The 121,896-nt window shown below is 39.7% G+C and overlaps 4 protein-coding genes across 4 annotated transcripts in view; 3 read left to right on the forward strand and 1 right to left on the reverse strand.

The window, feature by feature from the left end:
- The window catches only part of PRPF38B (pre-mRNA processing factor 38B), a gene marked incomplete at both ends in the record, with an annotated part of 7,448 nt that extends 763 nt beyond the window's left edge, over positions 1–6,685 (forward strand). Inside the window, 5 exons of the mRNA XM_084242667.1 lie at positions 2,366–2,434; positions 2,706–2,857; positions 2,938–2,998; positions 5,023–5,246; positions 5,827–6,685. Of these exons, the coding sequence (XP_084098793.1) occupies positions 2,366–2,434; positions 2,706–2,857; positions 2,938–2,998; positions 5,023–5,246; positions 5,827–6,685 (1,365 nt within the window). The remainder of the gene's footprint in view (positions 1–2,365; positions 2,435–2,705; positions 2,858–2,937; positions 2,999–5,022; positions 5,247–5,826) is intronic.
- Positions 6,686–13,986: 7,301 nt separating this feature from the next.
- FNDC7 (fibronectin type III domain containing 7) lies at positions 13,987–40,279 on the forward strand (the record flags this gene model as incomplete). Its single annotated transcript, XM_084242443.1, has 12 exons — positions 13,987–14,049; positions 14,587–14,605; positions 18,060–18,314; positions 19,072–19,332; positions 23,421–23,678; positions 26,874–27,128; positions 28,619–28,876; positions 29,439–29,693; positions 31,156–31,410; positions 32,293–32,553; positions 36,935–36,964; positions 40,248–40,279. 12 exons carry the CDS (start codon positions 13,987–13,989, stop codon positions 40,277–40,279), a joined length of 2,202 nt encoding a protein of 733 aa, XP_084098569.1.
- Positions 40,280–45,421: 5,142 nt separating this feature from the next.
- STXBP3 (syntaxin binding protein 3) lies at positions 45,422–84,294 on the forward strand (the record flags this gene model as incomplete). Its single annotated transcript, XM_084243363.1, has 19 exons — positions 45,422–45,470; positions 53,461–53,510; positions 54,411–54,492; positions 58,040–58,116; positions 60,067–60,145; positions 61,523–61,623; positions 64,158–64,312; positions 67,347–67,437; positions 69,390–69,514; positions 71,280–71,375; positions 71,512–71,569; positions 73,761–73,826; positions 75,153–75,233; positions 76,335–76,473; positions 76,737–76,843; positions 77,352–77,444; positions 78,582–78,667; positions 83,279–83,427; positions 84,200–84,294. The coding sequence occupies 19 exons, from the start codon at positions 45,422–45,424 to the stop codon at positions 84,292–84,294; spliced, it is 1,779 nt and encodes a 592-aa protein (XP_084099489.1).
- Positions 84,295–89,708: 5,414 nt separating this feature from the next.
- On the reverse strand, positions 89,709–119,760 carry AKNAD1 (AKNA domain containing 1; the record flags this gene model as incomplete). The annotated part of the gene is made up of 12 exons (XM_084242444.1): positions 89,709–89,849; positions 90,536–90,665; positions 91,749–91,827; positions 94,577–94,891; positions 97,561–97,658; positions 105,515–105,717; positions 107,131–107,281; positions 111,528–111,661; positions 116,265–116,327; positions 116,425–116,573; positions 116,961–117,015; positions 118,774–119,760. 12 exons carry the CDS (start codon positions 119,758–119,760, stop codon positions 89,709–89,711), a joined length of 2,505 nt encoding a protein of 834 aa, XP_084098570.1.
- Positions 119,761–121,896: the final 2,136 nt, after the last annotated feature.

Genomic DNA, 121,896 nt, shown 5'->3' on the forward strand with positions numbered 1-121,896 from the left:
GGAGGGTTGAGGGTGGAGAGGTGCCAGTGCAAGAGGTGAGAAGTGTAGGCCTGGATGTTTTCCCCCAGCAGGAAGTCAGGAGTAAGTGGTCTCAGCTACCTGTGCATTGGGCTTTATTTAGAATTATCTGGGCCCTGGGCTTCTGCGGCAGGGTCGGTGCTGGCTTGGCTGTGCTGGGGAGCTCACCTGGCGCCTCCTCACTGCACTCTTGTCTCAGTTCTTGTTTCGTTAGCAGGATTGACTCAGTCTTGCAGCGAGGCTCGGAGCAGCCCAGGGTCGCAGGTAGAGGTATGCACTATTAATCATGCTCAATCGCCATAAATGCATTTCCCTGGTTAAATGAATGGCTAATTCGAATTTTTTTTTTCTTTTTTTTTTTTTTCCTTTTTTTTGGCCGTCGGTTTTGGTCTTTTCACCAACAAGATAGGCCTTCTCCAGTTCCCTGCAAATGATACAGTTTAAAAAATACCTTCCCGGCCTCCTCAGCTTAAATTGTATTGTAACGACTGAATAGCCTTAAAGATCTTTAAATAGCTTAGCTTAGAGCTTCTAATATGCAATTCATTTTGCTTATTTGCTATTCTTAAAACATCTGACAGACCACGGAAAGTATTTTCTATGGACTGAAAGTACCTGTCAAGGTGTTAACAAAAGGGAATTCTCTTTTATTTAAAGCAATTAGGTTATTTGGTCCTCTCCCCCCCCTTTAAGTGATTAGGTTATTGAAGAAGTTTAAGATATTAGTTGCTTTTGATAGAAAATTGTATCTTGAGAATAACATTTCAACTTTGGGTGTATTGAGTACTCTGAAATTTCATTATTCTCTTGAAAGAGTATTGTAAAAAAAAAAATACAAGCTAGTTTTTTTTAGCTTTTAAAAGGTAAGGCCTTTTTCAAGTATGAATATAGTATGATGAATAATATTTAATACTTAGTTTTATGTAGAAAACTTTAAATAGCTGAAAATTTGAGTTCCTGCTTTTTCTGAGGCAGATTCTGTTTAATTCCTGGCAAATGTTAATGAGGTAGAGGAAAAGTTTGATTTCAAATACTGTGTCTATCAGAAATTTCTTAATAGTTTTTATATTGTATCTTATAACGGGCTTAATCGTCAGGACATCCAAATCAAATAATAATTGAAATATGCAGACTTCCAGTCAGTGGATTTTGTATTGCATCCATTCCTTTGGCCAGCTTTTAAGGAATTGCAACGTCTTTTATATTGCAAGCTGGGGGAAGGAACTGAAACAGTGCAGGGGTCGACTGAGCAAAATAGTTTAGTGCTTAAATTTAAATGCATGCTATTCTGTCAGAAGCCACTGGGAAAACAACTATGGGTGGGTAGAAATGTAGTTTTAGAAAGATACAGTGAAAAAAATCCCAGGATTATTGTTTAAGTTAAAGAAATATGGATCTCTCCAAAAGACATTCTTGAGTTATATCTGTTGTAGAACTAATTATTCTTTCTTTGGTATTTAAAGTATGTTGTTTTTATAGGGTGCCCACCTCAGCAAAGATGATGCTGATTATAGTTAGTAAATGACTAGTCACGCTGTCTCAGTTTTTGACAGACTTTATATTCTGGGGAAAAAATTGAATTGGTTCAAATAATTAGGGCTGAAAATTACAGAGTGACTAACAAGAATAATATCTGTGTAGGTGTTGCCTTTGTAATTTCATCTTTAATCAGGAATGAACATTATGTCTGATCATGGTAAAAAAAATTATAAAATCCCATAATTTTGCATGAGAAGTAACTTGTTACTCTTTTAGCATACGTTTTTGAAGTCATTTTTCTTTATAATGAAGAATTTTAAATCACCCTAAAGTTGAACTATCAAAGATATTTTTAATAAGATTTTTTGAGATAAATACCTTAGTAATATGTTCAGCAATAATTTGGAGCCTTAAATCTTTTTAAAATGAAAATTTTATTTTTTAAGCAGCTCACAATAAGATTTAAAGTTACGTATTAGCAAATGTTTTTACAAACATGAGACTAGAAATTTCCCGATCTTCATGTATTCTATAAAGCTACTTTAGTGGGGTTTCTTTGCTCTGTGAAGCTGTTGAGGTTTTATTAAACCCTAGTAGCTTTATGGGTGCTCTTTAAACACCCAAGCAGTTTTTCAAAGATGGTTTGCATACTTAATGTGACTAAAAAACTACATATGTGTATATATGTGTGTTATGTATGTGTATATGTGAGTGTATATTATGTATATATACACACAAAATGTTGAAAAGCCCAATTTCCAAATTTTGGAAGATCTGTTATGGACTTGAGTTTACTTTAAACTTAAAGGTTTTTCAAAAAAATTTTTGAAGTATGAATGTTTGTTGTGTTTCTCTTTTCTACTTTCAGGTGACGCATGTTGAACCATGGGAGAAAGGAAGCAGGAAAACAGCAGGCCAAACAGGGATGTGCGGAGGGGTAAGTAGAAGTACGTGAATTTTTCAGTTTTTCTGTGTCTGATCATTAAGCTTATATATAGAAAACTTAAAAGTATTACCTGTCAGTTACATTATCAAATGAGACTTCGTTGGCAGTCTTAAATTTTCTTTAAATTTAAGCCTAGAGAATGGGGTAAGAAAAGTTACTGTTTTATTCTCTACTCTCAGTGCAACATATCATGTAATTAAAACCTAACAGGAAGAATTGATGTTAAATATTTCATTAATTTATTAACTTTTTACCCCTAAAGGTTCGAGGTGTTGGAACAGGAGGAATTGTTTCTACAGCTTTTTGCCTGTTGTACAAATTATTTACTCTGAAGTTAACTCGAAAGCAAGTGATGGGTCTTATAACTCACACAGACTCTCCATATATTCGAGCCCTGGGATTTATGTATATAAGGTGAGCGGGCATTTATCTGTATTTCTAATAAATTTTCATTTTAATTCACAAATGCCCTAATAAGTGTTTTGTAATTCTAGGTATACACAACCCCCTACAGATCTATGGGACTGGTTTGAATCCTTCCTTGATGATGAAGAGGTATGTCAACAAGGGTAATAATTAGCTTTCTTCTGATTACACTCAGTTTTTAATGTTTCATTTATTGGAGTTTTAATATCTTCTAGGGTTTTCTAATTGAGATTTACTTCAAATACTTTTGAATTTAACGTCCTTTTACTAAGCTTGGTAGGTTTTATATATCTTAGGTTTTTTGTTTGTTTGTTTTGTTTTTAATTGTTTAAATGTGTTTTGGTAACTTAAATTTTTTCTATTCCTAATTATATTCTGGGCATTTCACTAACCTGGAAGAGTTGATTGTGACTTTTTAGTGGGTCATGCTCAAGGTTGAGGTGATAGAAGTCTTGTGCATAGAGCACTAATTATAGCTTTTTTCTTCTGAAATTTTTTACTTTACCATGTAACTTCCTCTAAATATTAGTATTCCTTGAATAGATGTGCGGGGTTGAAGAGCTGGGTGGAACCTAAATAGACTGAGGATTTAATGACTGAAGGTGACAAAACATTTCAGTTCTAACTTTCTGACTGTTAGTCCTCTATACATCCTGTAAAACTACAAGAAAACATCAGTTAAGTGGTTTGTTTTTTTTTTTTTTAATTATTTCATTTACCATTCAAGCTTTACAAAATTGAGCTTCTTACATGCATTTTGAAAAGAAGCTTACTTTGGGGGACATTATTATTAATGTCAGAGCAAAGTTATATTAAGTGTATTAATTTGCTTATATTGTGACTAAGATCTTAAAAGGTACTTCACAGCAAGCTATAATGCCCATACAGCCCCCATTACTACTTAATATTTTAGGTTTATAAAGTAAACCTTGAGTGCCTGCTTCAGTAGCCTATTTTAAAAGTTCATCTGAAAATTTTATGGAATTAAAGTCTAGTTATACTAGAGATTTTTCGGTTTTGATTTTGATACTATGTGCGTGTGTGCACACCTGAATCACAGACAAGAGAACTTGTTCTCTGTATATTTTTGTCTTGTTTACAGAGATGCTTAATATTTTAGCAGAAGCGAGAAGTGTATTAAGTGATAAATTGCAGTCTTTAAAGTGTTTTTCTTTTTAGATGAGATTTTTCAGGCCGGAGCACTTTTCCTTCTATATTTAAAATGCATGACCCTCTTCATAATTGGTATCGTACTAGGTTTGTTTCTGAATGCTTCTGTTTAATGTTTTTTACTGTGTACAAAACCAAGGATCTCTGTTTGAGCTAACTTATGTTTTCTTCCTTAGATATCTGCAGCGATTATATTTGGAAATACTGTATATCTGAACACTTAAATGTGTGTGAGTGCAAGCAGTTTTACCTTTAGCTCTTGTTTTCCTGTTTAGATAACAAATCTCACTTTCCTTGTGTGCTTGCACTGTAGGTTTGGGACTGACAATAGCTGACTAACATGTCCTGAGCTGTGAGAGGGCATAGCGAGAAGGCCTTCATGCGGTAATGACCCTTTTCAGAGACAATGGTCACCATGGATTATGCGTTGCCAATTATTTGTTCATTTATTTATTTTCTACATAACTCTAAATTAGAAACCTCACTGCTTCATGGCAGTTGGTTTGCTATTGCTTCCAGTTTTATTAGGGCTTCATTTTATATTAGAGCTGTTAAGAAACTAGCCTTTAGACAGGACTTGTCTGAAGTAGTTCATATGTAGCCAGGTTACAGTGCCAGGATGTAACCATGTGTGCACCCATGTCCACAGAAATAAATACTTAGTAGGTATGTGGAATATAAGTTTGTCAGTTGCCCCACATAGTTTAGTAGCATAGTTTAGTTTCATATTCTGGTTAAGTGAGTTGAGGTCAGTTACCTTTATGCCCATGATTCTGCAGGATTTCTTCTTACCTTTATGCACACACTAAGCCCGCCTATTTCTCTTTATCATTCATTACCAGATTAGAAGGATACACAAATTGAAATCTTCTGTTAGCATTTTTTTGTATTTGAGATTCCAAAGATGGTAATATTTTAATAGTATTCACATACATATTGAAACAATTTTTTTGACGGCTAGGGTATCTTTTGTGTTTCTGTAGGACCTAGATGTGAAGGCTGGTGGAGGCTGTGTAATGACCATTGGAGAAATGCTGCGGTCTTTTCTGACAAAACTGGAGTGGTTTTCTACCTTGTTTCCAAGAATTCCAGTTCCAGTTCAGAAGAATATCGATCAACAGATCAAAACCCGGCCTAGGAAAATCAAGAAAGATGGGAAAGAAGGTGCTGAGGAGATAGAAAGACATGTCGAACGCAGACGTTCAAGGTAATGCAATGCTTGAATTACTTTTGAGAAGCTTTATACAGGGGTCTTGAAAACCGGTAACAGGTTCTTTGGGATCTGTTTATACTAATTTTATTGGTCCTTTTTCTCCCAAGAGGTCGTTTTCTGCCTTGCAGGGCATTTTCAACAGAACTAGGCATCTGGAAATGAGACTAAGCAAATTTTTTGCCTTTTTTTTTTTCTTTTTTTTTTTTTAAATATAATAGCGGGGGAGGGGTGGGGGCGGGTGACAGGATTCACCAGAGACAGAGTAGGGAACAGAACAGGCAGACAGACCGAAAGCACTGCTGAGGGGAGCAGCGGGTACAACAGGAGAGGTCTGCCGCGCCATGTGGGAATCTTCCTGGCCAGCAGGGAATTGAAGCCATGCTGCAGAGACTGCGGACAGCTTCATGGTGCTGTGCTCAACCCTCTGCGCCACTGGGGAGGCCCTGCCTTATTATTATTATTGACAAGTTTATGTAAGCTTGGGATCTAGATTAATAACACTGATGAAAGTTAGATTTTTACAATATATATTCATTGAAAGTTTTTTCTTCCTTTCCCTGTTCTTAAATATTAGGTCTCCAAGGAGATCACTGAGTCCACGGAGATCCCCAAGAAGGTCAAGAAGTAGAAGCCATCATCGTGAGGGTCATGGGTCTTCTAGTTTTGACAGAGAATTAGAAAGAGAGAAAGAACGCCAGCGACTAGAGCGTGAAGCCAAAGAAAGGGAGAAAGAAAGGCGAAGATCCCGAAGTATTGATAGGGGGTTAGAACGCAGGCGTAGCAGAAGTAGAGAAAGGCATAGAAGTCGTAGTCGAAGTCGTGATAGGAAAGGGGATAGAAGGGACAGGGATCGGGAAAGAGAAAAAGAAAATGAGAGAGGCAGAAGACGAGATCGTGACTATGATAAAGACAGAGGGATTGACCGAGAAAAAGAGAGAGATCGATCGAGAGAAAGGTCAAAGGAACGGAGAAGTAGGGGTGAGGTAGAAGAGAAGAAACATAAAGAAGACAAAGATGATAGGCGGCATAGAGACGACAAAAAAGATTCCAAGAAAGAGAAAAAACACAGTAGAAGTCGAAGTAGAGAAAGGAAACATAGGAGTAGGAGTAGAAGTAGAAATGCAGGAAAACGAAGTAGAAGCAGGAGCAAAGAGAAATCAGGTAAACATAAAAATGAAAGTAAAGAAAAATCAAATAAACGAAGTAGAAGTGGCAGTCAAGGAAGAACTGACAGTGCTGAAAAATCAAGAAAACGGGAACATAGTCCCAGCAAAGAAAAACCTAGGAAGCGTAGCAGAAGCAAAGAACGTTCCTACAAAAGAGATCATGGCGATAGTAAGGACCAGTCTGACAAACATGATCGTCAAAGGAGCCAAAGTGTAGAACCAGAGAACCAAGAAAAACAACATAAAAACAAAGATGAGACTGTGTGAAAATTTTTTTGTAAAAGTGGATCACATTGAATCCTATAAATGTTTGATGAAATCTGCTTTCCCCCCCTCCCAAGTTGAGATTGTGCTGTAGTTACGCACTCTTCAAGCTCCCTGTAGGCTGCATTTTCATTTCCTCTTTTGTGTAGGGAAGTGCCTTTGTAATCCCATATATTGCATTGATGTTTTCACCCAGTTGTTGAGTTTGATACATGATGCACAGATTGTTCTTGGATTTTTATTGTTTAATTGTTTTTGAGATGTACAGTCTGTACATATGTCCTGAAAATGTTTTAATTCCTTTGGCATAGTTGCCATGTTGGTTAAATTTGTATAAGGCAATAAACTGCCACTAATTCTATTTTTGTTTTGTAGGTGTGGGATTATGGTTTGTGTACTGAAGTTAGCATGGCTGTGCTTTTCGTAATAGAATGCTAAAGACTTTGAGAATGAATCTTGGATGTCTATTATAGGAGAATTATGTGCATTCAATGTACACGAAGGCAGCAGTTGTAAGATTAACATTCTTGTCCATTGTATATTATCTTGGAAGGCTCTTGTTAATATGTTACACTTAATATTCTCCACAGTTACCATTAGAGAGAATTTATGAGAAGTTAGTTTCTGATACAGAGGTTTAAATTAGGCTGTGATTTGATCAAAAGTCCTTTTAGCATTCTACCTCAAAGGGACTCTGTTAGTATGCCTAAAATTTATTCACATAATTTTCCTTTTTTATTTGGAAAAAAAAAAAAAACATGACATGTAATCTTTTTTTTTTTTTTGAATTATTTCTTGGATTTTAAAGTACTATATTAAATGAAAAATTAATGTCTAAAGTCTAGCATTCTTGCAGCAACCCTATACTAACGTGAAATTGGGAGAGGGTGGGGCAGATGAATAGAGAAATAGAGTCAAGCCTCAAGCTTCCAAAGCATTTTTATAAATGGAAAATACGTAAATTATGAAACAGCTTGATAATAGTGTCCTTTTTTTAAAATTCAAAACTTTTTTTATTGATGATGAAGATTGCTGTTTGAGTTTTTAAACTTAATCTAGAACAGAGAAGTATTATGAGTAATGCTATGCTGCATTATCTAAGATTATCAGCAAATTATTTGATAGATTGTTCTTATGACTTGTATTCTGATTACAAAGAACCATCATGAGTGTGGAATAAATACTGGATTAAATCCTTTATCCTGGGTGTTGACTTTTCCCCCATTTGTAACTTTTTTTTAAGTATATTTATTGTGGAAATTGTGTAGAGTGATACCTCAGTGCCCAGATGACAAGTGAACTTTAACAACAACAACAAAAGGTAGTCTATAATTGTGGTAGTCAAGAATCCTTCCTGGAGTTCTAAATGATGGCATTTGTCAATGGGTGTTGCTTGTCACTAGGGTGTTTGGTTACTTTCACACCAAAGGTGCTTTCTGAGGTACTTTGCGCTTGGATTATATTTTGTAAGATAATTTCTTCAGTTCATTTGAAAACAGAAAGGCCCAAAGTGATTTGTTGAGTAACGGCCGGGACTATACTGATAGTGTATGCCATATTAATACTTGTTTCATTTTAGTTTATATCAGCCAACCTACAAAAGTGTTGAATGGAGCCAACAGCTACACTTGAAAGAGTCCTTCTACATGGACTTAACATTTGTATCTACCTAACTCTAGAAAATCTCATTAAATGAAAAAAATTTCTCATAATGGTATGGTTTTTTTTTTTTGTTTTTTTAAGAAAAGATGGAATTGTCACATTGAGCATCAAGTGAATGAACACTAGGTATATAGGAATTAGGAAACCATGAAAGCTAGTAGATTAATCTTAACCTTGAAAATATCTTTATCGTAGCTAAATTAATGGTGCTACTCCTTTGGATATAGTTCCACCTGTAATGTTAATTAAATGGTATATTTTAGCTAAAATATGGAAGAATTTATTTCAAATAGAAGTAAAAGTATTGTCATAAGCTGTATTTAATTTTCTGTGGTTTTTAATGTTTGCTTTTGAGGGATATTTTGTTACATTAGGAGTGCATGTAAATATTAGAAAATGCCAAGTATATGCATGATTTAACCTGGGCAGCAACTTCCAAAAGATTAGGAAAACAAGTGACTATGAAAGACACCCAGGGTTGATTTAATTAGCAGCCTCAATCCAATTATTTTTTCCTGAAGTTGCTGAAATGATTTTACCTCTCTATGTATTAATGTGTTTTCTAGTTAAATTCTATACATGAGCTAGTATGTCAGCATTGAGATTTTAATATAAAGTGTCCATTTTAATTTGGCGTAATAGTTGAGTTTAGTTCCTCCAAGGTGGTGGTTCTTAACCTTTGGGTTATGGGCTCCTATTTAGGAATACTGAAAAACCTAAAAAGATACAAGTTTGCATGTAAAAGTATCTTAGGGCTTGGGCTGTTTACTTCCTGATTCTTTGAAAGCTGTTATTGGTGTACAGTATTTGGCTATGAAAAGCAAATTCACATAGCAAAGAGTATCCCAAGGGCAGTCACTTTTTTTTAAAGTTGAAATAGGGAGAAATGCTAATGGTGTTCACTTAATTGCCTTTCCCAAGAGTTAACCTTCATGAATGTAAGTTTATTTGAATGGCTACAGATTAAGTTTAGACAGTTTTTTCAACTGATTGCAACGTCCAGCTTTCATTGACACTGGCCACTTGACCAATTCCCACTGGTCATATTGACCAATAAGCTTTTTTTTTTTTTTAAAGATTTATTTTTACAAGCACTGGGTACAGTCAGAAGTGCGGGAGGGTGAGAGAATTCACCAGAGCCAGAGCGGGGAGCAGAGCAGGCAGAAGGACAGTACACTGCTGAGGGGAGCAGCGGGCGGCAGGTGAGGTCTGAGCGCCATGTGGGACCCTCCTCTGGTGGCCGGGGAGCAGCCGGGTTCGAACCGGCGCTACAGAGGCTGCGGGCAGCTTCACAACCCAGCGCTCAACTGCTGCACCACCGGGGAGGCCCTTGACCAATAAGCTTTTAAACTGGTTTTGCTAATCTGACCTCTTGTAAATGCTGCATTCAGACTTGAATGACTAACCTAATTATAGGACCTCTTTTTTTTATTTTTTGAGCTAATTTTTGAGCTGATAGTCATTCTGAAATTCCTCCATTATTCCATATATAAGATCTCATAGCACCTCGCAAATACCTCTGAAGAGACTCTTCATTTAGGATTACCAACTATCAACATTTATTCTGTAGGAAACATGGCAACATGAATATAATCAAAAGCGTTAGTATCACAGCTGAATTGCAATCTTTTATCCTATTCCTCTGAGCATTGCTAGTGAGAATTTCTGTTACATAATCATGATAATGTATTAGGTAAAACGTATTCAGGTATGGGGGCAGTATTTTTCCAATCTATTGCACAAATGAGTTATGCTCATTCAAATTAAATAGTTGACTTCAAAGCATTTTGTATAGCATACAAGCCAGGAGGTTTAAATCCAAGAATCAGAAAAAAAAAAAAAAGACTGGCAACAACATCACAAACTCCCCTGATCTGCAAATATCTATAAAGTCCACTAATTTAAAGCTAGTTTTCCTTGGTCAGTACTTGTTCTAACAGCTCTAAAACTGAAATTTTTTCTTTATTGGGTCAGTGGATTTAGTCATCCCCCTCAAATTCCATTAGCTCTGATTCCCCAACATCCCTAATGAACATATAATCTAAGTGAATACAAAAAGGGTTGCTGAGCAAATGCAAGAGAAGCCTCCCCTCCTTAGGAAGTCACCAGTGTCCTTGATGTTCTACACCAATACAAGCAATTTCTTACATGTTTACATTGACTAAATGCTTGGGTCATCCAGTTCAGGTGATGGTTCAGTGACCAATTCTTCCTGAACAAAGTGTTCTGACTCATTTGGGAAACAGTTGTGCTGGGGCAACTGCAGGGACAACCTGATTTGTGGATATGCCAGTTAATCGGCTCCCAAATCTGTCCTTCATTGCCCTGCTTTGTGATCCTGGACCTGGGCCTTTTGAACGTTTCTCATTTGCTGGCATGTTCATTAAGGATGCAGGAGGTGATGCTGCGGAAGAAAGGAGCTTCTCTTCCTGCTTCTCAGATGTATTTCTTGCTTCTGCATTATGTGGGCCCAGTGGCATAGAAGACACCCAGTGGCGCATCATGGAAAATGTTCCCCGCAAATCCTCTAGTCCACCTGCCAGCTTTCTCAGCAAGTCTTGCTGGTGCTACAGGAGCAATTTCCTAGTAAGTCTTGTGGCACCGACTCAGACCGCTTCCTAACTGGCCTTTTGACACTCCCTCCTCTCCAGCCTGAGACTCAGTACCTGGGCAGCAGTACCTGGCTCACAGCCACACCCTCAGTCTTGTGAGGGGACCTCTTCCAAATGTGTTCTTTCCTTGGGTCCTGTGCCTCATCCCTTGAGGTGGTGGTGCTTCTATAGCCATTATTTCTGTGTGTTTTAGGGTTCTCTCTACCTTTAGTAATCAATTCCATTAGTGGTTAACAATTCTTCTAATGAGACATCTCTTTAAATTACATGTTTTCTGTCTCCTGGTGGGCCCAGACTGACAATAGATTAAGACAACAATCATAAGGGTGCCGCTGCTGTGGGTTAACTGATAGCCCCTCATGTAGTCTAATATAAGAGTCTTAGCACAAGTGTTTGAGGATTTGTGGAGAATCTGTTTCTTGAGAATTATGTAAGTAAATCAGATTGGCTCCTCCTAGAATTTTGACTAAGAGTTGTCAAGTCCTTAGAAAAATGGGCAAGACTTGTATAATCCTAAGAGGACGCCCAGATGAAGGAGCTGCCACAGTAACTAGCTTCCCTGAAGCTACCCCACATCCTGCTGCCTTTCCAGTTGGCATGTTTTGTTTGTTGGTTTGTTTTTGTAGCCTGGTCAGTGGACATCCTAACAATCTCTGTTTTCCTTAAGATAGTCTGAGTTTGGGCCTCCCTGGTGGCACAAGGGGTTAAGACGCAAACTATGAAGCTATCAGCAGCCTCTGCAGCACGAGTTCCATCCCGGCCAGCCAGGGAGCAACCTACATGGCACAGCAGACCTCTCCTGACTCACCCACTGCTCTCCTCAGCAGTGTATTTCAGTCAACCTGCCTGCTCTGTTCCCCACTCTGTCTCTGGTGATTCCTCTCACCACCCCCACACACACACCTCTGGCCTGTACCCCAGTTCTTGTGTGGGTCTGAGTTTCCCTTCCTTGGAACCCAAGGTTTATTTTATTGTAACCATCAGAGATCCCTGACCAGGGATCTTGCTAACATTTTCCTGACATTTTTTTTTAAAGATTTATTTATTTATACAAGCACTGGGTATTTATTTATTTATACAAGCACGGGAGGGTGAGAGAATTCACCAGAGCCAGAGGGGGGAGCAGAGCAGGCAGAAGGACTATTGAAAAAGAAAAGTAGTCATCTACTTGATTTAATTTAGCAACAAAGTAAATGAAGTTCTGGTACAATTGCTTTTCCTTGGTAGAAATGATTGGCCCACGGGCAGAAGGAGGTATATGGGAAGCTGGAAGGATAGTGTGTGGATTAGGGCCACTATAAATTTTGTAGTGTTACATCATACTCCATTATTTCTTTGTTATCCCCAAACAGCTCTTTTTATATCCCTGCCATGTCTAGTTCAAAATCTTTATTCATTTCTATTTTTTCCTTTAAGATTTATTCTTATTTATGCATAGAAGAACTGGGGTATGGGCCAGAGGTGAGGGGAGAGTGGTGAGAGGATTCACCAGAGACTGAGTGGGGAGCAGAACAGGCGGCTCCACTGAAATACATTGCTGAGGGGTGCAGCAGACCAGACAGGAGAGATCTGCCCCACATGGGTCAGCTCCCTGCCCAGGGATCAAACTCAGGCCGCAGCTGAGATAGTGTGATAGCGCTGAGACTTAACCCCTATGCCTTTACTAGTTTCTTAAGCGTTCCACTTCACCTCCATACTCATTCTCACTTGGCAGGCAGGATGGGGCACAACTTAGCTCCTCTTCCTCTCTCCTCTCCTCCTCGCTCTCTTCCTCAGAAATGTCATAGCTTCTGGTAACAGCCTTCACAGGGCAACTTGGGATGGGCCACAGGAGCGGCTATCTTCCAGGAGATCATGGTGCCAGACCACAGCTTCCACCACATTACACGTCTGTGGCCCCCTCATGGGCAGCGTATGCACAAAGTCAGCACTTTCTTCATCACTCTTTTCCTCTGCCTTGAATGTGAAAGAGCAGGAGTGGCTGGAGGGCTCACACTCAAAGAAAAAACTGTTCATCATGACCAGAATCCCCAGGTCCCAATCACTCTTGCCAGCACTTGCTCTCCTGATTAAAGAACTTGAAGCTAAACACACAGTCTGGTAGCTGCTTCCCCTCCCAGTTGTCTTAGCTCCATTCACCTCAGGACCTAACCTCAGTTGGCAGCATCTCGTTCCTGATGAACTTCAGACAGCTGATAAATTTAGTAATTCAAAGTTTTAAAGTGAATTTATATTACAAAAGCAACAGATTCATTTGCACTGATTCCCAATGAAACTGTTGACCAATACCCTCATAACCTATTCTGAACCAAGGTGTTGACATTAGCCAGAAAACAGTTGCTAACATAAAATCACTGTATTGGGTTGTTGGAAAAATCATGACATATTTTTTCTTTTGTGTGTTGACAACAGGAAAGATTTAGTCTTTTAGCAACTTGGAAGTTTATAATAAAATACTGCTAACTATAATCACTATGTTTGTACCTTTCAACATCTCCGCAATTCCTCCCTCGACCCACCTCTCATCTTAGACATAGATGCTTTGCAGCAAATTGCTCCTGATAAACAGTGATCATTTTTGTACTGAAGCAAAAATAAGAACAACATATAAAGATGAAATATAATAAATTAACTTGATTAGAATCCCCAAGTTTATAATGAGCATTCCACTGGATCAAAATTTTCTATATAATGTTGTAAAAGTTTTATTAAGAAAAGAATTCCAAACTTTTTCTTCAAAAAGAAAAAAGCAGAGTATTCTATCTATTACCTGGAAACCCAGGTTACAGGAAATTTTTGGCTCACTGGGCATGGCTTTCTTCAACTCTTTTCTTTTTTTCCAGTCTTTGCAATACCTGTTGCTGCCAGTCTCCAAGTGCCCCTTGTCACAGGTCAGCCAAGGGGAGGAGCTACTTCTCCAGGTCTGTCCCCAGCATCACAACCTCACGTCCCATGGAACAAAGGTGGCTTGGGGACCAAAGGGGAATTGAGCCCTGTGTTCTGTGCCATGTGAGTGCTTGGTCTAACAGGATGGCTGGTGCAGCAGAAAAATGTTTGTCTTTGATTGGATTCAGCCTTTTCTATCTTAAAATGGTGAGTTCACCAGTCTGACCTACTGCAACTATTTAGCAGGGATAAAAAAAAAATCTCATTCTTCCTCTTTCTCTCTCTCTCTCTCTCTCTCTCTCTCTCTCTCTCTCTAATGTTCTAGTGGGTAGAGAGATAGACATCCAAAGGCTTTTGGGACATACCAAGATTGTATATGTTTTTTTTGTGCTTGAAATTTAATGTGATTTAGTGGAGAAAGAAAACAAGATTATCATTATGTTTTAAGAACAAAGATTTCTGAAAAATCTGTCAGCAGCTGCTGACTTAGTTCAATGGGCAGATTCAGGAGGAAAAATGAAATAGTAATAGGATCTGCCTCCAGTCTCTAACTTCTATTTAGGATTGTTTTATGGTTGATTTGAGTATTAGAAGATGGTTTGTGCAAACACTTCATATGGATGGAAAGATTGCTAATGCTGTGTTGTGATTAATTTATTACTGTTCGGATTCATGTTTTACATTTCCCCAAATGGTGTTTTTCTTTAGGTGGTTCTCATTTTTTAAACTTTTTTTGTTTTTCAGGTTACTTCAGCAAAACCAGGTAAGGTTATCTGAAATAAAACTTTCCCCCCCTCATTATATATTTTTAATTCCCCCCTTTTGGGGGCCACCCTAAAATTCTTCAACATTTTCTGAGTGCAACTAGTCAGACAAATACATGAATCAAACTTAAAGATAAGTCCTTGTAAGAAGTTCTTGAGTACTGACGTGTAGAGTTACATAGCCATGGATTTTCTCAAACACAGCTAGCCTTGAGTTAAATATCACAATGATCCTAATTTGAAGCAAAGAAACAGATTTTAATCATAAAGACAAAGTGTCTAGTTTATATAACTTCTCTTATTTGTCTTTTGGGGAATTAGGAAAATGAGAAATGATTTTTTTTAATTTCAAGATTCTCTAATAAAATGATTTTATGATTCTAATATTGCATCCTTAAAATGAGAACAATGATAACTATACCACAGAAAAGGGAGACTAAATAAGGCAGTTTTAAAATTGGATTTAATAGTCCCTCCTTATCCACAGATTTGCTTTCTGCAGCTTCAGTTACTCAAGGTCAAATGTGGCCAGGAATTTTTACATACAATAAAATATTTAACTCTTATTGCATAATATTGTTCTTTGGTTATTATTGTTCATCTCTTACTGTGCCTAATTCAAAAGGTTCTATACTACCTGTGTTTCAGGGTATCCCCTGGGGGTCTGTGGATAAGGGGGAGCAACAGCAGGTGTATGATTGAGCCATAAAATCTACGCGTATACAATAGGGTTTTGGGGTGGTTCTTTTCTGCTTTATTCTTGTTCGCTTATTCATAGGAAACCTTCAACACTGGCCAGGAAGCAATGAGGAAAACTGACTTTTTTTTAAAAGTGGCCTTTAGTTAGGCAAAATCCAGCTCTGCTGTCCTTTGGAAGATTCTGGCACATGCAGGACATGCTGAGCCCTCAGAACAGGCCCTTTTCGATCCCATGGCATCCACGCTATTTGATAGAAAATGAAAGAGGGGAAGCAGACTTAGATGCTGGTATTAATGTTAATTGATTTGTCCTGACTTTTTAATGGATGGGGTGTGTTTAACTGATATTGTATAGGAGGTTTCATATTGTGGGTATGTGTTTTGATTCCCTTTGGACACAACTTAGCTGTCAGGCCTCTGGCGCTGCGTGGGCTGCTTTAGATCTCTCTGAGTTGGTAGAATGCACAGATGCTGAGCATCAAAGGGCTCCACTTTTGGCTGATTGGAGCAGTTGATTGCACATCTAGGGAGTAAAACTTTCTCTTTCATCAGTACAGTAAGTGGGCCAAGCACAAAACTGAGGAAGGGTGAAGAACTGCTGTAAATTCACGATGCCTTATACATCCCACTCAAGCCTCTCATCTCTTAAGTGAAACATAGCACAGAGATATAGCTCCCCTTTCATTGCTGCTACTAGTCAGATTCTTCCCTAGAACCAGATGTGAAACAGGTAGTCTGTCTCTACAGCCTGTGCTTACCCCAGTACCCCCTGAATGTCACCTTCTCTGGCACCTCTCCTAGGGCAGTGCCTTGCAATCTGCCTTTTCCAAAGACAAACTTGCCTGTCCTGGTACACACACACACACACACACACACACACACACACACACACCCTGCACAACTTTCAAAGTGTCCTAACATACACATATATTTGCAACAATCCAAAGATGTAAGAACTTTACATTTCAAAGTAAATCCTAGAATGTTGATAATTATTAATATTCCACATTCCCAAGGGAGAAAACTGGAGACTAGAAGAATATAAAGGACTTGTACACATTCATACACAAAATCCACTGCTAGAGCCAGGGTTTGAACCCAGAGTTCCTAAATCCAAATCTTTGCCTATTTTACCACTGGCAGCCCTGTTTCATCCTGCTGATATTTGCCCCATGTATTATTACTCCGTTGAGCAAATGTGCCTTTCCCACTTGATTCAATGGGGCAAGTTTTGTGGAGTCCTCAGGCCCCTCAGTGGCCTAAGCCTTTGGGGAGTACACCTGTGCCATGCTAGCTGTGTAGATGCCTTTTAAACCACGCCATACACACATTAGCAGGCCTCTTAAGTCCATGACTTGCTGGTTGCCATTTTTCCAGGAAATGAGTCCATTCCAATGAGCAGGCCTGGCTAACATAGGAGATAAACAATGGGGGAAAAGAAATAGGAGTTGAGAGATGCCATAAAGACACAGGAAAGAAGATCTAGAAAAAAAGGACACATAATTAGGGGAGCAGAAAAGTGATGTGTTATGGGCAGGATGAAAATGGGAGCAACAGGGAGCAGAGCCTTTGGCCCTTCCTGCAGAATCAGCTTCTACTGGCAAGATGAACAGGCTTGCAACTTCCCCCAGCGTATAAAACCATCATAATTTTCTTTTGATGGCAAGAGAGACAGTCCTGGGTGATGTTCAAGGAATGTCTGGCCAGTGCACAGTGGAGACTTTGTTCATCCTTGCAGCAACGTTCTATCTGAGATGCTGCTGAAGCCAGCTCTCTGAGCTCTTGGTGCAGAGAGAGAAGGCTGCCTATATCATGCACACAGAGACCTGTCGGATGGGGATACTGGGGATGGAGTCGATCCTGGAAAGCCACACATTTAGTCTGTGTTTCTCTTTCTCCTCTTTGCCTGATGGTTTTGCTTTGCCCTTTTTGAATTTGGCAGATAGTGAGTTTACCAAGCAAATTCAGTACATTAAACATGAAGGCCAGCTGCCAGTTTCAAACCTGAAATCCAGCTATTTTTGTTTGACCTTTTCTTCCATTTGGCTCTCCTACACCCAAAGCATTTTTGTGTCTGGATTTTTTTGCAAAGCAGTGAATCTGATTACCATGCTGTATCTCCTACTTCATATCCAGAGGATAGGAATGCCTTGTGTAAACTCATGGTATAAGCATTCATCTTCCTCTGGCAGACCATGACCAGGCCCACGAGAGGAAGGACTAGAGCACCTCATTTTTACTCTGGGGCTGATGTTTTGATAGAGAAAGGGAGGATAAACCTTTTTTATTTTATCTAGGAGAATCTGAAAAAGGTTTTGCCCTGATAATATGAAAGGAAGTATAATGATTTAATTATAAAATAAAAAACTCAATTCTCAATTCTTCCTCTTCCTCTATTAGATTACATGCCACTTGGAAAAAGTGCAAAGCGCAGGCATGGAGGCCTCAGCCACATGGAGGTGGACTGAGGTGGAGGTGGTGGGGCAGTCGTGGGCGGGGAGGGGAGATTAGGGATAAAGCAGGGTGGGGAAATTACAAAAGTCAAATTAGAATCCCCTGGAATGCAGCCCCTCAATTCTCTTCCTCTTCTCAGAGTTTGTTTTGTTTTTTGTTTTTGTTTTCCATGATCTGGACAATAAGGCAAGGATTATGTCTGAAGGACAGCGTGAGGTGACTTAGTGTGAAAAGTAAAATGATGAAAGAAGTCATCCTTGTAGGAATCCCAGTTAATACACAACTTCAAAATCTTTTCAGCTCCTGAAATACCCACTATTGATCAGGCATATTCAAAAATCAGCAACAGCATCACAGTGGAATGGGCTACAGTGCCAGGAGCCACCAGTTACCTCCTCACAGCCGAAGACGGGGACACTGTCATTGAAACCATTGTGGCCAGTTCTCCAGGGACTCTGATGGGACTGAAGGCTGCAACCTTGTACCAAATCACTGTCAGTTCCATAAGTGCCTCTGGGAGAAGCCAGGCATCAGCTCCAAAGCAGGCAAAGACAGGTAGCTGGGTTCTCATGCTCTCTTGAGTAATTGCTTGTGGATCAGCCATGCTGCGAATGCATGACCTAATTTGGTGTTACATGAGGGTTTGTGATTCAGGGCCCAGAAACGAAAGCCACCAAGTGATGTTTTCTGGGAATTCAGACATCTGTGGGGAAAGGTGATATTTAAATTCCAGATGCTTTGTTTGAGACAATAAACAAAGCATCTTTGTTTATTTCTGGGCATCTTTCAAAGCATCTGTACTTTAAAGTCTGTGAAAAAAGAGTTTTCCATTTTTGTCTTCAGTTATCCATAAAGAACATGCTAAATGAAGAACACATAGAAGGGATTTTGCTGTAGTTGGACTGGAATTTGTCATCGGTATTACTTAAATGAATTGATTAAGTTGTACTTAGGGCATATTTCTGAACGGTTGTATGTATATTAAAATAGTAAAAACCATCATTTCCCCCATTGATTTATGTCTATATATATATTATGACTACAGGGATGTTTTATCTAATCTCTTACCAACCTCCATTTGAAAGTAATATCTAAAATTAGAATTTCCCTGTTCCCCATTGCTCTATTGAGTCATTTATGATTAATACACATTTAGAAAGCAATTGTGTGATGGAACTCTACTGTGTCTCTTTTGCAAAGCAAATAATTATTTCCTAATATAGATAATCAACCTCAAATTACTTATTCCTAAGTTTGAATTATCCTCAATTGGACTTTCATAAGGCAGATGCACATGTTTTTGTCTTTACAGTGTTGGCTGCACCGATTCTAGAAGTTAGTTCTCCAAGCCCAGACTCTATTTTTGTGCAGTGGGAAGCTGTATATATGGCAATTGGATTCTCCGTGTCCATTATGCAAGCCAATGGTTTGGGTAAAATATGGAAAGAGAATACCACCAACACCTCCTTGACATTCACCAGTTTAGATGCTGGGACTCTCTATACCATAAAGGCCTATGCGTGGAATGCCAATGGAACTCCTGGGGATGACTCCACCTGCAATCAGAGAACAAGTAAGGACTTCTCAGCTCAGCCCCAAACAATCCCCTTTTTGCTTAATGAGAGGGGCTGTGTGTTGGAGCTGTCAAGAGCGGTGTTAAGTGATTAGTGCAGAGCAGCTGACAGCAGCTATTTACACTTATTACGAGTTTATTTATAGTGCCTGACTATTCCTCCTCAGTGGTTTAAATGCTTACTGCATGGGTAAAGAAAATTCTGCTGAGAATACACAGGCATGGTACCTCCCCTTTTAAAGCCAACTTAATTTCACCATATTCATTGAATATCACACAGCAGGAGAGGTTCTTGTTAGGCCTACTGCTCACCCCTATTCCTTTCAGGCCAATAGTTTAGACAAAAAGAATTGGGCCAAACAGGAATTCATTTATTCGGTAGACATTTAATGAGTGCATGCCATCTCTGGACTGTTGTTTTCTAGAGATAAAGCAGAAAACAAAACAAAGTCCCTGTTCTTATGGAACTTTATGCTGGATGCAAATTGGTCCTTCAGATATAAGGACTTCACTTAGGCCTGAGGCTGTCGTTGGGCTTCTCATCACCTCTCCTCCAGAATTAGGCTGAAAAACTGGAGCATGATATGTTTCCTCTCACCATGCCATCTCAATCCTACTGCATCTTAGCCAGAAGCCCCAACTGAGTTGCTGGAATGAGCCAAAAGAATGAGAGGGGGAGAGAGATGTTTTGCTTCTATTGAAGCAGCCAGCCAGCCACGATCAATATCAGATGGCAGGCTCTCATCAGCCAGATTAGCTGTTTATCCCTGGGGGAAGACCAAGGAAAGCATGGAAAGAAACCATAAATGTCCTCTCCAGCACCTTCTAAGTTTGGAAGGGAGTTAAAGCCCCATTGCCTATGGATCCAGGCAGAAATGTAGAAGAGAGAGGTGTCCCTTTTATAATACTTCTCTAGGGAATAATCATATCAAGGTGATTCATGAAGTGCCTGGTGAGGCAGGATGTCCTTTATAAACCAATCCCCCTGGACCTCTTCATTCATTCATTCATTCATTCATTCTTCTTTGGGCAAATATTTATGGAGAGCCCACATGGTTTACATATTTTAGCTAATAGGGTTGCAAAATCAAAGCATGATGCTTCCACTCAAAGAATGGGCTGTATCTTAGAAGAGATGGGTGTGTAAGTCAATGGCTGCAGTGCTTTGTGACAAATATTTTGATAGGAGGATGCCCAGCAGGAGATGCCCAGTTCTACAACAGTCTAGGGAACTGGGAGAGTCACCTCTTGGAAGTCACCGCCTAGAGGTGACTAGTTTCTGAAAGCCTCCCTCCTCATTTGTTTCCCTGTGTTTTGAAAAGTTTTAGAGAATTTAGATTTAGCTGCTCTGTTAATATGCCAGAACTGCTGTAACGAAGTACAACAAACTGCATGGCTTAAACAACAGGAATTAATTGTCTCACAGTTCTGGAGGACGGAAGTCTGAGATCAAGGTATGGACATAGACCTCTGATGCCCATGAGAAAGGATCTATATGTTCCAGGACTTTCTCCTTGGCTTCATCTTCCCATAGCCTCTCGCTGTATGTGTATGTCTATGTCCAAATATTCTCCTTTTATAAGGATAATAACCATATTGAATTAGAGTTCACTCTCTAATGACCTCACATTAATTAACTACGTCTGTTATGAACTTATTTCCAAATAAGACCACATCCTGAGGTATTTGGGGTTACAGATTCTGAATTCAACACACAAAGTTTGAAGGGACTCAATTCAATCCATAACTGCCTCCCATTATTCTACTCATTTTTCTGGTGTTCCTTGTGGGAAAAGCAGGCTGTCCTAAAGCACAGCAGGTCACCCCTATCAGCCCCGGGCCCAGTGCTACCCAGAGGAGACCTGTCTCTACAGACAATCCAACCATGCAGGGACAGGGGCCTGTGGAAATGACCCAGGGGATGAACTGTTTCCAGAACCCAGCCACCTCAGCGGTGGGCGCCAGTCATTCTTTCAACCTGCTGCTCCACCACAAGTCAGTTGTGGCAGTTACTACTCAGAGCTCAGCAATTGCCTTGTAATGGAGCAATCAGGTGCGAGCTATGAGCTGATTGGTGCTAAATGGTCCAATCAGACTTGTGGGTGGGGCACCCTGAAAGAGGATATAAGCCACTTTCAGAGGGCTCTGGGGAGAGACAATGCCAGCCCCCTAAGATGAGAAGACAGTTCCAGCCTCCAAGGGAAGAAGAAATAAGGGAAAGACTCCATCCTGGCCTCCAAAGAAAGAGGAAAAGCAGCATTCAGTAGCTGACTTCTGAGGAAGGAAGAGAGGCCAGAGGAGGCTGTCAGACGGGACCTGTCTCTGCCGTGGCCTGAAAGGAGCACCCAAGGCCCTGGGCCTGGTGTCTCAAAGAGCTGTTTGTTGTTGGTATAACCCAACAACTCACAAAGAGCTATTAGCACTGGGTGTCTCTGACACTGCCTCTGAGGGACCAGTAGTGACCAACACCACTGGCCAGTGCTGTCCAGCACTCCTGGTGACCAGTGGCTACCATCACTGATGCTATCTGGGTGAGGTAGCAGCCACTTGTGGAGACAGTAAGCTCGTTGTTTCCCCTGTTTGTAAAATAAACCCCATGGTGGTTGTTCTTGGAGTCTGAGATGTGTGCAATTGTGCGGTTCCTTGCAATTGTGCACGCAGGTGGGAACCCACAGACAGTGACCGGGCCTCTTATCAGGCACTGTCCTTTGTTAGGTGATAGCCCATAGGCCCCTATTGTGTGGATGTTGTATTGCTATAGCCCCTGGTTCTGGTTTTTGGCCTTTTGGGACTTTTTTGGTGGCTCTCTGCTCTCAGAGCCCAGGCAGATAGGTGGCTGTTCCATCCTTCCAGCCAAGCTTCTGCCTTGTTGTCCTTTTGTAGCCTTGTCCACCCCTGTTTCAGAACATGTCAGGTACCTGCCCTGCAGAGAATGAGTTGGACCTTTCCTGTTTACTACCACTGGCGTCCACAGGGTGCTGGACTCTGCTCAGAGGCTGACCAAGCAGGTCTCTAGGGTCTGCCAGGTGGGCCTTATGATGTCACAGACACTTGGGGCAATTTCTCTACCACTCAGGAGAACACCCATTCCAGCCTTTTCAAGAAGATAGCCCTGAAGGAAGGCAGGTCTCTTTCTTTTTTTTTTTTTTAATAAATTTTATTTTATTGATTTATTTATACAATAGCTGGGGTACAGGCCAGAGTCGTGAGACAATGAGAGGATTCACCAGAGACAGAACGGGGAGCAGAACGGGCAGATGACCGAAATACACTGCTGAGGGGAGCAGCGGGGGTGACAAGAGAGGTCTGCTGCACCATGTGGGAATCTCCCCAACTAGCCAGGAATCAAACCTGCACTGCGGAGGCTGTGGACAGCTTCGCAGCGCTGTGCTCAACCTGCTGCACCACCAGGGAGGCCAAAGGCAGGCCTATTTCTAAGAATATAGGGGGAAGTGTTTTAGAGACACTTAACATGGAATCATCACATTCAATATGTCTCTTCCTTCCCTTTGATTTAGAATGGAAAGAAAGTGTGCTTTTCTGGAAACAATTAGAACCTGAAAGCTTTTACAGAAGGTCTTAGCAAGTGTCAAAAGTAATAAAGGGCTATTGTGAAAGCTAAACTCTTTAACTTCACCTATCAATAATAGAAATATTTGACCTACCACACAATAATAACATACCCACACATCCCTTTTAGTTCTTCATAGTTACAGTTTTATTTAATTATTTCAACCACTTGTCAAATTGTGTATGCATTCATTGATTCATTCAAAATACGCTGAATGATTACTCTGTGCTAGAGACTGATTGTGGACTTATTAGATCCATTGTACAGATGAGAAAAAAATTAAACGACAGAAAGATTAAATAACATGACCAAAGTCTTATAGCTAATTGTGAATTTGCATAGTTCATGGCAGATGTGTTACCAGTTCCCAGGTTCCCTAAATCCCAGTTTTCTGATCTGAACACTTGGAATTATCCTATCACTGATGTGACTCAGCCTCCAAACTGCAATTTTGTCAGCTCAATCTTAGCTTGGGGCTGAGACTACCATAAAACTGAATTGTTTCTCAAAAATATAGGTCCTATTGCTCCTGCCAACATTCAAGTCTCTTTTGATAGTGGGGCTCTGAAGGCATCTGTTTCCTGGGCACCGACAGAAGGAGCTTTCAACTATACCGTGGTGGCCGAGAGTGACTCCTCAGAATTGAGCTGCACTACAACTTCCAATTCCTGTACCATCTCCTCTCTGCAGTGTGGAACCGAGTACTGGATTTCAGTTTTAGCAAGTAATGACGCTGGATCTAGCAAGTCAACATCAGCAGCGACTCTGAAAACTGGTACGTAAACAAGAGGGACTCTCCTGTGGGGCTGATGAGGCAAAATGACTGCCTCTGAGAAACAAATGGTCACCCGACTGTGTTCCAGATACTTCTGAGAAGGAAAAACAGAAGCCTGCTCTAAATGGAGGCATTGAGTCGGGCATGCTGATGAGTCTGAATAATGTTGACACTGAAACCAAATATTGTGCACTGGCAAAAGCACTTCTTTGAAAACAAGGAGGCTGGTTTCTGTTCCAGATCTTTTACTAATTAGTCTTTTTTTTTTTCTTTTTCCTTTGTACAGTTGGAAAAATTCTAAGAAGCAATTGAAGTCAGACACAGTTTTAACTGTGCAGTATAGATAGCCCCCAGTACTTTACATCATGTTTTATAGCTCCAGTCTTGGTGGGAGCTATTTTTTAAGATAAAAAGGGGGATGTCTATAATTCTGAGCATATGTTTAGATATTCTCCCGTTTTCATTATCAGAGAGATAAAAATCTACATATGTAGAGGGTTTGCTCCTTCATCTAAAAACATCTATGTGTTTTGAGGATGGGAACTAACATTTAGTGAAGACTTAATGATGTCCCAGATGCTTAAATATATGATTTTACTTAATCCTCAAGGCAACTCAGCAAGGTAGGCTCAATGCTTTCCTTTTCTCAGATGAGAACATTGACGCCCAGGGAAGTAAAATCATTTTTCTGAGGGCATACCGATTTAGGCGGTAGAGCTGGAATTCCAGCCCAAGTTTTGCCTGATTCACTCCCTAAACCAAAGAAAGTGTAGATAAATACAATAATGTCTACTTTATCCAACAGTCAGAATTTGGTATTCTAAGCTTAAAAGACTTCTAAACACACAGGAAAAGAGTCATCACAAGCTGATATGCTGCTATTCCATTTCAAAGGGAAAAGTATAGCCAGCCCTTCAGATCCACAATTTCTTTTTTATTTTTATATTTTTAAAAGATTTATTTATTTATACAAGAACTGGGGTACAGTCAGAGGTGCAGGAGGGTGAGAGAATTCACCAGAGACAGAGTGGGGAGTAGAACAGGCAGACAGACCAAAAGCACTGCTGAGGGGAGCAGTAGGCGCAATAGGAGAGGTCTGCCACGCCATGTGGGTATCTCCCTGGCCGGCCAGGAATCAAACCCACACTGCAGAGTCTGCAGACAGCTTCACAGGGCTGCGCTCAACCCTCTGCACCACCAAGGAGGCCCCAATTTCTTTGTTTTTAAATTTTTTTTACTAGGGCCTCCCCTGGTGGCACAGGTGGTTGAGCGCAGCACTGTGAAGCTGTCCTCAGCCTCTGCAGTGCCAGTTCGATCCCCACCAGCCTTGGAGCAACCCACATGGCGAGCAGATGTCTCCTGTCTCACCTGCTGCTCCCCTCAGCAGTGTATTTCATCAGTCTGCCTTTTCTGTTCCCTGCTCTGTCTCTGGTGAATCCTCTCACCCTCTAGCACATCTGGCCTATACCCCAGTTCTCGTGTAAATAAATAAATAAATCTTTTAAAATAAATAAATAAATAAATTTTTTTGCTAGATAATGTTGGTTTGCATCATTGCTTGGATTTGGGAGGTCTAGGCTTAAACAACAAAAGCCCCTTCAGGTGTTAACATAGCACACCCACCATCCAAACACCCACAGTGTACCCCCATATCCATTGTGCTCCCTCCCCCACTTTGTTCTCACCTCTCTCCTCCTCTGGGTGCCTCAGGTCCACAGTCAGTTTTGAAGGGCTAGTTTTGAGTTTGACTTTATCTGACTCGTGGTTCAGTTTCTTTATATTCTGCATTTAAATGGCACCTTCCAGTATCTGTCTTACAGTTATGTTACGTTAAATAATGAACTTGGTGATTTGGCTTCCTTTTTGGCAACTGTAATGTGGACAGTACACTAGAAATAGGAGGGTGGGATAGCTCAGAGTGAGGAAGAGCTAAGAAACTTCGAGGGGAAGGAGTTTAGGGGAGTGAGTGACATGGATAAAATGGTGGTAGAAGGAACCTATACTACCTCATGCCTCTGGGCTGTACCCTATTTCGTGTATGCATAAATAAACAAATCTTTAAAAAAAAAAAAGAACCTAGACTATTGGTGGTGATGTTGAACTATAATGAAATAAATGTTAAAACATAATGCTGTACTCTGAAAACCTACATAAGGTTATAAAAGCAATGTTATTTCAGTAAAAATTTATCTAAAAAAGAAGAAAGAAGAGAAATATACTTTCAAAAGCACAGCAGTCATTTAATGCAGGCAAGTACTAGCCAGTGCTTTTTGATCTTAGATGCACGTTAAGAGCTTTTATAAAATCCTGATGTCCAGGCCCCACCTAAGTTCAATTATATTGGAGTCTCTGGTAATGGAGTCTGAATTAAATCGTTTGTAGACGTTCCTCAGTTGACTCAGTCTTACACACTTTTCAGTCCATGGGAGCGCAACTGTAGTTTGTGTATAACACGGTGGTGATCATGTTAATGACCTTGACTTATTAACAAAAGAACTGTCTTTAGAAAGCACTAAAAGTCCCACCCTCTCTGGCCCCCCAATATACAAAAATAGAAAGTCTGAGAATGTGTTCTGTTGTGCAGCACAGTGGGGGCTGCAGTTAGAACTTTCCATCTATGTAGGTTTGTATATAAGCCTTCAGAAAGATCCAGCCCCATCCCTTGCTAGCTGTGCGAACTTGGGAAATCATCTATCCTCTATGAACTTCAGTTTCTTCAATCGTAAAATGATGATAATTGTTAGAAGAATTTGAGAAAATGTAAATAGAAAGCACAAAGAATGGTGACTTTTTTAATCTCTAGTACAGATAACTTCTGGGATCTTCATTATTCCACTCAGGCTAGTCTGATTTCATCTCTGGTCAAGGCCAAGTCAACAAATGCTCTAACAGTGGAAATTCCCATATCTTAAAAAGACAACCAAACTCTGATGGCCCACTACTTTAAGTAATACTTCATATAACAGGAGAACTTGGATAGGCTATCAGTTTGCTGTCATGGTCTGAACTTTTCGATTCCATAAGGAAAATCTTCTAATGCTTCTAGTGTGTAGTTTTGTGTGTTAGGCACCAAATTCAATCCCTTACAAAGCTCAGAGGCTGTTTGGGTTGTCTTGAGATCCTTGACAACTGCAAAGTTGCAAAGGAAACCTCTGGAAAGACTCTCACAATTGTTTATTGTTTATCATTTTCTAGTTGCTTGTGCACCTGGAAGAGTGACAATTCAAGAAGATCCCCCCGGTCACCTGTCTGTGGCATGGTCCACTGTAGATCTGGGTGATTACTACGTGGCCTTTGTGAAGAGTGATGACGGCTTGGAAGTACATTGCAATACATCCCTTACCCAGTGCAATTTCTTATCTGAGTGCGGCTTCACGTACTTTATTAGTGTCTTTGCCTATAACAAGGCCGGCCAGAGTCCTTTGGGTGATGTGTTCAATTACACCACAGGCAAGCCAACCTTGACTTTTGTAAAGAGTTCCAAATTCACTAATATCAGCAACAGAATGAACTCCAGATGGCATTCAGGGACTTCCAAGGCCACTTGGGAGTCATTTTCATGTCAGACATGAAAAGTCACTTTTCTCTCTCACCTTTCTAGACTAGGAAATTTTGGCTTCATGGACCCAACCATTATAAGTATGCAAGGTTTTGGAGTGAAAAGAAGTTAAAGTTCTTCAACCCTGCTCTGAAAAATCAAACCCTCTACCAGGATCTACTCAGCGTTTGGCCCTGTGCTAAATGCCAAAGGGAACACAGTTCTATTTCTCAGCATTCATTCTCTCCCCTAGACCAGGAGACAAAGATGCAAAGGCAAAGATGCTATGTGGTATGGATGACCTTGGAGTAGGACTTCTGGGCTTAAGTACAAACTTGACCACGAATTTATTTGTAAAATAGAGATAATGATGTCTAACTTGGAGCTTCCTCAGTAGCCTCCAATGCAAAATGGGACAAATAATAATAAGAACATGAGTATGACAAGCTCTTTGTGTGCACTAAAGCCAAATGCAAAATATTTGTATTATCATGATTGTGACTATTGTTCTCCTCCACTAACCTGGATTTTCTAGGGCAGGGATGATGTTTTCTTTATCTCTTCATCCTCATGCCTATCATAGAGTAATGAACATATAGGAGAAGCTCAAGTTTTGGAGAATGAACTAAGTGAGTCATTTGAAATTAATTATATTTGTAAGAATACTATCACATAGCATGTGATTAACAGTACTACTCAGATTACAATAAATTTGGCCGGATTAAGGAAATGATAATTTGTGCCTTTGGAATTTGGAGTAAGAAACTATCAATAAAGTCTCCAGAGCACGGGGAACTTTCCAGAGGGAATGGCTTTGAACATTGTCTTCAAGGATGGGTGCAAGAGCATCCCAGAGAAACAAGAAGCTGAGTTAGACATCTGTCAGAATTTGTCCATGAGGGTCTTTTATGTAGACCCTCTTTTAGGGTCTTCTATGTAGAGTCTTTTCTAAGAATTTCTACTACAGTGATTTTGCCCCATTTTTTATCTACTGGTAGGCTCTGGAAGTTAGACTAAGTATGCTTTTGTCAGATAGAAGAAGGGAAAGGCATTCCAGTAGGGAGTCAGACAGAAGAAGGGAAAGTCATTCCAGTAGGGAGTCAGCTGTCTTCAAGGTGTAAAGAAGTGAGAACATTTGTAGGGTGGGGAATCGTGGAGTCTGGTGTGATGGGGATGGGTGTAGCTGAACATGTAAACTGGATATACTTTGCAATGACCTTGAATATCATGCATAAAGGCTCTATCCTCACGTAGTGTTAGGCTAAGATCAGAGCTGAGCAGACCTATAGGAGTTTCTTGTAATAATTTAGGGGGCCAATGACAGGCTCTGGACACTGGGAGGTCAGGCAGGACTTGGTACCCATTCTGGCTGACCTCTATTTTCTCTCTGCTCTGCTTTCAGCTCCCTGTTGTCCCAGCGACATTAACCCCATCTTGGTATCCAGTGACAGAGTAGAGATGGTCTGGTCTCCTGTGCGTGGTGCTGAACTGTACCAAACGAGGGCTGTAGATGGGTTCAGCATGTTTGAGTGCAAGGACACAGCTCCTGCCTGCACCCTTTCTGCTCTGGAGTGTGACACCAAGTACAACATCACGGTGTATTCCTTCAGCGAGATCCGGGGCAGCAACACGTCCTGTGCTTCCCAGGCCATAACCACAGGTACATGGCAACCATGATTTCTCTGAGTGATGCCTGATGGTTCACCCCAGTTCTGTCCCTCATGATGGACATTCAACAAGACCTACAAAAAGGTTAATTTCCCTTAGCCACTCTTTGCAGGGAATCATTAGAGCCCCTGCATTAGTAAGGAGAGGCAGAAGAGGAGGTGAAAAGAAAAGGAGAAAAAAATAAATGAGGAGATGATTGGAGAAGAGTAGAAGGTTTTCCCACTGGTTATCTCAGCCATTCATTCCTTCCTACCTTCTGGGGCCTACCATGAAGGCCGTGAAGATTAAGGTCACAATTGTGTGTCTTAAGTATTTTTGCTTTTGGAATTCAATACACTCCTTAACATTTTCCAATAGTCTGATGCTTCAGGAACAAGATATCACTGGTCACTGGCAACAGGTTTTCACAAAACTTCTCTGAACTTGGCCTCCATGCCTGGATCAGTTGAAATAGTCTCGCTCGGAGTGAGGTTGGGGGAGGGGGTCAGTTTCAGCACAAAAGGCACTTGTGATATTTGTGGCTGTTTCAAATAATCATGCAAAAACTCTGTTAGCTCCTTGCAGTCCTGAAATAAAAAATGTTTCCAAGGATGCCTTCTCCATAATTAACGTGCACTGGCGATCCACTAATGAGGAGGCCACTTATACCGTGACTGCTGAGGGGGAGAAGGGGCTCTTCCAATGCAGCAGCTCGGGGGAGTCCTGCACCATGGGGGACTTGCCCTGTGGCTCCATGTTCTCTGTCACCGCGGTGGCTGAAACTCCAGCAGGTCGGAGTCCGCCCAGCTACAGTGTCCCCCTCGAAACAGGTATGTAGCAGCCACCAGCCTCAATACTGACCTCAGTGGGATCCTTAGGAATTGTTTTCAGACTTGAATTTTCTGATTCAATCTACCCTGAGTGTGATATAAAATACTTTCAACTCAGAGACTTGTCGAAGAGCCCTAGTCTTAAAAATGTTCAACATTTGGACACATATTCTGTAAAAACATCAGAGGCCCCCAAAGCCTCATAAACTGGTCTCAGAGGAGGAATACACTGATGCAGCAAAAACATTTATGTGAATTCATGTTCCCCCCATGAGACACACTCTATGAAAACAACTAACAAGTGGCCAAATGGGCTTCTTATTGTTTATTCCTTTGGCTCAACTCTGAAATTTTTCTCTAAAACATGTTTCCTGAATTTTAGTTTCCTAATTGGTAAAAGGGGAATAATGTTCTCATCGGGTGGTTTGAATATTAAGTTAAGTAATGCTGCAAGGCACTTAACATAGTGCCTGATGCACAGTAAGAGGTTTATAAAAGAAAGCTGTTGTTGCTTTGTAAGCACATGTGAAGGAAATTATTGAAAGTCTTTGGGCATTATTTTTTCTTCTATACACAATGATCGTGGCCTAGACTATAAAAGTTGAAACAAAAAGCAGTAATATAGAGATAATACTAAACGTACTAGAAGATTCTAAATATATTCTGTATAATGAACCCCTGAAAAATTGAGACTTTGTTGTGATATTCTTAGGTGGATAAAAATATTTCAAGTTTTTATATTAAATATGTACTATGAGATGTGTGAAAAAGGCAAAATATATTTAGTTGCAATTACTATGAAACATTATGTTGGTAGAAGCAGTGAATGCAAATATTGCTTTGAAATTTGCAATTTTTTGCAAATTTTGGAATTTTTTAAGTTGGAGGGCAACAAAGGAGTTATTTATTTTTTTTGGCCTTGAAGAACTGGGGGGTAGGCCAGAGGTGAGGGGGCCGGGTAAGAGGATTCACCAGAGACAAGAGAGGGGAACAGAACAGACAGATTGACTAAAATTCACTGCTAAAGGATAGCAGCGGGCAAGACAGGAGAGGTCTGCTACACCATATGTGGGTTAGCTCCCAGACTGGGGATCGAACTCAGGTAGTAGTGGTGTGATAGTGATGAGACTTAACCCCTAGGCCACCAGGGAGGCGCCAAAGGATTTCTTTCTTATTCTGGAAAAAAAAAAAAAATAATAATAATGGTGAGCAGAGACTCACATTACCGACAGATAGTTAATGCCCCAAATTCTTGGGGAAAGCACCACTATACACAGATGATGTTAAAATGATGTGTCAGAGGGAATGAGATCTTGCTTAACAAGAGGAAATTTTGATTAACACTTGATGATTTAAGAAACTCAGGGTCTTGAATGATACAGCAACATACCATTGTTGATCTTTTTTCACAAATAACCCTCAGTGAAATAAATCACTAATTCTTTCTCTCTCCCCATTGAAGTGCCGTGCTGTCCAGCTGGTCTGACAGTAACACAGGTCACCCAATCAGTAATCAACGTGAGCTGGACCGTTGGTACAGGGTCTCAAACCTATGTGACAGACCTGGAGTCACCCACTGGACAGTCCAAGTGTCACACCCGTCAAAACCACTGCCTCCTGGGATGCATCACGTGTGGCATCAATTACACAGTGGCATTAAAAGCAATTAGTGCCACTGGCTTGACTGTGGGCTGCGCCTACCAGAGTTACTCCTCCAGTAGGTGAATTCTAAACTCATGCTCTAAAGTATCATAACTTTGACTCTTACAAATCCAGACATGAGTCCTTTCTTCTCACTTAAAAAAGATGCTGCATTTCCACCTGACTGGTGTTATATATATATTCAGATTGCTTTCTAAAATGTTTACTGTTTCCTCTTAAAACCTCAAAGCTTCAGAGGTCTCTGTTGGTGGTTGGTGAATTAACTCCCCTAGTAGCAAGGTCCGGGTATACTTTTTCTGAAAAGGGGAAAGGTTTTTATAAGATCCTGCTGCCGGCAACACAGAGTAACATAGTCTTGCAGAGTTTTCAGAAAGCACTGAGATTGCCCTAGATTTCTATCTGGATTGCATTATTATCTTTTTGTTGTTTTTATGCTACTCCCTCGGTCTTCTGAACCACTCCAGCTCTTTTTATGGATTTTTCTTTCAACAGGCTAAAAGAGCACTATCTTCTGACCATATTGTGTGTCTCTTTCACAAAGAACAAACCATTAGGGAATAGCAGGGGAAGATAAAAATGACAAGGCTTAGCAAATAAGGTTACTCTTGTAGCACTATTTTAAGAGGAGAAAAAAAAACAACAACAACAAAATTCCTGAGGATGACCTCCTAGGCTTCATGGGAAAGAATCCAATGGCCTGCTAGCTAACGTCAGCTTTGGGTCATGGGGTGGGAGTGTTCAGATAGAATTTTTGAATTTTTGCCATCCCAGGGATAGTAGAGAGTCTTGGCTTCCTACGTGAAACAAACTTGAGTATTCCTTTGAATCTTGCTCCAAGCCTGTATTAGGTTCCTTACATTGTCTCCCCACGTAATAAAGGCCATGGCTGGTGGTCAGGTGTATTGAAGTGATTTTGTTTGTGTTTTTCACCTGTTAGGTGCCTGCTGTCCTTTGGGGGTAAAACTATATCGGTTGGGCCCTAATGGCATCAGGATCTACTGGCAAGCTTCCAGGGGCTCTGCCAATTACAGCACTGACCTCTATGGCTCCAAGGGCATTTTCACGTGCTCCCCAAGTGCTGGCCTCAGTTTCTGTGATGTCACTGGGATACCCTGTGGAGATGTATATACCGTGATGGTCTCACCAGTTGCTGAGTCTGGACTGAAGCTTACTTTCTGCCCCAAAAAAATATATTCAGGTAAAAGAAAACATGATTCCTTGTTATTGTTTTTTTAATGAGCTTTTATTTAACACTAGCCCAAACAGTGAATTAAGACTCAGGGCAATCATATTTATTTGCTATGTAGGTGGGTCAAAGACGGTGTGACATTTCCATGTTCTGGAGGCAAGTTTCTTTGGGATTGTGGTTTTTCTTATTAATTGATTTGGAGAAACTCCTCTCTTCCTGCTTCCTTTGATCCTTCTTCAGAAAAAGGATCACATGTTGGCTGTATAAATAGTAAATTTTAAATGATTTTTTGCTTTGAGATTTTTAATATAGTCTTAGAGACAATGATAGACACCATGGAATGTTAGCCATTAAGAGACTTGAACCTTTATTTGCACTGATTCAGGCTTATGACTGAAGAAGAGCTGGAGGATAAGAAAAAAAGTGAATTTATAAATCATAAGCTATGTTTGGAAATAAGGGTGGATAGACAATCTGGGATCACAAAACATGGCTGTCAATAACTGCCATCTCACCAGAACTGACAGAAAAACATTAGGAATTCTCCTGCTCTGTATTCCAGTGCCTTCTGTTACCTTGCCCAAGGCATCGTCATATATTTTTCATACATTTCTAAAATTTTTTAAAAAGAGAGAGCCCTGAACTTTGCAAATGAACACAGGAAGAGGAATAAATATTGACTCAGAAACTTTTTCTGATGACCCGAATCCAAAATTTCCAAATAGGTGATGAGAAGTTTGAAGAAGGCTCCTGGTGTGAACCAGGCCAGGTCTTCGTGAGCAGGTGCTCTCTCTGTCCTTGATGGTCATGCTCTCATTCCTTGCTTTTTCATTATCTTGTCCACAGGACAAGCTGGCCAAAGCATGGCCTATCAGAAGGGACAGGACTGGGGTGGGGGTGGGGATGAGCTCTTAGGAAGACAGTTTGATAACAATACTTCATGATAGTTGTATAATGTTTACAATGTGTTAAGTGTTTTCACATTCAATATCTCATTGAATGCTCAAATAACGATTGATGTAGTTTCAGTGGATTTTATTACCTCAGTTAAAAAATGAAAAACCCAAGGCTCAGAAGCTTCCAAATCTCTACAACAGTCTCTTCTTCTAACCTTTAAATCCATATTCAAATGATACTTCTACCTGCAAGTGCCCCAGGCATTGCAACTCAAGGCCAAAAGAAACTCCTAATGTTCTTCTAATTACTGATCTTCCTCCATCTTTGTTTTCTGTTCAAGAGCTGAAAATCCTAGAGTCAGCTTCCTTCTACCTCCCTGTCCATATCTTAATAGTTCCCAAATCCTCTCCTGTTCACTACATGACAGTTTCTAAATCCAACTCCACATCTTCATCCCTGCAACTGCTCCTCTACCCAGGCTCTCTTCACCTCGCTTGTAAGTTACTGCACATCCTGCCTTCTGCCATCACCAGAGCCTCCTTACCAATTACCAGACTTGTCATTCCAGGAAACTGACCTGATGGTGTTACTTTTATGCTTCATGAGCCTCAGTTTTCCATGCCCCACAGGATAAAATTCAATCCTCTTGAGCACTGCATTCAAGGTCCTGTTGGGGGATAAGGATGTCCTGAACAAACTCCACAAATAGGTTTTATGGATCCCACCCCCACCCCAGACCTAAGAGATCCTAGACACCAAGGACTACAAATCCCATAATGTCATCACCACTAAATAGAGCATTTCTGGGAACTGAGGGTGGAGTTAAGTAGCCAGGCTTAGTATATAACCAGACATGTGGGCCTTGGGGAGGTGTGGGGCTGTTTTTCTGCCAATTTTCAGTATGCTATTAGGGTCCCAGCTCAGCAGAACTGGTAGGACACATTCACCAATTTATCTCTCTCTCCCTAAGTTACTCATTTCTTCATTTCCCCATTTTTTTGGTTAATAAACCCTTTATTACCCTTTTTGTGTGTGCCTGCAGTTGAGTCTCTTATAAGTCCTTTTTAAGCATGTGGGTGAGGGCTCTTGGTCAAGCCAACCCATTTCACACTGGGGTTGCCATGTAACAGTCCCTCACAAGGTCTGTCTTTCCACACCTGCACTGTCTAATAGAAATTTAACGCAAACCATGTGTGAAAAGTTTTAATTTTCCTTTGAAAATTAAATGATTGTGGGCCTCCCCTGGTGGCGCAGCAGTTGAGCGCTGGGCTGCAAAGCTGCCAGCAGCCTCTGCAGCACCAGTTCAATCCCCGGCCACCGGCAAGGGGCCCACATGGCACGCAGACCTCTCCTGCCACCCGCTGCTCCCCTCAGCAGTGTATTTCTTCAGTCTGCCGTTCTGTTCCCACTCCAGCTCTGGTGAATTCTCTCACCCTCCTGCACTTCTGACTGTACCCAGTGCTTGTACGAATAAATAAATAAATCTTTAAAAAAAAAAACTAAAAAAAAAGAAAAAGAAAATTAAATGATTGAAATAATTATTTATCAAAAAATTAAGAATCTGTTGAATATTTATTCCAATGGGTATCATATTGATAAAGGATTTTTGTATTCTTCAGCAAGTCAATGTACAGATATTTTTCACTTGCTTAGATCTTGTTATTCTGAAAATCTTTCCATAACTATTACAAAATAATTATATTTAGTTTTACTATCTCTTCATAGATTGCTTATTTAATTACTATTATCCTGAACTTAAGTCAATGTGTTTTCATTTTTTACAGAAACAAAGTCTTACATTTATAAAATTTAAAGATGAGAATTTTACCATTCCCTTGTTATGGCAACCTGAAAAAAATTTTAATCTCCTGGTAGCCACTTTTTAAAAAGCAAAAGCAAGGGCCTCCCTGGTGGCGCAGCGGTTGAGCGCTGGGTTGTGAAGCTGCCCGCGGCCTCTGCGGCGCCGGTTCGATCCCCGGCTGCTCCCCGGCCACGGAGGAGGGTCCCACATGGCGCGCAGACCTCTCCTGCCGCCCGCTGCTCCCCTCAGCAGTGTCCTTTGGTCCTTCTGCCTGTTCTGCTCCCCTCTCTGGCTCTGGTGAATTCTCTTGCCCTCCCGCGCTTCTGACTGTACCCAGTGCATGTATAAATAAATAAATAAATCTTTAAAAAAAAAAAAAAATCAAAAGCAAAAGATGAAATTAAACAATATATTTAGTTAAGTCTATAGCTTCAAAATATTATTTCAACATGGATCAATATAAAATTCTTGCATTTTTTTTCACACTAAGTCTTTGAAATCTGGTGTGTATTTTATACTTTACAGCACATCTCAGTTCAGGCTTGCCACATTTGGGTGGTTACTGTATTGGACAGTGCAATTCTAGGTGCACCCCACAACACCCCTCCTGCAAGGATTCTATTATCTAGTGTAGTCACATGACATCATTCACCACACACACACCTTCCTTACTGGACCTGGCAGTGTGGACAGGCACCAGGAGAACACAGCTGGACCCTGCAGTTTGGAAGGGCCCCACTACACACACCAAGCCACATCACACTTCTGAGCTACTGTGGTTCTCTTCTCTTTGCCAGGAATTCACTCCACCTCCAAGGGAAACCCAAAGTTCCAAACCCATAGTTCCCCTCTGTGAAGTCTTCTCTAACCCCCATAGGCTGAGTGAGTCCCTCCTTCCCTTCTGACCCGGCATCACCCTTGTCTTTCCCACACCATATTATAAGAAGTCGGGTGTGTGTCTTTTCTTCTAGTGAATGGTAATGTTTCAAGTTCTCAGTACTTAGACATGACTATTGACTAACATAGTTTAAATTTTAAAAAGAATAAATACACGAGTTTATGTGTTTGCCTATGATCACACAGTCAGTAAGTGAGATGTTATTTCTCCTGCCCTATACCCACAATTCAACCCTTGGAGAGGGATTCATCTGGTGGACTGTTACCACCAGAGTCCTTGTCAGTGACCGCTCTAGCTCCCTTGGGTGGGGTACTATCTCATGTCTGCAGCAGTTCATCTTAGTAAGGATTGGACATGTAGGCTCAAATCAAGAAACCCACCTTTGCTCAGTGTCCTCAGTAAAAACCATGCCCTTGGGGGAATTTTTTTGATGCTTTTTTTCCCCCCAATATCAGTGATACCTAACTGGGTTAAGATGACACATTGTTAATGATAATAATAACTAATAGTTTTTTTGTGTGCCAGATATCTATTCTAAGGGTTTTACATGTGTTAACTCAACTGATCCTTCTAACAATCCTATGAGGTTGGCATTCTTATTCTTACAACTTTACAGATGAACTGAGGTGAAAAAAAGTGAAGTGACTTGCCCAAGGTCATACTGGTAGTAGATCTCTCTTTGGATATCACCTAAGCTGGTTATTATGCGTATTGGGTTTACTTTCCTGTTTTTCTTTCTTCAGTTATATCTTTACCTTAAGTATGTCATTAAACATATATTAATTTTTTTACAGTAACCTGCTCTGGAAGTACACTTGGAATGGGTAAGTAATTTTTCTCATGGGTAACATAGAAGGGAATTTTTGTTGCATTTTATTTTATTATTATATTTTTGTGCAGAAGAACCGGGGTATAGGCAAGAGGTTCAGGATTCACCAGGGACAGAGGGGGGAAGCAGAACATGCAGATTTACTGAAACACACTGCTGAGGGGAGCACTAGAGGAGACAGGAGAGGTCTGCTGTGCCATGTGGGTCAGCTCCCTGGCTGGGTTTGAACTCAGGCTGAGACTTAAGCCCTAGGCCACCAGGGAAGCCCTGTTGTTGAATTTTGGGCAACTTAACAAAGTCATGCCAAAGCTGACTCTTCAATTAGTAAGAAAGGCAAATTCTTCTTTTTGTGATACAGGGGTTCTTGCTCTTTCCTGTAACTTCTCTCCTGTTAGGATGCCTCCGTTGTTGGAATGAACTCCCTTGGACTCTAGAGTCTTTCCACCTTCTAGGGTCCCACAGGAAAAATATGAAGATTCAGAGAGGCAGCTGCTTCATCCTCACTTCCGAGACTGGTTCCCAGTCCTGTTGGACATCAGGTCATCTTGAAAGCTTAAAAGTAACTGATGCCTGGACTCTTTATTCCCAGGAAGTCTGATTTAATTGGTTTCAGGAAAAATCTGGGCATCAGGCTTTTTGACCATTTTTTAGATGATTCTATAGCATAGCCAAGACCGAGAACAGCTGCTTTCCAGTAGTCAGTCCTTCTCAAGCTTTAAGTGCTCACAACTCACCTTGGACCCTCTTAGCACCAGATTCAATTTGGTGAATTTGGGGCGAGCCTGAGACTTTGCACTTCTGACAGGGTCCAGGTGATTGGTGACATCACTCTGCCATCTGACCACACCTTTAGTGGACGGGCATTAGAGGGAAACTGCTAGCTGCCTTCAGGGAGCTAGGATGTCCTTTTCAGTTTGCATGGGTAGATGTGAAGCAGTAAAGGGACACTGAAAGGGGAAATTGGAGCAAAGATAACCCTCACTGCCTCCTCAGGCTTATCTTGCCTGAGGCTGATCTTGCCTAGGCTGTTCTGGGCGCCCTGTGGGGGGGCTACTGTTGGGGTGGGCTGAAGAGATGACCACACAGCTGTGTGATCAAGAAGCAGCACATGCTGCTATGGGAGGTATGCTCACCATACTTTTAAAAAAAGATATTTTTTATCCAGGTAGCATTGGTTATATGCTTTAGAGGAACAGGTTCACACCTCTTCAGAGGGATGTTATCACATACCCACCACCAGCATAGCACCCAAAATCCTCCACCCTCAGCCATTGGTCCCATCCTGCTTTGTTCCCTACCCTCCTCCTCTTCTTGTTACCTCAATTCTACAGTCATGATTCTGGGCTTGTTTTGTCTGTTCCTTTGTTTTGTTTCTTTATATTCCATGTATGAGTGAAATCATCCAGTATTTATCTTTCTCCTGCTGACCTATTTCACTTAGCACCATCTCCTCCAGATCTGCCTATATTGTCACAAATTTGCCACACTCTTTTAAGGTTCTGCTTGATTTAGAGCCTTGAGAAAAACCCCAAGGGATATTATCAACCCCAAATTAAACTAGATGGACACACTACACACACACACACACACAGAGTCAGACATGGCTGACCTGTAAACCCCCAGGTCAAGCTGGTCCATCTAACACTTCCTTCTGCTGGCATGGACTGGGTCCAGAGTCTCTCTTGACTGCCTATTTTGTTCCTCTCCCAGCACATTGCTTCTCTGAGCACAGCAGGACACAGCCTTTCCAATTCTGCCCCACATGCAGGGCTGAAGTAAGCACAGTCCCTATGAATTTTTAATGGTTTTTGTTCCTATTAACTAAGGGAAAATAGGGCTGGCTTATTAACACTGTGAAGAAACTTCTCACTTATATTAAAAAAAATTACTTAAAAACTCCCAAGTACTAGAGACCATAAGCTCTGGTCTCCAGTGAAATGTGAATGGACCTAAGTCTGCATTCTTAGAACCTATTTCCAGTATCATGATGACTTTTAATCCATGCTCCCCTGAGCCATGGAGGGGTGGTAGGAGAATCTTGGGAGGCCCCAGGAGGAAAGGAGTGGTATATTAATGTTCATTTTCTTTAAGAAAGAGTTTCAATGCGTAAGAAAAAAGTTTGCAAACCATTACTCTTAGACCTGGTTACTGTTAAAAGACAAACTAAGGCATATACAAAATTTAGTTTACTTGAGCAAAAATCTGCTCAAATCAGGCTACATCCCATCTAGCAGGGAGAATGCACTCCAAGAAGCTGTACAAAATAAACACTTTTACAGGCAAGAGGGAGCAGGGATAAGTTAGCTATACTAGGCAAGAAGTGGGTTGTTATTGCAAGGTTACTTTCCTTTAAGGGATGGTAGGGATCTCTCAGGTAAATTACCTAACTGGTGCTGACCAGGCGATTCCTGATTGATGAGTTTAAGATTCCATTTCTGGGACAGCTGAAACTAATTAAGTGACATGATTCCATTTGGATCTGTTGTCTGGGGTTTTTGTTTGTTTGTTTGTTTGTTTGTTTGTTTGTTTAAGATTTATTTATTTATTTATTTATTTATTTATTTATTTATACAAGCACTGGGTACAGTCAGAAGTGCAGGAGGGTGAGAGAATTCACCAGAGCCAGAGCGGGGAACAGAACAGGCAGACGGATTAAGTACACTGCTGAGGGGAGCAGCGGGTGGCAGGAGAGGTCTGCGCGCCATGTGGGACCCTCAACCTGAGGCCGGGGATCCAACCGGCACTACAGAGGCTGACGGGCAGCTTCGCAACCCAGTGCTCAACCGCTGCGCCACCGGGGAGGCCCCTGTTGTCTGGTTTTTAAACTCTACTCCTCAGTGTCACCAGGAAGCTTGTACAAAGTGCCCACTCTCAGGCCCCACCCTTATTTACTAAATCCCCAGGTGGTTAGTGTGTGTGTGTGTGTGTGTGTGTGTGTATTCAAGTTTGGGAAACACTGATTAAATAATAATTCTCAAACTTTGGTGTGTATCACAATCTAGGGAGCGCTAGGGTAGATCATATAGGTGCAGGCATATTGCAGTGCGTCAGGGCCAGGCCTCTCTGGTTCTGCCGGATTCCCAGGACCTGTTGGTCAGTTTCTTCTCACCCATTGAACAGTTCAGATTCCCTTGATTTCCTGCTTCCTTGCTGTGACATGTTGCAAAAATAGCATTTCACATCAAAATGCTAGTGGATAGCTCAAAGACATTTGAGGGCTTTAAAAAGCAAGTCTGCATCTTTAATGTATCCTGTGGTCACTTCCTTGCCCTTTCCAGTGATTTACAGAGGGAAGAGAAATGCTGAATGACACAGTGAGCCATGGATAAAACCAGAGACTGAACTAGTGAGTAATTGAAACAAAGCAGTATGATTCAAAGGCAAAGTCTTTTGTTTTTATTTTAAAAAATATTCTTCCCATATCTCTTGCAGAGTTGTCTCAATTGTTAGTATGATTAGAGGTGGAAAAGATCTAATAGAATACAAAATGCCTGCAGGATAGGACAAGCCAAGCCCTTTCAGCTTTTCAGTGAACAACTCTTGATGACAATGTCAGGTGTGCCCTCACCAGCAAGGACTTCAAGATCTTTGGTGGCAGGGACTCCATGGAGCAAGGGGTCCAGAAAGTCCTTTGGAAGGCAGAACACAGAGTCCTAGAAACATCAAAGATCTGCTTAGCAGACCTGAGATTCACATCCAGACACACCAGACTTTAACAAATCCACTTCCTGTGTGTTTCATCAACACCAGCACTTCCTGTGCAACCCTCTAACCATACATGGGCTGGAAACACTCCCTCACAGAGAAGTCTAAATCAAGTCATCCAAAGTATCACCCCAGGGCAGACCTCCACCAGGACTTTGGCAGAGGCTGGACGGTGTCAGCTGCCAGAGCAAATGTGGTGACAAACACCCTCATCTCAAGTCAGGAGGAACTTGAGCTGCTTGCAGGGTTCTCAGAGTCAATGCATCAAGTGATGTGACCTCCGAATGAGCATCTTGGAAAAGCAAGCTGCTGGCCTGTTGCTAGAAGGACGGCAGTCATGATTTTGACTTAGCAAGATCATTGGATGCAGGACAGTGGGGCACAGCCTCAAACTGGCAGATTGACATACAGGTATTAATGGGGGATACCCATTCACACTGTAGCTTCTTTTGTCATCTTTGGAAAGGAAAGGCAATGATTTGTAATACAAAACTGTGTACCTGGAAAAGCGTTTGTCTTTTTGAATGTCAGTAATCTTATTGAAAAACAGTAAGTAGGATTTTTTGTAACACACACACACACACACACACAGAGTGTCTACTCTCCAAAATACAGCTATGGAGCCAAGACTGTCTACAGATAAGAAAAACCATAAAACTCTGCCCAGAGGGAATAGGATATCAGCTTGAGGCAAACTGGGAGGGAGGGCAAACTTCCTCTTCTGTATAAGACAGATCAGAGATACAGAGGTGTCCTTGATGAGAGATACTCCCCAGAGCATCTACACTTGAAAAGGCGACAGGACAAAGACAGATTTATAAGCATGTAATTGGCTGTATCAGCATCACAGACAGAGGAGGCCTGAGTTTATTTCATTTTTGTTCCTAACCCCCAGTAAGTGAACTTTGGGCTACATGGACTTGGGGCACTCATTATCTATACAGATCCCCAGGCACCATCCCTAGAGATTCCAATTTAGTAAATTTGGGAGCAGGCCTGGGAATCTATATTTTCAACCAACTCACCCAGTGATTCTGACAAATGGCCAAATTTACCCACTCTAAATGGGTTCTGCCACCCACCTTATCAAGACAAAACATACTCTAGTGTATAAAACTTTCAATGGAAAGGAACTTTAATACAGTTAGTATACAATAAAGAGAAGACAAGAGAAAGAATAGATAAGATAGTTTCCACATGAAACACCCATAAGTTCCCCATCCCCTCATGGGTAAATGCCCAGCCAAACAGGGCTGGCCCAAAGCAGGACTGCTGAGGACATAAAGCTTGCCACATATCTAAGACACTTTCTGATGGGGACCCACAGGAAAGGGGTAGAAGGAGCCAGGTGAGTCTGGAAGGAAAAGACCAAGATCAAAATCAAGATAAAGGCTGCCATTGTCATTCTCTCATTCATTCTCTCATTCATGTCTGTTTCAAGTGTCTCCTTTCATGTCCCATGAGCCCCTGGTACAAGTCCAAGGCCAAGAAGAAAGTGCAACTTCTTCACATGTCTCTCTGCTCCATGTACCTCCTCCAGTCTCCTTCCTGATCTCCTCCCTTCTTCCTCCACTCTAGCTTCTCCTCCCTGCTCAGTTCCACCCTTCCTTGGGTGGGGCGGGGAGCCTGGAAAATCTCCTTTGCCCTTTTACAGAGAGACTGGTGAGGAAGTTTGGAAGGTTCAGAGCAGGGATGAACCGAGAACTAATGCTATGCTCTGGGCTGTGGTCCAGAGACCATGTGAGACGGTGTGATGAGCCCGATTGCTGGCAGAGCTGTGTCCATGGTAGACTGGATGGCCAAAGAGTTGAGGTAAAGGCCAAAGAGAAGATTAGGATCCCTGGCCCTACAACACCAGGGAGTTGGGAAGAGTATACCCATGCCCTTCAAATAACGGGGTACAGAAAATGAACCGACTGTCTACTTAGCTAGGCCTGGACTAGCATGCTTTAGTCAGTTCCACAAAGGACAATGGATGAATATAAAACCAAAATATGCAGATAACACATTAGACACTTCTAGGTGCTTTCCACATACTCTCACCCTACAAGCTAGATATTATATTTTTCCTTTTATACAAATAAAACCAAACCCAGAAAAGTAAAGTAACTCACCTATGATCATGCAGCTAAACAGGTCAAACATAAATTCTCAGAAGGCCAAGTAAATAACACCGATTTGACCTTCTAATCCATGATATCTTTATGGAAGTTTAAGTTATCAACTATTAGTGAGGAAGACCTGGGCATGAGATGGTGAGTAGGTGTGATCAGTCCTAACTCTTGAGCTTTTACATTAGCCCTAGTTAATTTAGGTGGTTTATCTGCACAGCAAATTATGCAACGCAGATTTTCACCTAACCTGTCTTGGTGGATTTCACCTTCCATTCTGCCATTCAAATTCATCTTTCAATTTGCTTAGGCAAACAGATTGGAGACCAGAGTGCTCAGGGAGGTCATACAACACTAAGGAAACGAAGGTAGATAACGTGGTATGAAGGAAAAAGTGGTGTTGGAGCAACCCTGAGGACTTACATAGTTTGTTTAACTTTCTGGAACCTTAGCTTATGCTCACATTCAACACATAAAATGCAACAAAACTGAAGTGTTTGAGGTATCTGTGTCATTCCCTGGTACCTGGTCATCTCCTGAAGGTTAGGAGATGGAGGTGTACTTCGCTTGTCTCACTCTTGCCTGGTTAAGAACATCCACTTAGAAGGGTGAATTTGCACTGTCTTCATTTCTATGGCTTGGGGCTCCACCCAACAGGCTCCACCTGTTGAACAATAAGCCCTCACTTAGTGTCAGTAGGTTCTCAGAAAATGCAACTGTATGCCAAATGACCTATAAGGAAAGCAGATCCTCCAATAACATTTCATTCAGTGTGTTGTTTTTTTTTCCCTCATCAACTTTTTTTAAAGATTATTTATGCATACAAGAACCGGAGTACAGGCCAGATGTGTGGGAAGGTGAGAGGATTCACCAGAGATAGAGTAGGGAACAGAACAGGCAGATCTACTGAAATACACTGCTGAGGGGAGCAGCAGGCAAGACAGGAGAGGTCTGCCGTGCCATGTAGGTATCTCCCCAGCCGGCATCGAACCTGCACAGCAGAGGCTGCGGACAGCCTCAAAACACTGTGCTCAGCCACCTGCACCACCAGGGAGGCTCTTCCCCTCATCAACTTTATAAGGAAATGACATTATTTGAGGACATGCTGTACTAAGCAGAACCTGATTTAAAATTAAGGGACAGGGAAATCATGTGTCCGTGTGTATAAGATTCTGAGCAGCTGAGTCTAAGGTAGGTTAAACAAGGTCAGTACTTCAGCTTCCATTCTCTTATGAGCCTTGAATGGAAAAACCACTAATGCCATAGGTTGGGCTTGAAATCCAATTCATGGCTGTTTTTGTCTTCAGCCTCCTTTTCTCTTCTAAGGAGCAAAAATTGCAGGCTATTCCACAGACTGCTCCATTGCTTTCTGTATAACTCAAGCCTGATCCTTGCTCCCCCCCACCACTAGCTGCACATCCTTGGCAAGTTACTTAACTTCACAAAGGATTAGTTTCCACGTCTGTAAGTCTTCTTTAGAGGATCAATGAGATGATCCATTTTGCATGGTGCCTGGCATATAGTACGCAACCAGTAAATATTACCTATTATTATTGCTAGTAGTAACTGTTTCCACTTTCCTAATGTAACCAACAAGAATTAAACCATGGGTTCCTTGCAAATCCTTGTGAAAGTCTTGAGTTATACAAAAAGCAATAGAGCAGTCTGTGGAATAGCCTGCAATTATTCCTCCTTAGGAGAGTAAAGGAGAATGAAGACAAAAAACTGTGACTGGTTATGTCACAGTTGGTACTTTCTGCAACTAAAGTGATATAATTCATTACTACTTTGATTTCAATCCCCAAAAGAACCATTTCAGGAAAGAGATCTCTACATAAACTTTTAAAGTCTGGGCTAAGTCTGTGAATTAGCTTTCAACAATAATCCCCTTCTGTTGGATCCTAAAGTATTGATAAACCCTTCCCATGAAATTTTGCACATGACTTTATTGAATAAAATTTGTTTTATTGGTTCATTTATGTATATAGTCCTACTTAATGTATTCAATTTTTAAACAAACTTTTGATTACTTTCAACGTGCCAGGAATTATGCGCTCAATTTAGATTATAAATTCTTCTCAAGTGCATCTCTGAATTCTTGAGTTTCAGGAAAGTCTTGCACGATTCTGGGTACATTGCTGGGAACCTCATAGTCTATACAACTATGTCCTTTAAAAATGAATAAAATAACGTTTGTGGGGAGTAAAGTTTCCATTCCATAGTTAAACTGGTTATGACTTGCTTCCTAAAGTGCAGAATTCTTCTGTAAAGCGAAGGATTCCTCCCTCCTTCGCGTGTGTAGGCGTGAACGCGGAACCCCTTCAGTGGGGTTAGCTCATAACCCAACACTATGCCGCTTTCTGACGTCACAGGACTACGAACGCCTAGTAACACCGTCTCCCGCTAGGGGGCGCGCGACCGCCCGCTGAAATTCCACACCGCACTGCGCAGCCTCCTTCCGGGGGTGGGCAGCAATCCGCGCGCCGACGCGCGGGACGACGTCATCGGAGGGCGCGGCCCGGGTCTGGGGGCGGGGCCTTCCCAGAGCGGGGGGCGGGGCTCCTGGCGTGCCCGTCTCCGGGCCGAAGTAGGTTGCCTGTGGGAGGCGGTGGCTGCAGCTCCGCGGTGTTGGGAAGATGGCGCCGCCGGTGATGGAACGGGGGCTGAAGAGCGTCGTGTGGCAGAGTGAGTGCGGTGGGGCGGGGGCCGGCCCAGGGAAGGCCGGGAGGTCCCGCGCCGGGCCTTGCTCTCCTGTCCCAGCCCTGCAGTCTCTTGGGGACGCCCTGCGGCCACTTGTTGCTGGGGACCCGCGTCCCTGTTGGGACGTCTTCCTGCTTCCCTCCAGCTCTGCCCTGGCCAGCGCCAGGATGGGCGGGGTGCGGGAGGACCGGTTCTTGCTTTGGGCTCCCGGCCGCCTGCCCGGGGTGAGCCGCCCCGGCCCGGCTCCTCCCGCGGCCCCTCTGCTGAGCTCCCTGAGCTCCTCGGCTGCAGCGCGGGCCTCGCCAGCCAGGGATGTCTCCCCACCCGAGACAGTCTGGGCACTGTGTTCCTCTGTCCTCTGTGTTTCTCTGTCCTGTCCCCACCCCACCCCCGCCTCTCTCCCCACGCTGGAGTTTCTGGAGAGTGTTTATTGTCTCTTATGTTAGGGTTTATGTTAGGACCAGGGAGGGTTTACAGCCATACTTTGCAATAGCTGCCCTAAGAACAAAACACTGTTAAATAGATCCTTCTTCTCCTATTCCTAGAAGATCCCACTTTCTAAAGAGTTCTTGAGAAGAGACCAGTGGAATGATTAAATCTCTGTGACAGCTATCTGCATAGTTGGGCAAAACTGCACCTCCCTTTACACTCCCAGGGACACTTCTTGCTGTTTGGACGGTAATGCCTATTTGGTGACTGATGTTCTGCTGTTTCATGGACGACTTTCACAAAAACGGCCCCAAGTCGAAGTCTAAAGTTAAGAGAAGGAATGAAATGACCAAACAGGAAGAACTCCATCGTTGTTTGGCATTGCTGAGTTCAAAGTAATTATGGTTTATAGTGGAAAGGGAATAACATCTGAGTAGTACTTAAGACTCTAACGTGCTGAGCAAAGAACAGAAATGACTGAGTTAACAAAATTCTGGGAGTTAGAGAGTACCTTTGTAAAATTAAAACTTCAAGTCATTAACTGGTATAGTGCTTAACATACCACACGCTAAAGACAAGTATGTAATTTGGGAGGAAAAAAGTTATGGAAACATCCTCTTAAAAACTGAAGTATTAGTAGATGGGCATTTTGTTTTTCAAGATTTACAAGGGCAACTTGAGATTTGCTAATGTTTTAAAATGACAGTGACATTTAAATATATTCATATAAAAATGGGCAACAAATTGTGTTTGTATACACAATTTCCAAGATATATTTGGTTTTTAATCTCAGCATTTATCATAAAAAATTAATGATAGTTATGTCAGTCTTGAAATCATGGAGACTAGGCAAGAGAGAGTTTAAAGATAAAATTTCTAACTTATGCTGTTAACTTGAGGTGGCATTGGGATGTGTAGGTGAGTATAAGATAAAGGTGAGAGACTGAAAGGCATATAGTGAAGAGATAATAAGGGTTAAAAATTGTTCTTCAAACCTTTGTATAAACAGAAACAACAAAAGAAAAGATTCATTGAACATCAAGGAGGTAAGAGAGAAGTGTGGGAGCTTCTGAGTTTTGATGATAGATTCTGAAACAAATGGTGGAATATCATAAAGGGTAGGAGAGTTGTCCTTTTGACTTGGAAAAGGTTTTGCTACATGGAAAGTAACTCAGGTAAATTCTGTGCCAGGCCCTATTTTTTATCTACTTAAAACAATATGAGCAGTAATATCTCTATTCACCGATGTTAAAATTCGTACAGCTACTCTCAGAGCTGTGCTGTTCACAATAGCAAAAAAGTCTAAACTACCCCAATGTGCATGGACTGATGAATGGATAAATGGATAAATGGATAAATGACAGTTGGTATGTCCGTAGAATGAGATATTGGGCAATAAAAAGAAAGGAAGTTCATGCTATAACATGGATGAACCTTGAAACCATTATGCCAAATAAAAGAAGCCACTCACAAAGAAGTACATATTGTATGACTTCATTTAAATTAAATGTCCAGCACAGGCAAGCTATAGCGTCAGAAAGTACATCAGTGGTTGCCTCCATCTGGGGGTGGATATGGAGATTATGGGGTGAGGTAAGTCAAGGAAGATCTGTGCTGTTATGCTTGTGCTATTCTCCTGCTGATGACATGCAGAGACTGCCAATTGCCTAAAGATCATTTCACACACTTAGTCTGCTTTTGAAAATTTATAACCTGCACCCCAGCTTACTTTATTATCTACTTTTTCCTTGTATAATCTTGATATTCAGCTTGTTTATACTATTTACTGCTCTTAGTCTCCTGCCTGCACATCTTAATGTCAGTTCCTCTGTCTAGAGTGCTCTCTTTATTCCTGTTCCTCATCTGTCTGTATTTTAGCCCGAATGAGCCTACTGCCACCACAGTGGCTTCTTAGTTCAACCCAGCCTCATATAGTTCTGTAGCATTTAGTTTACCTTTCTTGAATGGCACTTCTTACTATTGCCTGATGTGAGTCTCTTGATCAGCTTCTTGAAGATAGGTCTGTTGTCTCTTACAAAGTTTTAAATTACAAACAGTGCAATAGATAACAATGCCAAATGTTAAAAGTAAATAGTAGGTCAGTTTTATAATTTTTCCCAATTTTTGCTTTACAAAGTCCCCCATTTTTCTAGTAAATATTACTGAATTCCTATGGAAATGTAGCATAGAAAACAGACGAGTTCCTAGCATTCTCAAAGTTTGTATTCAAGTGGGAATAATAAAAAAGATAAAAACAAAGACTAAACATGCTAATTTCAGTTTGTGTTATCTATGTGGAGAAAGAGGCTGCTTTAGGTAAGTGGATCAGGAGAGGTTTCTCTGAGTAGGTGACATTAGAGCTGAGATCTAAAACATGAGCAGTCAGCCTTTAGGGACTACCTTAACCCTTTGAAAAAGACATCAGTATTTGAGTGCTAAAGGCTACATTCATTTGTACTTCTACAACTAATTCCCATACTTAAAAAAGTTTCTAGTACTTGGTGTTTGTTACTTTTTGCTTACAAGGAAGGAGTAGCAAAAGTATCACTGACAAAAGGTTCTAAATAAGGCTAGCAGAGTGGCACAGTGGAAAAGTGCTGGGCCCATAAAAGGTTTTCGATAAAAATTTTATGTTTATTTAAAAAATAAATATACCGCAAAATAGCAATAATTAAATCAATAACAAAGTTCAAACCATGTGTGTCTTCCCCCCTCCCCTTCTTTGGCTACTGAGTATAGCCTATTTCTTTCTTGTCTAAACAGTAGTCTCATCTAATAGCTGTAATTCACGTAGAATATTTTAGAGGAAACATTAGAGAAAATGAACCTAGGGAAGTTACAAATGCTTTAAATAAAAATAATAAGTATGTATTTCTTTGAGCCAGCTTACATATTGTTATAAACTTTTTCCCTTTTCACATTTTCCATCTATTCTTTATATAGATACAGATATTTTTCCTACCATTTGTTTTATCTGGGACTTCCTTTATTAAACACGCAATATTCACTTAGCATTTTCCATATTCTTTCATAGTTTTTGTAATTACTTTTTAATAATTTTTAAATACTTTGATGTGGCAAACAATTTTGATAGAAGAAAAGGTTAAAAATGAGATTAATCTGCTTCCCTCACCAGAGACAGCTACAGTTAGGTACTTATAAATTCTTCTAGAAGTTTTCTGCGGAAGTATATAAGCATGTATAAATATATTTTTGTTCTTGTTTTTACTGGTTATTTTTATTTTATACCTTTTTCAGTTTGGTCACTTCTTTAAGTTTGTTTTGTTGAGCAAAATATTCTTTTAGTTTTTGGATATTTGCATAGGCATATATTCATTTAAATTAATACTTATTATCTGCCTTGTGCTACAAACTATTCTAGGTTTGTATCCTCAACCACCTAGAATGCACAGTTCAATGAGAGAAGACAGGTACACAGTACTAAGTGCTGAGCTAGCAGTATGAAAAAGTTTCATGGCAGAAGAGAAGAAAAAAGAATTATTTAATCCCTGGAAGAGGATCAAGAAAACTCCAAAGAGGAGGTGACATTGAAAAGTAGTAGGATTTTGCAGAGGGAAATCTGAACCAAGGCCCAAAGGTAACAAAGTATGTGGTAGTTTATGGAAGAGAATTGCTAAGACAAAGACTAAATGGTGGGTTTTGGCTAAACAGTTAATACATTTTCTAGGCAGTGGGAGCCATTACAGAGAAAAGATTTTCCCCACTCCTTCTCAAATAACAGTCAACAGCATTTTGGAGACACAGTTTAAAATAATGCCAAGAGGAAGTGATTTTCTTATTCCTATTTGGAAGGAAATAGGCTCTAAGATTTCATTAAGTATAATGGCAGTGTAAAGTGTAAAATGCTAAGTGTTTAGCTGGATGGGTATTTTATCCATCTAAGTACCACCCAGATAAGATAGAGAATGTTTCCAAACACCTCATAACCCTTTCCAGTCCAAGGCCCACCTTCTCCCCCATTGTAACTACTGTTGTGATTTAATGTCACCATCAAATAATTTTAATGATGGTCTTTTAACTTTCACATCCTATATTTGAAAAACCCTCCGGATGCTGTTGTAAAGTATTTTCCTTAAGAATAAATACAGAATTTACTAAACTTCTATCTATGAATAACTCTTTAATGTTTACCTTTGTATATGTTTAGTTGATATTAACAGTAGTCCTCAGTTTTCATGTTATACTTTCATACTATTTTTGAACAGTGTGTCCTGACAGCCCTAGTGCACTTTACCATGTTCAGTTCAAGTTTTGTTTCTATTTAACTGCCTTAATAATGAGTGTGGCTTTTGCTGCTGCCCGAAGCCCATGCATTTGCCTTTCTGAAGATTCTTATTTGTTCACCAAGTAATTTAGGCCAAAGGTAGGCAGATTCTGTTGCATTCATTTCTGACATTTTACTCTTATGCCATAGTTTTCTTTTATGTTGTTTCGCTTATGTCGGAAGTATTTAATATATTAAGTTTTCATTGCTTAGTGAGACTGATGTAGTACTTTCTCAGGACTTTTTGCTCTCACATCTGCTTATCATAAGTCTTTATTCCTCTTTTATTTTCTTAGGCATGATCCTAGTCCATCTTTAGCAAATTAAAAATTGATTCAATGTGTATTAAAGATCCAAAATGTGAAAAGTGAAATGATGTGGAGAAAATAGGGGATAATGTGAGTTAGACTTCAAGAAAAAATTGGTAACCACATACCATAAAAGATTTTATTATATAAAAATTGTCAGTTACTGTGTGGTGGAAGACACCAGGAACAAAATCAAGAGTTAACTGCAGACTTGAGGGGCCTCCCTGGCGGTGCAGGGGTTAAAGTCTCAGTGCTGTTAAACAATTGCTAGCCACTGAGGAATGAATTCAATCCCCCCAGCCAGGGACCTGACCCATGTGGCACAACAGACCTCTCCTGTCCTGCCCTGCTGCTCTGTTGGCCTCCCCTGTATTTCAGTGGATCTGCCTCTTCTGCTCCCCACTCTATCTTTGGTGAATCCTTACCTCCCACCGCCTCACGTCTGGCCTAGACCTCAGTTCTTATGTGCATAAATAAATAAATCTTTAAAAAAAAAAACAAAACTGCAGACTTGAAAATAATGATTACAGTCGTAGAGAAGACTTAATAGCTAGAGAATACCTATAAATTGATAAGAAAAAATATAAAACTCAATAGAAAAATGAGCAAAAGATATAAATAGGCAGTTGGTATTAAGACTCAGAGGGTTGAATTAGGGCATCTGGATTTAAGGTAGAGCATTTAGGTAGTCATAGAAGCCATGATTTATTTTTTTTTTTCCCCCAAGATGTTACTGGATTTTTATTTTTTTGCTTTGGTCTTTGCTGAGGCCCACAATGCATTCAGACACACCAAATGCCTTCTCTAAGCCATGGACTTAGATGAGACAGAGCAAATAGATGAGAAAGACAGTATGTTTTCTAGGTCCATATTGATATTATCTTTTACTACTGGTACTCTCTCCCCCCCCCCCCCGTTATTATTTCCATATTGCTAGGCCTTTTCTAATGTTGTTTCCTCAAGAACTCTGTTACTTATACATTATTTTCTGTTTTCCAGGCAAATACATTTCTATTGCTTTGTTATTATCAGGTTTATTAATATTTTTTCTGTGATTTGAGATGATTGTGCAAGTATACCTTCAGCATTGCTGATGGTGCGGTCTACTTTGTTCTATTCTAATTTTCCCTTCCAAGTTTTCACTTCCTCTGTGGCATTACAGTTTTAAATACATTTCCTTTAGCGCTTAGAAACAGAATGAACAAAGATAGGTAGTTGTTTTTAATAGGTCATTATTTAGGTAACATTTTGACTGGTGGAAGATCACTTTAGAGATTAGGTAGAGGCGGTTGGTAGAGCATGTTGAATAGTAGAGTCTAGATTTTTTTTCTATAGGAAAGACTTCTGACCATTTGGGGAATTTTTAGGTGGGTCTTGATGTAAACAAGGAATGTGCTTCAGGAAATTAACAGTGGAGTTAAAAATGGATTGAAAAGGCAAAGGAGTTGGAGATGGAAAGCAGGAAATTCAGATGGTAGGCTGTTACAGAAGTTTAGTGAGAGATGTTGAGAGTCAAGGCGGAGTTGGGGAACAGTGGCAATCAACAAAAAGAACAATCAGTACTGCCTAGTGATTGGATATGGGGAAAGGAGAAAATTACCAAAGATTATTACTATAAAATGATAATAAAACTCACAGAAATGGAGAAATCTAGAGCAGTTTTAAGAATCTATAATATCACTTTAAGACATGTACGTGCATAAACCTATAAATGTATAATTGAGTGAAGTCCAAAGAGATGGGATATAAGATTTGTAAAAAATTGAAGGACTACTGGAGGTTTGGGGAAATGGTTGGTCAAGGAGTGTAGATTTCCAGTTAGACAGCGAATAAATTCTAGGGCACTAATGCATAGCATTGTGATTATAAGATGATAATACTGTACTGTTTACACTTTAAAGTTGCTAAGAGAGTAAATCTTAATTGTCAAAAAAGGAAATAATTATGTGATAAGATGTTAGCTAGCTGGCAGGATTAATAGTGAAGTATCTAAGTGAATCATATCAACATGTTGTATAGCAATGTTAATGTGTTGGTTATAGCTTAGTAAAGTTGGGAAAATTGAAGGACTGATCTGATAGATGAAGCTTTGATGATGAATATGGTCTCTGAGGAAAGTATAGAGTAAGCACAGCAAACGAAAGGAAATTGAATCTCCAGATATATCCATGGTTTAGGGTGGCAGAAGAATGGATATAAGGGCAAATAATGTTCATTAGTATTTAGAGAAAATTCTTTTTTTTAGTCCTGTAATATTAGTTGTTGTAATTTCCTTTGATTCATTTCCAAACAACTTACCTGTGACCTTATTTCATATATGCTGATAATCTCCGTCTATTTTTTTTAAGATGCTAATATGACTGTCTTGGTATCTTCAGATTATAAGATGCACTTTCCAGTAGAAATATAATACACAGGGTCTCCCTGGTGGCGTGGTGGTTGGAGTGCTGGGTTGCGAAGCTGCCCGCAGCCTTTGCAGCACTGGTTCGGTCTCCGGCCGGTTGAGGGTCCCACATGGCGCACAGACCTCTCCTGCCGCCCGCTGCTCCACTCGGCAGTGTACTTCGGTCCTTCTGCCTGTTCTGCTCCCCGCTCTGGCTCTGGTGAATTCTCTCACCCTCCCGTGCTTCTGACTGTACCCAGTGCTTGTATAAATAAAATAAATAAATAAATAAATAAATAAATAAATAAATAAATAAATAAATAAAATAATTAAAAAGGAAAAAAATATAATACATAAATAATTTAAAATTCCTAGTAACTACATTAAAGAAAGAGAATTAGAGGCAGAGATTAGATTTTTATTTGAAGCTTAACAAATATATATGCTCTTTACATATCTTAATACATTTTCAACTTATGTAGTTCTCCAGCCATCTTGTATCTTTTAATTATTCCACATCATTTTCTATTAAGATTTCTAAATAATTTTCTTTTCCTTTTTTTTTTGCAGAGATAAAAACAACAGTGTTTGATGACTGCAAGAAAGAAGGTGAATGGAAGGTAAGATTTGCATATTTTGCCCTCATAATGAGGGCTTTAACATACCACCTTTATTGTATCTCTGGAACTGTACTGTTAACATTCATACCCTAGTTTCACCAAAAAATAGCTGGGTTTCTTGGACAAATTGCTTGACCCCTCTGTGCCTTTGTGGGATCATCTCTAAAATGGGAATGGTGCTGCTTGATAGAATACGTGTGTTAAATGAATTAATCTATGTGAAGTGCTTAGGAGAAGTTTCTGAAATAATTATTATTCTACAAATTTAAAATTTTATGAAAAATTGATGTTAAATGTAAGAAACATTTAAAATGAACAACTTGGGCCTCCCCGGTGGCGCAGCGGTTGAGCGCTGGGTTGCGAGGCTGCCCGCGGCCTCTGCGGCGCCAGTTCGATCCCTGGCTGCTCCCCGGCCACCGGAGGAGGGTCCCACATGGCGCGCAGACCTCTCCTGCCGCCCGCTGCTCCCCTCAGCAGTGTACTTCGGTCCTTCTGCCTGCTCTGCTCCCCGCTCTGGCTCTGGCGAATTCTCTCACCCTCCCTCCCGTACTTCTGACTGTACCCAGTGCATGTATAAACAAAAAACAAACAAAACCAGCAAACAAATAAATAAAGCATGCCTCTATTAAAAAAATTAAAAAATAAATAATAAAATAAAATGAACAACTTGTCTGCTTTAAAATAGAAATATTTCCATTTGCTTACTTATGTATAAAACTATATGTACATTAAGAAAATAGTTCTGTAAGTCATGCAAGTTACAAGATGAATTTGTGAGTTAAGATAATTTTGCCTACTACAAAGGGCTAATAATAGTTTGAGTAGGTTTAATGAATAGAATTGTGTCTTTTGTGATCCTTGGCAATCTTACTCTATTTCTTAATTTTTGTTCATTTTAAGATAATGATTTTAGATGAATTTACCACAAAGCTTTTGGCATCATGTTGCAAAATGACAGATCTTCTAACTGAAGGCATAACTGGTAAGTGTTACTAGTACTTACCTTGAAAACTTTTTTTTAAATTGTGATTGGGAAGGTTTGAAGTATTAAGAAATTTTATTTAGTAATTTTGTTTCTAGGAGGGTTATGTTATATATATATTTTTATAACTCTAGTCATAATAATAATAATAATGAACTTTCTGTTCAGGTTTGATTTTTTTTCTCTCAGCTCAGATGTATAATTAAGTGCCCCTTAACCTAGACTAACCAAGACTAAGTCAATTAATTGCCTTGTTGAGTGTGTTCTTTAAATGTTTTATTCTTACGTGATTGTTCTGGTTTTATATATTGATGCACAAGGTTTATGTCTGTTTTGATTAATATCTGTGATTTTCACATATGCTTTTAAACAGATAATAAGATTTGTTATAAAATCAACTTTTGTGTATATTTATAAATATTTAATACTGACTTTGTAAGTTTCTATTTATTTATTACCTAGAAATGAAGCAATTATTCTAATTACTTAGTATGAATCTACTTTAGTATGGATTATTTAAAAAACTCCTGGGCAGGAGTGTATTAATGAGATTTTTTTTTTCTGTTCCCTTTGGGAGCAATACCAATTTTTCCCTTTGGGGAAAATACCGATGTCTTAAATGTCATAACCAGACATTTCAGATGAACATGGTACATCCTTAGCTCATCATCCTTTCATTCATTATTTAAATTTGATCTTCAACATCGAACATGTTATATCTATTTAAAAGAAATAGATATATATCTATTTAAAAGAAAAACCACAACCCTATATAAAGAGAGATATTAAATACCCCTGTTTATAGTGAGTCAAATATAACTCCTTTATAATTTAGATCCTAATATAGTGTATTTGCCCTCTCTCCTTCTTAACTTGTGAGGTTCTAAAGTACACCAGGTACTTTCCAAAAAGCCTCAGCAATATAAACACTGGGAGGATTACTTGTGAGGCTACAGAACCATTATGTACTGAAAGGAAGTTTTACTGTGTTTTTATAGACCACAGTTTTATACTGTATATTCAATATTGATAGATTTTTTCAAGGAAAGGATTCTGTGGCCAAGTAAGTTTGGGAAATAGCATTAAACAAAGTTTAGGACTTTTCAGAGCCTTTTATGTGTCATATATATTGGATTTCCTGGGTACATGTACAATATTGTTTTCTAAACTTACTTGACTATTAGAAAGCTTTCATTGAAAAGCATTTTAGGAGACTGTAACCATAGAGCACATTTTTTAATATATCATGAGGATATTTTATAGACTATATAATGGAGCACATTGTTCTCAATATCCTGTAGAGTTACTTCTGTTTGCTCTGGTTTAATCATAGTCTTATCTAGGGACTTGAACTTGTCACACTCCTTCTGAGTTAGGAGTTCTTCTGAAGAAAACTTTATTACATTTAGTATTGGTCAGATTTTCTGTCACTCGGGTTGTTTGTGAAAATACTCAATAATGTCTAAGAACTTTTTTAAAATATGTGAGGGGAGGGGCCTACCCTGGTGGCGCAGGCAGTTGAGCACAGTGCTGTGTGGCTGTCTGCAGCCTCTGCAGTGCGGGCTTGAACCTGGCTGGCCAGGGAGCTACTCACATGGCGCGGCAGACCTCTCCAGCCTTACCTGCTGCTACCAGCAGCAGTGTTTTTGGTCATTCTGCCTGTTCTGTTCCCCACTGTCTTTGGTGAATCCTCTTACCTTCCCGCGCATCTGGCCTGCACCCCAGTTCTTGTATGCATGAATAAATAAATCTTAAAAAAAAATGTGAGGGGAAAAATGCACCTATGATGCAACTTCAGTGGAGAACAAATACAAAATAAAAACCTTTAAAAAATAGACTAAGAATTATATTATTCTTTTGTCACTATTACAGAAATAATCATAACTCCTTTTTAAAAAAATCATCTAATTTATATACCCACTTTGAATTGAAGGCACTTTTTTTTGCTCTTGATAACCAGATATTTCACGTGTATTCTAAATCATATCACAATTTTACACAATTTTTAGCTTGTATATTATTTACTAAACATAATAGTATGCGTAACACAAGATGGCTGTAAGATATTTCATTTTGAATATTAAGCAATAAAAGTAAACAGACTCGGGCCTCCCCTGGTGGCGCAGCGGTTGAGTGCTGGGCTGCAAGGCTGCCCGCAGCCTCTGCAGCACCTGTTCGTTCCCCGGCCACCTGCGAGGGTCCCACAAAAAAATAAATAAATAAAAAATAAATAAAAGTAAACAGACTTAATAAGTCTTTGAAAGGTGAAATTACAATTGTTGGGAATGGAGATAAAAATAAAATTCATTTCCTTGGAAATCTTATTTGATACCCTATCTAATAGCAGCTATGATAAAATTGTATATTACTAATATAATTTTAGCAATGAGAAATGAGTAAATATTAAAAAAGAAGTTCAACAGTAACTTCCCTTGCATATCAGATCAATAGTAATTCTTTCTGGGCCCTTTGCCACCCGAGTCTTAAAAGATGGTCTCTTGATTTGTAGAATGACACTTTAAATTAATTTTTTTTAAATGTAGCTTTAATAGTTAATTTGATAATTTAGGGTATACTAGTTTTAAATTCACTTTGTTTTATATTAGGTAATTTTGTAAACTTTTTAATTTTAATAATAAAAATATAATTGTGTAAATTATGGTGACATTTCACAGTTAAGGAAATATTATAAATGTTTTTTTTTTTTTAAAGATTATTTATCCATACAAGGGCTGAGGTACAGGCCAGAGGTGGAGGCAGGTGAGAGGATTCATCAGAGACAGAGTGAGGAACATAACAGGCAGACCGACTGAAACCCACTGCTGAGGGGAGCAGCAGGAGAGAGGAGAGGTCTGCTTTGCCATGTGGGTTGCTCCCTGACCGGCCGGGGATCGGGGATCAAACTCGTGCTGCAGAGGTTGCTTTGCAGATTGCTTCATAATGCAGTACTTAACCCCTTGTGCCACCAGGGAGGCCCCTATAAATGGTTTTAAAAGAATAAGAATTAACTGGTGATCTATTTAAATAATGTTATAGTAGTAAAATACTTGGACTTTGGGGTCCCACAGATCTAGGTTGGAATCCTGCCTTTCCTACTAATCTAGCTGTGTAATTTGGACAAATTACTTAATTGTTGAAACCTCCGTTTCTTCAATTGTAAAATAACATAGAGGGTTATGATTAACTTTAACAGATAATTTATACAGTCATATTTGCTATCATTATAGTGGTATGTTTTTAAAAAGATTTTAGTTTTTAATGCATTTTCTTCATTTCTCAATGAAATATTATAGTATTTATAGTGGTAGACCTAACTATGAAATAACTGCTTTATCTTTTTTTCTCAAGATGAAAAGTCATCTTAACCTAATGTTTAAACTTAGGGAAGATCTATTTTCAAGATTTCAAAATTATCAAATGAAGAGAAAGAAAATGTTAAACCTATGCTATGTAATTTTTTCCCTATTACTATAAGAACAGTAAAGTTTATTTAAATTTTTTTAAATGTATAAATATTTGATTATATAAAATGACTTCTTTGTTGTAGTTGTGGAGAATATTTATAAGAATCGAGAGCCTGTCAGACAAATGAAAGCTCTTTATTTTATCTCTCCAACATCAAAGGTGAGTATTTTGAGTCTTTAAAAAGTGCGTTCTGGCCAAGTGGTTAGTGGTGGATGATGACTGGATTTGGTGATGGATGTGATGAGATAAATGCAGTTTCTGGGGAGAGAAAATGTACTCCTGGAACCTACCTATACAATGTTGCAAACCAGTATTACTTCAATGAAAATAAAAATACATTCTACAGTATTTTTACCATTGACATGACTTTCTCATAGAAAAGTCAAAGTAATAAAATATCTTTTATTGGAAAGTAGTGATATAAACTAGTTTGCTTAGTAAAAATTTTCTGTTAGAAAATTGTTTCACTTGCACTCTTCTCAGTGAGACTATGTAAGTGAATTCCTTTCTCCCACATATATGAAAGCAGAATTTCATTGTGTATGGTAGTTTCTTTCAGTAACTTGTTACTTATTAAATTATAATTGGGAGAAGATGGAAATTTATGTAAAAGAAGGAGCCTTGGGTTAATCCTTTATCTTAATGATTGCCTTATAGCACACATATATGTGTGTGTGCGCACATATATGCATGTATGTGTGTATACATGTGTAGTAAAATACAGTTTATAATCTGTGATTAATTCATACATAAAGCCAACCTTTTAGAACCAGTAAGATGTATCAGCTTCCTTTATTCTGTAAAATACCTGAAAATGCATTTTCCAACACCTCCTTTGGCATATTTTCACCTAGAATGTTATTTTGACAATACTAGTTACATTTCACTTTTAACTACAGTAGACAATAGGAAAAAAGACAAGTATTCATTATTTAGACTATTGTCCACTGGTGGGTTTTAGTGACATTTTGTATCGTACCTATAATATAATTATATAGCATAAAATTTATGATTAAAAAAATACAAGTTAAATGTATTACTTTTCATTAAGTAAATGACAGGTATTTTTTTAAGTGTGTAGTTTGTGTGTGTGTGTGTATTTCAGCTCACAGAAACCACTATAAACTGCTGGTGGAAATAAAGATGATACAAAAATAATTTGACATTCTTTATCATAAACCTAAAAAATGTCCTATATCTTGAAATTTATTGTAAAGAAATAATCAAATGGTCAAATTCAATTCCTAACAATAGTACTTACCTTTAACAAATAATGGTATGAAAGAGCATGTGGCCATTGAAAATGAGGTTTGTAGGAAATTTTAATGATCTAATTATTAATTTTTCATATTAAGTGAGAAAAACAGTATATAAAATTTCTATTCAATAAAGGAGCAAAAGATTCAGAGAAGTTATTACCTAAATGTGACTCCTTAATCTACCACAACCAACTCCAGTTTTTCTTCCTGCCCTGAATAAACTGCCTGCTGAGTTCTCTAGGCCTCTGTATGCAATTGAAGCCTTATTTTCTGTGGGGAGCACTGGTAGAGTGACCTTGTGTGAGATTTCCTTCCTCAGAGTCTGTGCAGACACCTGGAGATCAACCTTAGAGAGTTCCCAGGCAGGGATCATAAAGTGACAGGTTTCAGTGGGGCCTGGTGGCAGAGGGGTTAGTCTCAGCACTATCACCTCAACACTAGGCCTGAGTTCGAGCCTGGGCTAGGGAGCTAACCCACACATGGCGCAGCAGACCTCTTCTATCTTGTCCGCTGCTCCCCTTAGCAGTGTATTTCAGTAAGTCTGCCTGTTCTGCTCCCCACTTTGTCTCTAGTGAGTCCTCTCACACATACACACACATACCCCTGCACTTCTGGCCTACACCCCAGTTCTTCTGTGCATAAATATGTTATTAAATCTTTTTTTTTAAGTGGCAGGTTTCAGCAAGAGTATTTGGCCATAAGAGATCTGTGAACCCTAGGAGAAAAGTCAATTAGGTATCTCAGAAAAAGCCTGGTGGTTTGTTTGTGTTTACACCTATAGCCCTTGGGGGGAGAAACCTTGTTGTTCTCCCACTTTTGATAAATTAATATCTCTCCCTTTTTGTTTAAGTCTGTAGACTGTTTTTTACGTGATTTTGCAAGTAAATCAGAGAACAAATACAAAGCAGCATATCTATACTTCACTGACTGTAAGTACCTTTTTAAAAATTTCATTTTTAAAATTCTATTAATTATGAAATATCTTTTTAATGATATCTTTCCAATACTGTGACTTTCTATTTGTTTGTTTTAATTGGGTCAGACAGAATCTAGATATATAAGATTATATCTCCTGAGTCATGTTAAGGTAATAGAAAATTAAATTATTTCTAACTAAATAGTTTCCAAAGACAATTTCTTTTCACTATTAGTATACAACTGTTGGGAGTAGGTGGGAAGAGCTAACCCTCAAATTCTGTGCTGATGGCAGGAAGAATTCTTTTTTAAATTAAAGTTTGATTTGGGGATTTGATTATATAATAAAAAATAATGCCATTTGGGAGGGCACTGAAGAAACTGCCATCTGTTTGGCAAATATTACAGGAGAAAAATCTATCAAATTTATCTACTAATTTATATAGTTAGGTAGAAAACAGTTAAACTAAAGAATCACAGGGGAATCCAGAGACATAAATTCTGTTTGATGTTGTAATATATGTTATACTTTGAAATAAAAATGATATTTATCTAAGTCTAGGTCTCTTCTATTAGTATTTCTCAGTTTAAATGATATGTAGTTTTTTTCTGTAACTTATAATTTACCTCACACCTAGTAGTAGTTTGTAGTTTAATATGTCATACCGTAAGTCAAATACCACAACTTGTCGATTAAATAAACTTATCCCACACTCATGTTTACAGAATTGATAAAGCTTATTGAATGTGAAGCCTTTTTAAAGTAATCAAAAAACTAAATAAAGAACATCAAATTCAAAAACTCTAGGAGCCAGTGATATTCCAACCTCATTAATAGAACTATAAGCAGTTAATGGAACTATAAGCACTTACAGTTAATAGAACTATAAGGAAAAAATGGACTCTACGGTCTATAGCTTATTAGCATAGTGTTTTAGAATAGTCTGACTTTAGAGAAGTTTTTGTAATTCAAGGAAAAATCAATTTGTGTGATATGGTTGTAATATCGATCACTTAATGGTAGATTTGGAAAACTTCCTAAAAAGTTTTAAAAGTCCTATAAAAGTTTATTAAGTCATGAGTTTAGACATGATTATTCCTTCCTAACAATTTTGGTTTGCTTTATTAGCAACTCTTTAATGATATCTACCTTAGGTTATGTGACTGTGAATGAGGAAAATGGTATTCTGTTATAGTCCTCTCGACTAGAATGCTTTTGTTCTGTAAAGTGAACATTATTTACATTTTACCTCTGTCCTCTTAGTGGAGTACTTTTTGAAAGTCAGCAGTTATAGATAAAAAATAACTATTCTTGGATGTTAGAATGATTTATTTGGAACAGTAAAAATTTATACGAAGTTACATGCTTTGATTTTTTTTTTCCCTCTCAGTTTGCCCTGATAGTCTCTTTAACAAAATTAAGGCTTCTTGCTCCAAGTCAATAAGAAGATGTAAAGAAATAAATATCTCCTTCATTCCACATGAATCTCAGGTACTCTATGTATTTTTAATTTTAATTCATAATGTATTTTAAAATTTTATTTTTATGAGCTTATTTGGTAATAAAGTATATTCTGAAGATATATTTGGTGAATTTTGAACAGTCAACAAATGAACATTTCTGATGATGAAGGAAGAATATGAGCACTAAATTGGAATATAACATTAATAATGAAAAGTGGAGCTTAAATTTCCTATTTTCTACCAAGTCCCAGTATGTCAAATTTTTTAGCACTATTATGAAATCGAAAGGTTTTGAGTACTATCTTTCTCAGACAATGCAAAAGAAATAAATCTCATTTTTTTCTGTTGTGATATTAAAGCAGGTGTTTCTTTAATAAACATTGTATATAACATGTTATTTCAATTTTAAAAATGAAGGCTTTTTGGTGATTTGTTTTTACCTTAAGAGTGAGCCTTCAGTTAATAATAATGATAATAGCAAACACGTAATACACTCTGTGTGTCAGACACTCCTAAATGTTTTACATGAATTCATTCATTTAATTTTCATAAAGTCTTGTAAGCAATGGTAATTCTTTATTTTAAAGATGGGAAAATCTGAAAGGTTGCCCCAAATCATACAGCTAGTACAGTGTTCAGCTTTGTTGTCCTCTGTTCTCTGTGTTTGGATTATAGCATTTCATAGAATTTAAATAGTTTATTGCTGCTTGGAACTGTAAGGACAATATTTTAAGAGATAGAAAAATCCTAGATAGGGGCTTTCTATTCAAACTGCAGCTGTTTTTGACAAAGATTATAATCCAGATTGCAAAGTGTTAAGATATTTGCTGAATATTAAACTGTTTTCCACGTTACTTTTATAACTATTCCTTTTAATATGGTTTGTAAGTTTAGTGTAGTGTTAAAATGTGCTCCCTAAAATGATATGGAATATATGCAGTAGTGTAATAAACACTACAGACGTTTCCAGAGCCTCTTTTCCATAGAGGTGATACAGTTTTAATTTAAAAAATTCATTAAAATTCTTACTTGCTGTATTTGAAGGGGAGGTCCGCATAAATATCTGACCAATTTGATGGCTGATTAGAGTTTAAGGAAATCTCATAATGAGCTTTTTTTTGCCATCTTGCATTATGTTTAATTATTTAAGTTCATATCTGTCTGTTATGTTTTTCCCCTAAGAAGTTTTTTCTTCCAATTTACTTCCTTATAAATATCTTAAGGAGGTTTACTTAAAAAAATTAATTGTTATGGAAAAATTACACTGGAAATATTTTGAATTTTTGTTTACAAGTGAAAATATAAATGAAATATTGCTCAGTGCTTTGAGCTATCATCAGAGACCTGTATGAAAACTTAATCAAGGTCACACTCAGTGGGCTTTGTCTGCTAGATGCAAAGCAGCCTGCTATGAAAAGATGTAGTCAGATAGATAGATAGACAGACAGACAGACAGATAGATCTATATGCCTTTCCCTCCTCTGAATAGTGTAAAAGAGATATGAAGTATTACACATCTTCAAAACAGTATTAAGTAAGATTATGTTCAACTGCACATAACAGAAAAATCCAAGCTTTCAGTGGTTTAAACAGGATGAAAATTTATTTCTTGGTAATATAAAAGTAGTCAGGAAATGGACCGTAAAGCAGGTTTTACAAAATTTTCAGGCACCTAATCACTTAGACATAGGCCTCATGATCGATGCAGGATGGAGAAAAAGAAAATTTCATTTATAACCATTTAGCTAGAACAGCTGGGCATTAGACTGCTTCCCCTAAAGAACAGGTATGGTTACTAAAAGTAAGGGCAGAATGGTTGTTGGGGAGGCAGTTTTCAGGCTGCCACAAGAGAAAGTTTAATTCTGACTAGTTGATTAGGAAAACATTTAAAAGAATGGATAGAATTTCATAAGGTAGTAATGAAGAGTGAAAGAATATTCTAGGAGATGAGATGCAGAGATACAGAAGCAGAAAAGTGCAGGGGGACAGCAAGAATATGGATTATAAAGACTGGTTGTGTGATAGGTAAGGTTTTCTTTATAGGTGTGCTAGTGCTACATTGTTGGAGATTCCAGATCTCCCCAAAATGATGTTGGGCTGGTGCCGAAAACTGTGGGTCCAGTTCTAAAGTCTTTAAGGAAGTAGAAGTCAGGGATCACTGGGGAGATTGGTTAAAGTTGGGTTATTTACAAGGTATTAAATTTTTATTTTAGTTTGACTACCTTGGATTCCTTCATCTGTTGCACAGGTAATGAAGACAATACAATATGTATATGAAACTCTATGTATATGAAACAAGGATTGAAGGAGAGAGGTAGACTAAGCAGGAAAGGAGAGTAAGAAAAGAAATAGAAGATGAGATCAAGATAAAAGAGAAATGATTTGATTAAGGTAAAGACACAGTTGTTTCAGGAAACAGCATGGTTAGTGCAAGGTTTTGTTACATTTTTTAATGTCCCAAATAAATAGCTGCATTTTTCTTGAAGTTTTGTTTTTTTTTTTTTTTTTTTTATCAAATCTCCTAATTGATAATGTGACTTTTTTTTTTTTGGCCTAACTTAGGTGTATACTCTTGATGTACCAGATGCATTCTATTACTGTTATAGTCCAGACGCTAGTAACGCAAATGGAAAAGATGCCATTATGGAAGCAATGGCTGAACAGATAGTTACAGTATGTGCTACGCTGGACGAAAACCCTGGAGTTAGATACAAGAGGTAAGACACTCAGTAGTTTTGTGTGTGTATATAGTTCTACTTGCTCTCCAGTGTAAAGGTAAGTAACATCTCTGTGCTTCTGCACTTTAGCTTGCAGAATTTATTTTTCTTGTCAAATTATGTCTACACATAGGGTATTTAAGACTTAAATTTCAAATTAACAATTTCCATTATGGAGTTACAGAGTGTACAATTGGGGTGATTTACAGACATTTTTTTCATGACTTTAAGGAATGCCTAGAGAAAATGTCTTTTTTTGTCATATAGGGAATATAGCCTTAAGTTTTAGTATTACTGAATTTCCACCAAATTTAAGTGGTTATACTCTGAATACCTGGCTACAGTGTCCAAGAGTCCCAATAGATTTTTTTAAGGTGAGTTTGACTTTAATATTGCATGCCTTTGTCTATTTGCCTCTTTTTAAAAAGTTTACCATAAAATACATAAATTTATATGTATGTCTTGATAAGTCATTTCAAAGTGAACATACCCATCTAATCCCACCAAGGTCAAGAAATAGGACTTTAATAGCATCTCAGAGGCCCCCTTCATGATCCCTTCCAGTCATTACCCTCTCTCTCCTCCCCAAAGGTAACTAACAGTCAACTTCTAACACATATTTTAGATTTGCCTGATATTTTTAAATTTGGTAAAAATGAAGTATTGATATTTTCTGTTTCCGGCTTCAGTGTGGATGAATGCTGAAATTCATCCAGGTTGCTGTGTGTGCCAGGTAGCTTGGATTCTAATCTCTGCTACTTACTAGTTGCATAAGCCTTCTGCCTTCAGTCTCCTTGTCTAGGAAACAACAATAATAATAGTACCTGCCTCAAAAGATTATTAGAGTTAAATAGCTAATTGCTATAAAGCACTCAGAACAGTGCATGAGATTAATAAAATGATAATACCAAATATACCACCACTACTACTAAGATTATTACTCCTTTCCCTTTTAAAAGGTTTTTTAACTTGAACATCGGCATTTTTTAAGCTAGTTAACTAAATTGGTTAATATAAAATTCAAATAGCACTTCATATTTAAGTTGTATTACTCTCAGCCACTTAAATATCTATCAATTAGAAAAAATATGGTAAGTTTCCTAGTATGTTACCAAATAAGCTTATACCTCGGGTATTAGAAACATTGTTTTACTTATAAGAGATCTGCTAATTACATTCTGGACTCACTGGAGCTGAGCTACGTGCTATATATTCTTCTAGAGTTCAGTATCTATTATCCATTCAAGCCTTTGCTCTGAGTGATTGAATGTATTCCAGGAAATGAGTAAACATAACCAATTTATAATTTAATAGCTTACCTTTGGACTTGTTTTCAATTACTGTAATGATTAAATAATAATTGAGGCTTTCAAAAGTCTACCTGCTCTGCCACAGTATTCCTTTATATAAGCCTTATGGATTTTTAAGGTGTAATTCTAACATGAATTTTTTTAAACTATTTAAAAGTATAAGAAGTTTTTTTTTTTTTTTTTTAAGATTTATTTATTTATTTATTTATACAAGCACTGGGTACAGTCAGAAGCGCGGGGAGTGTGAGAGAATTCGCCAGAGCAGGGAGCAGAGCAGGCAGAAGGACCAAAGTACACTGCTGAGGGGAGCAGCGGGCGGCAGGAGAGGTCTGCTCACGATGTGGGACCCTTGCCAGTGGCCAGGGAGCAGATGGGGATCAAACCGACGCTGCTGAGGCTGCGGGCAGCTTCGCAACCCAGCGCTCAACCGCTGCGCCACCGGGGAGGCCCATAAGAAGTTATTCTTTATAGTTGCTACTTTATTTCTAAAATATGAAATCTAAAGATTCTTTAATACTTTGAAGCCCTCAGAATGAGACCTTCCATTTTTTAAAGCATGCTAGTTGAAGAGCCTTTTTCAATATTTTTCTTGCAGACTCAAGTTACACTAATGCCATTGGTCGTTAAGTTACAATTTAGGTAGATTCTAGCATTTTAGAAGACAATGTAAGATTTTATGCAAAAGTTTTTATTGGAAAGTTAACCAAATATTAGAGAACATGGGGAAATCACACACTGCTAGTAGGAGGGATAATTAACAACAGAATATTATCTCAAAAATTTGGAAATGTACCTAATCCATGACCCAGAAATCATACTTTTATTTTAATTTTTTTTTTTTTTATTTTTATACAAGAACCAGAGTACAGGCCAGATGTGCAGGAGGGTGAGAGGATTCACTGGAAACAGAGCAGGGAACAGAACAGACAGACTGACGAAATACACTCTGAGGGGAACAGCGGGCAAGACAGGAGAGGTCTGCTTCGCCATGTGGGATTCTCGCCGGCCAGCCGGGATCAAACCCGCGCTGCAGAGGCTGCGGACAGCTACACAGTGCTGCACTCAACCACCTGCTCTACCAGGGAGGCCCCAGAAATCATACTTTTAGATGTAATAGACCTAGAGAAACATACACAAAAATAAATGTACAGAGATACATGTTTTCAGCATAGTTTGTAAGAACATGAAATTTAGAATGACTTAAATGTCTATATTTAGAGGGATGAATACGTAGAATCCAATAAAATTACATGGTGAAATAGTGTATAGGAACTAAAATAAATTTAGATCTCAAGTATGTGTATAAATAAATGTGCGTGTGTGTGTGAGTGAGAGAGAGAGAGAGAGAGAATAACAGACATATTAGAAGAATGCACATCAAATTCAAATTCGTGTTAGGGTTGTCTTGGTGGTGGGGGAGGTGTTGGGAGGGGAATAAAGAGAACTGCCATCTTTTTTGTGATATTTTCTTTTTGTTGTTGTTCTTGAATAGCATGTTTCAAGTGTATAGTTCCTTAATATTAAAAGAAACTGAAACACATTTTTTATATTTGTAAAATCCATATATATTGTTACAACATTATTTTTGATAAATTTTATCTGAACTTTTCCATTTTATAAAATCTTTAAAATTAATAAATTGCGTGGCTTAGCTTTAGAATTCTACTTTATGATATTGTGATGTATCTTGAAGGAGCCAATTTTTCAAACATTTTTCTTTCTAGTAAACCTCTAGATAACGCCAGTAAACTTGCCCAGCTAGTTGATAAAAAGCTTGAAAACTTCTACAAGATTGATGAAAGGAACCTAATAAAGGTAATGTATAAATGGCAAAAAGTGATTATGCATAAAGCTTGCTTATATTTTTATAGACCAAAGAAACTGTTGTTTATTCATTTTCCAGTATTGATTTGGGAATCATTAGCATAGGACCCCAATATTGATTAAGAATTGTTAATATAGATGGTAGTGGAAACAGTAATAGATTGTTTTAGTGGAGAAGATATGGATTTTGAAGTATGCACTGTGTTCAAATCCTGATTCTGCCATTAATTCATAGTTATGTCAGTTTGGGCAAATCATGTAATTTTTCTACGTGTAAGTCTTCTTATCTATAAAATGGGGATAATAAGAGATTACCTATTTCATAAAGTAAGTGAGAGGATAAATTAAGATATGTAAAGTTCTTAGAATAATGTTTGCTATTAAATGAACATTTAATAAATATAATTATTCCTGTTATTCCTAGCACTGTGACCTTGGGCAGATCTATAAAATAGATGAGATCATAAATACCTAGCTTGGTTGGTATGAAGAGTAAGCCAGTCAGTTAACATATGTTTGGCACACACAAGAGTTTAATAAATGGCCCCTCTTGTTATCTTAAGGTAGTATAAGTAGTCATAAGCTAAGTTTGGAACCTGGGGGATACCAGCATTTAGGCTTGGGTTGGAGAATGTAGAGCCTGAGGAGACTGACAAGAAATAAAGTGAGATAAAGTGTCACCTCCTTTTTGAAGCTTTTCTTGTGTCTTCAGGCCAAGTGATACTTCCTCCCACACACTGTCATAATCCCAAGATCTGATAAAATAACTTTTGAAGATTTAAACTTATTGAGGGCTTATATAAGTGCCAAGCACTATACTAAGTATCTATGGTATTATTATATTTAATTTGTCATAATCTTTAAGGCAGAAATTCTGATTATCTTTTGTTTTACAAATGAGAATACTGAGATATTAACAAGTTAAGATATAGCAAAAAAAGTCATATGCAAGAAAGTAGTCAAAGCTAAACTCAAACCCAGGTCTATTTGATTCTAGAGGTTTTCCTCTTAACCACTATACCATGCTTTTTCACAATTTATTTAAATGACTAAGTGGTTACTTTAAAATATTTTTTAAATCTAGCCTATGTAATTTACTTCTGTTCTGTATAAATAAATGGAAAATGTTTGTCTCGTGAGTTGTAGTTGTCTCTTACTACTTTGAATAATAATTTAAAATAATTTTCCAAAGAATTTGTACTTTAAATAAAGTATGAAAGATACTGATATTAACTAATTTTTTTCAGCTCTGTTATCCACCATTTATTCATTAGTACTATTTGTGCATTAATGATAATAAGACTTTCATTGTGATTTATCATCTTAGCTGGCATTAATGTAATTTTTAAAATAGCATAATGGTTGAGAGTATAGGCCAGGATTAAAGCAACTTGGGTTTGAATCTCCATTCTCTCACTATGTGATTTAGACAAGTTACTTATTTTCAAACCATAATGCTCTCATTGTCAAAAGGAGATAAAAATACCTGTCTCAAGGTTGCTGTATTTATGTATAGTTCTTGCTTAGCACAATGTATAGCGCAAAGATCTCAAGTAGTAGCTGCTGTTCTGATTTATATCAGTTTTAGTGTGGATGGAAGTGAATTCCTAAGATAATAGTGCAAGCTAAATGTTATTTTTTTTAAAGGAATTTTCAGAATATTTTAGGATTGAGTATAGTCTATTAATGTAGTTATGACAGCTTGGAGTTTTGTAGTCATCTTGCTCCACTCACCTCAGATTTTTAACATAGGATTTATCTTCGTATTCTTAAGTTCATTAAACATTTGAGAGACAGAGAGTATGTGTGCACGTGTGTGTATGTTTTGGTTGGAAAAAGGATATAGCTTAGGAAAAGTCTGCTTTTGTTTCTCTAAATATTAAAAACATGTTCACACAAAAGACACTGGAGTTTCTTAAAATAATTTTATCTTGTTTTTATAGGGTAAAACTCATTCTCAGCTCATAATAATTGATCGTGGTTTTGATCCTGTGTCCACTGTCCTGCATGAACTGACCTTTCAGGCAATGGCATATGATCTACTGCCGATTGAGAATGATACCTACAAGCAAGTATAATTTAAAGGGCATATACAAATAATATAGGATATGAGCATTTATTGATTTATGTAGACAACAGAAATCTGAAGACAATGTAGGCCTTTTTTATTAGGATTTCTTCCTTCTCTTACTCCTGTAATCATGATCTATCTCAACCATGTATTTCAGTGGGTAATTGATTGCTCTAAAGTTTTTCTGGTGTATTTGCTTCCTTAACTATGTCTACAACAAAGCTACATGTGAACAAGTGGAATTTGGACTTTTCACTTCTGTTAAGCATATTTTATTGAAGGTCCACTACTATATTTATTGAAGTGGAAACCAGGTTCACATTGGTACTGAATCACAGATACACAAGTATGCGAGTGTCTTGACAATATAGTGTATTTTAAAAGATTAGAAGACTGGAAAACTAATTAGGATGGCTATTAAGAATAGACAGTGTTTCCATTTTGGCACCTGTTCATTACTTTACCTTAATACAAGCATATTTACTTTAATAGCAATCATATATCTTAAAGTTGCACAGTAATGTATGTCAGGTATATCTCAGTAAGACTGGGATGTGGGGAAGTAATGTCAAATAGAAAAATAAATGAAAAATGAAATAGTTTTTCTATAATATTATGGAACAATTATACTGTATCTTTGTGTATGTACGTGTGCATAGATATATATTACATCTATATTACATGTTATTTGATATCTCTAAATCCAAATACGTACTTTCAACTAAGACATACTGCTGAGATATAGTAGTAAAAATGAAGTCAATTTTCTGAAATTTTATGTTTTAGTTAATTTACTTAAAAGGTTTCTTCCTTAGTGCAGTCATGTGATAAAGCACAGTCATAGTACCTTTGAGCATCTGTAATTAAGACCACACAGCTACATGGTTTTATACATGGAACCTGTAGTGTCTTAGGAACTGTGGAAATAATTGTGTTCATACAATAGGAATCATTGATTGTCTGCAGTGCAGAGCTGGGAAGTCTCATTGTTGTACTGTTAATTTTGGTTTAGGAAATTGGCAGTCCCAGAGATGATTGAATCTCTCTACCCCCACAAATGGAAGGAGGCTATCTGCATAGAAAGAGTAGGGAGAAATTACTTGGAGAAGCAGTCAGTTAGCCGATTTGGAGTAGTTTCAAGAACCTCTTTGATTGCTGTTCATTTGAGTAGAACTCATTAAAGCCATCATAATATTTTGGGGGACTATTTACCTTTTTTCTGATTTCCTTTCCCACTTTTTAAAGATGTGTGCATAGGTTTGGGGAAGAATATAGAAACAGATAATATATGCTAGTTTCATACCAACTCTGAAATACCTTCAATATTTTAATAGCCTTTTTTGGGGGGTTGACATATTTGTTCTTAATGGATGTTTGATAGCTGTGCTGATTGTTATAAGCCTGTCAAACTGTTTTAAGCAATTAGAACAAATTGTCAGTACATTCAATTTTATTCTAAATGTTGACCCTTTTTTTCATAAAATATCATTTTGTTGCACTTATACTCTGTTATAATGACAACTAAGCCTAATGTTTAAAAGTCAAAATGTTTTGGTAAGTGTATCAGTAGGGTTTTTAGTATAAGGATATTAATATTTCTTAGATTTGAGTAAGTATTCATTATCCCCCGAAAATAATGTAATGACTGCATGTACTCTTCAGTTTCTTGAACTGCATCCTAAAATTATTGTTTGTAATTATTATTTCTTTGACTTTTTTGATGAAAAAAATCCAAAACTTTTATACTCGTGTCTACTTATAGATATAAAGCAGATGGAAAAGAAAAGGAAGCAGTCCTTGAAGAAGATGATGACCTCTGGGTCAGAATTCGACATATGCATATTGCAGTTGTGTTAGAGTATGTGAGCCCATTTTAATTTTTACTCCTTATTTTTAAGGCACTAAATACGTTACAGTATATTTTGTAATCTCAAAAATATTTCTGTTATAAAATTACCCTTTAAAATTTAAAGAGTACTCTCCCCATTTCACAGGGAAATTCCCAAGCTTATGAAGGAAATTTCATCAACAAAGAAAGCAACAGAAGGAAAGGTAAGAGTCTTACTTAACTTTCAAAATGATGAATTTTTTTTTAAGCTTTTTTTTTTTTTTTTTTTTATAGAGGCATGCTTTTATTTATTTGTTTGCTGGTTTGTTTGTTTGTTTTGTTTATACATGCACTGGGTACAGTCAGAAGCGCGGGAGGGTGAGAGAATTCACCAGAGCCAGAGCGGGGAGCAGAGCAGGCAGAAGGACCGAAGTACACTGCTGAGGGGAGCAGCGGGCGGCAGGAGAGGTCTGCACGCCATGTGGGACCCTCCTCTGGTGGCCGGGGAGCAGCCGGGGATCGAACCGGCGCCGCAGAGGCCGCGCGCAGTTTCGCAACCCAGCGCTCAACCGCTGCGCCACCGGGGAGGCCCCAAAATGATGAATTTTGTTTAAAGTTTGTTTAAAATTTTTATTTTGTTTGACTTTAGATGTTGGAAAATCTCTGACATACACAAAAGTAGAGAAAATGAATACCATGTACCCATTACCTAGCTAAGCAACATTTGTCTGCTTCATTGATTGTTATTTTTAAAAGGGCCATTTAGGGCCTCCCCGGTGGCACAGCGGTTGATCGCTGGGTTGTGAAGCTGCCCGCAGCCTCTGCAGCGCTGGTTCGATCCCCAGCTGCTCCCGGGCTACCAGAGGAGGCTCCCACCTGGTGAACAGACCTCTCCTGCCACCCGCTGCTCCCCTCAGCAGTGTACTTTGGTCCTTCTGCCTGCTCTGCTCCCTGCTGTGGCTCTGGTGAATTCTCTCACCCTCCCGCGCTTCTGACTGTACCCAGTGCTTGTATAAATAAATAAATCTTTAAAAATATAAAAATTAAAAAATAAAAGGGCCATTTAGCTGCCTCAATACTCTTTTCCATAGGGACTGGACCAGTCTACATTCCCACCAATAGTGTAGGGGGGATCCTTTTTTCTACACACCTTGCCAGCACTTCTTGTTTCTGGTTTTTTTAAATATGGCCATTCTCCTGGGTATGAGGTGGTACCTCGTAGTGGTTTTGATTTGCATTTCCTTGATGATTGGTGCCTGTTGGCCATTTGGAGAAGTGTCTTCTTTGGAGAAGTGTGTCAGCTCTTCAGTCCATTTTTTAATTGGATTGTTTGCTTTTTGTTGAACTGTTATGTATAAGTTCTTTGTAGATCTTGGATATTAACCTCATGTCAGATGATTGATGTGCAGATATTTTATTTGGTAGGATGCCTTTTCATTTTAATGATGATTTCTTTTACCATGTAGAAGCTTTTTAATTTGACTTCATCAGTGCTTTGTTGTTAGGCTTTTTTACATTGAGGTATAATTTACCCAAGTAAAGTGTACACATGATATATATGCTGGGTAACTTTTTGCTTACGTATATACCTGTGGAATTACCACCTCAATCAATGTATAGAATATTTTCATCATTCTGGAAGATAATATCTGTAAATAAAGAAAACTCAGTCTGATCCTTTCCAGTCTTTATGCATTTTAAATTACTTTTCTTGAGGTGGGGGTATGAGCAAAGAATGGTAGTGGTCCAGTGGACTGTGGTAGAGGATTATTTGTACTTTGGTGATGAGAGTGGTAAGATAACGTACACTTTAAGAGTTGTGAACCTGAATTCCTATAAATCATATACCGTAGCACAAAAGTTGTGTCAGTGGTAAAAATAAAATAAAAATAAATATACTATTCTTCGTAGTTACTTACCTCCTAGCTCTCTTGCTAATGCTTACTCTAGTATATCGTAGAATAGTGATAGAGGATATCCTTGTCTCATTCCCAACCTTTGCTTCCTTTAAAAAATTCACCAAATATTTAGTAAATTAACAAATATGCAGGATTTTCATTGTTATATAGAATAACTGAATCATAAATTTGCTTTAAAAATGCTTGCTTGGGCCTCCCCTGGTGGCGCAGCAGTTGAGCGCTGGGCTGCGAAGCTGCCCACAGCCTCTGCAGTGCCAGTTTGATCCCCGGCCACCGGCGAGGGTCCCACATGGCACACAGACCTCTCCTGCCACGCCCACTGCACCCCTCAGCAGTGTATTTCCTCAGTCTGTTTGTTCTGTTCCCTGCTCTGGCTCTGGTGAATTCTCTCACCCTCCTGCACTTCTGACTGTACCCAGTGCTTGTATAAATAATAAATAAATAAATCTTTAAAAAATAAAAAATAAAATAAATAAAAATGCTTGCTTTTTCCTAGACATCACTTAGTGCTCTTACCCAACTGATGAAAAAGATGCCCCATTTCCGTAAACAGATAACTAAGGTAAGCAGTATTGTATATGAGATGCCTTGTTATTTAAATTTATAGTCCCTCCAGTTCTGTAGTCAGATTTAGCAATTGTTGGTGTTAATTATCCTCTAAAACATTACTGTAGCTCTGAATTATATGCCAGGTATTTAAGTTTCCCAATAATTTTCTCTGTATATAATCTAGGTTTATCCAAATCCAGCATACACTTTTTATATCTTTGTCTTGAATAGCTAGAAAGAGAAATTTTAGTATTTATCAACCTAGTAAGAATCAGCATTGCACTGATTGTTATTCTCTTCTTGGTTCTTTAAATAGAGTAAAATACTAGATTTAAGTACAGTTAAAACATGTGGGCAAGTAGGGGCCTCCCTGGTGGCGCAGGGGTTAAAGAAAGCACTATCAAACTGTCAGCAGCCACTGCAGCATGAGTTCTATCTCCACCCAGGGAGCAGACCCACATGGCACAGCAGACCTCTCCTGTCTTGCCCTCTGCTCCCTTCAGCAGTGTATTTCAGTGGATCTGCTTGTTCTGCTCCCCACTCTGGTAAATCTTCTAACCCTCTGCACCTATAGCTTACACCCCAGTTCTTGTATGCATACATAAATAAATCTTTAAAAAAAACAAACATGTAGGCAGGTAAACTATTGTCTTGCTGTTCCAGTTGTTCTTGTGAGTCATTATCAAAATAATCTTCACAGTTTTTTGTTATATTGCACCCTAGTCAAAAGCCAGTAATGTAAATGTAAACTTTTTCTGCTGGTCTTTAAGGATTTAACTATTTTTTCCCTCACTTTATTTTTTATTACCTGCAAACTCATCAAAGTGAGCCCTTCCATTCTAATTTTGCTGTTTGTTGATTTCCCCTGGAGCCATGATAATTCTCATGTTTTTCCTTTTTTTAAATTTTTTTTTTTTGAGCTGTTTCCCTTTTTTCACATGTTACCTCCTTTAGACTTAAGCCCATTCTTTCCTTCCATCCCATAGTTTGCGGCCCAAAGTTTGATGTTATCAGTTGCACAGAAATTAAAATGCTTTGGGCCTCCCCTGGTGGCGCAGGTGGTTGAGCGCCACACTGTGAAGCTGTCTGCAGCCTCTGCAGTGCCGGTTCCATCCCAGCCAGCCGGCAAGGGTCCCACATGGCACGGCAGACCTCTCCTGTCGTGCCCGCTGCTCCCCTCAGCAGTGTATTTCTGTCATCTGCTTGTTCTGCTCCCTGGTCTGTCTCTGGTGAATCCTCTAACCCTCCCGCAGTACCCCGGTTCTTGTATGAATAAATAAATCTTAAAAAAAAAAAAAAGAAATTGAAATGCTTTAAGAGACTGACTTCTCTTTTTCAGCAAGTTGTCCATCTTAACTTAGCAGAAGACTGCATGAGTAAGTTCAAGTCTAACATAGAAAAGCTCTGCAAAACTGAACAGGTATGTGCAGAATCAGAAATACTTTTGTTCGTGATCTAATAAAACTTTTCAAGGCAGCACCTAACTTTATGCTCAATGCAGTGCTCTGAATCACTGAATCCCTCATAGAGAGGCCTCACTGAGGCAGCATTTAACACGTCACTCCCCACCATCATCAATAAGTAGCTATACAGTGTAATAGTAAACATCTCTCCTAATCTGTGATTATGACTTTTTGGTTGAGCGGGATGATTAAGTGTTCGGAGCATTACTTTCAGGGTCACATCACTGGTAGGACTTTCTCAGTGTTTGCAGCTTTTAATGTAGTATCCTGGAGAGTACTGCACAGGCACATTTAACGTACAAGATTTCTTATATAATGTCAAAACTGTTTAGATCAGTGCTGTTTAATAGAAATAAAATAAATTATTATATAATTTATTCTAGTAGTCATGTTAAAAAGAGCAAAAATAAACAAGTGTAGTTAATTTTAATAATATATTTGACTTAAACCAATACATCAAAAACTTCATTTCCACATAAAATCAATATAAACAATTGCTAGTGAAATATTTTACTTTTTTTTTTCACATCAAGTATTCATAATCCGGTATTTTAACTATAGCACATTTTCATTCAGGCAAGTCACATTTCAAGCACTCAGTAACTACCATATTAGATAGTACAGGTTAAGATCAGTGATTCTCAGGGCCTCCCTGGTCGTGCAGGCAATATTGTCAGCCACCGCAGAATGAATTCGATCCCAGGCCAGGGAGCTGACCCACATGGGCTCAACAGACATCTGCTGCCTCACCCTCTGCTCCATCCACCTGGTCTGCTCCCTACTCTGTCTCTGGTGAATACACACACACCCTGCACCTCTGACCCACACCCCAGCTCTTGTATGCATAAATAATTTTAAAAAATTTTTTAAAAGATCAGTGATTCTCTTCTTTGAATTATTTTTTACATTTTATACAATCAGTAGTTTTCAAGTGATCACATTTTCTTATGAAATGTCATCAGTGTTCCATTAGAATTTGGGAAGATTTAATAATAGATTTTTTTAAACTGAAAAATGAATTTGGATTATAGACCACTGACTATTTTATTTTCACTAAGGACCTGGCACTTGGAACTGATGCAGAAGGACAGAAGGTGAAAGATTCTATGCGAGTACTCCTTCCAGTTCTGCTCAGCAAAAATCATGATAATTATGATAAAATAAGAGCAATCCTACTTTATATCTTCAATATTAATGGTAATGGAGATTTTGTTTTATTTTCAAGCATATATTAAAATATCCAGTTCTAAAATCACTTTATAATTATTGGCTTACTATTAATATAATTGTAGAAAAATAAAATGTAGCTGAGTTGATTATGGCATATAAAAGGAGAAATGTGAAATTAAATGTTTGCTTTTTACTTACTTGAAAACCTTTATTCATGGGTACTATCTAAACCTAGAAATGATTATGGTAGCAATAATGTGACTGTGCACTCCTACCTTTACTTCTTAAAGGAACTACTGAAGAAAATTTGGAAAAGTTAATCCAGAATATAAAGATAGAAAATGAGAGTGACATGATACGGAACTGGAGTTACCTTGGTGTCCCCATAGTCCCCCCAGTAAGCAATACTACATTCTGTATGAAGTTACCTATATGCATATGTGGTATGTTTTCTAACATGGGAATTCATTTAGAAATAGTCTTCTTAATTTTATTCTATAGATATAAAAAGTGAGTATGTAATTTGATCAAATACATTCTTCTAGTAAATTAATATCTCATAGCTTCTCTTGTAATTTGACATTTATCCTCTTCACATTCATTCCTTTACAAAGCAGACTTTGGAAGAACTCTATTTAGACTCTCACTCTTTCCCATAAAATTATAGCACTTTTGAGTTAATATATTCTATGATACTATTATACATTTTATCATTAAAGCACAAAATAGTATTCAGCAAAATTATGTGACCACACCCATTCAGATTTTATGAATGGACATTTTCACTCTTAGTTTTAAGTCAAATACAACATAGTATTTGCTGTAAGTTGTCTTTGTTTGAAAACTTAAGATAATATCTTAAGTAAAATTATTGGTTTTAAATTTTTTTCCCACAATTTTATTAGTCTCAACAAAGCAAACCATTAAGAAAAGATCGGTCTGCAGAAGAAACTTTTCAACTCTCTCGATGGACACCTTTTATCAAAGATATTTTGGAGGTAAAATTCATAAATTCTGTTTACCCCCCTAAATCCCTTTCTGTAGAGTACTCATTATTTACTCTTTATATATTTATCTATCAGTCTGAGTGACTACTGATCTGTTAGTCAGGAATTTTCTATAGTACTGGGAAGGTGCAAGAAAAAAAGGCCGTATCTGGCAAGAGTCAAAGAAGGGGAGGAAGCTTGAAAATTCTTTCCTTAAAGATCTCAAGCAAACTTACACCACCGACACTGCCTCAAAATAAATAAATACAAATAAGCATATTTTATTCCCATATTCTTTGGGAAAAAACTGCTATTACTTTAAATAACCACGTAGCAGAAACACAAGAAATTTACTTGAATAAAGTTAAACGAAATTGCATTTGTATAAGGTCACTATTCGAAAGTGTTGTACTCCAATATTCTTGAATTGTATCTGTGATTAAAACAGAAACTTTATTAAAGTTTGCTATTAGAGCCAACTATTAGATGCCTTTAGTACTGTTTGCTCTTAGAAAATAATTTTCCATTATAGGAAATTAGAAAATGAGGTAATAAAAATTGTGTTAGGAGCTCAATAAAATAACTGATTCCTCATGAATATGAATCTGCAATATGTTTACTTATAAACTGTAGTATGTACTAATAAAGTATCATCTCTGTATACAGTCTATCTATACGTATGTCTGTCATCAAATGTACCACTAAAGAGAAGGAAAATTTTTTTAATGAAATGAAAAGGAAAACTTCCCTCATCCCAGTAGATTGTCTTGAGTATGCCTAAGTCAGGAGTGCACATTCTATTTTTTTGGAGCCATGCTATAAAGGGCAAGTGCATGTGCTGTCGTAACCTAACAGGTATGTCAGAACTAGGACAGTATTTAGAAGCTCCTTAATACTCCAGAGATAAAGGTCCTGATAAGGTGCCTGAAATTCTCAAATCCATATGGCAATCCTCCAAAGGAAGAAATGTAGGCATATAATAAATATTGTTTTATAAGAAAATGACTAAATTAATTTTGAAGCAAATAAGTTTTGTGAGTTTCCAAGAAAGGCCTTATTTTATTAAATGTATATCTTAATTATAAATTAAACTTTGAGTTCTATGAAAAACAACCCCCCCAAAATTATATTAACTCTTTTCTTTCCCAGGATGCTATTGAGAATAGATTAGATTTGAAAGAATGGCCTTATTGTTCCCAGTGTCCAGCAGTGTGGAATGGCTCAGGAGCTGTAAGGTAAAACCTATAAATGAATGAAATTTTCAGAGTGATATTGCAGGCTAGAAATTTAAATGATACACTGGTTCTCTTATATTGGCAACTCTCTTTGAAACATATAATTACTTAAGAGGCAATTTATATGTAACCTGTTTTGAATGATTCCAAGTAAGCAATGTGAAATGTACCTTACTATAAAAAATACTTTTATGAAACTATGAAAGGATTTTTCCCCAAAAATCTTTTTTCTTCACACAGCAGAAGATATAATCATTTTTGGTTGGTTTTTTTTTTTTTTTTTTTTTGTGGTGGTGAAATAAATGAAACATTCAGCAAGCTAGAGAGAATATTTTCATGCAATATCCTTATACCCAGTGTCCAGCTTATCAAAGAAATCATTATAAATAAATCCAAACCTCCTGTATAGTACTCCAGTTTTATTGTTCTCCCTTTCTTCCCTATCATTAATTTGGTATTTGTCATTTACCATTCATGTCTTTTCATTCATGTCATTTACCATTCATGTCATTTTCTACATATATTTGTATTCCAAAAAACATGGAATGTATCTTGCAGGATTTTCTCTTGGTCTTTGGCTTTCATTGGTTTACTTTGATGTGCATGAGTGTGATTCTCTTTGTATTTATTTTACTAGGGTCTGCAGAATTTCTTGAATCTACAAGTTAATACTTTCATCAAATTTGGGATTATTTCTTTGCATTTTTTTCCTGCCTCTTTCTCCCTCCCTCCTCTCCTGCTATACCTCCTGTTACATACGTTGGCAAGCTTGACATAGCATGTATCATGGAGGTTTTGTTTGCTTTTCTCTCATCTTTTTTCTCTTTGTTCTTGAGATATCATATCTGTTGATTCATCTTCAGATTTTCTGATTCTTTACTTTGACAGCTTAGATCTGCTGTTGAGCCTTTCTAGTGAAGTTTTCATTTCAATTACTGTGCTTTTCACATTTAGAATTTCCATTTGGTTTTTAGTTTCCATTTTTCTTTTGAGATTCCTTGTTGATTAACAAGGTTGGCATGTTTTTCTTCAATTGTTTTTGTAAAAGATGCTTTGAAGATGACTAAATTCAACATCTGTGTCCACTCAGGATCAGTTTCTATTGACTGTGTGTCATTGTTGGGATTTTTAATATTAATTTTTTAACTTGGCCCTCACTGATTGTGTCAGTGTAGTTTAGAGAGGTTGTGTTTAGATACTTCAATTCTATAAAGCTTTCATCTTCTGCTGATCAAGCTGAGGTTACAAATACATTCCAAAAGAAAGTTCTTGAGTCTCCCTTTTTTTTAACTCCCTAATATTTTCCTTGGGCTTTCTTGGGCTTTCCCTGTTTATGTTTGGCAGTCATCAAAGGATGTGTGGAGAGCTTGTCCTTGCCTTCTTTGATATTCTAATATTTCCTCATTAAATTTCTGGCTGATTTGCCACCCTTCCCAAACTGGAAACAAGACTTTGGACTACCACAGCTACAGGTCTTCTTGCTCCAAACTAGTTCTGCCACTTTTAACCAGTAAAGCTATTTTGCAGTGCAGGATTTTGCATTCCCTGTAAAGCCCCACCTCAAATCAGTCCCACCCCTGGCAGTAAAGCTGCTGGTTTTCACAATCAGTGTTAAGTCAATAAAGCTATAGTTTTTGCTGACTGCACTGAGGGAAGAGTGGGGTTTATATGCAGCCCTAGTTATAAGGTCACACAGTCACCATCACCTTTCTTACCTGATGTGGTAGTATATATTCCAGAGAAAATGCTTCTCAGCTTGTTGTCTGCCTGTAGTTGCTTTCCAGTTGGCCAGAAATGCTTTTTCCCCCACAATTTCATACATGTTTATACTCATTTTCTTAGAGGGCATTCTCCTGACTTACCTCATTCCACCATGACAAGTCCGCCCTAGAGTTGTGTTTTCACATTTAATGTGAATGGTATGATATTGCAAATGTATCTTTCTACAACTCGCCTTTTTGTTCCTCAGCATTATGTTTGTGACATTCATACCAGAATGATAAATAAATTTTCACTGCTGGCTGGTTTATTGTTATATGACTATCACAGTTTAATTCATTTATTTTATTTTCCACATGATGGGAATTTTAGGCTGTGTCAAAACTGGAATCATCAGAAACAATAAGCAGTAAGCAGTTCTTGTACATTTACCTGTGCTTGAGTGTTTCTCTGTGATGTTTTTCCTGGACTGAAGACTTTTTAGGGTTTTTTTTTTTCTTTTCTACTGGTTGGGAAATTATGTAACCTGTTTGTATTTTTATAGCAGTTATTCTTAGAATTTTAGTATGTTTCTTCAACTCAACAAAGTCTGAGGTTAATTAGTATCTTTTTCCCTCCTCTTGATCAGACCACATACCCTTAAATATTATCTTTTTTTTTTTGCATGTTTTTATTTATTTATTTGTTTGTTTGTTTTGTTTATACATGCACTGGGTACAATCAGAAGCGCGGGAGTGTGAGAGAATTCACCAGAGCCAGAGCGGGGAGCAGAGCAGGCAGAAGGACCGAAGTACACTGCTGAGGGGAGCAGCGGGTGGCAGGAGAGTTCTGCGCGCAATGTGGGACCCTCCCCCGGTGGCCGGGGAGCAGCCGGGGATCGAACCGGCGCCGCAGAGGCCGTGGGCAGCTTCGCAACCCAGCGCTCAACCGCTGCGCCACCGGGGAGGCCCTTAAATATTATCTTAATATTTTATTTTTGCTCACCTTATGTCATTCTTATTGCTCAAATTAATAATCAGCATTGTTCTTTTTTGAGTTGCATGTATATGTTAACCAATTACACTGCTTATCACTCCTTGCATCTCCTTTTGGGGGCTCAGTTGCCTTCTTTTTTGATGTGTATCTTTTAAAAGTTCCTTCAGTGTGAGCCGATTGGTGGTGGACTATGAATTTTGTCTGTCTAGAAGTATCTTCATTTTGTTCTTGTTCTCACCTGATAACTATGACTTTCAAAGTTCACAGTTATTTTCGCTCAACACTTGGAGATGTTATTTGCTGTTTCTTCATTTCTGTTTTAGCTCTTGGAAAGGTGTGGATGAGAGAGTGTGTCTTCTCTTGTCAGTTTTACCATACCTACCTTTGTAGGTGATTTGCCTTTTCTCTCTGGTTGCTTTTTGTCATTGGAATTCTATTCATACCCTATGTTATATCTTCCTGAGCATTTATTTTTATTTCTTTCCTTGGGATTCATTGTGCTTTTGAATCTGAGGTTTAATTAAGCTTTATTAATATATACTAGTGCATATATATAATTTATAATAGCTAGATATACATTAATGTTTATTTTGAAACATTTACTTTTCAAATCAAAGCTTAAAATTTTTACCAGTGGTTATAGAAACAAACAAAAAAAAAAGTGATTTCAGGCCTCCCCTGGTGGCGCAGCGGTTGAGCACTGGGCTGCAAAGCTGCCCGCAGCCTCTGCAGGCCGGTTCAATCCCCGGCCGCCGGGGAGGGTCCCACATGGCTTGACAGACTTTTCCTGCCGCGCCTGCTGCTCCCCTCAGCAGTGTGTTTCGTCATTCTACCTGTTATGTTTCCTGCTCTGGCTCTTGTGAATTCTCTCACCCTCCCGTGCTTCTGACTGTACCCAGTACTTGTATAAATAAATAAACAAATCTTAAAAAAAAAAATGTGATTTCTATGATCTTAAGCAGTGCTATATGATAGAACTTTCTTGCAGAGATAGAAATGTCCTGTATTAGCCCTGTCCAGAATGATAGCCACGAGCCACGTGTTATGAGCTCTTGCTAGGTAGATAGTGTGACTAGGAAATGAAATTTTAAATTTAATTTAAATTGATTTAAGTGTAAAGCCTCATAAGGCTAGTGACAGCTGTTGAATGGTACATACAGATCTAGAGTTAACTGGGAGAGTAAGTGGTAGAAATAATGCTTTTCTGGCCCAGATTCCATTCCTGGTGCATGTTCTGTATATTATTTTGTTTATTCCTGAAAACACCTCTTGAGGTTTAGAAAGAGGTTCAGTAACTTGCTGAAAGTCATATTGAATTAGCAAAATTAGAAGCAAAATTGAAAACCAGGTTCAACTATTTTTATAAAACACCTTTATTGAAGTGTAATTTACTTACACTGTGTATATTTAAAGTTTTGTATAAATGTATTGTATATTTAATGTTTTGACACATGCATTGTGAAATGCAGTACCTTCAGTATCTCCTGCCACCATACTTTACTGAGTTCCAGCCAGGGACATTCTAATATCAAATCATTACCTATGTGCCCTCCCCATCCTGCCTCCATGTCTTTATAATCTTGTTGTTTGAGCACCTCACCCCATCTTTTTTTTTTTTAACTTCAAGAAGTTCAAAATTTTATTTCTTCATGTGAAAAAAATGAGTGTTTATAGGTAAAAATGCTGAGCCAATTATGAGTGATTTTTTCCATACTCTCTATTAAATCAAAACTGAATTGGGATTGTCCCGCCTCACTCTTGGTGCTGCAGTCATACCCCAGTTAAATCGTTTCCTTAGAATCAGTGTAATTAGTGTCAAATTTGAGTTTGTTTGAGTTACGTTATTTTAAAAGTCCACATGCATTTGGCTATGGAAATGTACTTACTTAGTGTGTGGGTGATTTTTTTATTTTGCAGTGCTCGCCAGAAACCCAGAGCTAATTATTTAGAGGACCGAAAAAATGGATCCAAGCTGATTATTTTTGTAATCGGAGGAATTACATACTCTGAAATGCGTTCTGCTTACGAAGTTTCTCAGGCCCATAAATCCTGTGAAGTTATTATTGGTAAGACTTTTGTTTTCCTTTTTAAAACAAACTCTAAATGGAAAAATATATAAAACTTTATATTGTAGTTTACATTTAGTAGTAAATTTTTGAATGCAGAACACTTTTAATCATGGTGTCTTTTATCTGATATACAGGAGATTTTTCATGGTTGACCTTATTGATAATTTTATTTTTAAATATTCTGATTTTAAAGGGATGAGCTTCAAATTATTATTATGTTTTCTAAATATTATTGAATATTCTCTATGCTTTTCTTGCTCTCATCATTAATTTTTGAGACAAATATATTTCTACTGCAAAATATTTTTAATTTCTTGTGATTGAGGACCTAACATTGGCACGACATCTGTGGAATTTAGTTTTAAGAATTTTAGCCAAAACCAGTGACAAACTCACCTGATCCATGGGGATGCAGCATTTGTATATCAGGCATTGATGTACAGCACTGCTTCATGCTTCCCTGTGACTCAATGGTGACTTGTTCTGTCATGAAGACAGAGTAACCTCCAATATTGCTCTCAGTATGTCAATATATATCAGAGTAGATGAAGCACTAGGAGTGGGCAGTGTTTCTGAAGGGTTAAGGAGTATGAGCCACAAAGAGGAAGAATTGAGGTACTGTAACACAGGCAGATTTCAGGAAGTTGCCCTATAGAAATTTTACTAAATTACCCCAAGCTTTACATATTTGAAGAGTAGAACAATGTATTAGCCAAAGAAAATCTATTTAACTACTAGCCTCTGAAAATTTCTTTTTCTCCCTTACCAGGTTCTACACATATTTTAACACCCAAAAAGCTGTTGGATGATATAAAGATGCTGAATAAACCCAAGGATAAAGTGTCTTTTATTAAGGATGAATAGTATTTTTTTATTAATACTTTCAACTCAAATAGATCAAGTCAGTGTTGCTATCATGTAATATAAATGATGTAAATATTTTATAGAATGACTTTTTCAAATATACTTCTTAATGGGCTGCTTTATGATTGCATATCATTTCATTAGCCATGTTTAATAATTTAAATATTGCTGCTTTGTAGTTGATAAGAAATGTTAAAATGCTTTATAAAAGAAAATTTTTTCATCTTTGAACAGAATATATTAGAGACATGGGTAATTTTTTATTGTCACCTGTGTACATACTAATTACTTGTTAGATACTATCTAACAAAACCTATCCATCTTTTGCTGAAGTATGGTTTTCTTTCTCTGGTGGGGGGGGAGAGTGACTTTAAATGAAAAGATTATAAAAGTAAAAACTGTAAATGTCTATGTATGATAGAATGATTTCCTATAAGTACAATTTTTTTTAACTGAAATTGATTTTGTATAAAATAACTCAGTCATTTATAGAAATAGAATGATTTTACAGTGCTTGATAGAAGTGCCTTACCTAAATATTTCTAAAGAATACAGTTTTATATAGTTTTAAAATCATGTAAGTTTATATTAGAAAACCAAACGTAATTGTGAACATTCTAAGATAAAACATATAGTTAAAAAATTCTCTTTATATTTTGGTGAAACAGTGGGATGTTTAAAAGTGCTGAATCAGTGAGTTACAAAGAAGAAAAAAGATGTGCCAGTAATATCACATTCTGCCCGATTGACTTTAAAAAATAATATTTGTAGAAGGTTGGCTAATGTAAGGATAGGTCTACCTATGTGTCTGTTATACAAAGGGAACATCTTCATTTCTAATTTCTCCTTTTACTTGGCCTCATGGGGTCTGTCATGTGTCAGATAATTTTATATATCACTCATCTTTGGAGTTTTGCTTTTACAAATAATTCTGCATTGTTTGGGTGTATGTCTGCAAACTTAAACAAATATTTCTATAATTTGAATAAACTAATATGCAAATGTTCAGCAGTGACATAGCTGATCAAAGTTTTTGTGCATTTAAAATACTGGTAGATATTGCCATTTTAAATTTCTATGTAAATAAATCCATTACTTTTCCTTTATTGCTTCTGACTTTCATATTGTACTTAGAAATTCTTTTTTGCACCTAAGTTTATAAATTCAGCCACTCTTTCTTCCCAAACATTTTCATAAGTTCATTTAATTTTTTGCAGGTAATTCTTTCATCCATCTGAAATTGGTTTTAGTATGAAAATATATGCTAGATATTGTTTCTTAGTTCTTAGTATTATTTCCTATGCCTTTCTACCCCATACCATAGAAGTTGAAAGACTAAAAGTGAGGTTTTTCAGATTCAAAGGTAAGTAGAATTCTAAACAGTTTGCACTCTGCTAGCGATTTCCGTCTAGTCAAGATTTGGAAGGTAGAAAGGAGGCCATTGTCATCTGTGGTGTCTGTGCTGGTGGACAAGCAGACGTCTGCCCTCAAAAATTACTTGTAACAACCAGACTCCACACTTAGTGTCTGTCACCTGCTTCCTGGGTCTGAGGCAGTGTTGGATGGTGAGCGCAGTGATGGGTCACAGATGATGATGATGACCTTCAGTCTAAGAGCACAGTGGCTCCCCAACTCTGCCTTTTCCATGATTTTTAAGGATCTAAATCTCTATATTAAATCCTTTTCTGCTTGAAATTTCTAGAGGATTTAACACTTTATTTTGTAAGATAATATCCCTGCATAACTCAGTTCTGCCATAGGTTTTTTTTTTTTTTTTTTAATAGAGGCATGTTTTATTTATTTATTTATTTGTTTGTTTGTTTTGTTTATACATGCACTGGGTACAGTCAGAAGCGCGGGAGGGTGAGAGAATTCACCAGAGCCAGAGCGGGGAGCAGAGCAGGCAGAAGGACCGAAGTACACTGCTGAGGGGAGCAGCGGGCGGCAGGAGAGGTCTGCGCGCCATGCGGGACCCTCCTCCGGTGGCCGGGGAGCAGCCGGGGATCAAACCGGCGCCGCAGAGGCCGCGAGCAGCTTCGCAACCCAGCGCTCAACCGCTGCGCCACCGGGGGAGGCCCTCTGCCATAGGTTTTATACCCTTTGTGAATCCCATCAGGATTCAGACATAGTTCTTTTAAAATCAAAGGCACTAGAGGGCCTCCCTGGTGGCGCAGGGGTTAAGGTCAGTGCTATCAAGCAGCCACATAAGTTTGATCCCCAGCCAGGGAGCTGCCCTCTTTTTTCTTGCCCTCTGCTAGTGTATTTCAGTAGATCCACCTGTTCTGCTCCCCACTCTGTCTCTGGTGAATCCTCTCACACACACTCCACCCCCTACACCTCTGGCCTACACCCCAGTTCTTGTATGCATAAGTAAAAATAAATCTTGAAGGGGACCTCCCTGGTGGCGGAAGGGGTTAAATCGCAGCGCTATGAAGCAGCCACTGCAGCTTGGCCAGGAAACTAACCCACATGGCACAGCAGATCTCTCCTGTCTTGCCCTGCTGCTCCCTTCAGCAGGTGTATTTCAGTCAATCCACCTTCTCTGTTTCCCACTCTGTCCCTGGTGAATCCTCTCATCCCCACCGTGTACCCCTGGCCTGTACCCCAGCTCTTATATGCATAAATAAATAAATCTTTAAAAAAAAAAAAAACCTTTAGAAAAAAATAGACAAAATCAAAGGAACTAGAAATGTCTTCCTCCCACAGTAAAATTTGTACTACCAAAACATTTTGGATATTAAATGTAAATAAATGTTTGTGTTTAATATGAGTTAGGTCTATTTTAAATTATTAACAAGATTACCAATAGAAAATGACAAAAATTGAGTTTTATTTGCTATAATCTAATGGCTAACAAAAGTAGATAGCTAGAACTTTCTCTTAAAGAGGTAAAAGTGCTCTCCAAACAGTCCCACCTCATCCTGCTGTTATGCTTCTGGCAACCTCAGGCAGCAGAGCTTAGCCACTCATTGAAAGTAAATACAAAGAGGCCCCTGTGCTGTGGAAACTGCCCAGGGTTTATTTACAGCACCACTACCCTCAGCAAAAGCAACCCCTTGACTCAGCACTAGGGATACAATTACTTTTACTTAACAAACTTGTTTTTCTGGTTTATTATTGCAGCAGAAATAGAAGAGAAGTATATCAGAATTGACATGAAGTTGCATGAGAGGAGACAGCTAAATACTACAAAATCAGTAGGTAGAAAATTTTCCTTATGAACCAGAGCCTAGTACTTTTCCAGAATTCCTTGAGGACATTACCCTATTTTTTTTTTTTTTCTTGGATTAGGTATGTTGCAGTGATTCTTCATAATGATCCTCAGTCATCACGGAAATGTAAAATTACATTTAGGAGATGGTTTACTAAAGCAGAGATAGGCCATATTTTTTAATTATAATCATAAGTCTCTATAAAGGTTAATTTGAACAATCAGAAGCATTCATTTGCAGTAGATGCCTTTAACCTGGATTCCATGGATTTGCTCAGATTTCCATGAAATTTTAAAAGTTGTGTGAAAATCATGTGTGTTTGTATATCCCTTTTCCATGGGAGAGTGGAACATGGGGGAAGGAATCGCCATTACTTTGATCAGATTTCCAACGATGGTTGTACTCAAGAAAGATTAAGAATTAATGGTTCATATATTTTTGTTGAAGAACACGTCAAGTCAGAGAAGTGTGTAATTTTAAACTTGGGGACAGGATAGTGATTCTTGGCATACAAATCAGGTTGTGATTAAATTTAGATATGGGATGACTCTATAGCCTCTTTGCACATACAGTTAAGGCTTTTTTTTCCCCCCTTAACGTTACTACCTCAGGGCTTCACTATATTACGTATAGTACCTCAGAATAAAGTAGCCACAGAGTCTAGGATATCTTCAAAGCTGGTCTCTGCTTAATCTCTCCCAAAGTACCCTAAACCTATTTCTGAGACCCAAAGTTAAAAACAGCCCATTCTCCAGTCAGCTAGACAAACAGTAGTTGTCATTGTTGTTGTGGACATCAGGAAATTTTCAAAGTTAAAATGGGTTTCCCTCCCTTCTTAACAATTAGCAACGCTGGAGGGTGGGGGAAGGTAGGAGGGAACTATCTCGTCATTTGTTGAAAGGCACTAGGAGACCTCAGTGAGGAGGGCAAGAAGCAGTAACCCACTGCTTTGTCATTAGGAGCTCTTAAATCAGTCTTAAGCAACTCAGAATTTTGTTCTGGCATTCTACATGAAATCTCCCAATTTATTTAATCCCTGATAGGCAGTTGTAATCAATGTCTTCACTTTTGTCCCAAATTTCATTAATCTGGCACTATATTTCTTTTTTTTTTTAAAGGTTTATTTATTTATGCATAGAAGAACTGGGCAATAGGTGTGGGGGGTGGGAGGATTCACCAGAGACAGAGTGGGGAGCAAAACAGGCAGATTGACTGAGATACACTGCTGAGGGGAGCAGTGGGCGAGACAGGAGAGGTCCGCTGTGCCATGTGGGTAGCTCTCTGGCCCGGGATCAAACTCGCGCTGCAGTGGCTGCAGATAGCTTCATAGGTTGCATCTTTAACCCTTGCGCCACCAGGGAGGCCCCTCTAGCACTATATTTCTAACTTCACATTCTTTAAAGAAATAATTTAAAAGAGAAACATATCATAAAGTTTTCATACAGTACAGAGAATAAATGAAAGAGATAATCCTCCCTTCTTCCCCAAACTCCCAGTTTCATTCCTAGAGGTTCACTTAATATTTTAGTTTATCTTTCCAGAAAATACATATACCCTTTGAAAAACACAAATGAGGTCATGTTGTATACAGTTAAGCATCTTGTTTTTAGTCACTGTGTTGCAGATAAACCACCCCATTCTTTTCAGTGGCTGCAGAGTATTGTCTGTTGTTATTTCTGAATCATCACATCGGGCCCTTATATTAGTTCCACTTAGGGGCTCTTCCCATCAGTGCCCCTGTGGTCATCTCCTGCACTGTACTGATTTCCTTAGTGTGTGAGTTAAAAGTAAGTCCCTAGTAGTGGAATTGCTAGTCAGAGGGTCAGTCTTTCTAGAATTTGGAGAATTTGATAGATACCAACAAGGTCGCATCAATTTCTCCTTCCTCTAACAGTACATAAAAGTGCCTGCCCCACCACCATCAACACAGGGCCTTCAGGCTTTAGTTTTTACCACTCGAGTTAGTATATTGTTTTGATTTCTTTTATTAAGAGTTGTAAACACCATCGATTTATTTCAAATTAAACACTTAGGTTGATTTTGATTTTAAGAATTAGAGGCCCACTTGTTTTACATTTAAGCAGTTTGTCCCCTATTTCTTACATTTTTGGTGTTTTCCCTAGGAAGTTGTCTTTCTAAATAGTATAATAAGTAAAATACTTTTGGGGTAAGATTAAGTTGTTTTTTTTATTCTTGGTTGCCTTATGTCAATCTGGTATTTAGTCGATTCCTCCATCTCTTCACTTTGGCAAGATCTTCTGCAATAGATTTAATCATTTGATCAGTAGTTTCTTTCAAAGTGGTTGCAGTCCTGAGGGCATGATCCAAAGATGTGTTTAAAATCTACAGAGGAAAAGTCCACACATTTTAGCTACATGAATTTACTATTGTTTCTGTTAATTCAGTTTGTTCATTGTCAAACACTGCCAGGTGGAATTTTTGGAGTATTCTGTTTTCCATTCAGTCTATGTCTGTTTGTGAGGGTTGGTTTCCTAGGAGACCAGTCTGAGTTGGAATATATTTTTTAGAGAAAGGAACAGAAAAAAAGACAAACACGTGACTGATGAGCATGAATCAGAGGGTGAGGTCAGCAGCTTGCTGGGCCGTTCCCTGTTGCAGAGAGAAAGAGCTGTGAGAAAGAATAGCTCATGAGGGGAATGAGGGGGTGGTTACTGAAGGGAATTGAGAGCCATAGCCATGGAAAGGGCACACAGAGATTAAAAAAAAGATAAAATTTTAAAATAGCCTGGAATTAGAGTAACTGGTTTGAAAATAAACTTTGGTAGCTCTAACACCAGTGTCACTGGGTTAGACCAGGGAGCATATGGAAACAGTCTCCAGTGCCTTCAAACCTGGCCCAGGAATCCTGTAACCGAGGCACCACCCACCAAACACTTTCTGCAGGAAATTCCCTTGGAACCAATTTAGAAATAATAAACATGTGCTCAGGCTGTGTGAGCTGACATCAGCTTTCTATGGTCAAGACTAAACATGAGCTACAAGGATTCAAGAGTGTTCTAAGTCCTCACCTCAGATTCCATTTCTTCAGTACTGCTAACGCTGCATAAGGATTTGCCTCCAGAAATCCTGCCAGAATGGAAATGGGGTGAAGATGCAGCAAGATCTGAACTGTAGGCCATGAAAGCCTTAAGATTTTTTCTGGAAGGCAAAAGCACATTGATATTTATGTAAAGCACCATCCTCAGCTCTGTGGTTCAGTAATGGCTGTGGGGAGTGGGGCGGGGGGATTGGGGGAGATGCTTGCACGTTCTGTCTTTTGTATGTTCTGTCTTTTATAGCTCTCATTGTCCTATTGTTGCCATGACCACAGAGGGCGGGCTTTTTCCTCCTTTTCCATTGACACAGAAAGAGATAAGACTCCAAAGAGGTTTTTATTTAGTTTTCACTCTTTTGGGGGCAAACCACCTATTCTGCTTATTTATGAAACAAATACACACAAATCTGCACACTGCAGGCACCTTGAGTTCATGTGAACACCAGCGAGCTTACACAGCAAGGAGGCAGCAACAGAAAAACAAGTGCAGTACCTCTTCAAGCAGAAAGGCCCCCCCTAGACTACCAGACCGTAACTGTCACTCCATCACACTTTACGAAGCTACCATCATCTCACTTGGTTTATGGCTCTAGCCTCATATTTGGCATCTGTACTCCAACTTTTGACTCCATTCCCCCTCCCTTACTAGCTAGAGTGATATTTTAAAACACTGAACACTAAAAAAAAATTCAATGCCTTGATTTAAAACTGTTGGCTTCCAAATGTTTCTAAAAGTCTAAACACCTTCCTGCACACCCCAGGAAACTCTCGGACTGGAATGGTCTTCACTCTTAGCCCACATCTCCTTGCTAGAGTGTCTTCATACTTACCCTTTGGAGCTCAGTTTCCCTGAACTCTCAGGTTAGGAAATAGTACTCTATATACCCTCTTTTTGGCACTGACAAGGACTGACTGACTTCTCTACCAAAACAATGACAACCATGAAGCCAAGAACTGTATTTAACATTGTCACCATGTCCTCAGCACCTAGTATAACACCACGCCTTGACACTCAAATATTTGTTAAATGAAGTGTTAACCAGACTTAAGTTTGAATTTTGGCTCTGCTACTAATCATCTAGGTGATCTTGGGCAAATCATTAAATGCACAAAGCACACTGCAGGCCTCCAGCCAATGGGTAGCCATTTTTGTTAACCACTAATAATAATAATAAAATAATACTTACTTTCCTGGTATGGGATACTCATCTTGAGAGGATTTTGAATTGACTCTCCAGGAACAGATGCACTTTGTTTTTGAATAAGCTGAAAAAGGTTATCTATGATTAATATTAATAAGAAAATTAGGGGCCTCCCTGGTGGTGCAAGGGGTTAAGCACCGCACTATGAAGCAATTCGGAGTCTCTGCAGCATGAGTTCGATCCCCGGCCTGCCAGAGAGCAACCCACATGGCGCAGCAGACCTCTCATGGCTTGCCTGCTGCTCCCCTCAGCAGTGTACTTCGGTCAATCTGCCTGTTCTGTTCCCCACTCTGTCTCTGGTGAATCCTCTCACCCCCGTATCTCTGCCCTATACCCCAGCTCTTGTGTGTATAAATAAATAAATCTTTTTAAAAAATCAAATAAATCAACTTTTTTAAAAAAATAAGAAAATTAGGCCTCTAATATAGAAAACAACTTCCTGTCAAGTATTCTAAATTCAGGGGGGAAAAATTCAATTTTTTAAAGGAGCTTTATTAGCAGTCAAGAGACCTGGTGCTTGCTATGTAACCTGGCCTGCTTGTCTTGTCCAGGCTTCGCTACTTCATCTGCAAATGGAAGGGTAATATCTTCCAAGATATTACATGGACCCCAGGTGGATTCCTAAAGTCCTCTCCAGCTGTAGGAGCAAGGATCCTAAGGCGTTAGAAACTAAGTGATGTTAATAAGACAATCCAGAAAATAGAAACTAGACAGAGAAGACCATGTAGCAAAGTCACCATGGAAGACAAAGAGAAAGGCCTGGAAGGGAGGAAACAGAAGTCAGTGGCCAACAAATCCGCCTTCTCTGTGGCTGAGGCTCCCTTCCCCTCTTATCTCCTTTCCCCTCTTTCTCCTGTCTTTTCCTCTGCCTTCCCCTTTGTCTCCTTCCAGGTCTCCTGTCTTATTCACAGGGTTTTAATAGCCAGACTTCACTCCCATTTCATGAGAGGAATGGACGGGCTGTCCCTCAGACATGGAAGAGCAGCCGCCAGATAGTTGGAATTTGGTCCTGCTGAGCACACAGGCCTGAGCTGTGAACAGAGGCGCGGGTGAGTGCTGTCTCAGTCCTTTGCTAGACTCCAAATGCAAGTTTGGATTTAATTTGAACCACAGAAACTCAGAGTTGGAAAGGACTCTTAAGGCCCTTGAGTCTAGTTCTCGCGCAGTCTACACCCTGGCAAAGCAGTCCCTCCCAGCCTGCAGGTGGGGCTCCTGGCCACCCGCCACAGAGCTCTTCCCTTTCTGTCCTAGTTGCTGGTAATTTTTTTTTTAACATTGAGCAAAAGATGCCTCCCTGTCACTTCTTCCCTCGTGGCCACTATACGTTTACTAATGAAGTTCAGAATCACATTGCAGATGAACATTGCAGATGACTCAGTCGAATTCCTCATTCATTCATTGGAATAACAGGTGTCACAGCTATCGACCCAAAGACCAAGGAGACAGTAAATAAATCTGCCTGGTTGCTTCTGCATTGTCCTAGCCATTCTTTATTCTTGGATATTGGCAACTGTGAATGAAACATTTCTCCTGGTGCCCTGTCCCCAAAGAGGGAGAGAATGAACTCTGAAGGTATGAACTCTCCCCCAGAGAACCAGGTATGACTGTTGTTCAGAGGCAAAAACAATGGACATTTCCTTCCTTCTGCTCACCCCTTAGTACACTCTCACTTTGCTTTAGCATTTATCACATTTTGCCATAACTGATTTGGGGATGAGTTCCTTTCTCTCAATAGACCGTAAATTCCTTGGGAGGGAGGAGTCATGTCTTATTAATCTTTATAGATGTTTGTGGGATTTATAGCTTTTCCAGACAGCAAAATTTTGCATTGAAGAGACTGCTATGATGATTAAATAGTATAAAAACAGTCTGTTTCTTTACATGCCGATATTTAGGAGGGATATAGTTAAAGCCATAATAGTGGCAATTGTTCAACCCATCATTTGTTCAGCAAATAATTATGAATTGTTACCAGATTGCACTATATAGCACTTCATAACCTTCAGGGTGCTTTATTTTTTAAAATCACTTTGGTTGTTTTTAAGATTTTACTTTTGTGTAGAAGAATTGCGGTATAGGGCCTCCCCTGGTGGCGCAGGCAGTTGACTGCCACTCTGTGAAGCTGTCCACAGCCTCTGCAGCACGGGTTCGATCCTGGCTGGTCAGCAAGGATTCCACATGGTGCGGCAGACCTCTCCTGTCACACCCGCTGCTCCCCTCAGCAGTGTATTTCGTCAGTCTGCCTGTTCTGTTCCCCGCTCTGTCTCTGGTGAGTCCTCTCACCCTCGCACACATCTGGCCTGTACCCTGACTCTTGTATAAATAAATAAATAAATCTTAAAAAAAAAAAAAGAATTGAGGTGTAGGCTAGAGGTGCAGGGGTTGAAAGGATTCACCAGAGACATAGTGGGGAGCAGAACAGCAGATCTACTGAAATACACTGCTGAGGGGAGCGGCGGGTGAGACAGGAGAGATCTGCTGTACCATGTGAGGTCCCTGGCCAGGGTTTGGACTCTAGCTGCTGCAGGCAGAGGGCCTTAACGGTGGTCATGCTGAGGCTTAACCCCTACATCACCAGGGAGGCCCACCTTCAGAGTGCTTCATTGTTGGGATTTTATATGCACCAGCTCGGCCTCACCTGTCCACATAGAGGTCTGGATGCAGAAGCATCAGGTGGGTGCTGGGTGCCTGGGGAGCACACTGGAGAGGTCGGGGGCTCCCCAAAATGAAGCAGTGGCCATTGTGTGTGGGTCTCCCACACCTGAAAGACTACATTGTTTACAAAAGTGGAAGCATGCCGAAGAGGTACTTACACCGTGAAGAGTTTTTATTTTCATTTAAAAAGCAGAGCTGGACAAAGGCACATCTTTCACTGTGATTTGAATAATTGTGTTCTGGGGTGTTGTATCTATAAACAAATTCTAACAAGAAAAGAGTAAAATCACAACTCGTTGCCTGGGAGCAACAGCTGTCCCCTCTTTCCCAGCTCTCCCAGTGACTCTCACCATGAGATGGTTCTCTGTCGCAGACTCTCCCGGCACGAGGAACCTTCATGCCACAGTCCTCATGTGTGTTGCTCTGCAGTCCAGGGCCAGAAGCAGAATGGCAGCTGTGTCCCATATCAGAACCTGGAAAAGCCCAAGTTATGAAAAAGAAGTATGATCATTATAGTCATGCGATGTAGTGTGAACAAGAGAGCCTGAACTGGACAAGGTTTGCATTAGCCACCTAAATGCTCAGCTTGCCCAGCTGTGCCATCAAGCTGAGTAACAAGGCGGGGTTGCTAGCATACGGATGACATTTGGGACTTCCTCCTGACAAGTAAGAGATGTGATAAGTAACAGTTCTGATAAAGTCTCAAGAATTTTCTGGCATACCTCTAGCATAGAGTTGCTTAGCACAAGGCTGCTGAATGAATTGATCTGTAAGGATTAGCCCATGAATTATCAGACAAGCTTGCATCTGTAGTTATCTTTTTCCAGGTTTGTTCTGATACATTCATGTTATTTTCTCAGACACTGTTGTGGCCAGGAGCTTGTCTTATGTTGACAAAGCAATTGGAAGATTTTTTTTCTCTATATCAAATTCATAAGCCCACTTGAGAATCTGAATATAGCTGTGCCCTCATCAGCCACGGAGAGGCTGACAATTGAGAGCACCTGGGCCTGGTGTGGACCCAGAGCTTGGTAGCAGGCTGTGGGTAGCGGAGCTCTCAGGTAAGGCCAGCGCATGGGGGCCCAGCCTGCCCGGGGAGTGCATCAGGTGTGGGTGTCCAATATTTTGGTTTCAGGTGAGATGAGACTAGGGGACAAAGCTGCTGCCAGTGCTACTGGCTCATAATCACACTCATTTTTAACATTTTTCAAGATGCAAATCACAAATGGAAAAAACTCTAGGAAGGTTTTCCTTCTTTCCCAAACCTCACTGTGTTGATGATCATTGAATGCCTTTTCGATCCTGAATCTGGGCACATTACAGAGGATATCTCCTGGGAAGGTTGTGCTGTACGATGGAAAGGGCATGTTCCATTGTACATGGGATGTGATAATTGGAAGTATATTTACAAATTCTTTGACCTATTCTTCCAAAGGTAAAGTTTAATTCCTCTTTCCCTGAGGAAGAATGGGCTAGATTTGGTGACTTCTAACAATTAAGTGACGGTGGTGGTGTACACCTTCTAAAGCTAGGTCCCAAAGGACATTGAAGCTTCCTTCTTGGATCACTTGCTCCGGGGAAGCTGGCTTATTGGACAGATCCACTTGTCAAGGAACAGAAACCTAACAGTGCTCATGTGAGGGAACCACCTTGGAAGGAGATTGTCCAGTCCAGTCGGGCTTTCACATGATTGATCTTGATTGCAGCCTTACCACCAGAGGCCTCCATTTCCTTAGCTATAAAATAAAGATAATTCCCACCTTACATATATACACTATTTTAACAGTTCTCAAATTTTTTATTTCAGACCCCTTTTATACTCCTAAAATCAGAGGCCCTAAAGAGCTTGTGTTTACAGTTTATACCTACCATATGTTGTAAAATGTGCCATATTATATACCTCAGGTGAAAAACCTCCCCCTGCATTGTAGAAGAGCTATGGTTCACCTTCCAGGCAGCTGAAGATGGATTGGCAGGTAGGTACATTTCAAGTTATATTTGCCTGTTTGGAATCATTTGGATTTTCCTAAAATTGAACAAGCAGTCCTGAGACTTGTTTTGTAGAATTTTAAACTGAGGCAATAAAAACAAATAAGTCATTTAAAAACAACAAAAATAAATCCATCTTATATTATTAATACATAGGGTATTTTATATTTTGGCATGCATCTTGAATATCTGGCTAATTTAATTAGGCAGAAGCTGGATTTCATAACTGCTTCTCCATTCATTCAATTGCAGTATTGGCCTTACAAAGATATATTACTGGAAAACAGGATATCATGACCCCAGGAAAGGGTCTCAGACCCCCTATGGGGCCCTCTTGAGTCTACTTTGCAAACCTTGGATCTGTTACTGCAACAGTAACAGAGTAACACTCACTATAGTAAGTGTTCAATCAATAAGTCTGATTATGATTATTGGGAAAGTGTCATCTATGGAGAAGAAATAGAACTAAATGTGACATAGCATACCCAGTTGAAGGGAAAGCTCTTGGCTAACCAGCTGGGTGACATGAGCCTTGTTACCTCTCTGGCCCCAGTTTCCCCTGTGTGAACTTAGGCTCAGTCACCCAAGTGGCCCAACCACTGGTGAATTTCATGCTCAGGAGCTGCCTGAGCAGTTAGGCCTCAGCCCCACCTCTTCCTCATCCAGGGCAGTTCTGCCAGGGGATTTTTTTTTCTGTTTATCTTCAGACAAAGGCTGCTATAACCAAAAGTCACTGCATTCCATACATGGTGCTCTCTAAGTCTCCTCCCAGCTCTTTCTTTGCTTCTATGAAATGTGTGTAGACAAGTCCATACAACTTACCCGTGGCCAATAAGTTTAGCAAGTGCAGGTTGTGGGTCATGTGGGAAGCTGATGACATAGAAATGAGACCACCTAATGACCCAGCCCATGGAGCCCTGTGATTCAGCCAGAAATATGCCAGCGCTTTCCCTCTACTTGACCACATCTTGTTTAAATCTAGTCATTCATTAATTTCTTTATATTTTGCACACACACAAAAACATAACATGCAACAGCCTAGTCGAGGCAGTGTTGTTGGGAGTGGCAGATGGCAAGCTGGCCTCTGTGAGCAGACCCTGTGGAGAGGGACACAGAAGAGTGGGCACTGAGACCCTCGGACCCCTCCACTTACTGAGAACGGAAGCCGGGTGCAGTGCCCTCTCTTGCATGGCAATGAGAGACCTTCCACAGTTGCTGCTTCTGTGGCCTTTTTCCTCCATGCTTTGCTGCCTAAAAAGAGGCACATAAGACCCCATAAACTTTTAGTGCACTTAATCTAACAGAGCTCTTGAAAGTCAGTAAAGCTGAAATTTAATGTCTTTTATCAGCACCTGGAGCAAGGCAGCCGCATATCCGCCTCAACACAGGGCCCCTCAGCCTGCCTGGCTGAGAGCTTCCCTGAGGGAACTGCACCAGCATCATTTGACCTGGTAAGAATTTTTATACTCTAAGAGTAAATCTGTTTTGTTACCAGGGGTACTATCTAATTATCATGCACACATACATAATATAGACATTTGAAGTATGGAATTATGAAACTTGGGAGTTTTTTCCTGTCTCAAAATCAGTTCTTATCAGGGAAAGAATCTTTCTCTCTCTCTCTCTCTCTCTCTCTCTCTCTCTCTCTCTCTCTCTCTCTCCCCCCCTCCCCCGCTCCCTTCCCCCCTCCCCCCACCTGCCAACTGGGTCATATGTGGCTATGGCTCTGTAAGTACAAAGCAAAAGTATCCAAAAAGCCCAGAGTGGATTATGTCCTGTCTTATGTATGTCTTTGGAAGCATGGAGGGTTCATTTTAGCTGTGTAAGGCCACCAGGGGGCATCAGAAAGAAACTACTAGAATTGTCATTTACCAAGATGCTTCCATTTACCAGTCTGTAATTTCAGCCTTACTTCTTTACAGAAATTCTAACGCTGCCAAAGAAATTATAATCAATAACAGTTTTTAGCAAAGATCTCATACAGACCCTTGGAGGCCATCGCAGCCCTAGGGAAAGTTGCTCATTCTCAGTGTGGAAGGCGCTGTGCCCGTGTCATCCTGGACTGACTCTGCAGGAACAAAATGATTCCTGCCATGGGGATGAGCCTGAGCGTGTGCCTGGCACATTGCAGGCACATCCCACTGTGCCCAGCCAGTTGCCAGCAGGGTTTGTGGGGTCGGGGTTTGAGAAGTGAGGCGCTTTCCCTCCTCTGGAAAAACATGCTCTCCGCCTGAGTCACATATTTTCCCACACCTCATTTTCCGTCTCCACCCTCCTCCTCCAGGGCATTTGAACATCTGCTCTCCAAAGTGGAAAACTTGGATCTGTCTCAAGTGATTTCAGTCCAACACATAACTTTCTTTTTCTGCCTCTTTTAAACTTCTTGGAGTGCCAAAGTCTTCTTGCCAAACATAATGGCTATCTGCTATATTTTAACAAGACAATGGAGCTAAAGTATACTCTTCAGTCCAAAGTTTTCCATCAGAAATAACACAAAGGAGTAAGTATTTTATATGCGGGATACATATTATTTATCTGCATGTATATAATACTTTGCCAATATCCTGGAACAGTATGTACTTAAGCAAGCTTCATAAAGAACACACCCTGAGAGATACCTAATCTAAGAGTAGAGAGTATATAATCCTCCATTCAATTAGTTCCTTAGGGGTTATGTATTTTACTAAGATTTTAATTTATAACTCATGAAAAGTTCCTCATCACTCCTCAGTAGCAGATTTACTGTTAGATCTCATTTTATGCTTGGTTCTTCCATCTTCTCCATCATAAAAGAGTATATTTAGACTGAAACATCACAGTCCTCATCTTGGTACTTAAGTGGTTCTATAAGGTCTAGACTAGGAATCTGGAAGAGAACCATTTAAACCTTTAATGTTTAAATCAAAATTTTCTTTGTCAAATTTTTAAATTATACTTAATAAAACCTTAAATATTCAAAATCTAGATTTTTAATTCACCAAGTAAACATACTAGGTCTGGGGTGATTTGGGAAGGAGGCATCATTAGTGTCCCTTATGTTTAAAGGAGCTGATCGATGGGCATGTTGTGTAAAGCCATGTTCCACCCCAGATGACACAGTCATTTTTAGCACAAACACCTGTTTCTTTGTGAAGAGACGGAAATGCAATAGAACACGATGACAAGCGCCCATTCCTGCAGGAAATTTCAGTCTTAAAGGCCGTGTCATCTGCTTCCATTAGCGTTCATTACGTGCATGTAATAGTGGCTGCTAAACAGAAACTCCTTCCTTGACTCTTGACCTTTCAAAAGTAAATTAGCCAAACCTTGGCCCCAATCCACATGCCTCCCGAGCTTGGAGGCGCTTCAAATAAAAGATTCTGAATTCAGGGCTTCCCTGGTGGCTCAGGGGTTAAAGTCTCAGCCCTATCAAGCTATCGCCAGCCACTGTGACATGAGTTCAATTCCCAGCCAGGGAGCTGATCCACATAGTACAGCCGACTTCTCCTCTCACCCACTGCTCCCCTCAGCAGTGTATTTTAGTACATCTGCCTGTTCTGCTCCCCACTCTGTCTCTGGTGAATCCTCTCACCCCCCACACCTCTGGCCTGTACCCCAGAGGTGCAGGGGTATTTATTTATTTATGTATAAATAAATAAAAATAAATCTTTAAAAAAAAGATTCTGAATTCACACGAGCTAACAGTTGATCCAGTGAGAATTTCAAAAATATTAATTTCTCCTTAGGATCTACAACTTTGACATGATTTGCCAATTGTTACTTCAGGAAGATTTATTGGTAGGAATGGGGAGAAATAAACCCTGAAACATGGGATTAGGCCTAATTCAGCGGGACTGCAAAGGAGGATTGGGGGGGGCAACCCAATAGGTGATTTTCTCTCTTCCTGCGAGGAAGGTGGCATATAATGGCATATAGTAATTTCCCTTCAAACAAAACCTACAGAAGAAACCACCCTTTGAGTGCTGTCACCTGATTCTTAACTGTCAGGGCTGATCAGAATCACCTGGGAGATTTTAACAGGCCTGGCCCTACCGGGGCGCCACCCCTGGCGGGGCTGAGGCATGTGGTTTATTAAAATACTTCCTCAGTGGAGAGTGACTGCTGGAAGGATTTGTAAGTTGGGAGGGAGGCCAGGCTAGTTGCCCAGCCTGGAGACCTGTGATTCTGTTACAGTTTGGTCAGTGACTTCTGATGCCCCCACCCCCATTCACTTAGTGGACTGGTTGTCTCTGCACGGTCCTGCCTTTGGGAGGCGTTGGGGTCCTCCTGCACCACAAACACAGGCAGATGTGGATGTGACAGGAAGTGACTCACACCAGAGCTGCTCACACACAGCCCAGCCTGCAGCTGAGCTCCCCGCTGCCTGCTGGAGCCTCCTCCTGAGCTCTCTCAGGGCCTGTACTCCTGCAATGGCCTTGGGCTCAGAAAAAGATCCCACACTGGCTTCAGGTCTTTCCTTCTCCAAACAGATCATAAAATCTGGCTTACAGATGAAAGACTACTCCCCACTACACACTTTTTTCCCCTTTAGTTTCAAATTACTGCAAGCTCCGCCAAAGGAGGGAAAGATTTATGATGATTTTTAGGGCCTCCAAGGTAGTATAGGGGTTAAAGAATGCTGTCAAGCTGTCACCAGCAACTGAAGCACAAGTTAGTTTCCCCAGCCAGCCTGGGAGCTGACCCACATGACACAGCAGACCTTTCCTGTCTGGCCTGCTGCTCCCCTCAGCAGTGTATTTCAGTCAATCTGCCTGTTCTGCACTCCACTCAGTCTCTGGTGAGTCCTCTCACCCTATGCTCCTCTGCCCTACACCCCAGCTCTTGTATGCATAAATAAATTTTTAAAAAAAGATGATTTTTTAAATCTATCAGTCTGATTGGAGGTAGAGCCCTGAAGCTTTTCCAAAGAAATGTATTCTACTGCTAATTAAAATAAGGTTGAGGGACTCTCTAGAGACCTGAGTTATTGCATATATGTCCTTCCTTAACACAAAAATCTTTCACTACTGAACAGAGGGCCGATCCCGCCCTCTGTGTATTATTTACTATGGTTTCCTCTTTATGTCAATAGAAAGTAAACGTGTTTCCCACCATTAAAACACCACGCTGGCATCAGCATCCTTGTACAGATAGTTTTTTCCATAATTTGAATTACTTCCTTAGGAAATGTCTGGGTCCCAAATCGCCAGCATGTTTGTGTGATGACAGGAATGCTAAATTGCTTTTCACAAAAGTTGTATGAATTACACAGCCACCAACAATGTGGGCGGCTGCTTGACCACACCTTCTTCCGCATCAGGAATTACCACCTGAAAATGTTTTCTTAATTTAAGATGGGGGGTGGGTGGCACCTTGTTTTCATTTGCATTTCCTCTTATTAAAATGTCCCTTTGCTAAAAAAAATGAGCATAAACATTTTCCCATATGCTTATTTATTGGTTGTATTTCCTACTTGTGGTTTTTAAGTTCATAGCCTTTGTCCATGAATATTTTGGAGGGTTTCAGTGTTCACTTATTGGCAAAAGCAGCTGTTGGTTTGTTGCTCATTGTGCAGGTGCTTCTTACATACCCTCCTTTATTCCTTCCCTCCACCCCGTGCTCCCATTTTAACCATGAAAAATATGAAGTCAGAGAAGGTAAACAACTTGTTGAGGTCGACTCAGAATAGGTGATGGAGCCAGTACCTCAATTTTTACCCTAATAGTTGTGTTTTTAATCACAGTTCTCCTTTGTGCAATTGTGTGAGAACTTTGATGAAACCTCACTGCCAAACTTTACTTCTATTATTTTCTCAGTTGTCTGCCTTTTTAAAAAGGCAGTTTTTTAAGTTTTCAGTTTTGCTAACATAAAATGTTGATGTCAAAGAGGCAGTGCAAATGGCCAAGAAACATGCACATGGTTAAATTTCACATATAGGCAAAGTAATATCGATTAAAGCAATGATTAAAAGTAATACAGATTAGGGTCTCCCTGGTGACACAGTGGTTGAGTGCTGGGTTGCGAAGCTGCCCGCAGCCTCTGCAGCGCCGGTTCGATCCCCGGCCACCGGGTGAGGGTCCCACATGGCCCGCAGACCTCTCCTGCCCCCCGCTGCTCCCCTCAGCAGTGTACTTCAGTCCTTCTGCCTGCTCTGCTCCCCACTCTGGCTCTGGTGAATTCTTTCACCCTCCCGTGCTTCTGACTGTACCCAGTGCTTGTATATATAAATAAATAAATCTTTTTTTAAAAAAAAAAAGTAATACAGATTAAAACACATCACTTTAGTAAAGATTGAAAAGGAAAAGAAAAAAAATACCCAGTATGGTTTCAGATTGGAGACACTGGCATTTCCACACCCTGCTGTGGGGTATGAACTGGCATTACTGGCTAACGGTCCATTTATCCAAATTTTCAATGTGTACCCTTTGAACCCTGAACTGCACTCCTAGGTTTTTATTCTAAGTTGATTATTTTGATCAACTATGGTCAAAAGTTTGCTGTAGGGTAAGGAAAAATGTCAGGCTTTTCTGCCCTCCCATCATCAGGATAGATGATGGATCCTTGCGGTCCTGAATACATGCATGCCTGATGGTGGACACCTGGAATAGGGTGTGGGCAGATGTAGATAGGATTCACCTGGGCTAAGACTGGGCTTTTAAGGGCAGCGTCATGGGGACGCCAGAAGAAGCCGAGCAGAAGCCGAGCGAGAAGCAAGAGAAGCAGAAGCCGAGAGAAGGCCAGAGAGCCCACAAGAGTGAAGACCTGCTGGGGCCTGGGAGGCCTGCCAGCCTCCCGGCCCCCCAGCATCCCTGCCTGCCATATGCCTGGTGAACCCCAATAAAAGACCTGCAAAAAACCACTGAGGACTCTGACACCTCCTCCTTTACCCGGTCTGCTGGATCTTAGAAAACCTGCTCAGTGTCCTTCCTGACCTTACACTTGCATGTAAAATGATGTTACTTACAGCGGTGTTTATAATTATAGGGTAAGGTAAAAGGTATCAGGCTTTTCTGCCCTCCCACCATTCGGATTGCATGCCTGATGGTGGGCACCTGGAGTAGGGTGTGGGCATATGTAGATTAGATTCACCTGGGCTCATACTGCACTTTTAAGGGCGGCATCACGGGGACACCAGAGAGAAGCTAAGAGAGAAGCAGAGCCATGCGAAGAGCAGAGAGAACATGAGAGAAGGCCTTAGAGCCTAGGGTGAAGACTTGCTGGGGGCTGGGAGGCCTGCCAGCCTCTTGGCTTCCCAGCACCCCTGCCTGCTGTATACCTGGTAAATCCCAATAAAAGCCTACAAAAGCCACCGAGGGCTCCAGGACTCTGACTCCTCCCTTACCCCGTCTGCTGGGATCATAGAAAACCTGCCCTGTGCCCATTCCTGCCCCTTACAATAATATCAAAGAAATGAAAAAAACACTCTATTCACAAGGAATAGCTTAAATAAATCAGGGTACATCTATATAATGAAATACAGAGCAGTCCTTAAGTATGAAAGAGTAGTTGAGTCTAAATGATGAGATGCCCACAGTATAATGTTAAATGAAAAGAACAGATCGTAAAACAATACATATAGCAGGATCCCATTTTTACAAAAATGAATGTGAATGCACAGAAAAGTTGGGATGTACACTAAAATATTAGGAATGATTTTGTGCTCTGAAATTTCTTTATATTTTTCTGTGCTTGCTGGTTATTTTTGCAATAAGCAGTTTGCTTTTATAATTAAAAAAATAATGGCTTTTCCCTCCACTTCCTCTTGTGTTTCCTTTTATCACTTCTAGGGCTGCAGGTGACCCTTGTCCTGCACTCTGAAGATAGATTTCATTAGCAGAACCTAGGAGATGCCCTCACCTCAGCTGGGAGGCCTGGGGTTCAATGTCTGTCACTTGCCCTTAGCAAATCTCATCTTTCTAAGCTTCCACCTCTTCTGCAAAAAGTTTTGCAAACTGTTAAACTCTGAAGGAACACAATTAATTTTTTCTCCTTACGGTTTTGTCACCATTTTAGACGCTCAGGTTTTTTAATCCCAGTATTTCCAAATCATTCGAAATGAAATCATCTCCATTGTGGTCCCTAGACCAACACTGGCATCACCTGGGGCCTTGTTGGAAACGCAGAGACACAGGCTCACCCAGACCTGCTGGATTAAAGGTCCACAGATGCAGCCGGAGAAGCCCTGGCAGACCAGGTGACCGAGGTAGGTTTCTCCTGTGTGCTGAAAGGGTAGGAAATGTTAGCATCATTAGCTGCTCTCCCCAGCACCAGTACCCAGGTACCAATGCATGAGGGCCAGGTGAGCACAATCCTGCAAATTTCAGAGTCTCATTCAGCATTGCTGGTTACAGGAGCTGTGAAATGAGCTGAACACAGCGAGGACCAGGCTGCTGGGCTTTTCCCTGGAATTGCCAGACAACCTCATGGCCACTTATCAGGTTGGTCCTGGACAGTTACATCCCCCTGGTTGTGTGTTGCAGTGTGTTGTTTTGGTTTTTAAAGGAAGTTTGAATTTAGAATGATTTTGTTTAGCTTTCTGGGAGTCCCAATTTCAGGGATTATTTTTACTTTAATTACTGGGAATTTAATTCAACACCCTGGGGCAGTGGAAGGAGTAATCTGAAGTAGAATGTGGCAGAGACACCATGTATCACCTCGTCTTTTCTCCTCTTTTCCCGGCCCTCCCTTGTGCAGCAACAGGGCTGAAGAAGTCAGGCTGGCTCCCTTCTCCCGGTTTCCCAGGCACCCCAAGGGTGCAGGTTGGGAGAGGAAGGACAGTCTCCCCAGTTATGTAGTCCTCAGTCTGCCCTTGTGCTGCTTAGACCCTTGGGAGGGACTGTGTAAAAGGGGCTACCCACTTTGTGTGTGTGTGGGGGGGGTATCCCTGTCCTTTTTATGCCCACATGAGCCCCGGGACCACCAAGGGCACCTGGTGCTCTTTGGGAGTCTGAGCAGCTGCACTGAGGACTTGCCGTTAGGATTGCTGCCCCTCAGCTTTCAATTCCACATCCCCACCCCAAGCTACCATCACTTCCTGCCTGGAGTCCTTTTTTCAAGTCTCTGCACCTAGCTGCCTCCTTCTCATCAACTAGGACTCAGTTCAAATTCATCTCTTCTGAAGAACTTACCCTCCCACTGAGTTACTTTTGGTCATAGCCCACTGCTTAGTAGTCACGCTGTCTGACGCCCGAGTAATGTGCTTATTATAAGCCAGGCCCTGTCGTAAGCGCTTCCCATATTTAAATGCCTTCAACAATTCTGTGAGGCAGATATTATTATCCCCCATTTTACAGAGGGGAAAATGCAGGCACAGAGAGCTTGTGGAATTTTCCTAGGGCCACAAAGCTGATAAATGACAAAGTTAGTATTTGGACACAGAGGGTCTAACTTCAGTCACAAGGAAGGTATTATTACTTCCTGCACAGCACTTTTAATATTCTGTAATTATGTGCTCATTTTATTTGTTCAATGTATGTGTCTCTCACAGAAATGTAAGCATCTTGAAGGCAGATGATGTCAGTCGTGTTTATGTTGTATCCACATTACCTAAAAAAGTGCCTAGCATTTAGCAAATAGAACATTCAGCAAATCTTTGCTGATAAAAGAAAGATAGTTTCTTTTTTCAGGGCTGTTTACCACAAAGTTATAAATTCTCATCATTTTCCAATAGTTGCAATAAACTCAGGTAGGACCAAGTAAAGAACAAAGCCAGGCCTGAGGGCCAGAAAGCCAGGGTGGCTCACAAGACTCCCTCACAGCACCTTGAAGCTAATTCAGGTTCAGGACCAAAGGTATAATGGGCTGTTAACCTTGGAGGCTGCTTGTGAAGCATCAAAATCATTAAAGTCCAGGTGGGTCCACTCACTCTCATCCTGCATTCAGTCAGATGTTTGGGATACAAAGATGGGTACAAAAGCACCAGGTTTAGTGAGACACAGTGCTGTAGGGACACAGAGGCCTGAGCAAAGGTTTTGGCTGAGGTGGGGGAGCTGGTGGCTAAGCTTACATAGTTGGCTGCACTCTGAAGCTGGGCCTTGAATGAATGAGATTTTGCAAGGTGTTTTTGAGGAGACAAACACTGCTTTTGAAGGTCTAAAGTTTATACAATCATCATCTTGTATTTAGCTCTAACAAAAACCTATCAAGTTTTTAATACCAGCCATAGACAATGTCTTCAAACACTGTGCAAAACAAGAGTCCCTTTAAGACAATTACCCAGATGATTCAGTTCCCAGAATTGTAATTTAGTCTGAAATGTTCTAATAGTTGAGGCTACAAGAACAAAACGTGTAGAAAGACAGTGGTGATTGATTTAAATTCCTAATCATGACTATGTAGACAACCCAGAAGAGCTTAACTGAGACAAAGAAAATGCAGCAGTGGATTCATGGGGAAGAGTTCTTTCACTGTGTGTGTCATTCTTTATTCAAAAGAAGGAGAACAAAACCAGCAAGAAGAAAAATTATTTCTGCCAGGTAAGAGCCACACAAAAACACTGTTCATCCAGAAGAAATAGTTCTGTATCAGCTCATCAGTTTAACTGCAAGATTTCATCCTAAATTAATACAATATTTCAAATCCAACACTTGAAATAGTTTCTAATTTTTTAAAGCTGGTTCCATTTGAAATATGACTTACGGAAAAGTTAAGTGTTCGTGAAATACTGAAACAGAACTGGTGATTCAATGAAATGCATAAAAACCATTTTCCTGGCATGAAGTTGGGTTGTAGGTTGCTGCATTACCTCATTTGAGGGTGGAGAGGATGCCAAGTCATCCGGGTTGTTGGGAGAACTCATGGGAAGGGAGAGAGCTGATGTATATTTGCCTCTCTCCATTTTCTCCTTAACATCTCCAAGTAGCATCTCCAACTTGAAAATTTCACCTTCCACTTGTCTAAGTAAACATAAACAAATAAGCTTCTTATTGGGCATGCAGTCAACATTCTAATTAGTAACCAGAGTTCTTGAGTGTAGCATTGATCTGTATTAATAACGTGACTGTCCTCCGGCAGGAAGGATGGTGTACACCAGTGATGACGGGCACTTCCTGTTTCGAGTCTCACTGCAGGCCTCGACTCTAGTCCTTATTTTGTTATTCATTAGCCGTGTACCCTTGGGTAAATTACTTCATCTTTCTATGCCACCAACGTCTAAGCTATAACATGGGAAAATAGTACTTTGCTCATCTGGATCTCATTATTTTGAAGTCCCTGACAATTCTAAGAGCTATGATTCTGTGGAAATAAGCTGGAAAGGAGAAAGGACCTGAAATAACTGAATAATTTAACTAACAAGCTTTATCTATATGTATATATGTATATTGTCTTTAAATTCATTACATTTACCTTGTATTAATCCACAAAAAAAAAAAACTTAAAGAAAAGTCAAATTCTAAAATGTTAAAAAGTATACCCTTGCTTTCCCACTAAGATCAGGGAAAAGACTTGCATTTCCTTTTCAACTTTGCACTGAATGTTCTAGTTAATACAGTAAGACACAGGTACGAGAAAGGAAAGGAAAGGCATGCAGATTGGAAGGGAAGAAATCAAAACTGTCTTTGTTCACAGATAAAATGATCATCTGTGTAGAAAATCTGAAAGAATTGACCAAAAAACCCAAATCCTGGAAATAATAAACAATTATAGCAAGGCTGTAAGCTACAATGTTATAAAGATAGAAGGTTACAAGGTTTTTGTGTAAAAGTCTACCTCTTTTCTATACAGAACATTACCCAGTACACATGTACATATCAAAATGAACATGTGGAATTTGAAATTAAAAACACCATACCGTTTACATTAGGATCCCAATATGAAATGCTTAGGTACAAATCAAGCAAAATATGTACAAGATCTGAATGAGGAAAACTGCAAAACTGATAAATGACGTAAAAAACAACTAAACAAATGGAGACATTCTACATCCATGATTAGATCACTCAGTATTGTCAAGATGTCAGTTCTTCCCAACCTGATCTTTTGGCACAGTGTAATCCCAGTCAAAATCTCAGCAAATTATTTTGTGAATATTGAAAAATTGTAAAGTTTATATGGAAAGACAAAACACTGAGGGTGGTCAAACAGCATAGGAAGACAACAGTACCCAACATCAATGTTTATCATAGAGTGATGGTAGTCAAGGTAACGTGGGCTTGGTAAAGGCATAAGCAAGTAGATAGGAATCAATCAAGTATCCAGAACAAGAAGGCAATAAAAGGATAATTTTAAAACCCAGGAATAAGGAGATATTCATAAAAATAAGCAAATGAACCTTGAAAGAATTTGATCAGTAAAATATTTTCCTTGGAAATATCTGTAAAATACAGAACATTCCCCAGTACACATATACACCCATTACATATTTGTTAAATAAACTGGGTAATGGGTAATTTTTTTTAAATATGTAAAATAAACCACTGGGAAGTCTGACTTGAAACAACAAAAATGAGGAAGATATAGGGAAATATGAGGAAGAAAAAACAAAAGTTTTAATCAAATGCGATTGAACAACTTTGTATCGATACAATTTAAAATCTAGATGAAATGGACATGTGTCTAGGGAAAATATAATTATCAAAACCTACTTAAAAGGAGGTAGGAAATCTAATATTGTTAAAATTGTATCCCCATAAGGGCACAGTCCAAGTAGGCATACTGATAAGTTCTATAAAGTCTAACTTTTGAGGAACAGAAAAAGAAAAGGGAAAAATCTCTAAATTTCCCAATTCTATAGTTAAATATTAGAGTATTAATATATTTCACTACATTAATGGGTTAAATTAGATAAATGACATGAATATATCATTCAATATTGTTATAAAAACTTAGCACATGAAATAAAGCAATAAATCGAAATGTGATAAAAATTGGAGGGAAGAAAAAAATTATACAAATTAGAGAGCCTCCAGGGAGGCCTAGGGTTTAAGTCTCAGTACTACCACTGTGAAGGCCTGAGTTTGAGCCCAGGCCAGGGAGCTAACCCACATGGCTCAGCAGACATCTTCTGTTTTACCTGCTGCTCCTCTCAGCAGTGTATTTCAGTAGATCCACCTATTCTGCTCCCCACTCTGTCTCTGGTAAATCCTCTTACCCCCCGCACCTCTGGCCTGCGCCCCAGCTCTTGTATACACAAATAAATAAAATAAATCTTTTAAAAAAGTCAAATGCAATGGCGTTTGGACTCAACCCTCGGAAGGCTCTCGGGGTACCCAGACCTCTAGGAGTCCTGCTTATCACCACCCACTACCCAAGGGAAAATGGGAGGACCAGGCTCCAGATGATTGTCTCTTGTGCTTTACACACAATATGCCCTTCATTGTGGAGAGTCTTTTATATAACTAAAATTTGTGGCCAACATTTTATGTAACAAACAAATTTATAAATTATCAGAAAAGGACCAAGGATAAAGGAAAATAATATATTTCATATAAAGAGGACAGTTGCAATGAAAATCTATTACTTTCCTCTCAAACTCAGTTTACAAAATAGTCCAAAATGCATCAACAGCTGTAACCTTTTCAAAAGATAGTGATCAAAGACAGTGTAATCCTTTCACATATTGTCCTTAGTTCTTTTTTTAAAGATCTATTTATGCATACAAGAACTGGGGTGCAAGCCAGAGGTGCGGGGGGAGGGGTGGTAAGAGGATTCACCAGAGAAAGTGGGGAGCAGAACAGGCAGATCTACTGAAATACACTGCTGAGGGGAGTAGCAGGCGAGGCGGGAGAGGTCTGCTGTGCCATGTGGGCAGCTCCCTGGTCAGCTGGGGGATTGAACTCATGCTGCAGTGGCTGGCAATAGTTTGATAGCTCTGTCTTTAACATCTTTAACAATATGGGAGGCCCATATCGTTCTCAGTTCTTAACTGGAGTTGAACTTCCTTTCATAGCCTTCTGTATGTGGTGGTAGTTTGGCAAGATTTTCAGGTCAACTTTTGCTTACTCTTAAGGAGTATGAACTGAATTATGGGAGAGACTGAGTCTTTCCCTAACCCTAGTGTTGAAAGTTTCTCCTGTATATGGATATGACTCTGATTTACCCGGGTGACCCACACACGGTGGGTATAAGTAGGCTATAAATAAGGCATTGAATAACTTTGCTCTTAACGTGCACAGAGGCTGTCTTAAAAGAAGTCAAAACAAGTGGGATTCCTTGGAAAAGAAATACACTTACTCATTTTCACAAGCAGTAAAAGCAAGTGAAAATCTTTTTTCCCAGAAAAATATAAGACTTTGGGAAAAAATCAGTATTAAAAGCCCATCCTTACTGTCTAATTGCTCAGCATTGAAATAACAGAAGACAGTGGTTTTATTCATGTTTGAAAAAGAAAAATTATGCTTTGGGACTAGTACCTCAATGCACTACTGCCAGAATATAAACCATTGAAATATTTTGGCATCAAAAATGATTCCATGTTAAAATGCTATGAATAGAAAGTTAGAAAAATATCAGGCCTACTAAATGGATCCTTTTAATTCATACCAGGAAATTATATGGAAACAATCCTAACCTTGAGTCCTGGAATGAGTCATCAAACTATTTAGAGAGAGAGGAACATGGCGCCATGAAAATGGTCAGTTGAAAGTGTGTGTATCCAAGTCTCGTGATGTAGCTTGGGAATCATTTGATTTGACTTTAAGTTTAAACTTCCCACTTTGTCAGAATGTGTGGGTCTCTCAGCTCAACATTAACCAATTAACCATGATCCTCTCCTGCCTGTTGCCCCTTAAATCTTATCTGTGATGAGAGAGGAAGGGGGAAGAAAAGGGGCCAGAGAAAACCTAGCAGAGTAGGGAGAGGACAGGAGAGAGTGAAGAGGAGCAGGTCCTTTGGGGCTAGCCTTTCTAGGGTTTTCTTGTGCTCTTCTGAGTCTCAGAACCAGTTATAATGACACCCAACAAAATGCAAGATGGTGACCAGTATGTGACCTCCAGGCTTTCATCTGGGTCATGAAGCACAGGACCTTACACGGAGCATGAATTTCATGCTACTTGCCGTAGAGGGTAACACTAGTTCCTTTGTGAGACAGTTTTTGTTGACCCTCGCCCTGTGGTGCTCCAGCATTAAGCCAGCAGCTACATCTGAATCCCACCCGATGGAGGTCACCTCTGACCCCTGCACTTGACACAGTTTAAGCCCAACCTTTCTGGATCAAAGTCACTGAAAGCTGGGGCGTCATGCTTGTAGACTTGCTGTTGTGAAGTCAGGTGCTTCTCCTTTGTGGCCAGAAACTCCTGTTCCAGAAATTCCAGATGTCCCTGAAGTTTCTCCAGGACCTGCAGCAGTGAAATTGCTGGAATCATTCACACATATGCCTGTAGGTGCAGTAGTTTTTCCCAGGAACACAATTGGGTGCACCTTACAGTAAGGTCAGGAGGAGCTACCACCATTGCTTTGTTCTAGTCTGACAACCACAATACAGACAACACAAGACTCACAACATTCACAACACTCCCAGAGCACAAAGCTGGGAGACACAGTTATTTCTGACTTCCCCGCCAGCTCCCACTCAGAGGCCTCTGAACTTCCTGGATGGGAACAGTAATAATCCCATATTTTGGGATGCAAATTTATATGGCGCAGTCCTGGCTGTAGATATTTTTATTGCAGTTGGGAAAAGAGACCATGGATTGCAGTCCTTTGCCATGGCTCAGCAGAAGTGAGACTGATGCCAGGAATAAAGAATGCCTAGGAGGGCCAGTACCAGCCAGTATCCACAAAAATGCAGAAGAAACAAAGAATTGGCGAGTGAGTGGCAAAAGCAGGAAGATAACATAGTAGGGTTATAGGATCAGACACACCAGGGTTCAAGTTCAGACTCCATCACCTACTAATTATAAGATTTCAGTTAACTTGAGCTTGAAACTTCAGTGTTCTCATCAGAGATAATAACCTCCAACTCATATTTGCAAATAACTGAGATAATGTTTAGTGCCAGAAGCACGATCATATTAAATAGATGGAAATTCTTATTTTAAAAAAAATAAAATTTCTAGATACATATTCATTAGAGGGTATATAAAAAAGGTAGCTTTGATTTTGTTTTCCTCCCAGACCCATCCTCTGTCTTTGTGCCTCAGGCAGGAGACAGACCTTCAGTGGACTGCACCAACAGACTCCCTTGTCCCCTGGCTTTGGTTGGGTACAGTCAATGGAAGAAAACAGCAGGGGAGAGGAATCAGAGAAGAATGAGGTAGGAATCTTTAATTCCCTGATTCTACTTTTGTTGTCATGGACTGGCTGTGAGTCAAAAGCCAATTTGTCAGCCACTCCTATAGCCATGGCTAATCTCCTTGGCTCCAGGATCTGCTTTCTCTGCCCTTCTGACACAGTGTCCTTCCATGAGATGCTTGCTGTCCCTTGTTGGTTTCCCTTGACCTTGTCCACCTGTTGTAAAATAATGGCTTTATTGAACTCGCCTTAATTACCCCATTTGATTAGCTTATCTAGTTCCTGCCAGGACCCTGGTTGATTCTGTAAATCTGGCAAGAAACAATCAGTTTTTGAGGTTGGAAGGTGGGAATATTGTGAAATAGCTGATTAAAATGAGAAAATTGGAAGTTTAAGTGAAAATGTCAAAGGTAGACAAAGTGGCCCGGCAGGTGGAGTCACACAAATACTTGTTATGATCGATGAGTTAGGGCTAGTGATTTAGGAACTAGTAGCATAAACATGGTCATTAAAACTATGAGCAGGGGGCCTCCCCGGTGGCGCAGTGGTTGAGCGCTGGGTTGCGAAGCTGCCCGCGGCCTCAGTGGTGCGGGTTTGATCCCCGGCTGCTCCCCGGCCACCAGAGGAGGGTCCCACATGACGCGCAGACCTCTCCTGCCGCCCGCTGCTCCCCTCAGCAGTGTGCTTCGGTCCTTCTGCCTGCTCTGCTCCCCGCTCTGGCTCTAGCGAATTCTCTCACCCTCCCGCGCTTCTGACTGTACCCAGTGCATGTATAAACAAAACAAACAAACAAATGAATAAAAAAAAACATGCCTCTATAAAAAAAACAAAACAAAACAAAACTAAAACTATGAGCAGGAATTGTGTGTTCAAGGAGAGGATGACGAAAGAGAAGGAAGTCAATTATGAGTTAAAATTTAGGATCTTGGAATTTAAGTTGCATTCTATCTCAGAAGAGAGAAGCCAGTTTTCTAGCCATAAATGTACCTTAATTTATTCTTATAACAACTTTGAGATGGAAAGTCACACTACATGTCTCAGACTCTATGGCCATTAAGTAGAGCTGGGATGTCTACTCCAAAATCCAGATGCTTCCTATTATGTTGTGTTGCTCAAGCTGAGATTAGTTTTGGCTTGTATGACCCTCCAGCACACACCGAGTAGATCTGGAAGTCTCAGCCCAAAGCTGGCAATGCCAGGAGCCTAAATGCCCTCTGACATCAGGTAGAAACTTCCTGAACCAAGGTCTCATAAGGCTGGTGCCTTGAATCTTTTCTTTCTGCTCTGTCCTGACACAGTCTGTGCTCCCAGTTCCAGAGCACAGAGGTCACTTTCATCTACTTCATCCTTAATCTCCGCACTCTAGCTTCCAAAGATCCACCACTTCATTGCAATCAGGCTTGCAGGAGTCCCTGATAACCTCTCGGTTAGCACATCTTGTGTTCCTTCCTTAATGGAACACTTGCTGCTGTGACCCATTTCCCCCTCTTCAAATCTTGTTTTTTCTTAACTTCTAAAACTCAATCGCTTCCAGGTCTACCTTGACTTTTTGGGTTTTCTTTATGGACTCCTCATTCACCTGCCTCTTGGATGTCTCTTCACTGCTTATTCTGCATGTTTTACCTGGACAATCTCATCCACCTCATAGCTTCAAATACAACCATAGCCAAATCTCCATTTCTGCCCCAAACAACTCCCCTGAGGTGCAGAGTCACTGCTCTTGTCTAGTGGTCCTCTCCAAATGGGTGTCTGTAGGGATCTCAAAATGTCCCGAATTGAACTTGACACCTTGCCTCCTGCCTACCTGCCACACCCAATCTGAACTGGATCTTCCTTGGTTGCCCAAACTAGAAATTTGGAAATCAGCCAAGCTTCCTCCTTTGCTTTACTTCTTTCAATCTACTGGCACTTCCTTAAACCCTTGGGTGTGTGTCCTCCATCTATTTAGTTGGCCTTGGTTCAGGCCCTTCGTAACTTGTTACGTGGACAATGCTTTCCTAGCCAATCTCTGTCTCTATAGTCTGGCCCCTGGCACTCACTGTTTCTCAGCTTGAAATCCTTTCATGTTGCTCTACCGCTCAACATCAGGATGAAATCTAAGTTCCTTACCATTTCATGATATGGTCCTCATCTGCCCCTCTAAACTCCCCCCTTCCACAAGTACCAAGCACCATCTGGTCAATTACAGTGCCTTACAGTTCATTACACTGTAATGAACTTTGTTGCTGTGGATAATTGCACCTGCCAGTTGCTTTTCCTAGAACACCTTTGGCCCCTACTTCAGCAAGCTCACTTTTATTCTTCCTACAATGCCCAACTTAGAAGTCACATCCAGGAAGCCTTCCAGGGTGCCTTACTCTATCTGGCAAGGATGAGCCACTACTAGAATGCCAGAATGAATGAGTTATTTACTTAATGTGAGGAAGGAATGAAATGGTGACCCTGACTCAGCATTTGGGTCCCCCTAGTTTTGGCTATGCTGTCTAGTTTTAGAAGCACAGCCTGCCCTGGAGCTTGTATCCTTTAGAGCAGGACATCTTACCACCTTCCTGTCACTGACCAGTGGCCTCAACTATGTCTTAAACTTCCCACATTTCTGGGGCTACCATCTCAGCTTTTTTTTTTTTTAAGTTCTGTGTTTATTTTTATTTATTTATTTATTTATTTACACAAGCACTGGGTACAGTCAGAAGCGCGGGAGGGTGAGAGAATTCACCAGAGCCAGAGCGGGGAGCAGAGCAGGCAGAAGGACCGAAGTACACTGCTGAGGGGAGCAGCGGGCGGCAGGAGAGGTCTGCGCGCCATGTGGGACCCTCCTCTGGTGGCTGAGGAGCAGCGGGGGATCGAACCGGCACCACAGAGGCCGCGGGCAGCTTCACAACCCAGTGCTCAACCGCTGCGCCACCAGGGAGGCCCTCAGGTTTTTTTTTTTTTAACCCCATCACCAGGCTCTACTCCCACTTCCCACAACCCTGACACTAATAAACAAGGCTGTGAGGGTAGCAACATAAATTGCAATTTGATTAAATGCAACAACTAGAAAGGATAAGAAAGTTAAAAGCATAGCTTCAAGATCATGTTAAAAGAGTTTTCAAAGTTTTATAGGTTGAGTTGCCAGATATTGGTAGGACTGACATGTTCTTCTCTTGAGCCTCCTGTGATCTGAAATTTATCATGGGGAAACTTAATATCCATTAAGCAATAGATCTGAGAAAGAAAAAGGGTTAAATACATAGAGAAATAGAATTCCAAATGCTTTTAATCCCTATCATCCAAAAAATAGTTACATCGCCAGCAGAACATTTCTACCAGATCATTTTCTCTGCCACCAATGTAGAGAAACATGGTGCTATAAGTCATCGGTATTTAACCACATCACATTCCCCAATAAAGATTTTTAAAAATGGGGGGTCTTCATGGTGGCACAGGAGTTAAAGTCTCAGTGCTATCAAGCTATCACCAGCCACTACGGTATGAGTTCCATCCCCTGCCAGGGAGGTGACCCACATGGCACAGCAGACCTCTCCTGTCTCGCCTGCTGCTCTCCTCAGCAGTGTGTTTCAGAAGATCTGCCTTTCCTGCTCCCCACTTTGTCTCTAGTGACTCCTCTCACCCCTCCACACCTCTGGCCTATACCCCAATTCTTGTATGCATAAATAAATAAAAATATATCTTTAAAAAATTTAAAAATTGGATAAAATGTATTACCAGCCTCCTGTCTTGCAAATGATAAGGAGATTCCTGTCCTATGCTTTTGGCAAATTCTTGTACCTGCAGTGAAAAAAATGCAATATTTTCATTAATGGCGTGGTGTCTCGTATTTGAATTGCTTGCTTCTATTGTTGATAAAAGGTTTTCAAAGTATTACTTTATTCTTCAGTTGATCCGTCTGTTCTCTTAACATCTGACACATTTGGTTCCCTCGGGATAGCTTTTGAAAGATATAAGACGAACTTAAGGAAGGGTTTTTCTGAGAGGTAGAGGACAACTTAAAGACACTTGTTTCCACTTCTATTCCTACATAAGAAAGAAAAAGTTTTAACTGCTGCTCTTCTCAACCTCACTGCAGTTTTATTAACTTCTGAATACAGGAGTCTGGGGTAACCACTGCCATTTGCTTTTTTTTTTTTAAATGTTGTCAAGGTATATCCACATCAAAGAAGTTTAGAAACACTAGTACCTGCATTATGTTCTTGATGGATGTGTGTCATCGGCCCCATCTGCATAATTAGAGGATAAGAAATCACTGTCAATACTGGTGAACAAGGCTGTGAGGGTAGCAATGTCATAAATCAGACAGTGTCAATTCAGACAGCCCGTTGTGTTTTGGTCTCCCAGGGGGTGCCCAGCTTGGTCAGGAGCTGGGGCACTGGTGCTGAGTATGAATTCCACTCTGACACTTACCTGCCAGGTGAGCCATGGCAATTACATTTATTACTGTAAACCTCAAATCCCTCAGCTGTAAAACAGGGATAGTAACAAAACCTACCTCCCAGAGCTGTTATGAGGACTAAATGGTCATAATAGCTACAGTACCTGGCACGTGGCAGGCTTTTACTACCTCTTAGCAGTCACTGCTGTCATGTTTGATGCTATTGTGTGGAATGTTCAAATATTTCTCCAAAAACGAGACCATAAGCTCCATGAGGGTTGGCCTTGCTGACATCTCTGCTGCTGGCGCCCTGTCACCAGTACACGGTGGCCACACTGTAGAGAATCAACTTAAATTGTGTGTGCTAACTTCCAAAACATGTCACAATAGTCCTTGTTTACACAGGACATGCCCATTTCTATTCACTACCCGCTAACTGGACAGGAGATTAAATTCCAAAGTGATTCCCCTGGAGGGTCTTCCCATTGTTCCCATTATTCAGAGGGGTGAGCCTGGTGGCTGTTCTGTTACTTCTAAGCACAGACATAGAGCTGTGTGCACCTGGGGGGTGCTCCTACAAGGAGAATGAGGAACCCTACAACTTCCCAGTGTCACAGAGATGCACATTTCTCCAAACTTATACATCCCAGTCAAGGTCGAGTGGGCTGTGATGGGCTTTGGTGGTGCTGGTTGGGGGAGGTCCCAGAGCATTCATTTGGAAGAGGAGAGAGTTGAAGCATGAAGGAGTATAGAGACAGGCATAGGAAAGTGCCAATGACCTAAAATGTTTGCTTTGCTCATGAATGTGAGTTGATCTAACTACTGAACCTCAAATAATCTGTGTGATCCTGAGCCTCAGCATGTTGAGAAGTTAGATGGCAAAAGGGGAAATAGCATACATTTAAACATCAAAATTCTATACTAAATAGTTGCCAATATGACAAGCTTATTTGTTATATATTATTAAATGTCTTAATTCAGGGGCCTGCCTGCAGCCGATGCAGCAGGAGTTCGTTCCCCGGCCAGGGAACTAACCCACATGATGCAGCAGACCTCTCCTGTCTCTCCCACTGCTCCCCTCAGCAGTGTATTTCAGTCGACCTGCCTGTTCTGTTCCCCACTCTGTCTCTGGTGAATCCTCTCACCCCCCACACCTATTGCCTGTACCCCAGCTCTTGTATGCATAAATAAATAAATCTTTGGGAAAAAAATCTAAATTTAATTCAATTTAGCATTAGCTGCTCAGAGTATAATATATGTCAGATGTGAGGCCAGGCCCCTGGGAGGAAGTCAGTCAGTGGGATGAGGGAGATAAGCTTGTTGCCCTCAGACTCTTCAAATCTAGTGGAATAAGCAGATTTTTTCCAAATCATTATGACCCAAAGCAGGCTGAGAAAATCTTTGACAATAGTATAAGCAAACGAGGAGGGGAAAGATTGTGACTCTGGAATGTTCTTTGGGGAACCAAAGGAGGCCATAAAAATGTGCAGGTGTCTGGGAAGCAGAGAATGATGTTCCCGTTAAGATAAGGAGGTCAGAGAGTTCAAGGCCTGAGGAGAAGTAGGGGACCAGCCAGGTAACCGAGGATGACTGAAAACAGCTCTAAGTCTGGAAGGGTAGAAGAAGAGAAGGGGAAAAAAGAAAAAGGGGTGGGGAATTCAAATTCCAGGTTGAAGAATTTGGATTTCATTCCCTTCTGTGGTGGTGTTAGTCCAGGACCTAATTCTCCTCACTTTGCTTTGGAGAGAGAGGTCAAGGTGCTGAGCCAGAACTGGAACCCAGAACCTCAGAACAGGAACGCAGCCCTGACCTGATGCTTATTTCCAGGAGACTACTTTTACCTACCTGTGTCTGTTGTAACAGTTGAGTAGTTTTCCTTTTCTGCTCTTGTTTTTCAACAAAATTTGACCTAGACAGAGCTTCTAACATATCTTGCAGAATAGCCGGCTTATCTCCCAGTTTAGGGGACGAGCTGGTTTGTTTATCTAGTGTAAGTGGTCTCTCACTTACATCATGTTTAGGGAAATTCATTTTGGGGGCAACCTTGGAGAAACCAGAAAACTGGCAGTGAACTTGGCCTTGGCCATGTTTGAACCCCCTGTCCAAAGTTGCATTCTCTGTATACTGTTTCTGGGGTGACTGTTCTTGACACCCTTTTTGTTTGTCACTTGAACTTTTGATTTTAGTTAGAAAATTTGGATTTTCTTGATGACTGCTATCACCAATAGCCACTGGCTCTTCTAACTTACAAATATTTTCTTCTGTCATGGTTGCGTGACAAGTTTTATTAATGCTTTCTTCACCCTTTTTGGGATTGAGTTGATCAGTGAGTCCTGGAGTTTGTTCTTTGGGCCAAGCATTCCTGACGTAATGCAAAGTAATGTTTTTAATAAAAGCATCATCAAAACTGTCAGTGTTAGAGATCTCTGGGAGGGTTTCACCACTAATGCCTTTGCCCTTTGTGAATTCCTCTTTGGAAAGATGATGGAGTAAAATATCAGAAATATTTGACTTTGAAGGATTTCCTTTGTTAATTGGAATATGAAGATTTATGATGAGCTGTTTCTCTTTACCAAGTTTTTGGTCAATACAATTTTCAGTTCTTTTATCCACAGTCATGGTCATATCGTCATTGCGGCAAATCTCTCTATGTGTAGCCTTTTCTTGAGGGTCCTCTACTGTTAAAATCACTTGATTTGAAATACCAAGAACATCAGTTTTTAAGGTAAAACCATAATTGCAGCATCTCTTCATTTGGGAGAAGTCTCCATCATAAAGTAGATCGTCCTGCTGCTTAGAAGTTGTGTCTTTTGAGAAGTCAGTTTCGTACATGTGTGTGCAGCCTGACCACCGTTGTCTCAATGTTCTTAACTGGAACAATCGATCTTCTGGCTTTCAATGGTTGTCAGTATAGTGTGTTCTATTCTGTGAAAAATGAGAAGAGCCACATTGTTAAATATATTGGAATAATATGCAAAGCCTGCTTATCCCAGTGTGTAAGCCTGAACAAAATGGATGCTCTTCTTTTAGAAAAATTCAGTTATAAACATGAAAGCAGAAAGCTCAGCTGAGAGCTGACCCGTCACTGAATACTGTGTTAACATAAGCCATGGTGTATGAACAAGGAATATAAAAAACAGAGGGACAGGATTTAAATATTTCATTCACTGTATTTTGAAGGAGACATTAGTCTCTAATTAATAACCAAATATGTATCACCCTCTCAGGAAATTTGGGGAAAAAATTGGCATTCACCCAAAATAGGAGCTTAGAATGCAAGTAAAGGGTTGATTTTTTTTTTTTTAAGTACGTGACTCTCACTTAAGCACACGGCACTGATGGGCCTCTGGGTTACCTGTGGAGCACTGAAAGCTGGCCCAGCTCAAGCATCACAGCCAAACTTCCCTGTTGTGTTTATCATCTCTCCCTCCAGACATCCTGAACTCCTTTCCCTCATTCTCTCTTGCCTTTTGGAGAAAGGCAGAGAAGGATCGATAGGGATATAACCTAGGGATAAAGTGTCTACTAAGCCACTGGAGGCTAGCCTGCCACTAGGCCTCTCTCTTGGCACGGGTGGCTGGCAGGGGCTGTCCCCCCTTTCCGAGCAGGCCTGATGAAGGTGTCTCTGTAGCAGCATGTCCTGGGGATACTCTTGGAAATGATCAGAGCCAACTCAGCCATTGGGTCTTTAAAAAAGAATTAAGAATACCCATTTAGATTGCTTGATTTCTGGGTTTTCCAGAATTTTACTACTTCCAAAAGTAGTAAAACTACCACCTGTTTTAGCAAGAGTAACTCAGGGTCTCCCTCCCCTGGGTGACCCCGGAAACCACTGGCCTCCCTAACCACGCAGTGAAAGGGCTGGGCCAGCCTCTCTCTGAGGTCTTCGCCCCATCTAAATTTTTATGAATTTGTGAACTTGTGATTTCTTAGATAAAAATATTACTATAGGGCCTCTCTGGTGGCAATGGGGTTAAGTCTCATGCTATCAATCTATCACCAGCCACTGCAGCCTGAGTTCGATCCCCGGGCAGGGAGCTACCCACATGGTGCAGCAGACCTCTCCTGTCTCGCCTGCTGCTCCCCACTCTGTCTCTGGTGAATCCTCTTGTCCCCACACCTCTGGCCTACACACCAGTTCTTCTACTCAATGATAAATAAAAATTAAAGAAAAAAAAAGAGACCACCAAGATAAATTAGAAGCTAGAAACTCTCCCATTACATCCAGGAAAACAGGTTATTTTTTTTTTTTTCTGTGCATGCAAAACACCAAAAGGAATTTTTTTCCTCTTATTTAAAGGACACTCTCCAACCTTAGCATTATAATAGAGTCCTTACAGGTAGCCAGAAGGAACGGGAACATCTTCCCAGATCAATAACCAGCTCAGTCTTGGTATCCAAAGAGATTCTGGTTAGAACTCAACAGAACGTTTCTACAGACTCCAATTCAAGTTACTGGGTCCAGGCGAACACATTTGGGGCCCCTACTGCTGATGCAGCTACATGGACCATTATGTGCTCAGCAACAGCTCACAAATCACCTGAGTGTGAACACTTTGAACAGAAGAACCCTGGGCCTGTGACCACTGGAGTCGGTCCCAGTGGGGATGAGCATTCTGGCTCTCTGGCTGGTCCCTGTATAGCTACTTTACTGTGAAGCTTCCTTTGGTGCTGCAGTGCTGACTTAAGCACCCTAATTTTCCTAGTTGAAGAGAAGATGATAACCATGGTTGGGGTGACTGGGAATCTGATGGAATAAGGAATTAAAGACATGAAGAATGTCTATAGCTGGAAAAACCAAAGCTCCTTAGTGATTAGAGGTCAAAGATGGTGAGAGAACCATTGTTTCTGGCTGGTAGGGGATGTTTCTTCTGTGTACTTAGAGTAGCTAATGGTAACATAAATGTTATACATCATGTTGTGTATGGGATCAGCTGGGGCCATGTGCCCTGACAGTCTCCTGTCGTC

Source organism: Talpa europaea (genome assembly GCF_964194135.1).
Source record: "Talpa europaea genome assembly, chromosome: 9".
Classification (NCBI taxonomy): domain Eukaryota; kingdom Metazoa; phylum Chordata; class Mammalia; order Eulipotyphla; family Talpidae; genus Talpa; species Talpa europaea.